This window comes from Brachyistius frenatus, unplaced genomic scaffold, assembly GCF_029030835.1.
Source record: "Brachyistius frenatus isolate BFR_SWC_R1_liver_20210118 unplaced genomic scaffold, ASM2903083v1 Contig_39, whole genome shotgun sequence".
NCBI lineage: Eukaryota > Metazoa > Chordata > Actinopteri > Embiotocidae > Brachyistius > Brachyistius frenatus.
Window position 1 is genome coordinate 1840570 of NW_027210638.1, and position 144179 is coordinate 1984748.

General features: G+C 41.2%; 6 protein-coding genes, 3 long non-coding RNA genes and 4 other non-coding genes across 16 annotated transcripts; 8 read left to right on the forward strand and 5 right to left on the reverse strand.

Annotated features, from left to right (window-relative positions):
• Nucleotides 1–1987: 1987 nt before the first annotated feature.
• On the reverse strand, nt 1988–12838 carry LOC138622837 (uncharacterized). Its single transcript, XR_011311041.1, has 4 exons — nt 12690–12838; nt 11000–11219; nt 8829–9129; nt 1988–2465 (listed from the first exon to the last, which is right to left on the reverse strand). It is a non-coding gene; the product is annotated as an uncharacterized lncRNA (long non-coding RNA).
• A 1885-nt stretch (nt 12839–14723) lies between these two features.
• Nucleotides 14724–18150, reverse strand: LOC138622840 (Golgi apparatus membrane protein TVP23 homolog A-like). Of its 3 annotated transcripts, none has more exons than XM_069701932.1 (7): nt 17999–18150; nt 17703–17785; nt 15995–16139; nt 15772–15861; nt 15564–15692; nt 15021–15149; nt 14724–14937 (listed from the first exon to the last, which is right to left on the reverse strand). In XM_069701932.1, the coding sequence occupies exons 2-7, from the start codon at nt 17780–17782 to the stop codon at nt 14911–14913; spliced, it is 600 nt and encodes a 199-aa protein (XP_069558033.1). In that variant the 5' UTR covers nt 17783–17785; nt 17999–18150; the 3' UTR covers nt 14724–14910. The 3 variants fall into 3 exon arrangements, with proteins under 3 accessions (XP_069558033.1, XP_069558034.1, XP_069558032.1); XM_069701933.1 differs by having other exon boundaries at nt 17982–18150; XM_069701931.1 differs by having other exon boundaries at nt 17930–18149.
• A 6-nt stretch (nt 18151–18156) lies between these two features.
• Nucleotides 18157–18229, reverse strand: trnar-ucg (transfer RNA arginine (anticodon UCG)). Its single transcript has one exon. It is a non-coding gene; the product is annotated as a tRNA-Arg (tRNA).
• On the forward strand, nt 18171–28276 carry polg (polymerase (DNA directed), gamma). The gene is given in 24 exon segments (XM_069701930.1): nt 18171–18962; nt 19314–19469; nt 19472–19910; nt 20072–20267; nt 20467–20634; nt 20796–20942; nt 21064–21143; nt 21245–21427; nt 21608–21750; nt 22373–22496; nt 22615–22836; nt 22983–23100; nt 23588–23668; nt 23903–24016; nt 24121–24281; nt 24383–24436; nt 24537–24654; nt 24753–24888; nt 25034–25280; nt 25393–25515; nt 25606–25774; nt 26143–26351; nt 26443–26603; nt 27370–28276. Coding segments are annotated over 24 exon segments (3651 nt in total). The 5' UTR covers nt 18171–18925; the 3' UTR covers nt 27435–28276.
• On the reverse strand, nt 27530–37879 carry fanci (FA complementation group I). The gene is made up of 37 exons (XM_069701929.1): nt 37685–37879; nt 37510–37582; nt 37201–37331; nt 36590–36743; nt 36447–36504; nt 36250–36291; nt 35954–36077; nt 35684–35769; nt 35448–35580; nt 35286–35363; nt 35049–35185; nt 34715–34895; nt 34522–34609; nt 34297–34427; nt 34146–34216; nt 33900–34014; nt 33663–33785; nt 33455–33523; nt 33275–33376; nt 33006–33194; nt 32418–32539; nt 32158–32319; nt 30882–31061; nt 30626–30792; nt 30470–30546; nt 30165–30281; nt 30039–30090; nt 29833–29960; nt 29315–29380; nt 29103–29199; nt 28809–28993; nt 28668–28724; nt 28530–28589; nt 28349–28423; nt 28062–28157; nt 27835–27936; nt 27530–27592 (listed from the first exon to the last, which is right to left on the reverse strand). The coding sequence occupies exons 1-37, from the start codon at nt 37763–37765 to the stop codon at nt 27530–27532; spliced, it is 3972 nt and encodes a 1323-aa protein (XP_069558030.1). The 5' UTR covers nt 37766–37879.
• Nucleotides 37880–38509: 630 nt separating this feature from the next.
• trnar-acg (transfer RNA arginine (anticodon ACG)) lies at nt 38510–38582 on the forward strand. Its single transcript has one exon. It is a non-coding gene; the product is annotated as a tRNA-Arg (tRNA).
• Nucleotides 38583–38832: 250 nt separating this feature from the next.
• On the forward strand, nt 38833–41585 carry LOC138622784 (uncharacterized). The gene is made up of 4 exons (XR_011311039.1): nt 38833–38908; nt 40392–41012; nt 41106–41191; nt 41313–41585. It is a non-coding gene; the product is annotated as an uncharacterized lncRNA (long non-coding RNA).
• A 376-nt stretch (nt 41586–41961) lies between these two features.
• LOC138622785 (uncharacterized) lies at nt 41962–42953 on the forward strand. Its single transcript, XR_011311040.1, has 3 exons — nt 41962–42081; nt 42453–42780; nt 42870–42953. It is a non-coding gene; the product is annotated as an uncharacterized lncRNA (long non-coding RNA).
• A 1536-nt stretch (nt 42954–44489) lies between these two features.
• On the forward strand, nt 44490–51977 carry fbxo31 (F-box protein 31). Of its 2 annotated transcripts, XM_069701934.1 has the most exons (10): nt 44490–45003; nt 46825–46896; nt 47389–47475; nt 47913–47989; nt 48153–48320; nt 48480–48554; nt 48899–49008; nt 49169–49322; nt 50307–50680; nt 51432–51977. In XM_069701934.1, the coding sequence occupies exons 1-10, from the start codon at nt 44565–44567 to the stop codon at nt 51652–51654; spliced, it is 1779 nt and encodes a 592-aa protein (XP_069558035.1). In that variant the 5' UTR covers nt 44490–44564; the 3' UTR covers nt 51655–51977. The 2 variants fall into 2 exon arrangements, with proteins under 2 accessions (XP_069558035.1, XP_069558036.1); XM_069701935.1 differs by lacking the exon at nt 47389–47475 and having other exon boundaries at nt 44491–45003.
• Nucleotides 51978–53306: 1329 nt separating this feature from the next.
• ces2b (carboxylesterase 2b) lies at nt 53307–58439 on the reverse strand. The gene is made up of 13 exons (XM_069701936.1): nt 58318–58439; nt 56430–56622; nt 56202–56343; nt 55709–55842; nt 55429–55582; nt 55188–55292; nt 54972–55070; nt 54747–54890; nt 54569–54646; nt 54333–54480; nt 54104–54253; nt 53925–53997; nt 53307–53844 (listed from the first exon to the last, which is right to left on the reverse strand). Exons 1-13 carry the CDS (start codon nt 58385–58387, stop codon nt 53658–53660), a joined length of 1677 nt encoding a protein of 558 aa, XP_069558037.1. The 5' UTR covers nt 58388–58439; the 3' UTR covers nt 53307–53657.
• A 5557-nt stretch (nt 58440–63996) lies between these two features.
• Nucleotides 63997–64068, forward strand: trnap-agg (transfer RNA proline (anticodon AGG)). Its single transcript has one exon. It is a non-coding gene; the product is annotated as a tRNA-Pro (tRNA).
• A 1841-nt stretch (nt 64069–65909) lies between these two features.
• Nucleotides 65910–65982, forward strand: trnar-acg (transfer RNA arginine (anticodon ACG)). Its single transcript has one exon. It is a non-coding gene; the product is annotated as a tRNA-Arg (tRNA).
• A 473-nt stretch (nt 65983–66455) lies between these two features.
• banp (BTG3 associated nuclear protein) lies at nt 66456–105591 on the forward strand. Its single transcript, XM_069701938.1, has 13 exons — nt 66456–66624; nt 69840–69918; nt 70341–70450; nt 70581–70780; nt 71029–71118; nt 71360–71532; nt 72820–73059; nt 75699–75857; nt 78363–78484; nt 79726–79797; nt 81742–81786; nt 97492–97632; nt 102757–105591. The coding sequence occupies exons 2-13, from the start codon at nt 69849–69851 to the stop codon at nt 102871–102873; spliced, it is 1539 nt and encodes a 512-aa protein (XP_069558039.1). The 5' UTR covers nt 66456–66624; nt 69840–69848; the 3' UTR covers nt 102874–105591.
• Nucleotides 105592–144179: the final 38588 nt, after the last annotated feature.

Sequence of the window (144179 nt, forward strand, 5' to 3'; positions counted from 1 at the left end):
CCTCACAAGACATTCATCAAAAAGCAATATTTACCCCAAAGTAGCTGATTCCAGCAATTACCTCTCTGCAGAAGGATGATACTGAAGCTGCCATAATTATTCCTGGAGCTCTCCAACGTTTGTTTGCAGGAGCAAACATAAAGCACACGTTTTCAGAGCATGTACAGTAGGTTAAAGCCAACAGCATATGAAAAAAACATTTTAATGATGAAAATCACACCAGTGTAACAGTGTTTTTTTACAACATGGTTTGAACATTTGGGCTTCCGTACCATCCAGGCTCTACAGAGGCTGATTTCACTAATTGGTTTCCATTCATCCAGAGAGGGGAACTAATCACAGAAATCAGCCGCTGTAGTGTTTGGATGGATTGAAAACATGCTGACTCTTGCGTGGGACTCTACGACTGAGATCTCCACTGCGTTGAGTGTGATTTTAGATTTAGATTTAGATTTAGGGAGTTGTAGAAATACAGTGCTTTTACAAGTTGGGCACACAACTGTTATTTTTTTTTATTTTTTTTATTGTGGCTTCTTTGTGTTTAACCTGTTTGTTTAGTCTCCAGTTTAGTATGTCCAGCATTTCTTTATGAAGCTCTATTTATGATTCATATGTTTAGACATCTTAGTTTTACAATGATTGAACTCTATGCCTCTTTTCAGCTCTATGTGACCCTTTTTTTTTTTTTCCTTTTTTTTTTTTTTTTTCTTCCTGAAACGTTTCTCTCTCTTTTTAAATCTTATTCTGTCTTTTTCTGTTTTTTTAATTTCTGTCTCATGAGGAGAGGACGATGCTTTCACTGATTTTAAATTTAATAAATTCAAATAAGTCTCATAAATTCATGCACTTTGATACAATAGTTGCTTGCTGATTTTTAAAAGACCATGCGTTTTTTGTTTTTTTTGGTAATTATAACATTGAATAAAATGCTGCATTAAGGAATTCCATTAGAATATTTTTTTCATTGTTTTAAAAATATATAAAACCTCTAAAATATAGATGAACAGTGCAGCCAAATAATTGAATCTGGGAAGACACTCGTTTTTGACCGTTACATTATTTTTCTTTCAATTTGCATTTTGACAGATAAGAAATTGCTAAATTCTGGACTCACTTGTAACTAATGGGCCTGTCTATCTTTTTTTCTGTCACATGTTTCTTTACAAAGACACGGAAATAATCCCGCGTTGACCTCGCGCGTGTTTATCTGTTGTTTGACTCCGGACACAAATCAGTCGGACACTGATTGAGGTCCGGCCGACACCAGGACGGCTTCTAATCCCAAAACCTCATTAATCGTCTAAACCGGGCCTCATGGCGCGCAGAGACACATCTGACTGAGGTAAAGTCATCAATACCATTTTTAATTCAGATATAGCCTATTTTCAATCATTGCAAGTGATTGTTTATTTAGGTAATTGTTTGAGGCTTTTGATTATTCTCAAATTGCAGAAAGAATCTGCCCAAAATGTCGATAAAACGAAGAACAAAAAAAAACAACCTATTTTACATTTCCCTGATTAATAAAATATGAGGGCTATCGAGACAAAATGTATAATATATTTTAATAGCGGGCACTGTAATTTTGTCCACCGAGTTTTTCGGCTGATGAACTTTTCTTTTCCGCACAGATTCAACACACGTTACTCTGTCTGCTCCTTCTAATTAAAACTTAATGCGAGGTCACTCAGACGCTTTCTCACACGATCCTCTCACACTCTGTGACTCTTAAAAAAAAAAAAAGAGAGAGAGAAGGTTCTGCCTACTAAACACAGTGGTGTTTGTCTGTTCTAGGTTCATTTTAATTTATTTGTTTGAATATTAAAGCTGAAACTCTGTTAAGAATGTCAATAATATATCGATATGAAACATAATCCTTTAACACCCGATCCAATGTCACAATCTGTTATCTCCTTGTGTAAATAATGACCAAAATAAAATAGGCTACTGTATGTTGTTCAAAAACGAGGGCTTAACACAGAGATAATATTTTACGTTTTATTTTCAAAAAGTTTCATTGACAGCAGTAAACTTGATATTTCCTTTTAATTTATATTTCCCTTAAAAAGGAAAACGCAAATTAACAAATTAATTAAAAACCACAATTAAAACACTCATTAGCTTGAAGAGACAAATAACTTTGTGCGAAATAAGTAACAACATTTAAGGCTTTTATTTGCAGTTTTTAAAAGAATAGATTCATCTTCATTACAGTAATCTTTTTTAAATGAGGTATTTCTGAAGAGAACAGACACATTTGGAGTTAAATATTAAACAGTATAACTATTGTCTCTGGTGTTTTGACATGACGCTCATCTCCAGTGTTCAGTTGACTGATAATCTCTTGAGTTCGTGCGTGCTCTGCTTTGAGCCCCGACAGTCTGATGACGACATGTCGTTGAGTTGCTCTTTGTGCCATGGCGGGTCCTACAGAGTGCAGAGATGCTCACAGTTTCTGTCCCATCCTGAGGAAAAAGGATGAAGGGAATCATTAGCATGAGAATCAAACTTGGCTCCATCAACTCTTCCACTCTGCATGGAAGGAATAATATTTCACATTTTTGAGCAGAAAGAAGATTGTGCAGATATTGAATAATACATTCTTTCTTTAGTTTGCCCAGAACTATAAACATAAAGCATTCATAACAATAATTAAAAGCTGTAATAGTAATGTATTTTCCGAGCTGGCAAAGTGCTGAGCAGTCATTAAAAACAACAAACATTTGCAATAAAGGAAATTAAAACAAAAAACAAAGGGCTACCGGGTAAAAGAACACATAAAGAGGGTAAACAGCTTCTCACATAAAAGCGAGTCCGTGGAGTTTAACGAACAATATAGAAATCGATAATGATTCTGCAGAGGTAATCTCTTTAGTTTCTCCACGAGCCTGTTTAGGCAACAGTGAATTTATTGTTGTGCATAATTTTGTAATTTTGTACATGAGAAATTGTAAGCAGTGTTTCAGAAAAACAAACTTCCTTTTCATGCACTGTACAAAAAAAAAAAAAAAAAAAAAAAAAAGGCCCCCGTGCTCTGCATGTTGTTCTTCTCTTCCATTTTCAGGCTGTATGCGTGGAGGGATCTTTAGGCTTTTATCCCTGCAGGGAACCAGCCCGAACTCTTTCTCTGTCAATTTTCACCCACTCCCCGATTCAGATGAGCCCTTTCTCCCACCAACCCCACAATGAAGGATTTGTCCTCGTTCTCTTTGTCCACCTCTGATATCTTTTTTTTTGACTGCTCCCTCTCTGCAGACAGCATGCAGCGTATGCAAATACATGCTCTTTTATTCGTCAGACTCCTCCCCTGAATGAATGCAACCTTAAATGAGGCCACACTTGCACACGTTTACAGAGGGGCCAGGGAACACGCATGTATTACAATCAGTGGATTTGCATGCCCGCTCTGACATGCAGTCACTCATGCAAACACTGAAAACAAGCAGACACAGAAATATATGGAAACAGATTATTCAATCTAAAGATTTACCCCTGTAGTTTATCCAAAGAAAAGATACCTCTCCATAATTAATTTCAATTAATTACCTTTAAAAAAATAAATAAATAAATTTTAAAAAAACTGTCATCCCTGCAATTTGTTCTAAAGAAAGATGGTCTAATGATGTTTAGTATAAATTTAAATTGTACACGTTAGCTGATGTGAAGCAGACTTTAACCAAAGGTCAAATATCTCTCCATGCAAGGGTACATGGGTACATTAGGTATCAGCCATAAAAACTGGTTGGATCTGCCTGAAGAAGAAAGGATCTGTTTGCTATGTAATTTCACTATATGAAAATATACAGGCCACATGTATATGCAAAAGAATTTTTTTTAGGATCAAATGTTTTTTACTCCTGCTGACTTCTTCTGACTCAATTATAATAAGACTTGAGTCACATTTTAGGAATTTGCATATAAGAGCTTCAGTAAAAAGACAAATCTATGTTTGCAGTGTAAGAAGTTGTTTTTCTCTCAAGTGTTTTATGACAGTATTTGTATATTAGGTCACACGCACGCACGCACGCACGCACACACACACACACACACACACACACACACACACACACACACACACACACACACACACACACACACACACACACACACACACACACAGAGAATGGGCGTTCAGATGTGTAGGATGAGGCTGAAAAATTAGACAAAAGTGGTCCGACAGAATGCACTGAGGAAGAGGTGTCGACTGTGTTAACTCTAAAGGTTGGATGAATTATAACAGTTTCTGATGAACAGAAAGCGTTCCCTCGCAGCTAACATTCCCAAGCTGGCCCGTGCCATCTGGGAGCATGTGTGAATGGGTGCGTGTGTGTGTGTGTGTGTGTGTGTGTGTGTGTGTGTGTCGTGGGGGGTTGACGTCTGCTGGACAGCTCTGACAGTTCGGCCTTTTCAGTCGTACATTACTGAGCCGACCGGCCTCTTTCCCATAGCAACCCTAACAGAGGTCAAAGGCTATGTAACCCCCTCCTCCCCCCCTCTCCCCCCTTCCTCACTCACCTACCAACCTCCTCCTCTTCCTCCTCTTGTACTCCAGGGTGGCCACAGACGCTCTTAACTCCCTGACCGGCCGCAGACAGAGCGGCCGCACCCATGAACTTGAACTTGACTCGATTTCTGACACAGTGATGGAGTCGTATATACTGTACACCTTCTTTTTTTTCTTTTTTTTTTTCCAGAAAAGTGATTACACTCTGAACTTTTGGTTGCTTTTCACGATTGCATCCTGTTTTACGCGTAGCATCAAACTCACACGCAGAACCACAGAATGAAATAAACTACAAAAAAAAAAAAAAAGAGGTCATACCAAGTATTCCCCCTAATTCTCCTCACCCTAGAACCTCATCTCCTGATATGATTACAAAGGGCTGCTGTATTAAAGGCTCAGTCACCTAATTCTCCTTCACTTTCATTGGAGCAAACAGGACCCCGACTCAGGGATGCCACAGCCCACAGACGTAATCTGAAAAGCCTGGGATGTGGAAACTTCTCTCCATCTTCCTCTAAGATACTTAACGTTGGGCTTTGTGCTAGATTAGTCTCGGCCAAAGTTGCATTAAAGAGCTCCAATGAGCCTCGCTTGACCCACATTGGACCTCATCCAAGACTATGGGCGGCCCATGAGCTGGGCTTTATACACCAAAGCAGAGCCGTTAAAACATTAATAGTGTCCACACATAGTGAGGAGGTAACCCAGGAGCTATATGGTATTAACATTTTATCGCTACTATGGCTACGCCGCTGCACCCACACAGAATGGGAAGTGAGCACCGGCTACTGTCACTTCATCTTGTCATACATTATAATTTTCCTGCACTGAAAATCTCACACGGCAAAAGCAATACATGCTTAATAAAAATGACGGAGGAAGGAAAGAAGAAAGAAAGGACAGGTAATTCCACCATTTTCTTGAGGGGAAATACATTTTTCTGTCAAATTCAAAGTTATGTACAAGTCACAGGAATTGAATAATGAAGAATGAATATTTAAGTATCTACAGTGTGCAGAGGAAGATTCAGGGACGATCAGATCCTAAATCCCCTGACACGGTGTCAAAGCTGCTGACCTCACCCTCCACCCGCTCTGTTTTCTTCAGACGATCTTGATTGAAAAATCTTTCTTTCGGAGCAGATTAACATCAGACTCTTAAGCAGTTTTTGCCATTAAGCATTTATAAGACACCATCATATCAAAATCAGGATGAGTTTACAATGACGGCATGTTTAATTGTTTTTTTTCTTCACTTTCTTTTGCTCATTTGCAATCACTTCATGTCACCCCACCCCCTCCCACCCCCCCTCTCTCCGCCCTCCCACCATATTGCATTTAGTAGGAATTACAGCTCTCAGTAACGATTAGACAAAGAAATATTCGGTGTGCATTTGCGCATGTGGCTCATTTTTACATCCTCTAAATACCAGAGGAAGGCGCTTGCTCTCCTGGCAGACGTAGTGAGGACGAATACATTTTCCTGACAAATTTGCTCCAGCAACCGCTTCTCTTTGACCACGCTGTCTGTGTCGACTGCCGCAGCTATCACATACAGTTGCAGACCGACCTCCCCCCTTTTACTCTTTTCAAACACACACACACACACACACACACACACACACACACACACACCAGTCATCCATGCCCAGCGCCTTGCAGCTGCAGCCTCCCTCAGCATGGCACTGCACAGGCTAGCACGAGCTAACTCCATCAGCAAATGCAGGGATAACACTCAAACATGGCTGCCCATGTGCTACACCTGCTTTACATACGCGTATACATTTTAGGCTCTGCTGTCTTTAACCCTTTCTTGGTATGTCAGTTTGACTTTTCAAAAACAACAATTTCATCATTTCCCTTTCTGGTTCTCTTGAACGTACCATGAAGATCTGCAACAGAGACGTAGCATGGAGCGAGCTATAGTAGCTCCAAGATTAATTTCTTGACTTGCGTTCTCTCTTCTGTCAAATCTGCCTGAAGCAATACGCTGTATATCACAGATGAGCAGCACAAACGCAATTATAAAGACAGCTCTGGGTCTTTTATGTGAATAAGGAGAGGGAATAATCTTTTGACATGTGGGCTGCACATGCCTTACACATTTTGTGGTGGAGGCACACGTACAGTATGAGGCTCATTAATAATCATTATCCGCAGGTTACATCACTCAGCTTCGTAGGCACACCCATCGCCTCAGCTGAGTCATTCACGGTGATACGCTGTGCCGCCGATTGTCTTGTGAGGTTGTCGTGACGTGTGTCGAGACCAACGCGTAGATTCAGTTTGAATTAAGGACTAATCGCATCCTGCTGGTAAATTGAGATGAGATTAAGGCGTGCATGGCTGATGAGTGGCAAAGGTGTTACCATCTTCAAAGAAATCGTAATGTCTTCATGTCAAAATGTATTTTGAAACGCATCACTGTGAAACATTATTGCGTCACACCTCTGATACAATCCAGTGGCAAACTGTGATTTACTGTGTGACAGCGTGTAGGCCTGAGCGTGTGCTTTTATATGCATATCATGTGTGAATGCATCTCTAATGCCTGGGAAATCCCTCTCATTTACCAGAAAATACAGCATCTCCATGTCTTTCAGACATGCAGAGGAGGCTGAATAGACTAATGAACAGTCAGGTGGCACTCCAGGGCCTCGACTATACACCCCTCCCTCCCCCCTCATCGCACACATATCAAACACACACATACACTTGCACACACATTAAAACTCAGTGGCTCGCCCGACCCCGGTGATCCGCACGACAGTCTAATGTCTCAGGCATCTGCTCATGTCTAGTCTGGAGGGTCTTTCCCACCCTGCCCCCAAGCCCAGGCCCGCCGCACCACCAGTTCCCACAATAGTGGGAAAGCAGGCTTTTCGAAGGGAGTGGGGTGGGTGGGGTGGTTGTGGTGGGGGGGTTGTCGGGGGGCAGCTATTGAGGGGGGAGAGAGTGAGAGAGAACGGGGCTGAATGATAATGTGAAAACGCACGGCGCTGTTCATTAACACACAAGCGCTGCAGCTGCACATGTTGGCCCCGGACACACATGCTCACGTGTCTCTTTTCTGCTTCAGGTTGCTGCCAGAGTCACCAGGGGTGCAGGGCAGCTCTACGCCACGATAAGGACGTCTTTCAGGGATCTGTGTGTGTGTGTGTGTGTGTGTGTGTGTGTGTGTGTGTGTGTGTGTGTGTGTGTGTGTGTGTGTGTGTGTGTGTGTGTGTGTGTGTGTGTGTGTGTGTGTGTGTGTGTGTGTGTGTGAGGTTACAGACACAGAGCCGGTAAGGATGTGGAGCCTTGATATTTGGCAGTGTCATTTTGCCCGTGTCAGATTTTGGAAGAATGTGACATTTTACATCAGTGACGTCTGACATTTTTATTCTGCGTGTTAAATAAAGTTACTAATCATGCCGTATGTGCAGAATTGGAGCGGCACAAGAGCTGCAATCCATATTAAACGGCTGAAACCAAATGCTTAAAAATATACGATCCAACAGAAATTCTGTCCAGGTCATCTGCAGCTACAGTAAAAAAAAATATACATTTAATGTGGCCCCAATTATCCTGAAGACACACACAGACAGGCATGTCTGTATGCTCACATGTGGTTGTAGACCGCACTCCAATATGAATAATGAAATACCAATATTACACACAAGGAACCGCTTTGTAAGCCAAAATGTCTTGTGTTTATAGAGTAAATTAAATCTAAGATTGTTTAATCATTTTAATTATCATCCCAGTACCCACGATGATTCCCCTCCCTAGCAAAATGCACCTGAGATGTTTAGCACTTGAACATGCTGCACTAAAATATCACGATGCAAATTTCACAACAAAAGCCGTTTTGCATGAATTACTGTGTGAGGTTTGTGAGGTGGAAACACGACGTGCAGCACAGCCCGGTGTGCACCAGGGAGTAAAGAAGCACCATGACAAGAGAGGATGGCAGGTTTCCTTCAACCAGTGCCAGCTCATTAATTTTGTTTGCTACCCAGCCCTCTCCCCCCCCCCCTCCCCCCGTCCCCACCACCACCACCAACTACCACCTCCACCTCCCTTACCCTCCACCACCCCACCCCCCCTCACATCACCCCTTAACTGCTAATTAGCAGGAGCAGAAGACAGAAGAGAAAAGGGAGAGGCCATGTGTGACTGGGGAGGAAATGGAGAAACTCTTCTTCTTTCCCCTCGTCCCTCCTCCCGTTCCCTTCCCCCATCACACACAGGCACGGAGTCACTCACTCCCCCACCTCCTGGCCACCACCACCACTACCACCATTACTACTGGTACCCAACAGAAAAGCCATGATGCAGCTCACCTCATATGCCAGCCCAGCCATTTTAGGTGTCGCGGCAAACATCTCCCAAGATGGCTCCTCTGAGCGCGCCCATACTCCAGGAATCGGGGTCTTTGTCCGCCTCTTGGCACAGGCAAAGTGTCTCCATTGGCAGTACAGATGGCATCAGAGGCTCTTGGGTAAAAAGGGTGAGGGTGGGGGGAGGATGGAGGAGGAGGTGGCGATTCCGGACCGACCGTTTCCCCCCCCCCCTCTCTCCTCGTTTTCCTTTAACGAAGGCTCTTTTCAGGAATCCCGGATCTTTCAGTGTAAATTGGAAAGGCTGTAACAAGAGCAGAGGAGAGAAAACAGAGGAATAAAACATGACAAGCACATAATACATTTCAAGGTATCATTATAGCTAAACATGTGATTATGGGTTATTAATGAACCTATTGATTCAATTTTTGAATCTCTGAATTTTTGGTTTTAAACCAGTCAGTCACCAAAACTTTTAAAGCTCTCACCGCCTTTACTTATTCAATATACGATCCCTTTTTGTCATGGTTGTGTGTTTTTTGGGACATGAGTGTGTATTTTGCAACAATAGAAGCGCCAAAAGAATCCTTCACATTATAGAAGCACAAAGGTTAAATCAAGGATGCGTCCCATACATAAAGCCTCGAGTGTTTTTATTCCCATTCATTAAGGAGGCACGCCATGTTCACACGCTACCTATAACAGGAAAAGACTTGGACTGCGGCCTTTTCACATATCCAATATCTCACTGTGAAACGAAGCAATTAGCCCGGTTTGACAGTGAGCTCTACTGCAATAGGTAGTTAACAGAATGAATGAAAACTCATCTCACTTTGGTGCTCTTTAGGCTTTAGTGGCATTCTCCAGGCTGAGCGTATGCACTGCGCAGCGCTGAAGTACCAAGTTGAAAAGTTCAGCTCCTGTCTACAGGCCGGCCCTGGCCTTCTCATTGAGGCAAGACACAATGTATCCCAAAGGCTCCAAGACTCGCCACGGCTTTAAACACTGACGCCAAGTGTTGTTTTTTTTAACCCTGTTTGTAGGGTGCTACACCACTCAACTGCATTATTAGGAGCCCACGCGGACATCAGTGCCTGAACAGAGCGTTTCGCTTCGCCCTTTCTTTCACTGAAATAGTGTTTTCTTTTTTCAATAAATGGTAAATACTCTTCAAAAAAAGACAAAAGTAAATGATTTACGCAGTGGAATGTAAGATACAAAAGATAAATCAAAGTATATGGGTACTGAATGGGCGGGGAGAGCAGCATGCTAGTGTCCTGAAGCAGGTACCTCCAGGGATCCCTGAGAAGTTATTCCTCTCATTAACTGTGACCAACAGCGATCAGATGAAACAATCTGTGCTGTTAAGCCTCTTCAAGAAAACGTACGTTCACATGTCACAGTAGCACAGGAGTACATAACAAATTAAAAATGGCTGAATTACATTTAGCTGCTTCAGGTTTAGGATCCTCATACGAGTCGTAAAGGACTGTTGAGATTCAGTATTACATCCCTGCCTACAATATCTGATTTTGAATCACACAATAAAAATGTAATCCTTCTAATCTGACATTCCTACGTCTGAGGACTCACACCTGCCATTTTACAGGCCTTTGAAATGAAGGAAGTTTGTGAGTTCTTGTTTGAGTCTTTACTGTTCGCCTCCAGCGACTGTGCGACCTGTTTAATATTCAGCACCATGTGGCAGAGGACCTGAATGGACAGCAGCCCTAACCGCCCTAAAATGGGGCCAATTTTCAACTGTGGGCCCTCAGTCAATTCATAATGCTCATATTAAACCGCAGTGAGATGATAGGAAAAGAAAGGTATATTTGGGACTACTACTTTATTTGCACTTCAACACGAGGTAATTAAAAAACAACCGAAAGTACTGTCAGAAAAGTATTTCGTTTAAAAAAAACAAAAAACTTTTTCATCATATAATCAACATCAGAGTGAAACATAATGCATAAATCTCACATATTCTGCAAAAAAAAAAGCTCTGCAACTATTAAATATATTATATATGTATGTGCTTAATTGAAGAGGAAGAAACTAATGTAAATGCAATAATAATAACACACATATCATTTCCTAAACCTCATTTTTTTTACAGGACATATGGGAATATTATTTTTTATCATAATAAACCTCAAAGCCAAACTTGTTCTTACCTTTTTGAGGTGAATGTCAAAGTCCACCTCGGTGAGTTTAAAGCCTGAAGAGAGTCCCCTTTTCTTTCAGGGATGAACACATCGTTACGGAAGTCATTTCTACTTTCGGTTATCTAGCTTTATGACAGGTATTTAACACTCATACAGCTAGATAACCAAAGACAAAAACGGACCCCCTCGCACACTCTCGTGCTGTAGCCCGACACGATGCTGGCGTGATCTAGAAGGAGGTGAAGCTGCATTAGTAGACCTGTAATACCTAAAACCACACTCCCAGATCATTTTCAGTATTTTCTAAACTAAAGCTAAAGAAGTCAAGGAGAACAGTTACATAACACCGAGTGTGCACAATAAGAGGATATGAATCATTTGATCATTTTTAGGCATGCACATATGTTGCTGCTCCAAGGAGCTACAAACTCATCCAGCCGTCAGATATTCCTGCCTGTCGTGGTGTAAGATGTGTGGTTGAAGGCCTACTGAATGCTGAGATTACACTGACCTAATTAAACTTTAAATGTGATTAAATTTCATTGAAATTCAAAAATATGAAATGGTACTGTAAATCTACTGCAGCAAGAAAATACAAACATTATTTTGTGTTTATTATAGAAGGGGCAATGCTCATGTTAGCATCTTTATGCAACTGACTACCAGCTAAAAATTTTTTTATAAGAAAGTGGACAATATTATAAATATTTACTCTTTTAAACTTAGAAAATGTATTTTAAATCATTTTATACATTTATTTGCATTAAAAAAAAATATCCACCTGCACGACAAGATATGTTCCAGTTTAGACAATACACTCAGTTAATTCGTAGGACAGGCCTGTGTTCTGCAGAGCTAATCTAAACTTCCCTTTCATACACAATATTTAGTTTTTCTATTTAGGACAACATTAGGACTACATACTGACCTGTCATGTGCTATTTTACAACAATAACAACTTCATATAATATTCTAATAATACCATAAATATACACTAAAGACCTATTCACACATATAAGCTTTTAATATTAAGAATAACATTTTTTTTTTCACAACAGCCTGTTTTGTCTGACTGGAAGATCTTGTGTGACCAAACTAAGACGGCCTGAGAGGATGACCATGAACCTGACACCGCGTTAGGTGAGGAAATGGCTCTTTAATGCAGCAGGCCACATCAACAGCTGAATCTTATTATAAAAAAAAACAAAAAAAACGACAAAAATAAAATCTTCTAAATCTAAACTGAGGTTGAAGATGTTTGAATTTGCTCTTGGTGCTCCTGGGGGCAACGAATCCTTACTTTTAATGAGAGTTGAGATTGGCCTACTTCTTCTAAAACTAGACCATTTCACATCACAAGGATTACCCGCATTACGAAAAACAGTTTGTTCTTGATCAGAATAATAGGCTGAGGAGGATGTGTAGCCTATAAGGTTTTAGTACTTTATAGATCAAAGGTTTTGGTCTGTTGAAACACAATATGTATGCGTTAACCTCATTGTTAATGAAACACATGGGCGTTTCTGGCGGTTAAATTATATGTTTCCTTCCGTAGAATCAAATTAAAAGGTAAACTGAGCAAAACATCATAAGAGTGCTTTAAGACACATGGACATGGCATTTGAACAGATTCAAAGCTGGTGAAATGTAGTGCTGTGTACGTGCATGATGTTGTCTATTTCCAGAGGCGTTTTCTTACCCGTTTCAGAAGCAAAGCAAACTCTGGGGGCAAATGTCCGCAACTTTGGGTCGTGCTGAATTTTCCAGATGGATTTATTTGCGTTTCCATCGGGCCCTCGTTGGGAGTCAGCGCCGCGGCTCTCAGATGCGTCCGTTTCCATCCTCAGTCCTCCAGCCTCTGCCTCTCCTCCAGCCTGCGCGCTGCTTCCTCTACTGTCTGACAACTCGCTCCCGCACTGACGTCATACCAGGAGCACAGCGGCGCGTTGACCAATCACAGACTGCGGCTGCACCAAAGAACGTCTGGTTTCGGGAAGATATCTCACTCTCAACTGTTTTCTGTTGCTTTTGTTAATTTACCCACCACTACTACTACTACTACTACTACTACTACTACTACCACCAGCACCACTTCTAGTAAATAAAATAATGAAACAATACTAATGATAGCCATTGATATTACCAAAAGATGCACAAGACACAACTATTTTTCACTAGATGACAAAACAACTTACACATGAAGATACATTTCTGGAGCTTTCAATCATATCACACAAATTTCCATCATCTGATGGAGTATGGCTCATAAAAATTGCGTGTGTTCAAAGACTTTAAAAGCATCTTATCCATGCTATCTTTAAAGTTGAAATTAAAACTTAATACTTGATCTTGGCCATTTTTGTTTCTGGGACTCGGTTCTATGATTCTACAATTTTCAGAGGAAAGCTTTAAAAGACTGCATTGAAAATCAATAATTGCATCAAAATGTCCAATGTTTTGTTACCCTTTTAAGCGGTTTTATCATATTAGATGCTAAAATGAAGTTTTTAACAAATATAGTATTTTTTCCACGTTATTGTGCTCCCTCCTCCGAGGACAAGTTCCACATATCTCCTGATAATTTAGTGAATGTGTGATCTTAATGTTGCTACACTGCCATTAAAGAATAAACAGTTTAAATAGTGACACAGCAAACGTGTCAAATACAGGATTTGCAGGTATAACTGCAGATCTGGTGACGAGAGGCAAACAAATTGTGTTTTTTTTTTTGTTGTTGTTGTTGTTGTTGTTTTTTCACTTTATCACTGCAGTTGCTCTCTGCTTTAGATTGCATGTCATTATGCTATTGTAAATTTGGCAAAAGATGTGCACAAGGAAAAGATTTGGCGCCTTAAAATGTTCACGTGGCTTCGCAGCCACAAGCTGGAGTACGGTGTGACCGCTCTTGTTAAATAAAGGATCTTTGAGGTCTGAAGCGTTTGTGGCATGTGTGGGAAATTAACATGAGGGTCCACGGACAAGAGTGGCACGAACAGTTCCCTCCAAATCAGCCCGGTCAGAGGAAAATGTTTTCGGAACGACTTTAATGTTTTAAACTACAATGGCACCAGAGATAAATTCATTCCCAGCATGTCACGTGCTGTATTCATGTTAACAGAAAATAAGAGCAGACTTTAAGACGCGATTGGCGTAACAGTTAACTTCTCGTCCTCTCTAAGTATTTCATTTAACCGCAGCTCCTATTGAATTCCACTCTATAAATATATTGTGTTGACCATTTATTTTGTTTTGACCTATGAGTGGGCAGACCCGTTTCTTCAGGTATTAAAATTGTCCTGGCTCAACCGGGTCAGTGTAAATTAGGCAATTATGTTTGGAGTCACAGCGGAAATAATGCATTTGAGTTGGATTGTGACCTGCAATGCACATATTAATATTTCTAAAACTCCTAGATTGAAATTTTACACCAAACATCTTAGAATCTAAAATTCTTTAATTAATCACTCTTGAATAATTGTTTAAACAATGATAATTCCCTTTCTTTCAGGCTCTTTTGCCCCATTAATTCATGTATTTATTCCATGTGGTGCCCTTGAGCACAGAAACCTGTCTGCCACAACACATGATACACAACTGTCTATTTTTTTTTTTTTTTTTTATCAAAGAAACATTTCCTGTTGGTGTAGTGGAACAATTTCAATCACACATTGAAAACATGTTTAAAAACGATATAATTTTTACTTTAGTCATACTAAATAAATGTGCAGCTATGTGGTGTTCAACCAAAAGCAATAATTGTTTTATTAACATAATATCCGGACCAATCCATGGGCAACATGACACAAAGACATGCACGGGGCACAAAGCCTTTCAAGTATATGTGCAGTTTGTGGTCTCTTTCTTACACACAAACACACAAAGGGGCAGCTGAGTGGCTGTACAGGTGCAGGAGGTAAACTTCAAAGTATTCCAAAGATGATGTCAGGCTGAAAGAGGGGGAAAAAAGTATGATTTTAATATACTCTGACACGTTAACCGTGCCGTCTCATTGATGCAGTCAGTCACTCACACGCTGGAGGAGATGCTGTCCCGTGAAAGAGAAATTGTCTGGAGGCTGGCCATCCTGTCCTGCTGCCTTGCAGCGTAGGTAACCGTAGAGGTTGGCCGCCTGGAGGGAAATACTGGCTACCACCAGTGACTGGGGAAGACAGACAGATGCATTTAAAGCAGTATTTTCACTACGTTTGTGGAAGGGACATGTATTTTGAGGGGGTTTTGGAGGTAATCCCCTCCAAAAGTTTTACAATTTTTCAATAAAGAAATATGCAATTTCATGTCATTTTTGACTAATGTTGTTACCACAACTGTGTGAAAAAAAAAAATAAAGCAGATAATAAACAAACACTCAAAAGCCTTAAGACAAAACGTGCAAAAGAAGTCTACTGGTGAACGAGTGCAACCATTAGATCTGGAGAAGAGTCTTTAAGGTAATTCAATGCTCCACACAATGGTGGGTGGTAAACAAAACAGCTCAGCCTCATAATGGTCGGGAAAACCCTGAGCTATAGTTCTGCAAATGTACAGCAATGCACACAAGCAACAGCTGTCTCACCAGCCATTTAATCTTCAGGGAGAAGAGGGAGGTGAAGAAGAAGAAGGTCCAAATGAGAGGACAGATGATTAGGCCCAGCCAAAATATCCTTGCCTCCACCTCTGTGCCAGTGTTACTACCCACAGATGTCTGCAAACACACAGAAAGCCCAATGTTTATTACCCCAAAAATGCTTATCCACACTCAAAGTGGCACAACAGTGTCTTACTTTTTTGGCCTCAAATACCCAGAGGCTCCTTCCATCGTCATCAATCTGATTCCACCAGCGCAGCCCCACCAGCAACCGGCCGGTCACATTCTGAAACAACACAGGACAACTGTGAGAAATGAAAACCAGTGAGGTGGAAAAAAGTGATTGTTGAGGTGTACAGGATGGTTAGGACAAAAGAAAGTGAAGAGCATTAGTAGGAGACCTAAAGATGACCTCTTACCTTGACAGACCAAAAGTCAAAAGACAGCAGAGCGATGATCAGAACAAAACACGACGCAAAGTTCTTGCTGATCCAGTCGCACAGCAAATAGACGACAATGGCGACCACTCGAAAGAAAAGGTGGAAAAAGGAGGCCAGTGGGTGTCTGAAACCAAAAGCACGGGATTAGAAAAGATGAATGAGAACCCCAAAATGTCCGTGAAGCAGGTAGAGTTAGAGCAGGAAGGGGTAAATATGCTGTAACAAAGATATACATTTCATGATAGAAAGATAAAATAATATTTTCTATAACTGAGAAAAATCAACCATACAGTTGCAATTAAAAATATTTGACCTCCCTAAATCAATGCATTTTTGACAATAAAATGCTGAGCACACTAATTGTATTAACTACTCCAAAAATGCCCATTAGCATTATTCTACCCCAACTTTCCATTTAACACTAATGTCTTTTGACCTTTTTGACCTCCAATAAATATTTCTAGTACTTTCTCACAATCTTCCGACACCTCTTTTCGTCTAAAACTTCCAGTCCACGCTGTTTTCTTTAAATCCCACCAAAGATTTCTCTTTGGGATTCCAACATGGAGACTGAGATGTCCTCTCAAGGACGTTCCAGTAATGATTCCTGAACCAGGCTTTGATTGAGCGTCCAAGTCCAATCATTTGGTTTTCACACTCGGGACATAACGAGCATCCAAGAATCCATGATGCCAATTATCAGTTCCTGCAGCAGCAACGCACCCCAACAACATGACCCTACAGTCATATTTGACTGTTGGGATGGTGATTTTCTTGTCATACACTTGAAGGCATTGTCCTTCTTTTGCCATTTCTTGCCGATTCATTAGAGCAAACAGTTCCAGTTTAGTCTCATGAATCCACAAAAAAAGAGCTCAGCAGGCCAATCCACATTGTTGTTGTTTTTGTTGATGCCATATTTACTGTAAGTCACCATTTAATTAGCTTTTTTGGTCAATGTGTAGAGGTTGCTTGTTCAGTCTTCAGTAGTTTGTACTGATACGTCAGGTCCTCCTGCAGAGAAATGTTCCTTCCTTCCACACAGGAGAGTTTGCTGCTCTACCATGATGTTTAAACGTGCACAAGATGCTGCCAATTGTGTCTCTTGGAACATGAAGTGTCTTGGAAATCTTTTTTTTTTTTTTTTTTCCCTTAAACCACATCCTTTAAAAAATAGTTTCTCCTCTTAGCTCTTTAAGACAGCTCATTTTCCTGTGCCATGTTTGATAACCAACTTAAACAACGGCAAAGGTGATTTATGTATCAAAGCTGAAACAAATTCAGTGTCTTTAGCAGAGCTCTCAAACTTTTGCAGCATTCAAACAATCTGCTTTCCTTATATAGCAAGCAATTAAAACGGTAATATTATACAGAGGTTGACCAAAACAATCCAGCAATTTCATAATGTCACTCAACTCAAATATAATTTATAAATATGAATTCAAGATCATCAAAACATAGGCTATTAAATGTGCAAACCCCCCCACACATATTCTGCAGGGTTCAATAGTTTTGCTATGACAGATAACTTGTCCATGCAGTTGAGATTTACTTAGCACATTTCATTTCATTGAGATGGAACTAATTGCACGAATCTGAAAACAGCCCTCAGTGATTTTTATAGTAATGAAAGAAAAACACTGTATAAGACAAAATAAATGATGTGATAGTATCTCCTGCAGTGCACCTTATTACTGCGCTGCTCCGCGCCCTCTCCTGCTCGTCAGCTGCAAAGTCCAGCTCAACATCCTCTGTATCATCCGCCATCGTCTGCCAAGAAGCAACGACACAGCAGCATTAATCCTCCATGCTAATACAATGCAGGCAAACACACAATACATTTAGAGGTAGGCAAAAAAAAAAAATCGCAATTCTTCATGATCGGCAGATGCGTTAAGCAAAGCTACCAAGTACCATTTAATGGAAGGGTGATTGTATTAAATGACTAGAGTAAGCCAGGTGTTACAGTGAAATCAAACCGACAGCGACAGCGACCTCCTCCTTCACATCCACACCAGGAAGCTGGACTTTAATTTATTTCACGGTTCAGATGACTCAGCGCCTGGTTGCAATGCGGTAAAAAGCGGACAATCGATGTACATTCTGCTTCAGCAAACAATACCAGGAGTACAAAAAAAATGCGACCGCGGCAGGACTCGAACCTGCAATCTTCTGATCCGAAGTCAGACGCCTTATCCATTAGGCCACGCGGCCACGTCATACTCACGAAGGTGCGATATTAAAATTTTAAAGAATGTTCAAAATGCTTCGTAGCACGTTTTTGCACGTTTGATTGATATTGCGATTGACTGGGACTGATTTAGTTGTTTACATGCTTTCAAAACGAAATCCCTGTCCACCACTGTGATCATCCAATAATTTCAATTCATTGTTAAAAAAAACAACCAAAAAAAAAAAAAACACAGTTTAGTCATCCGGGCCGCTCGGGAGCGCTCGCGCTTCGTATTTGCTTTACTCTATCAACCGCGCCGCTATGAATGCTAAGGTAACTAGCATTTGCTGTTTATTTTATTTTTTTAACACATTTTGTTTGGACACTGTAACATTATCACTAACTGATAAAAAAAAAAAAAAACCCGGTTGGCTGAGGTGCTGGTTTTGATTTTACAGACAGTCTTGCCAACATAGTGAGACAGCGGAGGACTAAAAAAAAGTCATCTTTTGTTCAGTCGCGTGGGAGCCAAGTGTTAGTAAACACAAGGCAAGTATTCTTCTACGTGTTTAACTTAACTAGTTATACTACACCGCGGCAGGTTAAACCAACTAACGTGTAGTGCGGCAGTTGTTCTTAGTTAAGTCAAGCAAGTTAATGCTGACGTTGGGCAATACCATTTTGAGTGCACTAACATTATCGAAGTGAAATATCTAAGTGTCCTGGACTGAGTATGGATGGGTGATGAAGTCTGGGAGGCTACAGACCAAGCAGGTAACATTAGAGGCTCACAAAACCACTTTTAAGTCTTAAAGGCAATGATAATTTAAGATATTTAGCGATATTAAAGCAATAACAAAGTCCCACATCATAAGATGTAATCAAACATGATCTGTCTGTCTGGAATCTATCTAACTCTGTTTCATTTCATGAGAGACAGGATTAACCAAATTAATCTGTATGGTGTCACCCTTGTCGTCTTCCAGCTCCTGTTACTTGTATTATTTTTGTATTATAGCTCCATATCTTTTATATATTTACTGTTCTCATCTATCTGTCTGATTTACTGCTTAAAGCTCCTAAAACAACCGAATCAATAAAGGTTTTACTTATCTTATCTTCCAGCTCGAGTGAGACGTCCTCATGAGGTGATGCTGCATGTGTTGCGCTGTCCTCTGCGGAGGACTCTTACCTCTCTACAATGGAGGAGCCTACGCCGCTTCTACTCCACCGAGCCTCGCTCCTTACAGGGCGAGGACTCCACAGACACCCGCCTGAACCCCTTAACATCCAGATGCTCTCGAGAAATCTCCACGAGCAGATCTTCAGAGGGCTGGAGCCCGAGTACAGAGAGGAAGCTGTGGATCGCAGCATAGGGCACCTGCAGAAACACCAGCTGTGGGGGAAAGAGACTTCACTGCTGCCCGACATCGAGCTCAAACTTCCCCAAATGTATGGAGAAAACATTGATGAGCACTTTCGCACCTTGGCCGAGAAGCAGAGCCTTCCCTACCTTGAGGCAGCCACCAAGCTGCATCAGGCCCAGCTGCCACCTATGCCTCGGGAGTGGAGCTGGGAGGTCGGCTGGACACGCTACGGGCCCAATGGGGAGAGTCAGAAAGTGGATTTCCCAAAGGAGTCTGCATTAGTGTTTGACGTGGAGGTGTGCATGACAGAGGGACGGTGTCCCACACTGGCCGTGGCCGTGTCTCCCACCAACTGGTGAGCAGTAACCCAGAACTGTAACGTAAAGGGGAGAACTGGCTGGTGTTAAACAGTTTTTTCACGACCAATCAGCTTCATTGCCCTGATAATGTTACCAAAATGTGTTAAAGTGGATATGAATGGGCAGCGGTTAAGATTGTATTGTTCTCACTTGCTAGGTACTCCTGGTGCAGTAAACGTCTGATCGAGGAGCGATACTCCTGGTCGAACCAGCTGACCCTCTCTGACCTCATCCCACTAGAGACGCCTTTCAACTCCGCTCGCCCTCCAGGTGGTCAGTGGCAGGACAGGCTCATAGTGGGCCATAACGTCAGCTTTGACCGATCTCACATTAAGGAGCAGTACCTACTAAAGGTTAGCATTCTGAGGTTGCGGTGTTTTCACCTCATTTCCTATGTGGCCCTTTACCTCATGTTATATCACCTTCGGGTGGCACATTTTGTCATGTGATCCACATTATAACATTTGCCGGTTAGCAGGTGTTGTTCCTGTTTTATATAGGACACTCGTGTCCGGTTACTTTCAGAAAATAATGTCCTCTCTTTCTTGTAAGGGTTCAAAGGTTCGCTTTATGGACACCATGAGCCTTCACATGGCCATCTCAGGGCTGACGGGGTTCCAGCGAACTCTGTGGATGGCCAATAAGATGGGCAAGAAGAAGGGTCTTCAGGAAGTCAAGGAACACATTAAGAAAGCTGGATGGAAACGGGAGGGCCCAATGGTTTGTGTCCTTATTTTTTTTTCCCACCATAAATCGCTTACAATATGCATTAGGAGTTGTAGTTTGCTTCAGAATAAGTTGTCATGATCTTTTTTTTTTATTCTGTATTAATTAAGCTTTTGGCTTCAGCAAAACTCTGTGACATGATGTGTTGTGTACAGATCGGCTCCTGGGACTGGGTTAATATCAGCAGCATTAACAATCTGGCTGATGTCCATGCTCTGTATGTGGGAGGACCACCGCTGCAGAAAGAAGCCAGAGAAACCTTTGTGAAGGGCAGCATGATGGATGTCAGGAACAACTTCCAGGTCAGAGATTTATGGCAAAATGAGTGTCAGATTGTCAGTAACTGCAGCCCAAATGTATTCATACCCTCAAGAGCTTTGCGATGACTTGGCAAAATACATGTGCTTTTGCTGCCACCTACAGGAGTTAATGCAGTACTGCGCCATGGATGTTCAGGCTACACACGAGGTCTTCACAGAACAGCTACCCCTCTTCATGGAGAGGTTGGTAAAACCTCAATACCTCTTCCTGCATGTGTATTAATGTTCTAACCAAAAATATGGTATTTTATTGCCATAATGTTTTCTCCGCTGTGTTTTATAAGGTGCCCTCATCCTGTGACGTTGGCAGGGATGCTGGAGATGGGAGTGAGCTACCTTCCTGTCAATCAAAACTGGGGGCGATACCTTGAAGATTCCCAGGACGTTTACGAAGAGCTCCAGAGAGAGATGAAGAAGTCTCTGATGACTCTAGCAGACGACGCCTGCCAGCTCCTGCAGGATGACAGGTGAGAGCAGCGTGACTGCATCATATAATTTAAGTTAATGGCGATGATAATGTGACAAGATAAAAAAAAAAAAAAAGAGGACACATTTATGGAGAGTATGAAGCTCAGTAACCTGGGGATTGATGTGCTTCGTCCGAAATTGTTCACATTGCATTTGGTTTATGTTTTTTTTAATTTAAGATACAAAGAAGACCCCTGGCTTTGGGACCTTGAGTGGGATGTGCAGGAGTTCAAGCAGAAGAAAGTTGCAGTCAGCAAGAAGAAACAGTCCAAAATAGCAGCTGAAATAAAAGTGGCTACTCCCCTTCCGGACTGGGAAGAAGGTACAAGCTCACCACCTGAAACATATTTAGATTAATCTCATTTTTCCTTTTGAGAAGGATGTTTATTGCTTACTTGGTGTATTATAGAAACATTGCAAAAAGGATTTCGTTTAACAGAAAGGGCTGGAAAGTGTTTCCAAATAGTTTTGACACTGGTCCCTGAGCAATACTTTTTTATAACAATTTTTTAACATAAATTTGAACAAAAATAAATTTATATTACACATCTCGGTATAAATCTTTAGTTTAGCTACAATTTGAACGTCTCCCCTAAACGCCTCATATGCAGACTGTCGATAGACGCAAGTCAGCGGTGCACAGAGAAGCCTCCAGTCACCACAGTACACGTAACACTCACAGGTTTATGGCTAAAAGTTAGTTTTTAAAAGAGTGAAACAAGGCGTTCTAATTTGTTGAAACGTGATTTTAACTGCACGGTGAGCTGAGATTTACTCCTGAATGAGGGTAGTAAAAGTGAAAAAATGGGGATGTAGCTGCGGTATCAAAATTTGGCACAAAATGTCCAGAATTGTTTCGATATCAGATATCAAATCAATGTCAGTGTTCGATACTCAGACCTAGTAACAGATGAGATGATTCACTGGAGTTGTTGTGATTTTAGACCCGGGTCCACCACCTGAAGAGGAGATGGACGGCCCTTGTCCCAGCAGGCTGGCTGTTGAGAAACTGAAGGAAACAGTGAATCGACTTCCAAAAAGAAGGCAACATCTGCCTGGACACCCAGGGTGTGTGGTCACTCGCAAGCACCACCGAGTCATCCAATAATTCACTCTTAAATGTTCACCTCCGTTTGCCACTTGACATTGTAAGTCTGCCCTTCTCCCTCCTGACTTTGTCCTGCAGGTGGTATCGTAAGCTGTGTGACAAGATGTCCGAGGACAGCTGGTCACCCGGAGCCAGCCTCATCAGTCTACAGATGAGACTGACACCGAAGCTGATGGGGCTGACGTGGGACGGCTTCCCCCTGCATTACACAGAGAAACACGGGTGGGGCTATCTGGTACCTGGACGAAGGGATCATCTAATATCTGAGGAGGAAAACGCAGGGCCGGTGTGCCCACACAGGTACTGAAGTGAAAACAGGGAACGGGGCTTTCTCATCAAGAGCTGAGCTCAGAAGCTTAATCACAGACGGCTGCAGATTTCTGTCACTTGTTTAACCTCCGATTCAAACCCGTATTTGTGTATTAAAGCCTTGTTGTGCTCCACAGAGCTATTGAGAGAGTCTACGGAGAGTACTGTGAGCAGAACAGCAAGGAGCAGCCGGAGTATCTGGACTCCAGCCCTTCAGAGGACCTCGTGTGGACAGACAGCACAGTTTGGGCAAAGGTGCAAACATTCATTGTGTAGGGTGACTTAAGTGACATCAAAAACTGCACCGCTCTTCTTCTCAGTCATGACTCGGACTAAACAGACCTCATACTGCCGGAATTTGTGCGGCGAACCCCTTTCCAGTAAGCAGGAGATTCTCTGATGTCCACAAGGCATGAACATCCATAAATATGCTGCTTAGAAATCATATAAGAGATTTTCTTATAGCTTCAAATCTTCATTAATAATCATTTAAATACAATTTAGGGATGTCCTTCAATATTAACAATAATCCAGTTTGGATCGAGACTGCTAGCAACTGCTGCAGCATGACTTTCTCAAGTACAGATTCACCAAAATATAGAATTTATATAATTTTTTTCACCATGAATATTATTCTACCCATGTTTTTTTTTTTTAATTTTTTTTTTACTTGGTCTGTTTCATTGGGTAATTGATGAGGTCCTCTGGATTTATAGAATATGTGTCATTGTGTCATTTCAAGGTGGAGGAGTTCGGTTCCCTGGAAAGTCTGACCGAAGAAAATGGACTCAGAATGATAAAAAATGAGGACAAGAAAAAGAAGGTGAGTGAATTGGGACTTATTTGCATTTGTATGCGTCAAGACTTTGTATCACAAATGCTTTTGTATAGTGGCAAATTTCTATATCAATATGTTAATTCCCTTTATAGCTTTGTTAATATGGACCTGAACTTTCAACTATCAACATGCGTGTTTTGCAGTTTTTACTCTACGTTTCTATTTTAGTTTCACTGTGATTTGCTTTATGACATACTTTGTATTCTGTATCAACAACAGTCCCAAGATCCGGGCCATGTCCAAAAAGAGAATCACTGCCATTATCACCACGGAAACGGCCCTTACAATGATGTCGATATTCCAGGTTGCTGGTTTTTCAAATTGCCTCATAAGGTGAAGTTTCCTTGTTTACCTTGAGTGCCGTAAATAACTACCATTGGCACAATGTGACTCCATTAAACTACCTTCACCGTCCGACTGAATATTTGTGTTTCCAGGATGGTAATCACAACAACGTTGGCAGTCCGTTTTCAAAGGACTTCCTGGCTAAGATGGAGGATGGTACCCTCAGAGCAGGAAGGGGCGGGACGAACGCTACTCGAGCTCTGGAGATCAACAAAATGATGTCCTTCTGGAGAAATGCCCATAAACGTATAAGGTACCCATCAGTTTCATTTCATTTGTCTCTTTAGTCGATCACAATCAGCTTTATCAAAGCTAAAAATGGTGACTACGCTTTCTTTTCTTGTCCCCTCGTAGCTCTCAGATGGTGCTGTGGCTCAGAAAGGGAGAGCTTCCTCGTATCGTCAGCAGGTTTGTCTGGTATATCAATAGTAATCCTGCATTTATTGATGAGTCATAAAGTGGAGAGAAAAGTCATTGCTGTGTGTAACAACCTCGCTGTCTCCCTAAGACACAAAGAGTTCGATGAAGAGGGTCAGTATGGAGCCATATTGCCTCAGGTCATCACTGCTGGAACGGTGACACGCAGGGCTGTGGAGCCGACGTGGCTGACTGCCAGTAATGCTCGGGTAAGAGACAAAGCCGACAAGGAAAACCGCACATCGCAAGTCCGATGTTACTAACTTAAATTTCCTTTTCGCATCGGGCTGTATTTTTGTGTCCGCAGCGGGATCGGGTAGGCAGCGAGCTGAAGGCCATGGTCCAGGTACCGCCCGGATATCACTTGGTAGGAGCAGACGTAGACTCGCAGGAATTGTGGATTGCTGCTGTGCTCGGAGAGGCTCACTTTGCTGGGATGCACGGTGAAATTTTTCTCTTTGAAATCTTGTTTGTTTCTCGAAATTTAAAACGCTGTGCGGCGTGCGATCAAAAAGCTCAGACGATCAGCCAATTGCAAACCAAAACCAAGTCGAAGGCATCTGAAAGCATCTAAACGTCTGTGTTCAGGTTGCACAGCGTTCGGCTGGATGACCCTCCAGGGAAAGAAGAGTCAGTGCACTGACCTGCACAGCCGTACTGCTGATACTGTGGGCATCAGCCGAGAGCACGCGAAGGTGTTCAACTATGGACGCATATACGGTGCAGGACAACCTTTTGCTGAGAGGTTGCTGATGCAGTTCAACCACCGCCTCGATCAGACAGAAGCTGCCAGTAAGGCCAGGCAAATGTACGCCTTAACAAAGGGTACACGCAGGTGAGCTCAGCAGGTTAAATCGTTATGGTTACATAAAGATTTGATTTTGAGTTAGGTGACAAAGTTGAACTTCTAACCCTGTACGTTTGTGCTTCTATTTTTTTTTTGTCAGGTATCATCTGTCAGAGGAGGGTGAGTGGCTGGTCAATGAACTGGGCATTGATGTGCAGAGGGAGGATGATGCAAGTGTCTCCCTGCAGGAATTGCGAAGGATCACTCGACTGGCCTCACAATGGTGAGGGGGCAAGCAAAGCAAAACTCGAACATCCACGCTTACTTGGTGTTACTTCATTTTCATCCGTCTCTGTTCCCTCAACGCATTCAGCTCCCGGCGGAAGAGGTGGGACCTCGTCGGCAAACGTCTGTGGGCTGGAGGTACCGAGTCGGACATGTTCAATAAACTGGAGAGTATAGCTCATTCAGCAAACCCAGCCACTCCTGTTCTCGGCTGCAGGATTAGCAGAGCACTGGAGCCCAAGGCAGTTAAAGATGAGGTGAGACGCACCGGCTACTAACATCCAGTTCTAATCATCATGATAGTATTGAATTAACATTAGCTGTCCATATCCAGGACCTTTTGTGGCAATTATTTTTTTTTTATAACTTTGGGGTTTCACTGTAAGAGGTGTTTACCGTTTTTCTGTCCAAAGCAAAGTGACCACTTTGCCAAGAAGTACATGATCGTATCCTTCACTCTTTTAAAGAAATAACTTGCATCAAAAGTTTTCTTGTTAAATAATTACGTAAATGTTGCTTTAGAAACCATAACTGGATGAGGTCAGTGTTTCTGCTCGTGGAGGCGCTGAACTACACATTAACAGTTTTGTCTGTAAGCCGAGATGTGCCACATTTCTGTTGTCAGTTTATCACCAGCCGAGTGAACTGGGTGGTGCAGAGCTCTGCGGTGGACTACCTCCATCTGATGTTGGTGGCCATGAAGTGGCTCTTTGAGGACCACAACATTGACGGACGTTTCTGCATCAGCATCCACGACGAGGTGCGGTACCTTGTCCGCAGCGAAGACCGTTACAGAGCAGCGCTGGCACTTCAGATCACAAACCTGCTAACGAGGTCGGCTCACAGCTCGGTGCACGTTCTCCCGGTCTCGACGCAGAACTACAGAACTGACGGCGTCTCCCGATTGTGCTGCTTTTTTCTGCAGGAGTGTCTTCGCCCATGCGTTGGCCATGCAGGACCTTCCCCAGTCGGTCGCTTTCTTCAGTGCGGTTGACATCGACCAGTGTCTGAGGAAGGAGGTCACCATGGACTGTGTGACTCCCTCCAACCCCACAGGTGTGGAACGAAGATATGGCCTGCCACCTGGTGAGTTCTGCACAGTATCATCAGCCTTTTTCCGACATCAGGCACAGTATACCGCATGTATTGTAAACACGTTTAATATATACAAAGTACACAGAAAAAGACAGGAGGGGAAACAAATACTGCGGATATCAGGTGGGAGAACAACTTTCCTGCCATCTCTTTCCAAAAACTAAACCACATCAAACAGTTTTATATCGTCAGCGGCCTTTTGGTTTATTTGCACGGCCACTTGTAGGAATACTGAAATCACTTCCAGTCTAGTTATTCATTTGAGGGAATGCATTACAAAGTTGTGTGAAGAAACTATCAATATTTTTACTGCCAGGCTAAAAACAACACTCTGTATGTACATTGTACGTTAGCAGAATAAACTTGACAAAGCGACATTGGAAATATCTCCGAGATGAAGATTTACATGCGAGAAACCACAGATCCACCGCTTCTCAGTGTAGCCAATGAATGATAAAGCAAAGCCATCTAAAGTACTTCTGTAAACAGTTGCAACTGTACTGTCTTTAAAATAAAAAGTAATTCTGAACCGCTTTAATTTTAAATACAGAGCAGCTTGTTGATCACGACATCACACTGATGAAAAGAGGGCGGGAAGTCAAATTAATACTTGAAAGATCTGCATATAATGTAAAAAGAACTGAATGTATGTGTTTAGAAATACATCCGATATGAAGAAAATACATATTTACCTTGAATAAAGTGAACTGTTGGAACACAAATAAATGGTTAAACAATATGTCTAAACTTTCCACAGGTGAGGCCTTGGACATCTACCAAATCATCAACATCACTAAAGGCTCTCTCAACAAAGGAAAATAGCACTTTGTGAGCCAGGCTGCTGGTATTCATGAACACCGTTCATCAGCTGGTCGAGGTTAACACATCTGTAACAAACAGAGGAGCTCGACATCAGGTCACGGTTTCCTCTTCTTCTCTTTGGGTTCCAGCGTCTCCTCTGCGTCCTGTGACTCTGTGGTCTGACAGAAATGGTAGAACAGACGGACACTTAAGAGTTTATCCAGAAAAACTCACATGCAACTCAAACTGGATTCAAAACATCACGAGAAACTTTTCTAAAGCGAAGTTGAGGTCTAATTATGTAGCCACATGCACCACCAGAGGGAAACATTTCAACAATGAGCACCACCTGGATATAGAATTAAGTAAAAAAGAAAAAAAAAAAAAAAGAAGGAAATAGTGGAGCTGAGCTGACACTGACCTCCTGACTGTCGTCCTGCTCCTGCAGAGCTGCATCCAGGGTCGCAGCATTGATGCGGAAATCTCTTGAGGTGCTCAGCTTCATGTACTGCATCAGGTTTACCTGACAAACACACATACAGATGTTGTATACGAGTCATCGAGGTGATGACGCTGTGCTAAAGGGCTTCATGGAGCCGTGTTGTTTTGCTCAGTGCTTGTTATGTATTGATCTCATGCGATCCACACCTTTGATTTCTTTGAGAGTGTGATGAGATACTTCTCATACTGTTCAATGCCGAAGATCAAGTCCGGGATGGCTTTTGTCTCACGGAAGAGTTTCGCCTACGGAAGAGGTTGGGTCAAGGACAGATGTGATTCTGAATTGATCCATTTGAAACGGATGTTTAAAGTTGTTCACTGTTGTATCTGTACATTTTATTTCTATAAAAAAAGAAAAAAGAAACTGCACAAATGTATTGTTCTTATAATCAGTCACCTTAATTGTTACAACTAGAAGAGGTAAATGTCCTTACAGAGGCAGCAGTGTTCACTTCGTTCCTTCTCTTTTTCTTCTTGTCGTCTGCACCTCCGCCACTGAATTCTCCACTCTAGCAGTGAAACAAAAACATCACTCTTCAAACCCCAACGTCCCGTCCTCCTGAGCATGAAGCTGCTTTCGTCATGAGAGTATTCCTCAACTGAACGGAGCCGTACCTGTGCATACGTGATGAAGGAGTAGCACTGCGGTGTCAGGTGGGAGCCTGAGAGTTTGACCTGCACAGAAAGTGTTCAACCAGCGTGAGATTAAAAACACCAGAAGATTCAAATCAATTGGGTAGACCTCGGACTCACCAGCTTCTCAAAGCGAGCTGGCAGTGCGGCGTGCTGGCTGGCGAACACCTGGATGTACTAGATGGAAGAGAGGAAAATGTCACACGGAGGTCGACTGCACCAACAGACTCGCCGAGATCATCGAGGGGTATAGGTACGCACGTATTTGACCAGGGTGGTGAGGATGGTGTATGTGCGACTCAGCGCTCTCAGCAGTGTGATGGTGCAGTTGCCGGGCAGAAGGGCCGTCTGGACAAGCTCGTTTAAGGCCGTCAGGAGAGTCCCGAGCTGCAGCGTCACCGCTTTCTCGACCGGATCCTGCTGGCCGCCAGCCTGTGTGGCCTCACCTGCGTAACATCACAACCGTTTTAGTGCCACTCGCCTACAAATGCATCTCTTCCCTTCATCCCCTCTCACCATAAATCCAACAGAGCATCAGTGTAAAAGGCTTCTTACCGGAGACCAATTTGTCAGCGGCTGTGTGACTTTTCTTTCTGGCAATAAGCCAGTCCACTTCGTCAAGCACTCTGTCAACCTGAGACAGGACCAGCAGCTGGGACAAGAGGGTAAAAAGATGAAGAAGAAGTTGAGCACACGAAGCAAACACATTTGTGGATATTTGAAATCGCAACAAGTCGACCGCCTCCAGTTAGAAAACCAACACTTACTGCTGCTGTTGTCGCAGTTTTCATGTTGACGATGGCGAAATGAGACTGTTTCTCCACCTCTACATCCTGATGATGGAAAGAGAAAAGACAGAATAAAAGAAATAAATCCAAAAAGGGCACAATAATGTTGACCGTATTGTTACTAAAGGTTATTTTAATCAATTTACCATCACAGTAGTAGTATTAAACTGTAAAATGAAGGCCAAAAGATTACGGCTGGTAAAAAAAAAGTGTTGGTTATATGCATTGTGAAAGTTCTGGCTTTGCACTGGAATAAAATGTTTTAGCGTACGATATCTACAAATACTTTAATACAACGAGTATTAGGAATTGCATGAGTTGGATTAAAACTGTGGACAGTTGTCAGCTGTGCTATCAGGGGAAACTGGCAGTAAGGAAAATAAACCCAGTGGGAGTGAGTGAGAGACAAGCTGAAAGAAAAAGCCCTTGCATTTTTTTTTTTTAAAGGTAAAATGCCATCTTATTTGTGCTCTGAATACTGTTAAGCGTAACTGTACCTGATCGATATCTCCCAGTTGGCTGTGGATGTCTTGGCAGAGCTCCAGCAACAGACTTACAGGACTCTTATAGAGAACATGCAAGCTGAAGAGGAGCGACAGCAGCCCCTTGGAGAACGGAGAGTCCTCTAAAAACACAAAGACAGTCACTTCTTCAGTACTTCACCTCACTGCAACTCGCAAAGATCGAGTGAACTGTCACGCACCAAAACTGGTCTCCTTGCAGATTTTCACTGTCCACGTGATCATCTGAACAAACTGTGGATTAGATGTACACATGTTAGTGGAACAAGTACCTTTCACTTTGCCCGATGAAGTAAGAGTGCACCTACCTGCTGGGAGGAGGGCTTTAGCTGGCGGGAGAGCACGCTCAAGATGCTGACCAGCAGCTGAGCCTCTTTGCTGTTAAATTCCTCCTCACCTCCACTTAACTGTGTAAACAGCGCCCTCTGTTGACAGGTAGATGCAAATGGATTTTAGTGTTGCGTCGGCTCCGTCACAACATTTAAAATACATATTAATATTAAATTTAAATGGCTCCAGGTACAAAAGTTTGTGAAATAACATTTAGGGCACTCATTCTTTGGAGTATAACTTTAAAAGCAGAAGAGGAATATTCTCGTCTGTTCAGATGCACCTGAAACTGTCGGATGTAAAAGTAGTTCATCTCTGTAACATCGCCATCGTCTTGTTCGGCATCATCTTCTGCAATGTCTGTAAGAGACACAAAACTTGATGAATATCTTCACACTATTCAGTTGCAAACCTTCAAATCATCTGCTGCATGTCTGACCCATGGTAGAGAGGAGCTGAGCCATCTTGGCCGGGAGGCGCTGCTGGCAGGTTGTGAAGATCCTGAGCAGACCCTCCAAACACAGCTGGGACAAGCTGGAGCGCTTCTCCTTCTTCCCTGCCTCCTCCACCACACTGGGGATGTTTGTGTAACGCCACATCAGCACGCTGGGAAGACATTGAGATGAAGATCAGTTAGAGAGCAAACCCATCAGCAGTCAAACTAAATGCTGTTATTTAGGCCCAAGTATTTCCACCTTGTCATGTCACAGAGGAAGCGGAAAGTCCTTTCTGCGTTCTGTCCATCTGGACCGTCTGTGTTTCCGGTTTCCTCCAGCTGCTGGATCTTCTGCACAGCCACACTCACCGCGTAACGCACAAATTCTCCGTTTGTGCGAAGCACGGAAAGAGCCTCCTCTCGGCTCTGAGAATTATCTCTGGAAAAAAAAGAAGTTTTTTTTAAATTTTTTAATTTATTTCTTAATACTTTAACATTGCCATGGAATTTTGAAATGCAGTTTAAGTTTAATAGTTACAACTTTCAGCTTTTCAAGCTTGTATAGTACTTGTAATTATCATTTTGTTGAATGCTCACTATCTAGAACTAGTTGAAAACTAGGAGGTGTAATCAAAAAGTTCTCAGACCGTTTTGGTTCTGATGACCGTGATGTGCACAGAACTGAGGGAAGCAATGACATTTGTGGGTAAATATTTCAGGTTACCTCACTTGATCACCATCAGCACTTGAGTTACACATGTTTTATCTGACAACCAGTACTTGCGTATTTGTGATTTCACCATGCACATGAGCAGAGAGCTCACATCAAATTTGTGTCAAACTCAAGAAATCGACAATGGAGATCCTTAAAATGCTCCAGAAAGACAACGACAATAAAGCAATGAGCCCGGTGTGGTGTTTTGAGTGGCATTCACATTTTAAAAGGAGGACAGAACGTCACTGTCCATGACCAAAGAAGGCGCAGCGGGTCAGGAGTACAACCAGGAGAGTTTTTCTGAAGGTTCGTGGAGTGGTGCAGTTAATTTGTCCCTCAAAGTCAGACTGTCAACACTCAGTTCTGCTGTTCTGAGTCGTCTGAGGGAAAAGATTCAGCACGCAAACAACCTGAACTGTAGCACAACAGCCCTTTTTGCAATATGTCAATTTGCCACTTTGAAGATTCCTCCCCAACCCCACCTCCTCACCGGATTTGGCTCCCAGCGTCTTCTCTCCGTCCCCCCCAAAATTTGACACGTACTTTGATGTCTCTGCTCAAGATTCATATCAGAAATCACAAACGCTCGCATAGCAGTGGTCACAAAGATGTGTTATTTAGGAATACTGTCTCACACAGGTTATTGCTTCCGCCTGCTTTGTGCACTCTGTTCAATGTGCAACGGGAGCAGTCTCTGAGGCTTTTTATCACCTGCTTACGAAAACTATTCTCAAGTGCAGATGTACTGATTTTAGGACATACAATGATCACACAGAAGCATTGGATGCAACAGATACTCTTACAGTGACAGATGATTCACCTGAAGAGCACAGTCATGAGAGTCGATACAAAGCCCATAGACAGTAAACTGCGGGGGATCTTGTGTGACGGCGCTCGACCCTTTCCAGATTTCTCCTTCAAGAGCTCAGACAGCTTGTGGTAATGACGGAACAGCTCAATGAGCGCCTCAAAGCCACTTTTACTGCAAGACACAAACACAAGTACAGGAATTTTATAAAAGAAAATCCCCACTGTATCAACACTGCTACAAAGTGCACTATGCAGAGAGCTGGCTGTTACCTGTAGTTGGCTTTGATAAAGTTGTACTCCATGAGGACCTCGTACACTCCCATCACCAGCACAGCATAGATATTATTCTTCACTCCGACACTGGATCCCATTGAGAACTCTGCTGACTTGTCCTGATCAACATACAGATAGTATAAAGCTGAAGATGAGGCTTCCACAATATGAAAAACTGACAGGAGTTAGGACAAGCATATAAGTGAAGAACAACACACTGAGTACAGCTAATCTAAAATGCTAAAAGAAAATGTTCCTTGTTCTTCTAAGGCATGGTGCTTCTTTGATTCATACCTGAACATCTCTGATGTAATATCAAATTGACTTATTTCAAAAAGCTCACAAATTGGAACTATTATTCACAGGCTTAGTAAAAGTAGCTGCCACATATCATCGATAAAACCAATACAAATGTTTTAGATGTAGTTTGGGGGAAGAGCAGCTCCTGCTTTTGGAGGAGTGTAGAAACGGAAACCTTTCAAAGCTCTAACATGTAGCTCAGAGCGCATTAATCTTTTACAGCGTATGTTCTTGTCTTGAATGCATTAATCTTTTACAGCGTATGTTCTCGTCTTGAATGCATACCAGTTCAAAGTCCTCCAGTTCACACTTGATCATGCGTCTTGTCATGCTCTCTATGATTGCCTGCAGGTCAGACTGGTATCCCGTCTCCTCTTCCTCGTCATCATCGCTGTCGTCAGCAACGAGGTTGGCTGATCGGCGCAAGTTCGGCAGCCACAGCAGGCAGTGTATGGTGCAGCTCACCAGATGGGCCTGAAACAGAATGCTATTTTTTGCACACATGGACGCAACTACAACACGGCTGCAGAAATGCTACAGAGGAGGAAGAGTACCAGAGGCTCCTGGAGGTACACTTGGTCTCCATGAGCAGTGATGCACGGCTCCAGTTTCACCGGGGGCAGGAGGTCTTGTTCGGGCTCGTAGTACTGCCTCAGCTAAGGAAACCAAGACTTTAAATGCAGCAATGCAGGCCGTTATATCCGACACAATAGGCCTTTAGCACACGCACATACCTGTAAGAAGAGGGTCTGCATGATGGCGCTGGCAAGTTGAGAGTTGCGACGGAGAACATTATAGAAATCCTGAAATATGAAAGAATTGGAGTTTTGTCCGAGAAATAAGTTGTTCATGAGCATCAGTCATGGTTGTAAAATGTAATACCAGCAAATAAAAAAACAAAACAATCAATGAACATGGCACAAGATGTCCAACACCTCTGACCTCATAGAGCATGAGGCGCACGTCAGCCTGCTGGCTGAGGCAGCGCCGCAGGCTGCTGATGATCTCCAGGCAAAACACTTCATTGGCAACGGAGTTGTAACGAGAATGAACGTCCACTTGGATCTACACAGCAGTTCAGAAAGACAATTACCATTCAGGTTTAAAATGGCACCGTTTCACAGCTGCACCCTCGTTGCACATGCACAGACTACGTGAGGAGTTTAACTGTAACTGTACCTGGCTGGAGGAGATAGCCTGGCTACACTGACTCGAAGCCAAACTGCCTAAAACTTTGAAGTTCTTCAGCAGCAATAAGAAGCCGGTCACTGCAGACTTCCTGCCGTCCAGTTGGCTAGAAGAGTCATTTAGGGGGTAGAATGGCAGAAGAAACTATCTTTTTAAATAAGCGTTTATGCTTTCAAATGCAAGATTCACTCTATGTCCAATTGAATCTCGTGTAATTAAGAGCAAAGCAGTACATACCTGGAAAACATGGCCTTGCGGAGAACTAGAATTAAAGCATCTTTCAGGGACATGCTGACCTTGAGCAGCGGCTGGAGATAAAAGGAAAGAATGAATACACAACTGAAACCTCTGCAATTTTTGTTTCTGTGTCTCTCTGTCACTCATTTACCTGGACAGCTTTTAATAGACCCTGAACAGTGGCCAACGGCAGGTATGACAACTGGTCGAATGCCTCGGTCACCTTGGAGGATGACTCCAGGAGGATCATGGGAGCAGAGACCACAATGTCAGAAAAAAGGTCTGTTGATACAAAAAAAAATAAAATAAATCCAAATGATCAAATTCTCTCCTATAGACATAATAGACTGACATTACTATCAAAAGGCTGCATTACCTAAGTAATGACTGACAGGCGACGCCGTCTTTGTGACCAGTCGATTCAAGACCTGCTCCAGTATTTCACCTCTGATTGGCTCGTGCACCTGTTGTAGACAGACACATCCTCCAGTGAGAACACGCGACATAAACGTGCGTTCAATATCAGGCATTTACACTGATATTTACATCAACCGAAAACCCAATGTTACCTTAAAGCCCTGAAGGAGCACCTGCCCTCCCAGCTTACACGCTTGCTGAGTCGGGGTTCGAGCAACACTAACAGACCCCTCTGTGGTCTTTCCAAATGGTCCAGGTTTGGGTCCAAATGTTTCCATGAGAAAGAAGCCCAGCTGCACCAGACCCTGGGTAACATGATCCCATCCAAACACACTGCACAGGTGGAACAGCACAGATATTGTGTTTATGTTATGAGGGCATTTATTGTTTAATTATGGGGCAACTTAATTTTCTTAATGACCCTCATTTTCTCTAGTTCTTATTTTGAAGGTTTGAAATGGATCAATAATTTTTTGTTGCTGTAACCTGTTCTTGACTGTGTCCAGTATCATCTGAGCCACACTGCAGTGAGCAGGCAGGAGGTCCTGTAGGAACTTTGACCCTTGCTGCAGTTGCTCATCCTTGAAGCTCTTGATGATTGCCCCTTTCAAAAGGTCAAACACCTGGGCAGAACAAGGAGATGAGAAAACAAATGTGTTAAATGTAAAGACAAAATGAAAGAATACGCAAATGCGTACAGGAGGAATCGTACAGATGTCTCACCTGCTCTTCATAACGCTGAATACGAGCTACTGAGAGCAACAGGGCGACACTGAAAGGACACATGTCTCCATACGATGTCTGCAGGAATGCAATTCAAGATTTATGGCACAGGCTGTATCACAAATGATAACATACACACTGACAAGCTGCACCGCACTTAACCTTAAAGCTTTTCATGAATTCTCTCCCGAGCTCATGGTCGAGCCGTATAGCGAAGACTGTGTGGAGGATTGCAGTGCCCTCCACATGCCTTAGCTGGTCCTGTGGAATAGATTGAACCTCTAGATCCAGGCTCCTGAGGAAGAGGCAGTAGAGAATAACAATCAATAAATGAAAAGTGTGCAGAAAATCTTTGAGTAAATACAGTAAAAGCCACTTGCAGTGTATGAGTCACTCACTCTCCGTGTTTCCGCTCTTCTTCCTGGCGGACATCTTGCTCCTTAAAGTAACTGATGATTCCATCCAGGACCTGCTTCTTACAGCCCTAACAGACAAAGTGCAGGACAAGCATACAAGATAATTACCAGACAGAGAAACACGATTATCTCATCAACATGTCCTCACTAACACACACACACACACACACACACACACACACACACACACACACACACACACACACACACACACACACACACACACACACACACACACACACACACACACACCTTCGCAGACAAAAGCAGCAGCTGGTAAACCAGTGGCGGGACCTCCTGCAGATCCAGTTTGGTGAACATCCTCAGAACTTTCTCCACCAGAAACTGCAGCTCCTCTGATGACAGGGGCACATCCCTTAAAATGAGGGAGACACACAAAAAAATGACAGCACAAATAACAATGAATGACAGATATAACCTCGTGGTATCATTGCAAAAAAGAAAAAAAAAAAAAAAAAGCAGTAAAAAAGGAAAACAGAGTACTGTAGTATAAAAACTCAATAATACATCATAGTGAGGGTTGTCACCTAAACATGGTCGTCAAGTGGATAACACATTGCGGGTCCCATCTGCATGAAAAAAAAAATACAAACATACTTTGACTAATATTTTTTTGTAAGTATTTAGGCTTTAATCAGTAACTATGAAGCAAAACACTGTTAAAAATTCCCTAAAATGTACATTTGCACATCTACATGCAGTTTAAGATTCGTCATGTCCTCACCTGCTCGAACAGAGGCTATTAATCAGCTGTTTCTTGTATTCCTCACCACTGAGTTCCCCTGAAGTCATAATAAACCAGTATCTTTTACAATTTGCTCAGTGATGTTGATATAACCTCAGACAACAACGTTAATCTGCAGTTACCTTTGCCATAAGACAGGGCTTCACAGGCCGCAAGGGCAGTAAGAATAGTAGGAAACAGCTCCAGGGATTTCCCACTGCCCATTTTCCCCACCTTAATGGCGTCAACAAAGAGAGACCCCAGCTGTGCCAGAGATGGTCCGGACAGTGCATGAGTCTGTGTGGAACATATAAAAAGCAAAATGGGAATTAAGATAGATATGATATCTACCAACTTTATTTTTATTTTACCTAAATATGAACGTGATTTTGGGTACTGAGATACTGATGTCTTCTATTCAACAGCAGGAGGGTGGTTATTAGTGAAAAGTAAACACTTTTGTGTGAATGTGTACAAATTGTTCTCCAACAGCTGCAGCTTCATCATCCTCAACAGTTTGAAAATATGTTAGTGGGCCCTCCTTTTTCTGCCAAGTAAAAAGTGTCCAGCGTTCTTTAATTGTTGGTGTAAACGCACTTATGCACTCCAAAAGGTACGTGCAAGCACATAAGAGTGTGAATTAAGACACAGCAATGACTCCCATTTAACAATCCACAGTCACAGGTACTAGTCATCCTCTGGGGTTACACATGTACTCGCGTGGATTCATAGGGGAGAAACGGTACTAGTGCACCTCCAGCATCAGCAGTCCAATGACATCAGCAGCCACCTCGGTCTGAAGGTCCCCGGACTCGCACAGGGGGATGCAGTGTTGATACACGAGAAGTCTGCGATTCGACCCTTCGGTGGAACTGGGTGGAGAGCCTAAACAAAAAGAAGCACATTCATTACTAGTACTGCACCACTCCTGACATTAAAACCAACGCAGGTCACATATAGCATCAATGATTCTGGCTTGATGTGACGGTTGTCAAAGTAGCAGCTTTGTGATCTTCTTCGACACTATTGACCCATAAACTATACATCCCTTTAGTGTGCGTACCTTTAAATATGCCTTTAATCATAGCCCCGATGTTTTTGCCCTTCAGTGCGCTGTTGGTAACCACAGCGATCAGCTGGAAAGCAGGTAACGGGAGAGGAAAGTCATTTATAAGCAAACGGACAGGATCTCCTTCAGTGGACGGTAAAGGAGTTTTGTGTCCGGCTACACGACTTACCTGGTCATCGGTCAGGGAGGACAGGTACTTCTGAAGTTCGACGGGACTTTCTGCATCCGACAGTGAGACGATTTTATCCATTTCAGCCCTCACGGTCCACCGGCAGACTGACACGAGCGGCTGGTAAAAGTTTGGTAAACTAGAAATAAGTTTGTCGTAAACCTAGACGTTACTTTTACTTCTTGGTTGTTAAGCTACGTTTAATATTGACCATGCATTTTTATTTTATTTTTTTAAACTCGTCATACAGCTTTGTCTGTGAAAAGTATGTCTTCCCAGTGTCTCTGTGGTAACGCTTTCATAATGTTTAGCAAATTTCCCGCCAGACGACACTTCCTGTTTTGTTTCGTGGTTGCCATGTTCGAGTCAAGATATCCCACAATTACAGTATTTAACAATCCCGTTGTTACGCTCCATAGCACATAAATATACGTTAAAATACAATGACATATGTTATAATACAACTTGAAGTTATTCAGTATCATAACAAATTCCCTGTCCAAACAAGCTGTTTAGTTGTAAAACTTTTCTTCATACATGTCAACCACGGGCACCGCCTGCAGAGGTCTTTGCTGGGTTGCCAGGTCCGCGAATGGAAGTCTCGAACATTTGCACATTTTTCTGTTCATTTACTGTGTTTTTATTGTTAATAGTTTTATTTAATTTACATGTATTTGTTATCAGCATCTGCGTTATAAGCACGTATGGGTCGGTTAATGTCCTAGACTTAATCTTTATCTGTGGTCTCAAGAAAAAAAAGAATAATCTTAGCCTCGTACGAAATAACCCTTTAAAACGTCACGTGGTCCGGTGCAATTTCAGCGCGGGCCAGTGGCGCAATGGATAACGCGTCTGACTACGGATCAGAAGATTCTAGGTTCGACTCCTGGCTGGCTCGTCTATATTTTTTATTTTGGTAAATGTGACTCGCATCACATTGTCTTTTTTCGTATGTAAATGTGAGTTGCGTCACATTGTCTTTTCTTGTATGTAAATCGAGGTTATTCTTGGTAGTGACAACCAATCCCGTTTCCGTCTGCAAACATAAACCTATCGGTATTGGTAAACTATGGCCAATCAATGCTTCGTATTGCAACCGAGATTTACCCTTGCAACTACCAATAATTGTCAAATCAACTCCAAAGTGAAGCCGAGAGACGAAGACAGACATTGCGGTTGGCATACGGGGACAAAGTTCTGCCCAGAATTGCATGCATCTGGCAGGTCAGCAAACATCTCTTAGTTCACAGTACTTTTCTTATTCAAAAAGTAATAGGTTTGCTGTTTCAATAAATATAATCTCGCCAGGTTGATTAATGATGATAGAGGTCTGAAGTCTACAATTTTTAAGTCATCCGTGTTTCTTAGCATTTAAAAAAAAAAAGATTGGTCTGAAATGTACTAGGTGTCCCTAATTAAACGCTTAAAATGTACACTATATCATTACTTTACAACAGCATCTTTGTCAGTAATTTTAATCACAACTTTTGAACATACCCGTCGAGCATGACATTAGTAAGAGGAGCCAATAACAGCACGAGTTCGGCATTTACATGGAAATCAAATAAATAACATGTTTACCTTTTCAGTTGAGATTCCACATAGCCCGTTGTTGTGCAATCTTTAAATATGCTCCTTAATTATTTTTTTTTAAATAGGCTACCTAACTATCGATCTTATTCGCCGATTTGGAAAACTCGCGGTCATTACTAGAGGGAGATTGGCTGGAAAGACTTCACGTGGTCACGAAGAGATGCACATCCACAGACATAGGAATCTTCATTTTATTTTTCTGATTAGGTCAAGAAATCAATTAAAATGAGATAGTCCAGACTCTAGACTGATTACAACTCACAACTAATGCAAAAATACAAAATAAAACAAATTATTCGACTTGATGAACTTTTGGCTTTATTGAACATACAGAGGGCAAAATGATCGTACAATCGTACATCTGGCGAAGCTGATAATGTGCAAAAACGTTTAATATGTAGTTATGTTTACATGTTAATATAAATCATTCTTATTCCATTTTTGATCACACATAAAAGTCACAATATTTTACTACTGATTAAGTAATTCAGGGATTTTTATACATCATATTTAGCCTGTTGGAAAAATTGACATGGACAGAACTTCCTATAAAAATCAGCAATATAAGGTGAGCATGACTGAGGACAACTGGCAGTATATACACACACACAGCTTAAGTAATATATAAACAAATGTCATATTACTGTTTAAAAAAAAGAAAAGAAAAGTGAGTGATATAAAGAAAATAAAGCTGTTGATGTGACCCATGTCCCCACAGGAGGAACTGGTCAAAGCCAGAAAAGCTTTAATTCAGCACTACGGAGATCCAGCAAACAGGAGACCCCTCTTGTTTAACTACCTGCCTTTGTGTTGTTTTTTTTTTAACCTCAATCAGTTCGTGTGCTCACCTGCATTTAATTAGCCCGTCAGTAGATATGCATCTCCCCTTTCAGTTGTGAGATTGTCTGCATTCATCCCTGTAACGTCATGGTTTTCCAAGTTTATCTCATTTCCACATGGGTTATTTTTGCCTGTTGATGGTTTTTTTTACTTGCTGTTTGAGTTTTGTTTGTTTGTGAACCAGTTGTAAATAAACTTTGCTTTGACTAATAGCCTATCACCCTATGCTGTGTAAAGTGAATTTTCATTTGTTCACTTTTTTTGTTTTATCCAGCACGACTCTGTCTTCCAGCTGGTTGGATACACACTTTGACTGAAGTGGACCAGAGGAAGATATCAAAGGTCCTGGTGAGGCGGACAACACTGAAGCATCATAAGCAACAGTTACCTCTAACCTCGGCTGGCCTGCACCAAAAGATCAGATATGTGGCGGCTGTGGGTGGGGAAGATGCACTTTGTTGCGTCTGAATACCTGGCCTGTCAAAGCTGCAAAAGAAAGGTCATCAGCTGGAGCCACAGTATCGACTCTCAGGTTGACATTGGCCTCGAAACTGGCATGTGACATGAAGGGCATCACTTTAATGTGTCGGCAAAGGCTGTGAAATAGCAGCATCCAGACCCAGCAGATGCTGCAGGAGTGTCATGCTGAGGTCTGGTTGCAGAAACCAGTCCAGTACATCACAGAGTGCAAAGGAATTTCCAGGGCGATCACATCAGGTCTGATCCTGCCCGTTCCCCCCCCCCACCCCCCCAACCACAACCACAACTTCCTGTTCCTAAATACCGCTGGCTGATGCAGGTGTATGCCCAGGATGTCTTTCAAACACTGGAGGAAATAAAGGCCACCATCACCTCCCAATATGGCCGGATCCTGAAAATGGATTCTACCAAAAAGGTGGCCCTGCTTTGGCAACGCTACCTGAATGAAATGTTTTTATGGCCTCAGACTTTTTCTTTTTTTGTTAACTTTTCTGGATTTAATTTACAGGTACACTTGCAAGCGATACCTTCTTCCAGGATTACCTGCTGTGGGGTCTTGCAAGGTGGAATGAGGACCGGGCTTAACATTTCAAGGTGATCATAATTGAATATAACTAATAATATTATGATATAATTTTCATCATTCTCTGCTGTCTTAACTTCATCTGTTTCTCAACTTTTTTTTTTAAACATTTTCATTTATTGTTTCATCCAGATCGAACCTCACTTTAGGAGACGTGCTGATGGCAGTCTTAACCTCACTGACACCATTGTGTGAGGAACAAATGTGAGGAAAAATAACAAAGGGAAGCCGTGGATGCCACCGCTGTCCCCGGAGGGAGTGCTGGACAAGGCTAGAAAAGCTTTGATTCAGCAAAATGGGGATCCAAAGAACAGGAAACAACTTCTGGGTTTCTTTGAAATCCAGTTTGGTATGTTTCGCAGGCAAACATTCAAGTGGGTGGTTGAAAATGCCCTGGGATATGCTGCTTACCTGGTGGCAGCTATGAACAGGAGGCAGCGAAGACTCCCAAGACCATGCCCACAACAAACAGTGCTTCGAGGGGTATATTGAGCTCTTTTACTTCTGGAAGAATTGCTGTTGCCATGAAGGAAGAGCAAAATACCGGGAGAACTCCCCAGCAGGCTGCCACCAAGCAGAGCTCCACCACCTCTCTCTGCTCCTTATTGGTCGGGAAGTTGCCAAACCAGAACAGCCTGAACAAGACTGTGAAAAGGCTTGTTTCCCCCCTGAAAGTCAAACCTTGAAAGCAAATATTTATTTGTATGATACAATTTTAATGTTTTCTATTTACTGCTGTTCAATACTCATGATAGTTATCTGTTGTCTTGCTCTTTTATTTTAGCTTTGACCCAGGTACGCATACAGCCTCACCCACCCTCCCCAGCTCGTCTGTGTCCACTGAGCCGGATAACATCACATTGCTAGCAGCGGCAACTCGGTTGGAGGAAGCACGTGATATGTATGTTTATACTTATCTTGTTGTTTTTTTGCACACAGTATTCATTCAGCCAATCGTCGCTGTGCTTTTTATCTGTATCATGTTAAATTTGAACTGGTATCTTTTTATATTCTACAGTTTTTGTTTTACATCACAGTTCCTGCACTTTAAATGCAAGCAATAAGACCATGCCAGAGACACAGTTATGTTGGTGTTTGTAATAGGTGTTAACAGTTTTTTTTATTTTTGACTTCTGTTTTATTTCTTGTGTGGTAGCGCCTTGGGTCTGTGAGAAATGACATTTCATTCCGCTGATCAAATATTGTGTATTATTGCTTTAATAAATATTTATCCATTTATCCATAATGGTTATTTCCATTTTCTTCCCTTAGGTACAGCAGGCAAGAAATCATTTGTTGTTTTTTGTGACAACTTCATTCAAGTTTATACATTGTTATGTAAATATCATGGTATATCATCCACTGGTTTAACAATGAGCGCAATGGAGTGGAATACCTCTAGCAGCAAACTGGTACAGTCCTGCAGGCCGACAGGTTGGCCGTTGAAGAGTCGGATGTCGATATGGAAGTAGATGAAGGTTACTTTGAACTTGGGGAGTTTTCAGGACATCACTGTAGTCACCTTGGACACAGAACCGACCCCTGCTGCCTGCTGCTCGCTCAAAGCCAGCTCTTTCGCCTGGTGGACACAGCTGTAGATGTAAAGACTTTTAGGATTTGTTGGCACACAAACTTTAAATGTATATTTGTCATGAAGACAAATGAAAACAACATTGACCTTTTTCACAGAGCCCCAGTGGACCAATCAACAGCAGAAACTGATCCTCCGACATCTGAACAGCGGACTACACAAAAACCCCTCGCCCATCTTCCTCTGTGGCGCACAAGATGGAGTATCCTGTCGAACCAGGCTGCAGCCGGGAAGCCAGATGGTGTCGGCAGACGACCTGCCTGACACGCCGGGATGTGTAGAGTCACAGTGACAACAGCCCCGTGCCGGCACAGTCAAAGGCACTGACTAATTCCTGGTGCCTCATTACCTAAAAAAGGTGTCCATCCTCTCTTCCTAAGCCAGGAACCGCTCCCCTACCTTCACTGCCAGCAACACTAGAAGTTGCAAGCAGCACCCTCCCGCCACAGTTAGCCACACTTACAACCTCAGTTGCAGCCTCAGTTACAGTCTCAGTTACAGCTACAGACAGAAGCAGCTCAGTGTTTATCACGCGCCGTCCTTGAAGCTTTTGTTTGCACTTACCAGAAAGGATGAGGTGTCGTGTTTTTGTTCTTTACAGAAAGGCTCATAAAGGCTGTTTTGACAGCGAGGAGGAATCTAATGTCGATGAAAACAAGATGGTTGCTTCGTGTTTTCTTCAAAATGCAATAAGTTGTGTTGCTATTTTATGTACTCCATCAAAGTAAAGTCACTTATTACATTTGGTTACTTTTCTGACAAATATTTTTAAACTGGGCAGTAAAGCTGAAAGGCCCTAAAAATATATGTAAACTTCAGTTATTGACACTGATTACTGTCAAACTTTTAATAAAAGTTATTCTGTCCAACTTAAATTAAGATTGAAATGATTGGATTTTTAAAGCACAAACGTCAAACAAATCCCACATATGTAGATCACAAATGACTGCGGTGAAGGATAAATGTTCCCAACCTCAAACCACATCTACATTCAGGTCAACTCCATGCTGAGTGATGAAAGAAAATATCAACAGGGCTGGTTACTGTTCACAGGTTTTTCACATTGGTTACTATATAGCTCTTTTTAATTATCTGTTTATCTTATCTGTCCACATGGCCAAAAAGCCTTGGCCTGCTTGCAATGCATGTTCATGTTATTTGCAGACAAGAAGCAGTGCTAATTCAAAAAAGAGAACTGATCAATAACAAGGTTCAAGATTTGAGCACATACTGCCAAATGAATTGAGCCTGTCCTGATGTAGGCACAAAATATTCCTGCACAGTGAGATGTAAAGCAGCAGAGTGAGTATAATATTCTACGTAGTTTGTTTTTTTTAACCAAAATGGTAATTTATTATTTAACAATAATTAACTTCATGGGACCTACTTTTTAATGATAATTATAATAATTTTATTTTCCTATTTTGCTTGTCCCCTAACCTGATTACTAACATTTTGTAGCAAAATATGCATAACGTCCTTGACCTCTGAACCCTTGAGGGGCCACTTCCAGTAAACTGCCCACTTCACTGGTTGTGAGAGACAGCAGGGCCCTCTCACTTATCTTTTGCTGGGTGTCAAACTTTTCACAAACTTTCGCAACAACTGCGCAGGCTGTTGCACACAACACTGCGGTAGGAAGGAAAGAAAGAAGCCACTACGCTCTTTGCGTGCACACGGTGACGTCAGAAGAAATGTTTCTGCCCATGCTCGCGAGGACAGGAGCAGATGAGCCCCACTGCAGCTGATAAATGTGTTGTAGTGATGTAATGTTGCCTGTTTGGTGACTACGGATGGCTGTTTGCGCCAGGCTCTGCGGAGTGGGTCAGTCTCGGAGGTGCCGGAGGCGACAGCGGAATAGCCAGCAGGATCAAGGCAGCGATTCCGACATGGACGAGGAGGAAGAGGAGCGGATCGTCGGCCAGAGGAAAGGCGACGCAGGTGGAGGCAGCGGAGGCCCGGAGCACGGCGGCGGCGGCGGCGGCGTCGCCACTGCAGGGCCGAGCGACGCTTGTGAATATGGCAGCCGTCATGTCAACAGAGGAGGCTGTCCGGATCGCGCGGCCACGGGACCTCTACACCCCCAATTATTAACGGAGTTACCGCCGGAGCTTTTAGTGGAAATATTTTCCTTGCTTCCAGGAACAGTTCTACCAAACGTTGCCCTCGTTTGCAAGAAATTCAGACAAATTCTCAACACGGAAACCATCTGGAGAAGGCGGTGCATGGAGGGTAAATATAGCAACTACTGGAGATAGTTTAAAGCCTAAAATAACGTTAGATAGACACATAATGGAGAGTCAAATATGAGATATGTCGATCAGGCGACGTGAAATGCCTTCTCGTCAGGTTATGTGCCAGCTCTGGTTTCACGGAAACGTTTTTCCCTAAAAGCATTTTTATCGATCTGCACGGGAAACATGAAGGGAAGTACCTTTAACCCAGCCGCGGAATCCTAATTCAGTGCTGTAAAAAAAAAAAAAAAAAAAAAATAGACCAAGAGCTTTCCCTGTTATGAGGCCCATGTCAGCCATTCAGTGTTGATAAGACTGGGTGCAGGCGCGGGCCTAGCCTTTCTGGGGGCCGTGGGCATTCTTGTTATGATCACTCACCCCCCCCCCCTCTCCAAACCATCACACTGTACTGTAAGTCAGCAGATGACTCCGATAACCATATGCCTCATAGCATTAGATGCAAACCTATTGAAAAATTCAAAGATATAGTTTCTGATTTCCTCACGGCTCACTTATGATGTTTTAAAAACATGTCAAATAGTGCTGCTGCAACGTGTAGAGAAATACATATTCATTAATCAAGGGATTTTTGACATTTTCTTTGGCAATAAATAATAAATTCTATAAATCTGTATGGACAAAATAAGCAGAGACAGATATTAAACGTGTAAATACCACAGTATAATACATAACACAAAGTTAAACTGTCACATTACACAACCTTAAATTAAATAATTTTACCAAGTAAAAATATGAAATACATTCTCATTCCAGGTAATCTGGTGTTAACATTTGCTAATTACATTAGCTTCAAGATGTAATAAATTTAATTGGGGATTAAGTTATTTGAATGCCAACACAAAAAAAAACCTAAATAAAGCTAGAACAATTAGTTGATTAATTATCTAGTTAAATCAATTGAACACAATTTTGATAATTGTCTCGATTAATCGTTTGGTTCTTTTTTTTCATAAAAAGAAAAAAGTAAAATTCTCTAATTTCAGACACCTAAACGTATATACTGCCCTAAATTAAAAAATGCTTTTGCAATAGGCATTTATCGTTAAGCCCTTTTATAGATGCACATTAATCTATTAATTGGAACAATATGCTGTAGATTATGAAAGTAAACAAGAAGAGACATTCCATGTACCAAAATGGCACTTACAGAAGAATAGGAACAAATACTATACAAATACAACAAATACTACTGCAAGCATACACAGTTGCAGTTAGAAATACAAAGGTATTTTTATTAAGAGATGAAAAGGCTGCAGCATATTAAAAGCATTCAATTAAGAATCTTAGCTGTCAATTAGGCTAAAATATATGATCAGTACATCTTAAAAATGACAACACGTAACTCATGCAAAAACACAGAATTATATTACATAATAGAACCAAATTCATGATCAAATAATAAGCCTTCTCCAAAAGATTTCACATTTTCTTGTTTGGATTTCTGTAAAGGCCTGCATCCTAAACAGCCGCTTAGTTTGCTTCTCCCTCAGGCCGTCTGTGTGCTGAAGAAATCGTGTGACTCGGACATGATCAGGTCACGTCTGTGTCTGCTGATTGAACTGTAATTAGACTGTCCATCTCCCTTTCAAGCGACAACATCCCTCAGAGAGAATCTGTAACATGTGACGACACAATTTCTGTTATGAATCAAGTACATATGGAGATTGCAAAGTTAAAAAATGTGACTAACTGTATTAATCAATTGTCATAACCATTTATACATATTTTTATTGTCTTTAATAAGTCAGACTTACAGTGAGTCCTTCTCCTAATTCCCTTGTGTGTTTTTTCTCTGCAGAGTTTGGCATGAAGGAAGATCTGAGGAAGATGGAGGCAGGAGGAGTATCTAGCCAGGACCTTTATGTTAAACGTCAGTATGACAGCTCTCAGTCATCCTTTATTGATCCAATGAAGTATTTGGCTCATTCCTTTTCATTTGGGTCATTCTGTGTTTGCACCCTCACATATGTTTGTGTGCATGTGTGGTACAGTAGGTGTCCAAAAAGAGCATCGTAATGTTGACTCTGGTCTGCAGCAGATGGAAAGCCTTCCCAGCAAATGCTTTTTAAATAATTGTATTTTCTCTGTCCCACCTAAACTTAGAAAGTTGATGGTATAACTTTGTTTGAATGTATTCTCCCCCATCTGTTCCTAAATTTGTCTATTAGCAGAGATTTAGAGCATATTTTTCTTCTTTAAATACCAGCTGCCCCAAAACACATCAGGCAAAGTGGTGGAAAGAGCTGCTGCCTCTTTGAATGAATTATTTTGGCACATCACTGCATTCATCAGAGCGCTGTGCTGCGCTGGACCCGCCTCGGTCCGTGGCTGCTCTACACATGCCTATGTTGTGCCTGTGCAGGTGTCAACCCGCGGGTGAAGTCTGGGCGCTTTATGAAGCTCCTCCCGGACTACGAGCACATGGACTATAGAGACGTGTACACGCACTGTATGTACATGGGCCTCAAAGTGGATGGCTGCAGCATGAGGGGATGTGTGTGTGGGACTTACACTGATTTCATTTGAAAACAAACTGTGACTGTATAACAGCAGTGTTATGCATCCTGTGTTAATAGTACATGTGTTATTAATTCTTCCCGCACTGTTTGCTTGCATCTTAAGTGTGAAATGGGAGGCCAGATAATTTGGTGTGCAGTGTGTGGTGTTTAGAAACACGGCTGACAGGAACAGCTCAGTTTACACTTTCTTCCCTTTGGGTTTACATCTCACAGACTCCATTAGGGCATTAAAGAACAAGTGGGCTGAGTGGCTTCTAACATCTCCTCTGGTGTTTTCAACCATGCATTGTGTAGCTCGTAGTAAATCACGAGTGTAGCGCTGCAGAAATTGATCAGTATGGTGTGCTATTGTGCTCTCATGTTGCAGTGCTTCACCCGTATAGGCATATCTTGGGCCTATGGCAGCCTGATATAGGTCCTTATGGCGGGTTGCTCAATGTTGTGGTAAGTGGTGTTTCTCAGTCAAGACATTTACATTGAGATTAGGAACAATGACCGCAGTTTACAGTTTGTTGACCTCTTTGTATGATCATTCATGATGCAGTAATATATAGCTGCAAATTTTGGACAGGGCAGGTAAATTATTAAAAAAAAAAAATTCCTCCAGGTGGACGGGTTGTTCATCATTGGCTGGATGTATTTGCCACCTCATGACCCCCGTGTGGAGGATCCCATGAGAAGACGGCCGTTGTTCCGTATCCACATGTGGGAGAGCAAAAAGGCCACAGTGGAGTGTATGTATGGACACAAAGGTCCCCACAAAGGAGACATACAGGTGAGGACTTACACAATAAAAAAGCTTATCTGTGCACCGAATTCTACAGAATTTGAAGGATATTTCCTGACACAGATAACTGATTCTACTTTAATTTGAGGTTAGTAGCTTGTGAATGTAGGTCATTCTCTAATATGTGTCACATTCTGTTATTTTTAGACGGTAAAGAAGAATGAATTTTCAACGAAGTGTAACCAGACTGATCATCACCGCATGCCAGGAGGCAGACAGGAGGTGGGTTAAATTGGGGAACTGTTTCTACCTGAAATCTTTTGATGATCTGTTTAAATTGTTTTGTTTTTTTAAAGCATATGTTTACTGATCAGAATCAGATTTATTGGCCAGGTATGCTAACACATACAAGGAATAATGACGAGGAATGATAAATGTTTAAATTCAAAGTCAATCATCAGCGTGTGTGTGTGTGTGTGTGTGTGTGTGTGTGTGTGTGTGTGTGTGTGTGTGTGTGTGTGTGTGTGTGTGTGTGTGTGTGTGTGTGTGTGTGTGTGTGTGTGTGTGTGTGTGTGTGTGTGTGTGTGTGTGTGTGTGTGTGTGTGTGTGTGTGTGTGTGTGTGTAGGAGTTCAGGACATGGTTGGAGGAAGAATGGGGCCGGACGCTGGAAGAAATCTTTCATGAGCACATGCAGGAGCTCATCCTGATGAAGTTCATTTATACTAGTCAATATGAGTATGACTCTCTTCCTTGCATACACTTCCTCTGTAGCTGAAATCAAGTGTCATTGACTTCAACACCTTCAATAGCTCTCAGCTTGCATTTTTTAACAATAACGACAAGTCTAGGCAGAGGCTAAGTAAACCTGTGGCTTCCATTTTCTTTCCTATGACAGTAATTGCTTGACGTACCGGAGGATCTACCTGCCTCCTGCGATGCCCTCGGACCTGCTGCAGCCAGGCCTATTCAAAGGCACTTATGGCAGTCATGGCTTGGAGATTGTCATGCTCAGTTTCCACGGGACTTCTGCAAGAGCCACCAAACTCACCGTAAGTTAGTGAATAGTAATTGTCAGAGGTCCAGTGATATAAAGTAATCACAGGCTGTTTACCTGTCCCTCTAGGATGTCACAGAGGCGTTTTAGTGTTTGTTGTTATCAAAAATGCTTGACATTGCAGGGACTTTTGCCTGTAAAATATTTTTTTAACTACTCAATAATCAAAAGAGACTCATGTAATTACTTCCTATGACAATAAGCAATTCAAACATCACAGAAATAGCTGGGAATATTTAAAATCTCAGCTAATCAAGAACTGTAGACTCAAAGTTATACAAATAAACTTGGTCATAAAAGTGACTTAGCGTTACAAAACACGCATTTTTAAATAAATACTTTAAATTCTTAAAAACAAACAAATTAATTAAACACATACACAAGTGAAGTGCAAACTAAAACGGTAAGGGTGCATATAACTTATGTCATTTTCACACTGTATGATTAGACTGATGTAGGGAAGTGAGGCGATTGTTAAGCGAATTTTCATTATAAGACTACATTTCTCATAAACCCGGTCACTTCCGGTTTTCGGAATTTTTTCAGTTAACTGGCATGCAGTTTGTTTTAATGAGAGGTTGAAGAGCCTTCATGGCTGTAAATTGTTATTTTTTTGATAAATCATGTTTTGTTTGAACAGGCTCATTGTGCTGTAATAGTTTCAGCAGTGAACACATTTATTGTAGAGAAATCTTATGAATTTTGCAATAGTGCAAGCACTGAAAATATGGCAGAAATGAGTTGAGTTTGCATTAATTAATGTGACTGCAAGATTGTGATTTCCAGGAGGGACTGGTTTACAGCTGTATGGACATAATTTTCCACAGAAAGACTGCTTTCTTGTAAATAAACTCTATAACTAAAATTCCTGTTTAAATCACACTGATATCAGACTGCTTTTGAATGAACATTGTCATATTTATTACCTTGGGCATCTAAGATTAAACCACAAAATGAATCTGCAAACGCCTTTCTGCAGGGAGACCCCAATGTTCCTGCAGGACAACTCACATTGGACGTTGACCTGAGTCGGCCTGTGGTCCTCCCAGATTTGGAGCAACAGCGCAACATTGAGGAGCTGTCCCGGCTGGTACTCGGGGTGCACGAGGAAGTACAGCGGGAGGTGCAACAACAGGCAAATGGTGCCTCAACGTCAGTCCGACATGCAGCAGAAGGGGCCTCTGGCGGTGCCAGAGGGGCAGAAGAGATGGAGGCAGACAGTGGTGCCTGTGCAGACAGCTGCCAGTCTGGCCTGAGCGGCAGAAGAACCAATCCTCCTGAAGCCCAGCCCTTCGTCCTGCCTCTCGGGGTTATGGCTCGCAATGAAGTGTACCCTCGCACCTGCAGGAAATGGTAAGGACTCGGTATAAATTCCACAGTGCAGATGTGGATGTATTGTAGCTGCTGCTTTGCTACAATATTAATGTAGATTGTTGAATGAGCATCCTGAAAACATGATCCCAAACCACAGAATTTGTAATTTGTCACCATATGAAAATAATAATGGAGATTTTGGCTTCCACAATTAGTTAAAGTGGGTCTGGAGCAAAAAGGATAGATGGAGTAAAATAATGTGAGTACCTGAAATGGTGTATCACATTAACATGAATTTTTTGACAAGTCACATACATTTAGCAGGTTGGAGATCACTGATTAGCAGATCTCAAAACAAAAACAGCCGCTGGGCTGCATCGCATTACAAGCAACCTGCAAGAGGAATGTAACTACAAACATCTTTTATTGTCACCTTAAAAGAAAATGCCCAAATGTTACTACTAATAGTAATAGTACTAATATTAATAGTTATTCATTACAAACTGAAATGCAATTTGAAGATGTTTAAGGATCATTTTTATTGCTTGATTTGCATAGTTTAGCTAAAATAACCGCTGCCCTCTTTTTCCTTTATCTATGAATCTATATATGAGCAGCATTAACCAATAAGAGGTTGCTATAAATCTTTTCGAAATTAGAATGTAATATTCAGTAATTGGTACATTTAATTATTAAAGTAAAATACCATGGTCATAAGCGTTGCTGTAATTTTCTGTACTTGTGTGCACAGACTCTACAAACCATTGAAATAAATGTGTCTCCTTTTCAGCTTCTATGGGACCGGCCTGATTGCTGGGCATGGCTTTACAAGTCCAGAGCGCACCCCGGGGCTCTTTGTGCTGTTTGATGAGGACCATTTTGGTTTCATCTGGCTGGAGTTGAAGTCTTTCAGTCTGTACAGTCGCCTGACGGACCACCTGCCCCATGCTCACGCCCCTAACATGGAGCGATTTGAGGCCATGCTGTGCAACATGCAGTCCTGGACATCCTGATGCAGCAAGTTTTAAGTCTCCTCCCACGATACAAGGCAGAATAACGAGCATTATACACAAATCACCTCTGTTCTCTGCTGACATTAACTCTCCTGGTTTTTATCTGTAACAGTTTCACAAACTTTAGGTTTTACTATCTAACTTTAGCTAGTTTGTCACCTTGATCGTGCACACTCGCGCACCTGTTCCCATTCAAGCACCTTGAAAGGCCTCCCAAGTCACCATTTATCACCTCAGTATGACCTTAATCCTCCAGTGCAGCATGATAATGGGTCATATAAATGTTATTTATTTATTTATTCCCTGCTGGAAAAAAAAAAGAATGATACCACTTAATACCATTTATTATGGATCAAACTGTATGTGCCTCTGATTCTAAACCATGTCTGTACTTGGTAGTGCTTGAAGAAAGGTGTCCAATGTATTCTACTATATAATGATATTATTCTGATTTCACTGCCCATCATATTGAAGTGCATGCTGCGGTTTATTTAGCTCTTATTGCATTTCACTCATAACCCAGTACCTGAACACTTTTATTTCTAAGGAGCAGCATGCCTTGCTTTTTCTTTTTTTTCTTTTTTTTGTGGTGACGGGGGCTGGTCATTGTTGTTTTTGCTTTAAAGACATCAGAACTTAAAAGAAGACAGCATCTCAGGTGTTTTTCTCCTTGCCACAAGTTAGTGAAAACAAAACTATTTATGTGTATTACAACCAAAAGGTATCAAGTTACATTCATTGAATACATTTGTCTAATGGATATAGAGTGAGTTTTACAACTGGGCAATTTTCTAACTGTTAACTGTTCTTATCAAACACTAATTATGTCAGCCAGTTTTTGCCCTTTGAACTCGAGATATCTTTTTCAGTGATACACTTTGGTTCATGGTCCTACATTAAACATACTCAATGTCACCACACCCAACATATTACGTAAGTTGAAAAAAATGTATTGCAATAGAATAACTTAACCTATACATCAGCTGGATTTATTGAAAGTATCCAAATTATACAGTTTATATGTCTGTAATTATGGTCTGAAACAGAAACTCCTCTCACCTTTGAAATGTAGTGCATTTGTTGTTTGTTAAAATGGCTGACACAGTGTTTGCCTGGCTTTATACCTGCAAAACAACTCCCTCCAGTTTTCCCCATTTATATCAAACTTGACACCAGGCTAGTTGAACATTATACAAACTAACAGCTCAAAGTGCATCTCAATACCAAGTTAAGTGTCTGTATGAATCATTAAGGCCTGTTGGTGATGCCCGGTAGCTTTCCTACTCCAAGTGCACTTTTCTGGGCAGTATAGTGAATCATTCAAAAACCACTGGCCAGCACTTTTATATCAGACTGCAGCTTTACTAACATTTGCAAAAACATAAAATGTCTGCTAAAGTGTCATTGATTTATTTTTGTTACATTTGATCAATTTCGTATCATTTAGTGTATTTGTTTCATACAGTCTCCTCTATGTAAACCCAGCTCGTTGAATGATTTGCCTTTGAAGTGTTGCTTTGTACTATTTTCAATGCCATTTGGCTGATTTTGTGGAAAACTAAGTTTGACCTATTGAACTGCTCACATCAGACTTCAGGGAGCTTTTCAGCTTAAGCGCTCTTCTCAGTAATAAAAAAACTGAAAAGAACCTCTTTGTCACATCTGTTTATTTTTACAACAGCTTGTGTTTCACACAGTAACACAAGGCCGCTGTTCTCACCCATCATCAGAAAGGATGATCTCCTTTCTCATCTTCAATTTTGATTGAAATGTAATAAAATTTGTAATGTTTTACACAATGGCCTTATATTACATATTATAGTAGAAGCAATTATCTTAAGTACCACATGTTCCCCTTTCATACCAAAATGCTGGACCCATCAAAACCCCCGGTTACCAGTGTTAACCCTTTCATACTACTATCCAGTGTGTTTGTATTTTCCCAGTTTTGAACCACACATTTGGCTGACACTCTTGGAATGGAGGGAAGAGATGTGACTGGTCTACAGCTCGCCGTGCTCCATTTTTTCAATGTGTTGTTTGAGCTTCTCCGGGACGGTCTGGGTCAGGAACACAACCCGGTCCTTCTTCAGGTACTGACCAGTTACCTGCTCCTTTAAACCGATTGCCAGGTACTCTTCTTCTGCTCCATACTTTGGCCAGTGGGCGAGGCCTTTCCCATTAGGAGACCTACACACACACACACACAAAAGTTATGAGCAACTTTGTGTTTTGTGTGACTATAACTTCAAATAAGTTGTCATTCCTACCCTGTGTGAGCAAAGTTGCCCCAGTAGTTCATCATTATTCGGCTCAACTGTTCCTCCTCTTCGGGGCATGGATCTAAAATGGTGATAATCTATTGAAATATTTTGCTCTCTAGAAAAACACAAAGGCAAGCCAGATATCTGGTGGTGTATGGAAACAAGAATTTGTATGTGGCACTTACCACCCATTTTGACATGTGTAGTCGTGAAGCAAAGTCCAAACACCATTAAGACCTCATCTCCATGGTCACTCTTGACAAAGCTGGGCCTATGTTCCTGCAGGATTTTGGGAGCATGCTGGTACTCATACAGGTATACAGCAGCACCTGCATCTAGAAGTAGACAATGGGTGTGACAGTTGTTTAAGAAAGTGTGTGACAGTCAATAACATTTGACTTTTATAACAATTACCTCTGTGATAATTAGAAGCTTGGACGGCTGGAATGTTGAAGAGCAGATCTCCAATAATCTCAAGGAACGCATCTCTGTTTTTCACACGGTCCTCACCAGATCCAACATATTCATCCACCAACAAATCTTTGAAGAATGCATCTTTAGGCTGGAGAAAATCAACAACACATCTGTCAAAGAAGCTTGAGCATGTTGAAGAATAGTAATATTGTAATATCAGGTGGTGTCTGTCTTACATCCGGATAGAACACAGACAGTATGTTCACAATCTGCTCCCGATCCATTCCCTCAGTCCAGTTTTGAGGAGCAAGGAACTAAAGTAGGACCCAACTGCGGTTAACATTTCATATATGCACAGAAGCAAAACAATACAAAGTTTTGACGGGCTCATCTGGAGATCAGCTAAGCACTTACAGTAGGAAGTGACCATCCTCCTTCATCATTATTAACGCCAGTCATGAATGGTACAGTGAGGAGTTCATGATTACTTAACAGCTCATTCACAGGTTTTTTCAGGAAGTGTCCATCCACATTTAAAGGATATCTCAGTTGTACATTCTGGAGGGAATAAAATGTAGAAATGTTGAGACAGCATAAAAACAGCCAAATATAAAGGGACTTTTGCACACTGTATCTCACCTCTGTAAAATCCAAAATAGTATCAAGACCAAGGTTTCTAAAGCAATCACTGATCTTCTCTGTGCTTTCGTGGCTACACCCAGATACATTTGCAACCATCTGAGGACAGACGTGAAGGATAACTCCAAACAATTTAGAAACATATGATGTGATGCTCTCAGTGCTGTGCATTGAAGAATGTTAAGACACACAGAAAGAAGCAGTTTGATAATTAACCTGCATCGCTGGTACAGGATTGTCATCCATAAGTATGTCCATTGAAGCTGTCCCACTCTCAGCAATGGCATGGTGGAACAGGCCATCAGACAATGGTGAGAGAAGCTGTTCATTCAAGTCACAGAAAAGATGAAAAAAAAAAAAAAAAAGGTTATGTGGACAGATGTAACCTTGCAAAGGCACAAGTACAACATTTGCATACAGTTTATTTGAAGCAATTTATATGCAGAGTGATCCTTACCAGGAGGCATACACTCACTCCACCAGCAGACTCCCCAAATATGGTCACTAAATCTGGATCTCCTCCAAAGTTGTGAATGTGCTGCTTGACCCACCTCAGGGCTTGTACCTGGTCCAGCATGCCAAAGTTCCCAGACATGTGCTCATCTCCAGTGCTAGACAGAACATAGAGTTACAGTCTATGTTCACACCAGCTGTTCACATGTGGCAGAGATCAGATCAAAAGTAGTAGAACATAGTGACAGTATTCTCTAACTGTCGTTAGTCGCGAGTCTATTTACCTGAGAAATCCCAGAGCTCCCAAGCGATACTGGATCACAACCACAACCACATCCTGGTAAGCAGCCATCGCAGAGCCATCAAACATTGAAGCAGACCCCAAAACAAAGCCTCCACCATGGATCCAAACCATGACCTGGCAAAGAAAAAAAGTCCTCAATCATTTCTCTACAGTATAAATGACTTTTTATTTATTTTTTATTTTTTTTATTCCTACTAATTTCAACACAAAAGAGTCTCAGTCAAGTTACATTAAACTAAACAAAGACTTCGTTAAACAAACTGACCGATACAAAAACAGGACGTCAGGTTGGGATTAGAGGTAAGACCATTACCATCCGGTTCTAAATATGGGCATCATTATTCATATGCGCCATTATGAATTATTTAAAAGCATTACAAAAAACAGATTCTATAACACTATCCAAACTTTTCCAGAGCTGAATCTCAGTAGCCGAGCAGCATCACTCAAAGCCTGCAGTAAAGGGTTCTTACTGGGAGCTTGGCATCGTGAGCTCTGTTCGCAGGAGTGTAAATGTTGAGGTAAAGGCAGTCTTCTGAAATGTCCGGGATTTCCATAGTTATGTTACCAAGTTTTTCAAGCAACAGGGAAACCATTGGTTTACTCTGAATGCACCTAAAATAGAGACATTTTCAGATCAATAAGTATTGGGCAGAATTGCTTCAAGTTTAGGAGCAAAAACTGGAGCGCACACGTCTTACATGAATGGCTGCTGGGTTGCGTCTTTCACTCCTTCCCATCCTTCTACCGGCTGAGGTGCAGCCAGTCTCAAGGAGGGGCCGAGGGGTGGCTTGGCAAATGGGATACCCAGGTAGGCATAAACTCCATCTTCCTTCCCCTTTACAGTCAAAAATGTACCTCTCAGGCTGCCGAGCTCTGTTTGGACTTCAGGGGCTGTCAGGATATTAAAGGAAGTCAGTCAGAATCATAATGTAACACTTTCCCATGGAAAAATACTTTTTCAAACATACTAGCTTTAAATCTGCAACAGTTGTTTAAATCTTATGTTTATATAGATACACATGTGCAGCTAAAAAGTGGACAAGTGTTAGTATCATAACTTTAAATTTAATAATGAGTCATGTATTCAGCCAAGTTAAATCGTTCGTTTGGTGGATGTGCATTGGACTGGTTTGGGAATTTAGTCTGACTAATTTATCAGTTTGCCATTATCACATATATTTGAATCAGCGTACACGTTGTCTTTAAACTTTTTTTTAACAGAACACAATGCAGAAAAAGATGCTTGAGGGAATTCAGAAATGTATTTATTTGTGGTTTAAAAAAAATATATATTTATGGTTAATTATAATCATTACATTCCCAGTGAAGTTTTTGATGTCAAACAATAAAGTTTATCATTAAACTGTAAAATATTCTTCTTCAATTACACACGTCTGTCACACGTGTTTGATAACCCCATTTCGTCGATATCCATCTATCTATCGATCTATATCTATTTTTTTCCTTCTTAATAGCAGTCACGGCCCCAACCATCCAGTATTGGTCTGGCTGGAGTCTTTATGTTTTGATTGTGAAAACTCAATTTATTCTAATATTAGGTTGCCATTTTAAGAACTGGACATAGACCACAGATGAAAATGATAGGATAACTCATTTTCCTGTTGACCATTGAGTACACTTCCTGTCAAATACATAAATAAATCAAAGACATGTCTCCTGTCTCCAGTGTTTGCCATGTTGCTTGTTTAACCAACTCAAATGCATATAAGCAACTGGTTCATTAATCAGTTAGTTGATCAACAGAAAGTTAATCAATGTTATTCATTGATTCAATCAAGCAAGTAATATATAAAAGGGGCTACTGACAAACATATGCTGGTTTATTCTTTTCAAGTGTGAGGACTTGAGGAATTTTATATTTTCAGATTTTGTGAACGCCAGTATAACAAAAAGACGTCAACTTGGGTTTTAGGACATTATAATGTCTGTGATTTTTTTGGAATTTTTAGTTCGATACATTACTGGTGCAGGCAGTTGGGTGGATCAAGTTTGTATTGGACACCACACGCCACTTTTCACCCATTAAACTTGGCTCTGTGCTGGTCCGGTTAGATAAGACCCTGGTTCAGATTGGTACACCAATGCAGTGGAGGATATTTACATATAGACCTATGTAGTGCCATTTTATCTTAAAAGGAGTGTGCTAATTTACTTTATCGCCTGCTGGATGTTACACAAACTGCTTGCTCTCAACATCGTTTAAATTCTGTTGTTGTATCGTATCTCTGTTTTCAACCAGGTGAAACTGAGTATAGTATTTGTTTATATACACCCACAGCAATTTCCATACTCTGGTTATTCTGTCAGCATGAAGTGAGCAAAACACAAGTTTGAGTAAATAAAACACTCTGCTCGGATTTTTGCTATCTGATACTTTGAGGCAACAATGAGCAGTCTATGTAGGGTAAGCAGTACCAGGAAGAGATTGCACAACATCCAGTAAACTGTATGAATTACTATTTGAGACACGTTAAAAGATACATCTGAAGTATGCTATTCAGATTAACAGTGCAGTCAGATCTAATGTCGAACACAAAATGTGTCGGTTAGTTCTGTGAGTCTTACCATTCAGGTCTGCAGCAACGCCGAGAAATAAAAGTAGAAAGCAGAGTGCTTGCTTTGCACGGAAATTCATGGTGGTCCTGGTGTGTGTGTGTGTGTGTGTTACGAAACTCTGCTAGACTCTGCAAAGGGAGGAAGAGCCATGGGGAGAAAAGGTCGCTGCATCTAAAGCTTTGACATTGACCGAGATAGCGCCGCACCCTCTCGCAACAGCTTCAACAAGTGACGTGAATCTGCACGTCACAACAGGTGCTCGAGAACAGGCAATCTTTTAGCACCCTTGTCCCGGGGCCTGTTTCACTAACGCAGAATTAAGATATCCAGGACACCAGAGAAAAGCCAGGTTTTACCCAGCCCAGTCAGTGCATCCTGGTTTAAAGGACGGCGCTCAACAGATGACGTGAAGGTATGAGCAATGTCCTAAAAATACACCTGTCTTGTTTGCGCACATTCGTTGGGGGAGAATGTGCGTAATCAAATCCCGTTTATTACTAACTTGGTATGATCACAGTATGGATACTGTACATTTATATTGTCCCACAAATATCCAAACTGCTATGTGGATGTATAATAAAGATGTTTCTAACCCTAATAAACACTGATACATAAGGTTTGTACCCAAAACCCTATTTACTTGCACTGTACATTCACATTGTCATACAAATATTTAAAGTGCTGGCTGAGTGAGTATTTTGAGCAGTAATAAACAATGCTTGTAGCCCAACACTCACTCATCTCAAAAACATAATAACAATTTTTAAGAGGATGGGGGGGTTGTCATTTCCTGTCTTTTTTTTCCTGTACCCTCGCTTCTCCACCACAGCCCTCCATTCATCATACGTTTGAGTCTCAGACTCCTCACAGTACCTATTACCAAAATATTGCAGGTGAGACGGTGGCTTCCTCTTTTTTCTGCACCTTCTGCAAAGGATTACATCTGTCTTCTTTGTGTACTTCCTGGTAACAAGCTCCCTCTCCTGCTTTCTCTTCTTGTATAGTTGGGTGCTGTAGAGAACTGACTGACTGGATGATGATGATGATGTGGACTGAGCTGAAGGTATAGCAACACAGAGGAACAACACTTGAGGTGTTCCAGGGGTAGCCATCACGTATGAGGTTTCAGGAAGCTGTGCAGATGGCAAGATCAAAGGTAGAGAGACGGGTGGTGCAACTGCAAAGCCAGGAAGTCCCTAAAGTAGTGGTGGTGGACCCTGAGCAATTGCTTGAGGATGCTGTCTGCCCTTGAGCCGTCCTAGCTTTGCCTCCCCGGCAGTGTTTCCCAGCCCTCGCTGATGTATTAACGAAATGAAAGCTCAGTGGACACAGACGAGCGCACGAGGGTGGGTGAGGGATGTGTGCGTGCCTGTGTCAAAGCTAAAAAAACAAAAAGCAAGACAACAGATAACTATCATGAGTATTGAACAGTATTGTATAATACAATTATATGCAACAACATTAAATTTGTATGATACAAATAAATATTTGCTTACAAGGTTTGACTTTCAGGGGGGAAACAAGCCTTTTCACAGTCTTGGTTAGGCTGTTGCGGTTTGGCAACTTCTGACCAATAAGGAGCAGAGAGAGGCGGTGGAGCTCTGCTTGGTGGTAGCAGTGTGCCGAGAGATGGCAGCCTGCTGGGGAGTTCTCCCGGTATTTTGCTCTTCCTTCATGGCAACAGCAATTCTTCCAGAAGTAAAAGAGCTCAATATACCCCTTGAAGCACTGTTTGTTGTGGGCATGGTCTCGGGAGTCTTTGCTGCCTCCTGTAGGATCCCTGTTCATAGCTGCCACCAGGTAAGCAGCATATCCCAGGGCATTTTCAGCCACCCACTTGAATGTTTGCCTGCAAAACATACCAAACTGGATTTCAAAGAAACCCAGAAGGTGTTTCCTGTTCTTTGGATCCCCATTCTGCTGAATCAAAGCTTTTCTAGCCTTGTCCAGCACTCCCTCCGGGGACAGCGGTGGCATCCACGGCTTCCCTTTGTTATTTTTCCTCACATTTGTTGCTTCAATGGTGTCAGTGAGGTTAAGACTGCCATCAGCACGTCTCCTAAAGTGAGGTTCCATCTGGATGAAAAAATAAATGAAAATGTAAAAAAAGTTTAAAACAGATGAAGTTAAGACAGCACGGGACGATGCAAATTATATCATAATATTATTACTAGTTATATTCAATTATGATCACCTTGAAATGCTACCTTTAGAGAACTACATATCAGCTACCCACAGCAAAACATGTACAATAATCCAACAGTTATCATGTTTCAAACCCCCCTATCTATCTATCTATCTATCTATCTATCTATCTATCTATCTATCTATCTATCTATCTATCTATCTATCTATCTATCTATCTATCTATCTTATTTTATGTATACATATTTGTAATTTTTTTTCATATTGTGTGCACCTTTTTTTGTGTTTTTTTCTATGCTGCTGTGACAACTGAATTTCCCCACTATGGTATAAATAAAAGTCTAAATCTAAATCTAATCTAATCTAATCATGACCTGGGTTTTACAGATCACATCCCAGAATCAGAATGAGTCAGAGGTAAATAAACAATAATGTGGGCCATCACAAACAGAACCATTTATGACATATGTAAATACATATCAATCAATATTATCAATATCATGATCGCCAATGTCATTACTAGGCAGGTTAGTTTTTCAGATAATTTAACGTTAATTTAATTAGATATCAACATAAAATTAGTAGAAAGTCCCTCTAAATCACTGGCTATAATGTTGTAACCCTATGGTTACAACCTGACTGGACAGATAGCTAGCTGTCCTTACCACACAAAATCGCGGCTTTTCATTCAAAAAAAAGTTGATGTATATAAGGCGATTTATTTGTACCAGCATTAGTAATAAAGGATTTACTTACTTTTGAAATGTTGGTAAGAAGAGAAGGAATAATCAAGTCGTTTCGTCTTTTCGATAGTTGCCGGCCATCGCAATTTCTCCAGGTACGCCCTCAAATTCATTCGGTGACACTGATTGGTCAATTCTAGGCTGCAGTACGAGCGCTGATTGGCCGCGCACACACACCTGGTTTAACCTGGTTTAAAGATTTCTGAGACCTGATTGACTGTCACCACCAACAATCACCTCGATTCTCAGGTGGCATGGGAATTGCCAAACCTGGTTGATCAGGTGGGGCTAGTTCAAACCAGGTGTAATTAATCCAGATAAATGCGCATGTCTTCAAAAGACCACGATCACAGATTCACTGATGTGAAATGGAGGAGATGCGTGTCACATGCTTAAATCCCAGTGAGAAACGGCTCTAAATGGAAACACAGGAGGAGGAAAAGGACAATATGTGAAAAAGAACAATGCTGATTTAACTAAGGAGCTCAACAGGTGTGGCAGACAGTAGTGGACTGACTGAGTGCTTAGTATCCTAAAAATAAACATTTACCGGCCACAGATCTTAACTAAAACTGTCATAATTCTACAATTCATTGAGTTATTGATTCAAATTATCCAGTTGTACACATGAATGCCTTAAAAGTATGTAGAGAAAGTTAATGTATCTCATATTATTCACCATGAACATTACAAACCTCTCTCTCTCTCTCTCCGTGTATGTGTGTGCGCACACAAATACACACACACACATAATCTGTAATTCATTGTGACTGCGATTTGATAAAATTCCTCCTTAATGTTGCACATACTTCTGTGGGAAGATAATAAAGAAGTAAGTATATCGTTTGAAAGCCAAATATACCTTCTAATGGAGTGACAAATACTGGCTTTGCTCAGATTTCCAGCATCTTCTGCTGCATGAACAGAAATGTCTCACTTGCAATTTTTTTTTAATCCAAGTACAGATCATATCATCGAGGGCAGTGATTGTAAAGGGATAATTATTAATACTTCATGATTGCCTTCATGACTTCATTTAAAACACCTGGCCAACTTTATTGTCTGTTTCTAATCATCTCAAGAAGTGCAATAAAATATTCATCAAACTTCAAGTTATAAGATAAACAGTCATCATCGTAAACGTAAACTTCTTTTATTATTTATTTTATAGCAAAACTCCCCTTTAACAGGGAATAACTGTAAGAAATTGGTTTCTGATCAGAGTAAACACTGACTGAAAGGCACTACGATTAAGTAAGGGGATTTCTACTGGACGTGTCTGACCATATTTAGGCTCAGTGTGCTCACCCTGTATCTCTGGCTTTCGTTATGCCATTATTGTTTATAAGATAAAAGTGCTTTAAATCGGGGTTTGCACTGTCACCCATGAGCCACACAGACACAGGGAACTGTGAGTGTTCAAGATAAATGAGCAGGTTGCACACATAGACTGCACACAAAAAGGTGGCCACTTGAAAAATAACTTTAAATCACTTAAAATCTCTCTGTTTGATTATTTTTGATTGATTGCTCTTTTCTATAATACAATTTGCCCTTTAAACTTGGTTTTCCTCTTTGTTTTGCCTTCACTTCATGTACGTCCAAGACTGCAACCACCACTGATGTACTGACGACAGATTCATCTGTGCTGGGTTTGTCTTTAAATTGAAGTATGGTTGAAATCTGTTTAAATCCTGAACAGCCTCCTCTTTGTCTACCTCACTGAGCTCGGGCTGAGGTAGCTCCCATGTTACTGTTGTAAGGATTCAAATCCCAGGGGGAATGTACTGAGTTGGGAATTGTGCCTTAAAAATACAAAGAGGTTTGAACGAAGTTAAGGTTAAACCTTTATTATTAGGTTTCTGTAGCTCTGTGAGTGAAAGGGATCTTTATGTGATCACTATGACCTCCTGTACTGTCGGTCGCCATAAATAACCCAGAGACAAAGATATGAGCAACTCGGCCAAAGGGCAAATACTCCTAAATGTGAAGACTGTGCTCACGTGTTCGCACATTAACCAGGTTTCAAGGATAAAGGTAAAACATATTGTTTATCTAGAGGGGAGAACACTTTATAGAGGTTTTTAACATGTGGTTAAAGAGGACTGTACTTGTTATTCTATCTCTCATCAATCGAGTATTTCTTTGCTAAAGACACAAGACAGTCTTTAGAGGCTTTTTTTTTTCCGCTAGAGTTGATCAGCACCACAATTTCTATCCCAAACCAAAGCTGATATATGTGTGTGGGATATCTGTGGGATTGTCCCATGGTATTGCCATTTTGGAGAAAGGCATTGAAAAACCTTGAAGGGTGGCTCAAACAATCACCACCAGAATACCAACAATTTTGTCTTGCTTGTGCCTCAGGGGCTTATTAAAGCAGAGTTTGGACTGTTAGGTTTTATTGCAGCAGCCCTGCTTACTCTACATAACTGGAAGGGCCAACATAGAGCATACAGAGTGACCTAAACCCAAAGAGACTGCGTGTCTTTCAAAATATGACCGCCAGGGAAAAGAATATCCAAAGGTGCAACATCTAAGAGATTATTTGGATGCTGGGGTGGTTCCTTTTTCTGGCTTTTTTTTGTTGAGTAAATTTAAGGGACGTCTGTGGGGCAGAACTTTTTAGGGTTCAGTCTCGCACGTAATGCACAACAATGTGAACATTTAATTTACAACACTAGAGGGCACTGTTCGTCTAGATGAAATGTAGAACCCCAAGTCACTACACAACCAAATTGAACACTTCAATTACAGGTCTTGACAGAACAAGATGACAGATATGGACGGTTCTGTGCGTGGCTCGTTGGTCTAGGGGTATGATTCTCGCTTAGGGTGCGAGAGGTCCCGGGTTCAAATCCCGGACGAGCCCTGATAGTTTTTAAGGGGCTCACTAAATTAAAAATGATAATCAACGCTTTCCTTAATTTAACATACCTTCTGGTGCTCTCCACAGCTGGTTCTTAGAGGCACTGAATTGTCTCTGTTTTAGGGTGGCTTGGTGACGAGGTGGGTAAATTGTCTTCTTCTTGTCATACTCCCCAAAACATCTGCCACAGGGTGATTGATGATCAGGGTCCACTCTTCTCCAGTTAAGGGAAGACAGCGGTGTCTGAGACCAGCCAAAAACTCTGCCATGTCCAGCACGGCTCCATAACCCTCAATACTGTCAGGTCCAACAGACAATGGAAGATAATTACTATTAATTCTATTGAGAGTGCAGCCAACAACTCACCACTTTTTGCTCCAGCAGAAAGAGCTGGCTTGGATTGAGTGAACAGAGAGCTGTTAGCAGGAGATGTCACTGGTGATGAGGGACCACAGACAGCTGGTTGTCTGACACACAGTGCTGCAAGCACACATCTTGTGGCCTGCCAGTCAGGTAGTTAATCCAGGTCAATTCAAGTCAATCCATGACATAAAGGGGCATCCACCTGTATTGTGTCAGTGTTTCAACCAGCAGAGCTGGCTGGATTGTGTTGGAAACAATGGAGAAGTAAAAAAAAAACGTGACCCTCACAGAGCTCACTGGCTTGTTCATGTGGACGTAGGTAAATGATGGCAGCTTCAACTATCAATCGGAGCTGGTAGGGAACTTTAAGGGAATGCAAGAGTGGCTCGACCGTGGGCCAGAGCTTTCTGTTTCTCCAGGGTCTTCATGACGTGGGAGGTCAGTGCCACCGGTCTGTAGTCCATGGAGCGACTTGGGCACAGCATCTTTGGCACCGGAAACAAGGCAGGACGTCTTCCACAGCGTAGGGGTCCTTTTAGAGACATAGGCGCAGGCATGTGGAAGATATGGTGAAGCACTTGTCAAAGCTGAGTGGGCTCTGGCTTTGGGTCACTGAGTCAGAAGTAAAGCATTATAAGGGAGGAATACATGGTATCACAAATACTATACCCGCCATTCATATTAAAATACTATATATACATAGATATCAACCATTACTACATAGTTTATGTCCCAACTGGGAGAAAGACGACTTTTCAAATAATTCAAGTCGTGAATGAGCGCAAGTGGACCTGGACTGGAGCCATTCATAATGATATGAATATGATCAATATGATGATATTGTTTCAAAAGTAATATACAATGGTACGTAAAGTTAATACTTGGAACCGTATGTACTTGTACTATACATTAAAATTGTCATACAAACCTGTGACAAATATAATGACTGTTGTTATTTATCTCTACATATTAGTTTAGATACAAATAAATAAATACAAATGAACTACTATAAACTAATACATTAACTAAAACGTACGAAACAATTACAGAATTAAAGGGGAACGTGAAAAAAAAGTTTCCCGTGAATAAGGTATGGCATTAGTTAACTAAAAAGTAATAAAATAAGAAACGTAATTGGCTGTCATTAACACGAATGGCCTCGGTGGCAGGGAGCCATTGGTAAATTAATACGAAGTTCACATCTTCCATATAGTTTTTAATAAGACTCAATAATAGCCACATGTCGCTGGAGTAAAGACAACAGAGACTGATCAGTACTAACATGAAAGACTTACATAAACCCAGCTTCTTCCAAGCGAGTTTTTCTAATTCTGTAATTGAATCACGTACATGTTTGTTTGTATTCTAGCGTTTATCTTAATCTTTGGTTTTAAACCAAAGGGAAAAGGACAAATCACTAAACCCTGCTTCGTATGGAATGAACCTTTAAATAATCACTTTGTACATCTTATCTGCAGCGCGGGCCAGTGGCGCAATGGATAACGCGTCTGACTACGGATCAGAAGATTCTAGGTTCGACTCCTGGCTGGCTCGTTCATTTTTATTTTCAATTTTATGAATTTGGATGAAATACAACATCCCTCGCCCTGTCACACCAGTAACCCTGTAACAGACGTTCACAAATAGTATATGCAAGAACAAGAAAATACTCTCCAAATTTTTAGGACTTCCAACTAAATCTGTTGACAAAAATCTATGCAGGTTACAACTCACAGATGTTTGAGGGGTTCACGGCTGAATCACCATGTCTAACCCTAAATAATCAAATAACCCTTTAAAGACAGAGTACACGCCAGTAATTAAATCCCCCCCCGTAGTTTACACAACGTTGACATATTCTAATTACTCCATAATTTGTACGTGACACGAAACATTTAGCGATGCAAAAAAAAAAAAAAAAAAAAAAAAAAAAAAATCACTTAATTTTCTCCTGTTATAATAATAAAAATAAAATAAAAAAAATACGCACAGTTGCAGAGTTAACGCTATTGCTTGAGAGTTTGTGTTGTTGTTGCGTGCAGCAGCCCCGCTGCTGTGAAAGCCGGGGCTCCCCTAAACCATACGGGAACCCTTCGCACGCGAGGAGCGCGCGAGGGCAAGGGCTTCGATCTCTCGCGAGGAACGACGCCATTATCGGAATCTCTACAAACAACACGAGAATTCATCATTCACACGGTAATATAACCCAATCTTACACGGTACATGCGTCGTGTGCCAACAGCGGGGGAAAGAAGCCGAATGAAAATCGCATATAATCGCCGTTTCTTCAATATTCACCGATTCCTCCGTAACGTGTCTGCGGCCCTCCTTTTTTTTTTTTTTTTTGGTTTAGGCCCCGACTAGCATGCTAACTACGACGCTAGCTTGTTCTTTACGCTTTCAGCTTCGCGAAACGCGAATTTGTAGCGCCGGCTAACAAATTAGCCCACAAGCTACGTGTGTTTCCCGTTCGGGCAAGAGTTCGTTCACTTGGAAACCGGGAAAGCTTTTAAAATTGCAAGCGGTAATAACGCAAAAGCTTGGACACGTTACATCATTTATAACCGACAAAAAAAAAAAACCAAAAAAAAAACCCGTCCAAGTTTGATAGTTTCCTTCGTTCACTTTTCTATATTAAATATCGTGACCCCCCCCTCCTCCTCCTCCTCCTCATCATCATCCTCCCTCTTCCTCCCAGTTAACTAGCCGTAGCTTCAACTAAAGAGGACCGATTTAAACGTAATGAGCAACACTGTGGTGATCGTATCTGCTCGGGATGTAAAGGACTGTAAACAAAGCGTTTGTGTCTTTACTGCACTGCTGCTGCTGCTGCTGCTGTTGTTGTTGTTGTTGTTATATTGCTGGCTACTCTGCCGGAGCTAACTGTTGCTAATGTCACCCTTCAAGCTACAAAACACCCAGCAGTTTTCAGGGTACTTGTCACGACTAATAATGACGTGCTTTTCACTGCAATCGCTTTAAGTAACCTAAGAGATTTTATACTGGTTTTCTCATGAAAGTGAACTCGTAGGAAAAGACTGGTGCATCATGTCACATCACATCTTCCCCCCTGTTCTCGTACACACAGCTGCCACTCAACTCTTCTGTCTCTCTGAGCCATCAATGGAGTTAAAACATTTATTCTTGCATCTTTTCCACAAACGGTACCAAAAGAAACGTCTTAGATTTGGCATCTGTACTCTCTCTAACCAAATATGGCCTGAACACAAGTCCAATGTGCAGACAAATGTTACACCAGACATAAAGGTAGATTTCCTGCAGCAGCTGTGCAGTATGCAGTTGGATAGGTTAGTTATAGACCAGACAAAAAGCATTGAAGCATTTACAGCAGGGGTGTCAAACTCATTTTAGTTAAGGGGTCACATACTGCCCACTTTGATCTCAAGTGGGCCAGACCAGTAAAATCATAGCATAATAACGCATACATAACGACAATATTTCTCTTTGTTTAAATCATTGGTGAAGGTTTTTGGATGATAAACCCTATTTTAAGGTCTTTCTACAATAAACTAGAAACATAAAGACCAAAAACTCAGACATCAGCTCATTTACGCTGTTTTTGAAGCAATTACTGGATCGATTAAAAACAAAAAAAACAAAACGTTTGTACTCATAAACCTCCATTTTCTCATAGAAATGCAATTTATGTCTTTCTGTAATTTTCACACTTAGCAAAGTCATCCGGCGGGCCGAGCTGGACCCCCTGGCGGGCCGGATCCGGCCCGCGGGCCGTATGTTTGACACCCCTGATATACAGCATTATACTGATAAAAAGGGAATAAACAAAGCAGGCAAACAAAACACATTGCTACCAGTAACAATAGTCAGAACAGCAGCTAAATCATCTCACCCAGAATAAAGGCTGGGCAATATTTGACATTACAAAAGGTATGCAATGCAAAATTTAAAGTGCATGTAGTTATACAGTCCGGACTAGTAGTGGATGTAAGTATGAAGGGTTTGAGTCAACGTGTGTGGTCTTAAAAGGATATAAAAGTGGAGTCTAACATCTTCGCTACAGAAGGAAACTTCAAATTATATTTTATGGTCAAGTGAATTTCGACTTTTGGCGTCAATGTGGATAAAGTTCCTCCAGAATATCCTGTTTTCTGTTTGGGTCTTCAGTCATCTTAATTGCTTAGTCATGATTTCCATCTTCCATCGTCTTGTTGCTGGTTGTCCTCTTCTTTTTCCGTCGTGAAATTATATATTACTCATAACATATTGATTCATTCATCATTCAGAGATGCAGACCAGGGAAAAGCAAACGGGAAGTACAGATTCTCACTGGAACTGCACTATAAACTACAAAAGTGCCTCATAAATAAACCTTGAAGTGCACACAACAGGAGCTGGCTACAGATGGTTGCTTTTCTGCACTGCAAAGGGTGATGGCTCCTTACTACCAATACACTCACCCTTCAAAGGAATACAACTGTTTATAATATTGTGGGCCTATTACCCGATCATCCTTGTGTACACCTTCAAAGCTTGTTTGCGCCACTACCATCTCAGTAGGCTCAAGGATAGTTTTACATGTCACTCAAAGGGTTTTACTGCTTCTGCAGTTTAAGTGTTTTTCACACTCTACTACACAGACTGTAACAGTGAAAGCAGTGTCTTTGCAGCTGCTGTTTCAGTCCTCTATCATTTTCTTCAGCCACTGCATTGCTCTGTGGTCACATATTGCACTCCAATACACAAGCACTGTTGCCACAGTGTGTGTGTGTGTGTGTGTGTGTGTGTGTGTGTGTGTGTGTGTGTGTGTGTGTGTGTGTGTGTGTGTGTGTGTGTGTGTGTGTGTGTGTGTGTGTGTGTAAAAGAGAAGAAAATAGACCTGAAGGTGCTTCAGAGTTGTGGTTATGTGTAAAAAATGTGAGTGAAATCCCACAGACAGCTGCACTGATTAAAATAGAAGTTATCGATTCAGTCAGATGCACTTGCAAGGAGCAGCTGAAACATGCATTGAAATGCATCGTGTGTAGACAGGTTCCTGTAGCCACAGCAGCCTACACACGTTTTTGAAATTGATGTTATCATACGAAGTTAGGTTTTTTTTCCTACTCAGCTCAGTACCTGTAGATGGCATTGAAGATTTTTTATTTATAAAAAGAAAAAACATCTTTCGATATTATTCCCTGACACAAAGCATTGCTATTTTTGGTCAGAAGTAACATACTTACAATAAACACTTCCCTCAACATCTCTGAACTGCATAACAAAAGAAATTCACAATAGAGTTTGAGATGACTTGATCTGTTTTACTAACAAGTTATACTGTAGGTGCATTATCTCCAGTAGTGCAGAGGCAGCAACAAACATGATGTGTAGATATTGTGCATTCTGGAAACACGTCAGTCAATACATCTTTTCCTGCTTTCTTCTTTCAGCTGGGAACAATGTCTGAACAAGAGTTGGATGAAATTGTGCAAATAACAGTGGAGGATTTTAACCAAGACGACCACACGGGTAATATTTTTGTGCAGAAATATGACAATATATTGCATTATTTTTCTATATATACTAATCAGTGTACAGTGAATTGCCTGATTGTGATGTTCGCTTCTCTTTTTGATCAGTCAAGGTTAGGCTCTCTATTAGCCAAGTGCAGCACTATCAAAACACAGACAATTCAGTAAGCAAATTCACAAAGTTTCATGTAACTGAAGTTTTAATTCTACCTTACTTTACTTACTTTAAGTGTGTGCACTGTAGCTTTATAATTCAAAAATACGTATATTAAACACTGTTAATGGAATTAAGACCTGACAGGCATTCAGTGCTCTTGCCTTGGTTTGGAGCAGGAGTACGTCTTTAATCTGGACACCACAAACTGATAGAAGGCTGTTGTGTGTTGTTTTGAATGGGTCTCTATATTTGATTTATACCAGACATGCTGGACAATCATGAAGATGATGAAGAAAGGCCTCAGAAGAAAAAGAGGAAATTAAGCAACAGCCAGGAGGGTAACAACAGCAATCAAGACATATCTTTTATTAAGGTATAGTCTCTTTATGATTGTCTCTGTCCAAAGCCCATATATTTTGTTTGTATACATTTATAATGAGTGGATAGATTTTATTATCTTTTTAATTTGGTGGAAAATGACGTCTTATTATTTGTGTTTCTAGAACCTGTTGGTTTCGTTCACTGGCTCAATCAGCCAGCGACTGGAGGGAATCGAATTAAAGCTACAGTCTCTGGATGCCACATGTAAAGCTCTTGGACGCAAACTGGACAGCATGATGCCCTGTGCCAAGAGTCCCATCCAGGTTCCTATGGTTGCCGGGTCACCTCAGGGGGCCACTCAAACTTGGAACAAAGTGCGATGGTAAGCTCCAAATGGTCGTCCATTATTTTCCACTAGTCAAACAGATTAAAAGGACTATGTAGATGCAGTCTTTTAATATGCAGATAGACTGTCCTTTTAGTCTTTTTTACAAAGCTCTGTTGTGAATATAGGTCCAAGCAGAACCGCAATACTTATTTTTGACTGTACTGTGTAAAGCCTGCATAAATGGGAACAAGTTTTTAGTTTTTATCCGGTAGTTACTAATGTGTTTTGAACTTTTCTTTTAGCGTTGTCCCACAAACTAATGTGATAGTGAGCAGCGAACAGCCAAAGGGCCCAAGCCAGGAAGACACTCCACTGGAGAACCTGCTCAGCAAGTAAGTAGCTACCATTCACTCTACACTGACCAACAGTTTACCGTATGTCACAAATCTATCCTTACAAAGTGCCTCATAAACAATGTGGGGAAACACTGTATATCGAATGTACCTTAATCAGTGCCTTACACCAGTTTTCAGTCCAGGCGACATTATGAGTATGAGTGTATGAAACTTGTTTTCCTCATGCAAGATGACCAATCTCAGAGTCTGTCAATGCATTATTTGTGTTTCCTTGCAGCACGGTGACCAGGAGGCGACAGAACACAATCCTGGTAAAGGTGCCGGGCCCCGAAGAGAGTCAGGAGGAGCAGGAGAGCGGCTCAGAGGCCAGTGATTCTGTTTCCAATGGTGGCCAGTCAAGCAACGCACAAAATGGCCAAAATGTCACACTCATCACACTCAATTCAGAAGGTATGACATCACACTGTTACTATAGACACAGAAACACACCCATGGAGGTTTTTCCTCTTGTTCCTGTTTAAGTGGATAAGAATGAACATACTTGCTATGTTGAAGAAAAGGTTGATTGTTCCTCACATGTGTACACACATTATTACACTTGACAGTACTACTTGGAAACCAAGCAACAGCAGCTTTCACAAATTTTAAGTACCATCGCTGATTGAGAACCTGTAAGAAAAGCTACCGCTTTACTGGTTTCAGAATCATTTTAGTTTTTCTCTCGTAAGTTAAATGATTACAGACCTTTAGTCTGACTATCTCCAGTAAAACGAGAGAAACACAACATTTAACTTGCTCCCTAATATCAACGAATCTCCCGTTGCTTCTATAAAAATGTCTTCCAATTGATCTTTGACTTCTCAGCACCTCCAGTGTAACACCGGTCTTCTCACTAATAGCAAAACAGTGATGAACATGAAGTACAGCATACAGCAAGGCCATCTGTGTCAACTCTCTAATGCAAAATGCAGTCATCACGGATTACTACCTAGTATTTTGTTTAAACCTTCAAAATAATTGCTTTTGATTATTTTGTCAAGATTGCACTTATTTAATGTGTCTTTTTTAGCTGAGTACTCTATTGAATGAAAAGCAGACTATGCTGATGTGTCGTGTTGATGTTCCTTTGTTTGTGCCATAAACTGCAAATGATACATGCTTTTGTTGTTCATTCATGTTTTTCATAGTTTTACTCAGTGGTTCTGGCTGTGCCCAAAAGAGAACAGCTCATTTTTAACTGTGCAAATGTAAATTAAGTCCACATTGCTTTTCTATTTGCTGTGATTGTTTGTTGGGTATTTTTAGTGGATGGGAAATTCTTGGTTATCTTCAAAGGCAAACTATTATTCATTTATTTTCAGCTCTGGGTTACCATGATAAATCTGTGTTAGTCAGCAGTAGCTAGATGATACCACGTGTCTCATTCTTTGTTTACTTGGTACACTTAACAGCTAACATACGCTGTGAGCAAACAGCCAAACCACATGCTCTGCTTTTTCATACATTTATAACAGTGGTTACGCACTTCTTTTTTACCGCCACATGGGTGTGCTGTTGTATTAAATGAATTAACGCTGTGTCTCTGTGTCAGTGTTATGCTTGTCAAGCTGTGAGTCAAAACCTTCTATGTTTTCAGTGAAGGAAGACTTTCAATTTACATGCTGCCTCACATGTTATTAACAGGCTACAGATGTGCTCAAAGTGAAGTGAGTCAACTCTTCCTCCTCTGTTCTCCAGATGATTATCCAGGCGGCACCTGGCTGGGAGACGAGAACAACCCAGAGATGCGAGTTCGTTGTCCCGTGTCCCCGGCCGACATGCTTCACATCAGCACAAACTGCCGCACAGCAGAGAAAATGGCGCTGACGCTGTTGGACTATCTGTTCCATCGGGAGGTCCAGGCCATGTCAAACCTTTCCGGGCAGGGAAAACATGGAAAGAAGCAGCTGGACCCGCTCATGATCTATGGCGTTCGCTGTGAGTCCTAAAACCATAACTGTCTACTATCGACAAGTGCATCAAAGTCGTGACATTTGCCTCACTTTGTTTTTGACAAAAGTGGATATGGTAAACATTTTTCCATGACGAGCTATTCACACTCCCTCAAGCTTCAGAGGTCCAGAAAAAGTGTGCATAAAAGCTGAACCAAATGTCCTTAGCAAGGCTTTTGAAGCAGTTTGAACTTGCCCATTTGAGATGACCTGGTGAGTAAATTGACCTACAAAGCAGTGCAAAAACAGTGTCTGGTAATCACTGTTTACCTCATAATTATTACATGGTTCCTGCAGAGTTATAATTATTCTAATAACTTTCACTCTACCGTGGTTTAAAGCCTCGTCCCCTTATAGAAATAAATGAACTCTCCGAGACCTTCCCACATTTCATCCCCCCGCCATTACAAGGCAGCATTGAATAGAAGACAGAAATAGACTGCAGTCTCTATTCCCAAGGCGAGCTACAACAACATGCATCCATCATTGCACACACGCATTAATGTGCAACACATTTTGTAACATACCAGACTCTAAATGACAAGCACATGTCTAGTAGAAAGATCTTAATGGAGTCACTCTCAATTCACAGAAGTCTTTGATTCCTGATTGAGCAAAGTGAGGGTCATGATGGTAGACAGATGGATATTTATGAAACTCCCATGACCATATACTATATTTATATGGTTCAAATTGTATTGTTAATAGGGGCTTTGTTATGGCTGCCACCTGTCCTACAGAGTTCAGTTTGTGCCCCCTGGAGGAGGTTTTGGTAAATAGCATACATGGGCACAAAGCGGGATTACTGTGGGTTCAATGGTGGGACAGTCAGTAATCCCTTCCTCCCACACCTTCTCAACCTTGAATAGGGGATGTCTGCGATGACCATTTACTGCTTGTTGCCATAGAAACGATCCGACACTTACACCCACTTTGTGCCGTGATTTGCCAGCTGTGCAGAGATGAGAGAGAAGTCAAGCATACTTCTCTTTCTAGCTGTCTCTTTTTTTCTTTTGTTACACAACCGTCTGTGGCACTTGCAAGGTGAACAACTAAGTGGAACACTATAAATGTCTGCTTGGAGAGATTGTGTGGAAATGCATGCCATTTTTAAACAATATCCCCTCTATGCTCTCAATACCATGGCTTTGCCCTGCCTTTTAGTGGAGCCATATGGACTATAACAACAAGTGTTTATGCACTTGGATACCTATATTTACTCTCTGCAGTGGTGGCTGTGTAGTTACATGCAGATTTGGTCTGACAGAGGTATGTAGAGGCTGGAGCAGCGCCAGGTGACTTTTGGGTGACTCATTCTGTAGGTCTAAAAAAAAAAAAGGGGGAAAAGGAATGAGGGAGCACCTGCCTTGCCTGCCTATACAGGACCCATTAGATGCGAAGGGGCTGCCGTATGCCGTCATCCCACCATTCGCAGAAGTTTTATTTTCTGTCCTGAGGTTATGACCGCGTTGTTAACCCGTGTAGAAATGAGCTGTCAAGTGCCTTACGCCCTTTAAACAGTCTATAAGGCTGGAGTAGACAGACACTAAATACAGCTGCATCCAGTCTCACCTGCACATATCTCCACTGAGGGTGTGGGAGAGGGACAGTCGCAGACATGTGCTAACTTGTCAAAAGGTGCGGAGGAGTAGGACACAGAATCCGGACAGTTGCTTCTTTCAGTTTTCATAAATGTTGGCACTGGTTACAGATGAAGTGGCTCCATTGCAAATACTCCTATTGGCAGTAAGGCCTTGTTTACACCGTAGGTTAAAATGTGTCTTGGTTGATCTAATTACAAGTGGACAACTCTAAGTACGTCAGTTCATACCTGGCACTAGAATGTATCTCCACTTGTGTTTCAAGTGACCGCTTGTCATCATTTTACAATTTTTCCACTCTATATGCAAATAAACACATGCGTAGTTACCATTTGCAAAGATCAAATGAGTTTTTTTTTTTTTTTTTTTTATCAGTGGGAGGCAGCAATGCACTTCCCATGTCTAACCTGCCAGAAATAAAAAATGCTGAATGTGTTTCTGTATGGACTTGTGCACAAGATAGCCACTGAACATGCTTTTTTAATGCCAGGTGTAAACAGGGCCTTAGACAGCTTAATAATGTCCAGCCTATATCTCTTGCAGTGCAGACAAAGTTGGTATTAAATCTTATTATTTTTGCATCCTACAATTATGATTTTGAAGTATTATTAGCCTACTAACAAATCTACACACAGATTTTTACCTTTGTACAACCTTCAAATTTCATTATAAAATATTATTTTACTAGTTAGTGAATTTTCCTGTTGGCTGTGTATTGTATTCCTGGCGATGATACCGTAGGTTGTGAGTGGAAAGGTTTCAATGGATTCAAATTGGGGCGAAGTCATGTGAAAAATGCTGAAAGTGTCCAGTGCCTCACCAAAGCTCAAATCAGACTATTTATTTTTGTGCAATACTTTCACCGGAAGGAGGCAAATGAAAGAAGGGAGCATTTCTGGGACAAAAGGACGAATCAGAAACACTGACTCGTGACATTAATTTAGGGATATAATATGACCAAGCTAACAGTATTCGATCATTTGTACTGTTTGTAATGACCATTGACCTCTGCATGTCCCCACAGGCCACTTGTTTCACAAATTTGGCATCACTGAATCCGACTGGTACCGGATCAAGCAAAGCATTGACTCCAAGTGTCGCACTGCCTGGAGACGTAAACAGCGCGGCCAGAGTCTGGCTGTCAAGAGCTTCTCCAAACGCACACCTCGCGGTTCAGTCACAGGTAAAGTACGAATTATCGTCAGGGGGCTCATCAAATGTACGATGTTTCACAAACATGGCACATGGCATTTACAATGTTGTTGGTTTGAAAAGTTGCATATTTGTAAAAAAGATAGTTTTAAAATCTAAGACATCTCAGCTTTTTTCTCTTCAGAAAATTCTTTATGTTTTACATTTGGACCAGGATATTTACTGAGTATCTCATATCACTTGATAATAATTTAACAGAGGACAAGTGAGCACGAGCAAGAAGCACTGCAAAGAATAAACTGATATGACAAAGAATCATACAGACTGGTATGTGATGGTAAATGCTTGATCACTTTTGTAAATCAAATCAAAGTTGACCTATTAAGCTGAAGTAAATGTTAGTATTTGATACATTGTTGGAATCCTTTGACACTGTTTTAAATTGTCTGGGAGTGAGAACATGAACATTAATCTCTATGGTCTGTGAAAACTAATAGCTACTCTCCTGTCTCCATATGTCTTCATCAGCTGATAAATGTTGCCACAGTTCTGCAGTTGTTTTCTAATCAAACACAGAATTAGACATTAGTTGACTCATCGTTATGAAACTCCATCTTCTTGTTCTCTCAGAAAACTATAATCTGATTTGTTTATCTTTGAGCTCGTGCTAAACCAATGTAGAAATGGTCTATGATATATTTTCCTCCCGAAACTTTGAGGGAGTTGCAGTAAAGTTGTGTCAGCCCTTTAATGTTATTTTCATAATAGTCAAAGCTTTCTTTTTAAAACTTCTTCTCACTCATTAAAAATTCCAAAACCTATCAATGTGCAAATATATTTCAATTCTAAAGTTTAACTGCCTGCCTTCAAGTTTCCACCTCATATTTTATAGAAGTTGAATATCGGACCAAGGTCAGGTCCAAATATTTGCGATGTCACAAATCCTGCTCAAAGATCCGCCCCTTAAAATTTTCAGCAGATTAATGTGAAAACAGCCTTCTAGTGTTGTACTCTACAAAGGCATCACTGTGTACAGAGAAACTCAAACATTCAACTGTAGGAACAGCAAAAAAAACACAGGCATTTCTGTAACATTTGATTTTTTTAGTCCATTTAGAGGCTTTTCATTAGTTACACATGGGCAAATATGTTTGGTGCCAATTCTTGTTTGGTAGATTTTCGCATGGTGTATGCGCTATCAAGCTCTATAGATTGGCTGCTTTGCACCAAAAGGCAAATTAAATAAAGTCTCCCTTTTCTCTTTTAACCCGTATTATTTTTACGCAATAACATTACTGTACCACTAGGCAACAAACACAGTCACACAGTGAACTCAGACGGCGCTTATTTCAACAGCTACATAAATGCTATTTCAAGACCTGGATCCAAATGCAGATACAGCGTGTATTGCTGCAGATGGTTGTAATCTGCACACAATGCCTGCTGTCCTCCACTCCCTGTGAGCCGTCACCTCTCACCTCTGACCAGGGAAGAGTAAGACTGCAGGGGAAACCCAAATATCCTGTGAGCATACGATAGAGATGGATTGTCAGGCCCTGCCTTTTCAGGCCACACACACCCCTGAGTATACAACACAAGTACAAGTTCCAATGGTGCATTCACCAACACATAGCAAACAGCCGCTCTGTCCTCAGTCAGATCACACGCTAATGGACAGGAAAGAGGCAATTCTTCTGCTTTTAAGGCGATTATTTATTTGTGAACCAGCACCTGGAGTTCAAACTGTAACTTTTGCTTCCACAAGCCACCCGGCACTTCCTTCCTCATCTGTCAAAGTACTGAGAATTATTTATATAAAACAGTAGATAGCCCTGATGACGAAAGATGGGAGACAGCCTCACTTTTCAAAGCAGTGTATCGCTAACAGAACTCCTGCGAGCTTCATGTGTAATGTAAATTAAAAACTACATTCTGTGTTTTCATGCCTAAAAATAAAAGCCAGACTGTCTTTTCTGCCTTACTCCTAAATAGTTTTGTTTTTTTGTTGTTGGTTTTTTTTTTTGGCCACACTCTTTGACATCTTACAAGGAAGGTTGTGATTTTGTTTATTTTGTGGCCTGTTGTGTAGACTCCACTTTCACTGAGAGTGCTGCTGTCTTTGCTATTATGGTGTATTGACACCTTGGGGTTAGTGTGGATTTGCTTGGGGTGATGAAAGGTCCACGTGGGGGTTCCAGACTGCTGTTGTAAGAGCGGATTTTTAGACTGAACCCTGAACTTTGTGTTTGGCTGTTAAACCACGAGTGTGTTTGTATGGCTATCTGGAGAGTCCTCGTTGTGTATTTCGGCGTTTGATGAAGTATAAACAATGCATCATCCAGCAGATGGCCTGGGAGTCAGCCAAGTTTTGTTGGAAGAGTTTACCTAGTTCCCTTACTTGATGATCATGTTTGTGTTTTTGTCTGCGTTTAGAGACCTCATTCTTTAGTCTTATGTGTGCTGCAATCAGTTATGTTGTATTTCCGACCTGCTTGAATTGTTGACTAATGACCATACTGCTTGTCGTCCTATCCAGAAGAGGGCATCACTGAAGAAACAGCCCACATTGAGACTGCCACCCCGCAGACATTGCACTACACGCTGGCCAATCAGCAGGTCCAGTTCCATCGGATTGGTGAAGATGGACAAGTTCAGGTGGTAAGTGAAAGTGTAGTTTATTTAGTAACATTTATCATCACTGCTGTCACCGCTCATAGAGGAAGGTTTGTAGTGCACTGGAGCCGATCACACCACCCACTTCACTGACACATGCAGCATTCTGGAAAAATGAAGTGCAACTTATGTCAATGAAGGTGTGTCTCGTGCTCAGTGATGGGATGGTCATGTGCAGATGCTAAATTCTGAGGTCACATTCATGCCCACTACAGTGCTATGGGTGGACTGATAAAGAGGAAGTGACCTAAAATCACACAGAATAGCTTATTTAAAGCCTGTTTAAAGAAATATATTGCCGTTTTGAAGCTACACTGTATTTGTGGAATTGAAGGTGTTAGTTAATGGTTTCAATTCAAACAGCTACTGACAGATACACAAAAGTTGTGGGAAATTGAGGGAACTAAATTAGATTTTCTTTTCCTGTTGTTACAAGTACAAATGCGTCTGTATTGCAAAGCTGCCGTTACCCACTAATGAAAAACTTAATATAATTTAAACACATGGCTTGATTGTACAATGTGAACAACAGAGAAGTTATTTACACCGTGCCCTGCCTGCATGTAATGACAGTGCTACAAAGTCATCTCCATAACTTATGGTGTTGAATATTTCGACTGTCAGTAGGTTGCTACATGATGCATGGGTTTGGCAGCACTGATGATTGGTGATTTGCCTGTGAATTGAACGAATAGCGGGGGGACAGGCAGGAAGAGAACTGTGAGAGAAGGTGGGAGGGGATGGTTCTTGGGAGCTCACTGAGCAGTTATTACCCTCTTGATACGCACACGCCCGAGTATTAAAGGGTGCAGCTGAGACTAAGATTCATGAGCACGGCTAATACGGCAAAGAAATGAAGTGTAATTACCTACTAATAGTGGTTCAGTGATTGCAACCATCATTCCATAATCGCTAAACGATATCTATCATCGGCAGATTACATGTACCACTCGAGGGGAGCTTAATTGTTTTAAATCACGTTCTGCGCATTGCAGTTTAAAACAAAGCTGAACTGAGCTCAAAGTTTAGAGTCTTTCTAAGTATAAATCCAAAGAGGGATTTTTTTGTATATATTTTTTTTGATATATATAAAAGCCTCTAACCACGATGTATAATTGTATGATAATTACATGTAAATTTAACAAACATGCCTTTTCCAGTTTCTTGACCATATTTGTGTAGCTGTTCCAGCTTCAGCTGTCACTCACTCTTCATGTGTGTGTTAGATTCCACAGGGACAGTTGCACATCGCCCAGGTGCCACAAGGGGAGGAGGTGCAGATCACTCAGGACAGTGAGGCAAGTTTGTGTGCTCCAAAAAACATCTTGCTCGAATAGACTCTCATTCAAAAAGCTTCAACTTCTCTTATGAAATACTAAGCCATTAACCCACAACAACTGCAAACAAAGGGGATCCTGAAGATGTAGGTTTACATCTGTTAAAGGAACAGTGTGTAGGAGTTTATTGTCATCTAGCATTGATTTTGTAGATTGCAGCCAAACTAGAGCAGCCACCTTCCCCTTCCAGGCGTGTAAGGAAATCTACGGTGTCCACAAAACTTGCAAAACACATGAAAGGCCCTCCTCTCATTAATTCCACAGACTGGACCTTTAAATACTCTACAATTAAGCTGAAGTAAAGAGACAAGTCTCTTACTATTTATTTAGGCCAATAGAGGTACTTATTACAAAGGCCAGTACATAATTTGGATGCTGAATATTCTACAATGCTACAGTATCCTGGAATAAGGCACGAGTGTGTGAAAAGAGATTTATTTATCTCTACCCATTTCCCAGTGATCATTCAAATTCGTGATTCCACAACTAACAACTTACAGATTGTAAGCTGCTCTCCTTCTAACTGACAGAAATTAGTCATTTAACGGAGATTTTCATCTGTCAAAAAGGTTTGGTAGACTTGGTTTTACATTTATGTACCCTCTGTATTTTTCTGTTTGGCCAGGTAAACAGCATTGTTAGTAAAGTACCCCAGCAATACCTGAATGACAACATTTAAGACATTCGTGAATTCTAGCCAAATCAAAGTGTTTAAGGAGACCATCTAAATGTTTATATATCGGCTGAAATATACACAAGGGTATGACTTTTATTTCCACATAATAACCAGGTGTCCAGACATCTCTGCACGCACTCATAGCCTGCCAGTTGAAATCAGAAACCAACTCCACACCACACCGAATGCTAAAGAGGAATTTCCGCATCAGCAGCATTCTTAATGATTTTTCAAGGATGTGGGAGAGAGATTTATCTCAAGGCGCCAGTCTGTATACACACATACATATAATCACATACTGTGCATGATACATGCCACACATGCACGACAGCTTAGCATTTGTGCAAAAGCAATTGACACCTTAACTGAGTGTTTTTCTCATTTCCTACTCAGTTCTAGTGCTAAAGGACACTCACAGGAAGAAATGTACAATTGAGTGAGAGAGACAGAGTAAATTGGAGGCAGAAAAGCTCTAAAGTCTTTCCTGCTCTTTGTGGCTGAGCCCAGATTTTTTTTTTCTCTCTTCTCTCCATATTCCATGATATTGTTTGTTTTTTGAAGTTCAAAGCTTAGCAACAAAGTCCCACTTCTCCCAACTGCCACTCACAGAATATGTTTTCATTAGGAACGGGCCCCTTTCATCAAAGACATTGGTTTAAGCATGCTTGAAAAGGAAATGAGCTATTTGAAAGACTACACTGCTCCCTGGCCATGTGGCAGCTCAGACAGTATTGCATATATACATGAAATACAATTAGCAAGAGAAAATACAGCTGTCACTTGTGGTTGTTTCAATATGGCTTGTATAATGTCCTCTTTCAAATGGTCTTGATAATATCACTTTGGGTGCTCCCAGGTTTTATGATGGTGATTCCATGTTGACAAGACTGTGATGAGCTTTTATTTGTTCAAATGGGTTTATATTTTTGTTCAGTTTCTGGGCAAGCAGGGGTTGGCAAAAACAAACAGTTCTGACACTTAGATATTGACACCGTCATGCTGCATATTGTTGATTATGAGAGATCAGTTTCACTCTGTATAATAATCTAAATAACCTTGTGACAAGGTCTTAGTTGTCTTAACCTGCCACACAGGTCAAGGTGGATAGGAGGACAAAAAAGTAGGAAAGACGTGTCTTTTTTATGGTTTTGTGTTTGCCTGTTAAAATAGCTAAATGAATGTGTATGATACATCAGGGTTTTGACTGATATATCATTTCTCAATTTCAGGGGAACCTTCAGATTCACCAGGTGCATGTTGGTCAAGATGGACAGGTAAGAGCACATTTACAGTAAACTAAAAATAACTATTGCATGCTTCGGATGATAGGGATTGGCATTTCAAGCAAAAATACAATTCAGAAATTGCTCTGAACTAATTGACTTTGTTGGAGCTTTACTCAAATGACTGTGTATAGTTTTGGTTGACTGATGATCTGCTAGCTTTACCTGGCAGAATTTGAACTGCACCTCACTTTCATTTATGTTTTAAAGGAGTTCCACACAGAACTTTTTCACCACTGTAGTTGTTATATAAAGCCCTGGAGTCTGGTAGAAAAGTGTTCTTCTTTTCCTTTTGTTGTTTAATGGCAACTGACAGACAGCTTTGAGGTTTATTACTGCTAGGAGTAAGACATTACAAGCAGGCGCAGTTAAAATAACAGGGAGAATTAAATATCCAGTGGGTCAGGGCCCCCCGACGCCTCCCCGACGTGCAGCATGCGATGGACCGTATATCCCCGCTTGTAGTTTACATTTTTTTCTGGTTTCCTGTTGCCAGCACGGGGCGCTATGACTACGAGCGAATATTACCATACAGTACATACGTACATAAATGTGACAGCAACTGATAGTTTCATGGCGAGATGCTCAAAATGGCCGCCACGCCACGGGCACACCGTTCGACGAAAATGAATTCTTTTGATATCTTTTCATCTCCCAGGTGTTAAGATAGGACAGAAAAAATTTCAAAAAAGCTGCAAGCTTTGAAAAGAGAGGTAATATGATGGGGCATTTAGTGATGAATGTTGAGGAGGTGGTTCGTTTTTGGTACATCACCTTATCAATATATATTGTAAATGTAATCATTAGACCCGGTAATATAAATTTATCAGACTGGTGAAGTTTGTCTTCTTTTATGCTGTCAATTGGACAAGTTCTTTTTTTTTTCTTTTTTTTTTTTAATGTTGCCATCTTTGTGTTTCATCACACTTTTCCATTCAATTGGATATCATAATGATATATTAATTAAAAACAACCACAAAGCCTTAGCAACACAAACACACACCCATGCACAGACTTGGATGTTTTTCGTGTCTTTGTTCGCCCCACCCCCCTCCATCTCCATCTTTGGACTGAGGGCCCTTCCTGTTTCTCTTTTCTTTCCCTTGAGATCCATGTGAGTCTTGATCAAAGCAGAGTCGGCCTGTGTATGACCATTGCAGGCCACATATGATTGCCTGAAGACAAACATATTTTCACATTCATGATTTCATCATGTTTGTCTAGAAGCGAGGCTTTAGGGGAGGAAGTTCTCTCTCGCTGTCCGTCTGGTGGTTCAACTGTTTAGTGTTATTTTGTTACAACAGGTGCTTTATATGTAACAGCGACAGAGGGGCTTTGCTTCCTGAGTGGAGGCTACAAATGTTGGGTTCATTACTTGAAAATGATATATTATTAGTTATTTCTGAAGGCAACGATTTCCACATGACCCCTCAAGGAAAGTAGGTGGGTGGATCGCTGAACCCTTTTCGGGTCATGTTATGCTACATCTGGTGCCACACGGCTGCCGCGTTGGCACCGTGGGGTTGCCGAAACAAAAAGCGTGCAGTCATTCGCAGCAAAATTGGCTCAAAGTTTGCTGTAACACAATGCAGCGTCACTAGCAGGTAAGGCACGGTGTATACTAAGTAATCTACCAGCTCAATCTGTAACATGAACAGCATAATTTTACTGCTTACGCAGCGATTGTTGCAAACTGAGCATAAAATGATAACATAACTTTCCAGAGTTGCAGGATTATTACTCAAGACCCAGTCTTATTGGATCATATTTCAATGTGTCAGTAGTACTTTGTACAATACACCCCCCACTATCACAGCCTCTTGTGCTTAGAGGCCCAGTCAGACTACATTACTACATTACTTCCAAGCCAATAGACAAAACTAGATGTTACAGCCTTAAATTCAGACTTTCTGAGTTGGTTTGTCATTTCATTGGCTCAATAATATAAAGTCTGTTCATCATTAAAAACGTTTTTGGCATACACTGAGGGCAGAAAATTAGAAAGGAGATTTAAAAAAAAATTTTTTTATGGATTTTATGACACTGAAGAAATGTAAAAGGCTTAAAAACGTAATACAAGTAACAACCTTTTTAGTCAGTCGTTAAAGCAATATCTTATTCCAATGCAGAAAGTAGTAATGTGATTACAATAACTAAGTAAATAAGGAATTACTGCACCACCAATGCTGCATTTAAAACGTTGACAACAATCACTCCTTTTTATGTCAAAACTTAAGGCAGAGAAGGAGTTAGAAGCCACTTCGCGCCCTCAGCTACTTAGTTCTTCATTTCACAGTCTGATTAAAATCTCGGTCATTCATTAGCCTCATAGGTTCAAGATGCCACTGGCTGTCTGTGTGCACACATTTGTGATGTGTGAATGCATCTGCTTCATATAAGTTTTTTGTTGTTGTTTTTTATTGTTTTATTGGCTGTTTAGCTCGTATTGTGTTTTCAATTGATTGAGGTAGTGAACACATATCCTCGTGCTCTTTCTCTCTCACACACTCATAAACACACATGCATGCTCATGTCCCCAGATGACCCGCTCGCTGAGCCTGACAGCAGCAGTCCTCTCTGTCTGTCTCTGGGATTTTGGAACAATCTTTTGCCAGAGTTTGGTTTAGATTTTGGGCCATAAAACACATCTCCAGCAGTTTTTCATATCAGTTCAAAGAGTCCATGAACTATTTTTGCAGATTTCCATCAACTCAGGTTTACCAGTTGTGTATGGTATATTTCATGAAATGCACAACAGCTTTTAACCAATACACAAGTTAAAGCTATTTTAAAGGGCCTGTGTTGTATTTGCACTCTTAACGCCATAAGAAGATATTTTTGTAATTTTATGTCTCGAAAACCATCTCAACATAGTTATAGTCTGGAGCTATGCCAAGAACAGGCTGTTTTGTGTCTGTGTTTTTAAGGCACATTTATATCAGTGACCCTCTCCTGATTGGTTGACTGACTCATTTCTGAGTCATTCATGCCCAGTCCAAACACTGCTGCTTAAGGGTTTGACAGTGGGCTGTGCTGAGGACGGACATATGACATAAGCATGAGTTTGGAACGTCCAAATGACTCCTCCAAATGACAAAGTTACTGAATACGGGCTGTGTGCATATAGACTGTGCATGGACTGAGCATTTTGACACTTTCACAGTATTTATATAGCACTTAGACCTGCTTGATAATCAAAAACAGAACTGGAACTCTGAATTTGTAAAATATGGGACCTTTAATGTGTGTAGCCCTTAGGTCTTTTATGAATAGACACCAAAGTGTCCCAAGATAAAGGAACTAAAAACTGCACAAAGGCCTGTATTCCCCTGGCAGTGTCTGGGAGTCCAGTCCAATAAAATCCCCTTTATTTTTCTTTTCTTTTTAACTCATACTTTGATTGGGTCTGTAAAATGATATGAGTGTATTTCCAAAACAAACACAGGGTGACTTATTCTTTCAACCTCGTGTTGCAGGTCGAGTTGTTCACACACATGCAATGGTACACAACAAGGGCAGCTTCTCTTCACTTGTATGCTCTCACATTCTCATTGACAGGAGGGCAAATCTTAGGTCAGCATTTAAATCTGATTAAACCCGGAAATATCATTGAAACACTCAAAAGAAACATGGCCCAAACACGTATGATAGCAGTGTTAGCACTTATTCATGGAGATTAACAACTTTGCAAAGATTTGGTTGCATACAAATTACATATTATATCCTTATCATAATTGCCGTAGTGTATCTTGGACCACCCCTTACAGACAATAAAGATCAGACTTGATTCTGATGTGTGCCGTCTTAAATGACAAATTTGTTTACATAAAGGCTTACATCAAATAGGCTATGTATGATGTCACTGTTTTTGTAATCTGGCCGAACACTGCAGAGGCTATGTTAGTGTAACCTAGCCGACGCAATTCATCACACAAACACTGTTTCTCTTCTCTTCTCTTCTCTTTCTCTGGAGCTATTTCCTTCTCTGTATTTCATTTGTCCCGTGTTGTGCAATTAAGATTATACCTGTCTTTTAAGGGTCTATCTGCCTCATCCAATTGCTGCAAGTTACATTAACTGTCAGATGTTTACACTCTCAAATCTTGGCTGCATTTGGATCCATGACCTACATTTACACAAAAAAAAGTTGCCACACTCTCAGGCTTAAAGTTTTAACAGCTTCACGCAGATGTTTCTGCACTATATGGCTCCTTCAGGGTATCTTCTTTTGTGTGCATTTTCTTTGGTTGACCATTTGCATTATTTGTCCCGCTGTGATCCCGTATCAAAATTTTCATTCTGAGATAGCCTGGCTTCCATTATCCTGTCAAATCTAAGTGATGTGTGTCGATGTCATGCCAGTTGTGTTTGGCCACAATCTGAATACTGAAGCGTCACACAAAATCTCAAGGTGTCACATTTCATTGAGAGCATGAGTGTAAATCTAGCTTTAAAGGTTCATCATGAAAGCAAATGAATCATCCCCTCTGTTGTTTTTATCCTCATATCTTCGCCAATGATGTAATGGATTGTTTAATTACTTGTGTTGGTGCCAAATCAATCTTTTTGACTGTTTCCTGATAACACATTGTGAGGGTGCCTCAAAGTTATAATTTTATTGTCAGCAGATGATGATGACCGTTACTGGATTATATTAGTATTTCAGTTTGTCGCTACAAAAACATGTTTAAATCATGAGAGTGCTATTCTGTTTTGCTAGTTGTTTTAGTTTTGCACCATTTCTTTCACATTTCGGACAAAAAAACAAAACAAAAAAACAAACAAAAAAACAAAAATCTTTTTTTTTTTCATTGGCAATAACTTTGTATTGCGATGGGAAAAAAAATAGGTGTTTGTGTTAACATGAATTTTCATTAAGACTAGTCCTGCATGATCAAAGCTGTATTTCCAAATTGGATTTAATTTCTCCCCTGTGTAATTAATAATTGATCATGAAATAAATACATTTATAGTGATTTATTATGAGAGGAAATAGCCATCATTCTTTTGCTCACAGTTACGTCAGTCACGTGTCAGTGACTCACACTGTACAGTACGTAAACATACTTTTTCATAATGTTCCAGAACAAATGTAAGCAAGATTTTCCTCTCGCGTAGAGATAAGTGAGTGGATTTTGGGCCTTATTCGAGGATAAGGGGCTGAAGCCCTGTTCCAGCTTCTCTGAAAACATTGAGGTGTCTTTGTATTTGAGGAGACAGGCTGTGTTAAAATGTCGAGAGGGCTGCAGACTGACCTCTCTGTCTCCTCTCTGTCCATCTATCATCCTCTGGTATTGCCACTGGAGACTTGAGCAGAGCGGTATGGTTCACACATCACCCTTCACTTCATGTGTTTGTCCAACCGCTCATGTGCACGTCAAATTTTCGTAATGTAGCTGCAGAGGTTTGTGTAGCTGTTTCCATGTCAGTCTGTGCAAATTAAGCCCTGAACTTGGTGCAACTGTGCCAGCTATAAGTCTGAGCAAAACTGGTCCAATGGGAACCAAAGCTCCCTACCGACCTATAAAAACCCTCTCATGGAAGAGAGGACAGACCCATGAAACTGTAAAATAACTAGTCTTTTACTGCGCTCCCTGTCTGTCACAGCCTCTTATCTTGTGCTCTCCTCTCTCTGTGCTGTGATCTAACCATGCGCTGATGCAGACCAAATGGAGGATCGTAAGATGAAAGGAGTGACTGATGAGGAGGAGGGGGGATAGAAAAAAAATATGGGGATAGAAAAGCAGAAAAGAGAGACCATCTGGAAGACATGTTTTTTCCTGTTGATAATTAAAAACTGACAACAGCTGAGCGGCAAAATTGGACAAAAACACTATAATACAAGCGGATGTTGCCAGGTGCCTCATAAGGACATAGAAGGAGATTGTGCCCTCTGCTGGAGCATTTACTGGCTCGGGCTAATACATAGTGCTCACAATTGCCTCAGATGACCTCCTTTTTCTCTTACCCTCCTTGGCTGTCACTGCTTTGTAAATACATTGAATTTAGAAGGTATTCAGACCACACCTCTTTTTTTTTTTTTTGCAATTTACAAAGTTTCATGGGATTTTTATGGTGAACTTGTTATTATCTAATGAAGGAAGAGTCAAATGTAATCACTTTCTATGATAATAAGCATACTGCACATCCCATCCAAGTTAGCAAAACGTGACGTAACTTTACTAATCAGACAGTCTGTGACGGAAACATAGAATACATAGACAACATCCTATGTAAAATAAAAGTGCCATTAAACCCCATCACTTCCTGCTGTGCTTTTTTTCCCCTGTCAGCCAGCATGAGGTTTGTTTTGATGACGAGAGGAAGAAGAGCCTTACTTTGTACCTCCAGCAGGGCTACTTTAATGTGGAGAAATCGTGGGAATTTTGCAAAATGTATTATTGAGGAGATTGGTTGACCTTTTTAGTATTGACTTTGATGGCAAGATGTTCTTGCAGGGACTGCTCGGTTTTGTAATACATTTTAAATGAATAAAATTGCCGTTGCCCACCAATCTACAGTCAATAACCTAAAATAACAAGAGAAAACATATTTCTGACTTTTTTTGCATATTTATTGAATATCAAAAATGGAAATCTGCCATTAAAATGAATATTCAGATCCTTAATTAATACATTAGCAACAGTTACAGCTTTTGAGTCTTTTTGGGGTATTTTCACCTTTGGATTTGGCTATAAATTTCAGTGTTGTACTGAAAGGTGAGCTGTATATGTTCCAGCCTAAGGTCACGAGCAGGTTTTCTTCAAGGACTTAAGTATTTTGTGCAGTAATCCTTCCCTCGATTCTGACCGGTCTACTTGTCTCTGCCACTGAGAAGCACCCCATGATGCTGCCACCACCATGCTTCACTGCAGGGATTGTAATAAGTAGGTGATGAGCAGTGCCTGCCGTTCAACAAACACAGTTTGTGGAATTCTGCCTGAAGAGTTTAGTTTTTATCTCCTCAGACTAGAGAATATTTTCCTTATGCTCTCAGAGTCCATTCAATGTTGTTTGGCAAACTCCAACAAGTTTGTCATGTCTTTTACACAAGAGCACTTTCTGTACAACCACTGCCATAAAGGCCTAGTTGATGGATTGTTGCCATCTTTGTAGAGGACTTCTTGATCTTTGTTAGGGTGGTAGTTCGGTTCATGTTCACCTCCCTGATCAAGACCCTTCTTGCTCGGCTAATCGGTCTGGCAGGTTGGCCAACTCAAGCAAGAGACCCGGTAGTTGCAAATTTCTTCCATTTCAGAGTTATTGGGGCCACTAGGAACACTCAAAGCTGGTTTTATACCCCTGCCCTCCACCTTTGCCTTGCCACAATTTTATCACAGGAGTTTACACAGAGTTTCTTGGACGTCATGTCTCGTGTTTTGTTTTGACATGCGGCATCAATGACTGTAAACTGATGGGTAAAAATGGGGTCAGAATACTTTCTGAATCGATTGTATGCGAGAGCAGAATATAACAAAAGTAATGATAAAACCTACAAAAATGCAGTAAATCCACAGTTGCGTTGCAGATTTTAAAAAACGCTCCCCGTCAGATAGCTTTAAAACCTAACCGATCCTGACATCCGCCTGCGTCACTCATCCATGATGGACCGGATTGCCGCCCATCAGGGGCTTTACATGTTTGTCAAGAGTCTGAACACAGACCCTCCACCTCATTTGCTCCCACTAGTTGAACCTCTGCCATCCTTTCCTGTTAGCACATGTTGGACAATGTTCATGGTCAGTGTGGGAACTGGGTCACAGAACAGAGTCCAGCTCTGCAGTGGTCCTTCAGCCAGAACCAGGAAGACCTCAACACACGTTGTGTTAGGGCAATGGTGCGGGGAACTAAAAGGACTGATAGATGAGTTGATGAAGGAGAGGATACAAGAGAGAGCGCCAAAAGTATGAAGTAAATCTAAAGGAGAGAAAATATAGTGAGGTAATAGAGAAAGTTGAAGAGGAAACAGATGAATTTCTGTGCTTCACCTCAACTCCTCTGAACTCCGGTTGTACTGCAAGTATGTTGTTTTTTTGTGTGTGTTTATGTAACAACAGCCAGAGACTTCAGCTCCTTTGATACAAGGTTGTCGGTTAGCTTTGGTTCAGGTCTGGCATGTAAGGACACTTTCTTCTGAATTGTAATTTCTACACATTAGGCAGGTGTTTATACAATGTGTTAGCTTAAACTCACTGAATCAGGGTGTGACGTGGTGAAATCAAACTGCTGGCCCAAGTTGTTGAGTTGTCCTCCTTCTTTCTCTACTTAAGAATGTTGTTTCTAGTGTTTAAGGACTTGTTGAGATTCCTGTGATTCACAGTGTTAGGGAAGGATAAAAATGAGATGAAAAGATTCAAATGAAATGTTTTATGACCAATGTTTAGAATAAGTGGGATGCACATAAGCATTCAAGAATTTTAGGGGCTTAGTGGTGGATCATGTTTCAAAGGAGTCGTAGTCTGCTTTGTGTCCTTGTGGCATCATGGTCTGAAGATGAAGGGCCACAGATCAGGGAATCCTTTGCTCTGGATGTGTGTTTGTGGGTGTGTATGTTTGTAAGTCAGCAGTTCAGAGCGGTCCAAAGGAGGGTACCCCCAGTGGTTCTTTTGTCTTTGTGGGTAAAGTCAGGCTGGCTGACTGTATGAGTAAGAGCTACCAGATGTTTTAGATGCATTTCAATGTGACTCCCCATCAGCACAGGCCTGGTGTAACCCTACCTTACCAGTCCAAGGCAATGCATGCAGCACTCCATCATCAGTTTCAATGCAACAATGGTACAAAGACTCTGGGTTGATTATAACCAGGTTAAGGTAGAACTGCTGTCATGTAAACATCAGAATATAAAACACGTATTTGACTTGTAATCAGAAACAGTATAACATAAAAGAAATTCACTTGAATATCTTTTTTAATTGCACTTAGCCTGTTTGCACCAAAGTCCGATTTTTTTTTCTCTTCTTACCGTAGGAGTGACGACAACAAAACAGATACCGGAACTTACTTCCGAACTAAACTTTGTTTTATAAAATTGACCCATGCAAAAAGTTATAAATTGGAAGAAATTAAAATTCTCCAATTTATGTTTTGAAATACCACGAAAGTCAAAATTATCAGTTGACAAATGTTGACTGACTGATGCAAAACATTTTAAAATGCCAATAAAATTAAATTCACACATGCAAATGGTTTTAAAATGTCAACATAATAAAAAGTTTCAATGCAAAAAGTTGTAAAATATCAACAAAATACAATTCATCAATGCAAAAAGTTTCAAAAATACCAACAAAATATAATTATTTAATGCAATACGTTGTGAAATATCAACAAAATAAAATTCCCAAATGCAAAAACTTTTAAAATGGCCAAATTCATCAATGCCAACAACATATAATATACACGCCATAAATATTTCTTAATCTGACTTTGCTAGAAAAAGGACAAGATAAACTGAAATGGAAATTTACCCCCCCCCCTTCTCGTAGAACATCTGTAAAGCTTACAGGCAGCAGTGAAAGGGATTGTATGTGAAGACCAGTGAGCTGCACGCTGATGTAAGATGACAGATGTCTTTCACGGTACATGTGAGATTTGTACAAGAACTGTTGGATCCATGGCTGCTGTCTGTCAAAGGTGCCGAGTGTGTTTGAGTTTTCTTCAAGAGCAGTTGCTTGGAGGTTTGAGTGACCGCTTAAAAGGTCAGTCGCAGGTTATTGGAACATGTTTACTCTTAAGATCTTGTTCCCAAGTATTTCTATTTGTTTATGGATATTTAAATTGAAGCCCCAGAATGGAAAACAAAATGTGATGTATCACTCCAGTTGTGTAAGGTATAAACATGTGATTTATGAAATGTCTTGGTCTCCATCATTGTGCATTTGCACATTCAGACTCGATACTCGATGATATGACTTGTTATGATAGGTATTTTGTGTGATGTGATATGTTGTTGGTTGACTTTTACAACTTATGTATATCATCTCCTCTGGCTTCATCGAATTAAACGGGATAATTGGAAACACGATAAAGTCATCATCTTAAATCATGAAATTTACCGACATTGTAAAAATGCTCTCGCAAATTTTGCAGGCCAAGTTTGGATTTGCTAGAGAACAGTGGAAACCTTCAGTGGAATTTTCTTCCCTTTTTTGTTTTTTTAGGGGCCATTTTCTTAATTACGGCTGTTATTTTTGTCATCAGCCCTCTTTTGATTTGCTGCTCTGGATGCGAACTAAAGTCAAGCTGGTTTTGTCGTAAAAGCTCTCTGAGCTCTGCCTGAATCGGGCTCCCAGTCTACTGGTGGGAGTTGCGAAGCAAAGGATGCAAGGGGAGGGCTTGATTCGATGCAGGTGTGGAGCTCTGGTGTAGAAATAGTGTCATTGCGTGGGTGGAGATGGGAAGCTATGGGTCAGGTCATAAGGTCATTCACATCAAGTACTTATTTCAATGAACAATGTGTAGATAGGAGATGGATATATCAGTCATGTATAAATGGTAATAATCAGTAATAATACTTGTCAAAAGTTGAAATGTCTCTGAAAATACGTAAATGATACGCATAATAGAGTAACAAAACATGATTCTCTGGCTTCCCATTCAACTTGACATTTTTTCTATTTGTATAATAAACTCCCTGTTTTCTATTCAGTCATAGTATTGAGCTGAGGCTCAGCTGAAATCAGAATAGTCTTCAGACTCGGAGGTAAAATAAAAGACATATGTGACTGAGTTAATGAGTGCAGTGAGACATATTTAGGCCAGTGTGTTCATATTCCCAGTCCACACAAAACAAGCACTAAGAGCACTCCTGTGTCTATGGGCATCTTTACAGCCGAGTTGCAGCAGGCTTCAGTCCTCCCTTGACCGCACCTACCCACCCGGAGCTAGTGTTCCTGGACATCTGTCTAGGGTTGGCAGTTGCAGATGTTGTTGACGGCTGTTAAACTGAGAGGAAGTTCCAGGCACTCCAAAGACAAAATGTTTCTTTTCTCATTTCCCTATTTTGGTTAAGTTGTTGTTTTTTTTCTCCCCCAGATCTGAAAGCAGAGGTGGGATTCCTTCGGGAATGATAGGATCCAGATTTGTGTGGGCTTCTTTTCTTATGGATTTTCCAAGGAGTGTATGGATTTTAGTTTCTTATAAATGGAGAATCTTGTGCTATGTCGTTAATCAGACACAAACACACACATGCACACAAAGCGGGTGACTCATAGTATCATCTGGTATACAGCTGAGTTTAACTGAGACCTCCTGTAAGCCTGGGAATCTATGCCATCTTGCACCAAGTCTGTTCATCAGAGAAACACATTTTTTCACTGTTGCCTACTTTTGAGACTGTGACTAACGATAGATGGTAATTCAGAGGCATTGTTTTATGTCTGAGCAACCCACGGTTCCTTAAAGCCCTCGTTATTCAAGTTTATTTTCACATGCAGTGAAAGGAGAAGAGAGTACATTTTGAAATGATCCGACAAGCAGAGATGAAGGCTGAGTAGAGTCTTGTATCCAGTTTGATATTATCCTTCGGTCTTGAATGTTTTTTGCATTAAGTTGTTGTTCTTCTTCTTTTTCGTGTCTTTCCTCTCCCATTACTGTATTTTTTAAGCGTCCTGGACCCGTAACTGAAAGCATTACAGCATCAGCAAAAGATTTATTTTTTTCTTTCCCCCTTTTTTTTTTCTTTTTTTTTTTTTTTATCAAGGCCATGACAACCAACCAGAGCCTGCAGTGAATTTAAGATGCTCTTGATAATTGTGTGCTCTTCTCTCCAGTCCTGTGCTGCAGTATCATAGCCCCTTTAATCCTGCTTCTCGGCTTTGCTCTTTAGCCCTTGAGCACAGGGGTGGCCAGCCAGCCAGCATTGATTATTTAAGGGTCCCAATCCCTAAAACCTCGAGGTCAACAGCAACTAATGTACTCATGATCCGCTGATGGCCCCCGTTTCTGACAAATTCATCCCAACATGTCAAATCTAATATAATGGGCCACATTTTAAGTGAGTCATTCCTCATCATATTTTATACTTTTATGTAGTCAAGCCAAGATTATAATGTTTCCCAATGTCAGGAGACTTGCGTGCTCCAAGAAAGCCCTTTCTCACCTGGTTTCAACCTAATCTACAAGCGGAATTATATTTTTACCTCTTAAAACCTTCTATTGGTGCACTCTTGTAATTGTTTTGTTTTTTTCATCATTGCCAGCCATCCTAATGATGATTATGTCCCATTAGCTGAATGAGAGGTAATTATCATCAGTACTCAACAGAATCACTTAATCATGCTCAACGGTGTTGTTTATGAACTTCCAACCTTGAAGTAATCACAGACGACACGTAAATAATTTTTGCTAATAGGGAGAAATATTATACCACAAAGCGTGTATCCTCTGTGAAGTGGATGCACGTGTCGTTAACATACATTTAGTTTGTGATTGTTTTCGACTGACTCATACTTTAAAGCAGTGCGTGACAGTATTCCACCCAAATAGTGGAGGCGAGTTGTTCTGACTAAGAAAGTCGTGGGACAGGATGTGGACCCAAGAAGATCCTGTGTAATCGCAGTCGAGATCTCACACACCGTTCCAACTCTGTAAATGCTTTTGTGAGCCTCTGTGTGCCGCTCCTCACAGCTGAGAATGCAAACTGCTCTCAAATGGAGGTTGGGACACTAATTGAGTGAGACAAGTGTTTATGATCTCAAATGTCAACCATAGCATCCCTTAAACCCCGGTAATTGTACACTTAGATACACCAGTTGGACAGTACTGACACATCGTCATGCTGGAGTTTACACACACACACACACACACACACACACACACACACACACACACACACACACACACACACACACACACACACACACACACACACACACACACACACACACACACACACACACACACACACACACACACACACACACACACACACACACACACACACACACACACACACACACACACACAGGCACACATACATACGATTGCAGGCAGACAAGCACTTGGCAAAAACCATGTTTGATTTCTAATTCAACAATGTGATCAAATTGAGATAAGGACACATCTCTATGGATGTGTGCTGTGAAGAAAACTCTTCAGCAGCTGGTTGTTGTTTGGTTCCTCACTGTTTTCAATGAGCTGTCTGATTGCACGGGTTTATTCTCTGAGACCGCTTTCAAAACAATGACCGGGATCGGACCAGGGTTATTTGACCGATGACCAACTCTTCTTTTGTCAATACAAACCGAATCAGTCAACACCGGGTAATCCCCAATCATAACAATTCAGACAGAACCTGGGTCACAACCTGGGAGGCATGCGTAAAAATTAACAACCGTTTAGAGAACAGATTTCTCACACTGCAATCAAAACCTCCCTTTATATGGTTGACTGTAGTCCAATATATTTCAAGAGGTGGGTCGGGAATCCAAGTCCAACAACACGGGTTCACCCCTTCTAATACTAAATCGATATTATAATCAATATATCAGTGGTTGACCTTGTATTAACTCGTAGGTGTATAAGGAACAGTGAGTGTTTCAAGAATGGAATAGTTTGATATTTTGGAAAATACACTTATTCACTTTAATGCTGAGAGATACATCAATAATATTAATGTCTCTGTGCCAAATGTACATAATCAGTAGTTGTACCCGACAGACTGCTTCGCTTAGAACAGAAGTGGGGTCATAGCGAGGCATTAATGGTAAATTTAACCGGCTGCTGGCACCAGCCTTAAATCTACTCTACAGACATGAGAGTGAGATTGAAATTGTTTTATAACTCTTGGCAAGAAAGTAAATAAGTGTATTTCGCAACATGTTGAACTATTCCTTTAACTGTCTGATTCCTGTTTACACCAACCCTGCACGCTCATGCGCTAAACGATCAGGAATTTTTTATGGATCATCAAATGCTGTGATTTATCTGACCCAGTTCTAACAGTCTCTTGCTACATTAAGACTCTAACTCACTCGTACTCGATCTGTGTCTGCTCTTGAAGTGTCTTGGTCGTCTGATCGGGTGAGTCAGGGCGGCTTCTTACACTAATAGCTTCCATCGGGCTGGTGGGCTCTGGCATGTTATGGTGATGAAGCAGCAGATTTTGTGGTAAAACTGGCAAAAGGTCCAGGGGTGGGGGTGGGGGGATGGGGTAACTGAACCTTTGGGGCCCATCACCAACTCAGAACTTCAAAGTACTGGTTGGACTGGGGAGTTGGGAGGCAGTGTGGGACTCAGGGATTATAAGGGTTAGGGGGGCAACAAACATCATCTGCAACTGAGGTTTGTGAGGTTTGGTATTTTCTGCAGGCTTGCATATTCACCCTTACATTTTTACTGTCTGTGAAGCATGTCCTAGCCAGTCCCAGCACCAAGTGCAGATGGAACAAGACTGAGCTGGAGACCTCACATAACAACGTACGTATGAATCTTGCCAGACAAGAGACACCAGAAAAGACCTGTGTTCAGTCCAAGGCCATGAAACTAGTAAAGAATATAAATGAGACTGTGCTGCCGGCGCATGTAGGAATGCCTTGACTTCAAAACCAGAAATCTCCCCCTCAGAGAATCTTTTTGTTGGAAAGCTCTGGGCAACACTAGGGGGCGGTAATGTGGTCTCTGACCTCTGTCTGATTAAAGCGAACATACACAGGCTCAAAGCTGAGTGAATGCTTCCCTCCATTTGTCTTTCTGTGTGCTTGTGTTGACAGGTTGATTGTATGTTAATTTGTATGTCTTTTGTCACATGGGAGTTGAGATATCCAAATTTACAGCAGGGAAACGCTAATCCCACAGCATGTGTGTGTGTGTGTGTGTGTGTGTGTGTGTGTGTGTGTGTGTGTGTGTGTGTGTGTGTGTGTGTGTGTGTGTGTGTGTGTGTGTGTGTGTGTGTGTGTGTGTGTGTGTGTGTGTGTGTGTGTGTGTGTGCGATAGAGAGAGAGAGAGACCTTGTGCAAGAGTATAAATGCACGTGCAATCCTCTGTGTTTGTGGTTACAGTCTATCTATAGGGATAGCCTCAACAACCTATAGGAATACATAGCAACACTCCAGCTGCAATGCTCTGCTCTGTAATTACTATGTCAGAACCACAGAGCTCTGATGTCGCCTGGCTGACTTTCAACACTGGGAGATTAGGATCCCCTTGCTATGTCTCACTAGCCATTCTCTGCCAATTCCCTTTATTTCTTTGTCTAAATATGACTTAATTGAAACGAATCCAAATAAAAACGAATACTAACAAGCGTATCATGTAATGGAGCCCGGAAAACAGAATTTAATTGAATTGAATGGACCATAAAGTTCATCTCCAACTCGATGTCTAAGCAGAGACTGGGGTGTTGAGGAGTCGGAACAGCGGGGATGAAAGGTTTATTTATGTCACTCAGATAACCACCGCACGACTCTTTCTTACCCGCTAAGTTTCTTGCATTTCTCACCCTGCTTGTGCTCAGTGATGGTTGCAATCAATAAAGGAACATGAACGCACCACATAGGCCATAAACGAGGCAACCGACATTCTGCTGGTTGCTCTTGTTCTTGTTTCTCGTCGTGTTTGCCGTTAATCACTGCGCAGTTTGCCGGTTTGTTGATTTTTTTAGCAGAAGTTAGAGACGCAGTAACCCACTGATGAGAATGGACTGAAAGTGTCGGTGGTGGCTGACTACTCCGCCTTCTTCTCCCTCATTGTCTGCCTCAGGTGCTGCGTGGAGCTCAGCTGATAGCTGTTGCGTCAGCTGATGGAGGAGCCACGGCGGTGGAGGGCTCCTCCCTCCCCCCCGACATCCAAGTGCAGTACGTCCAGCTCGCCCCTGTTGCAGATCACACAGCTGCCGTGCAGGTAAAACAACACACGCACGCACGCACGCACGCACGCACGCACACACACACACACACAACACAAACTCTTTCAGGCCCTTGGGCACATGCTCACAGATTGTTTGGAACTGGATAGCATTACATATGCTTCAGATGAAACAGACCCCCAGTAGTCATGTTAATCAGTCCCACTTCACCATGTGTTTGTTTTTTACCAGTCCATAATAAATCTGTTTTCCCAGTTTGTTCTTTCATTTTAACTACATACATCAGTAATCAAATTAATTTGTGTTGTGTACTCTTTATTTCTTAATGTGATGGAAATCTGGATTTGAACTTTTACTTTTAATAAGGACTTTATTTTCGTCAAATATGTGTCTCCTGGATAATTTCACAAAACTCTTTGTTCCTTGCTAATTGCTTCTTTTTGTAGTCTAATATATTCAATGCAACTAATTTGAAAGCACTTACATAATACAAACAAAAAAAAACAAAATGCCACATCATTTGAAGAAAATGGATACGAAATCCATATGGGATTTGATTCAGCTTGTTCACTGTCCCACAATGCACCTCGGAGCTCATTGAAATGCAGTCTCCTACCTTTAAATGTATTTAATGAAAAGTTTTTTTTCAACCGTTGCTACTTGTTTGGACTCATGACTCAACAAGGAGAATCCTAGTGTCGACCATTCCTAGACAGCTAGTCACATCACAGCCGGTTGCCTGTCTGCCTAGTTTTAACACTACATTCAACTGGAACCTTTTGATACATTTGATCGAAAGTTGAAATATACATGACATGCGCTTTTAAAAGATCATTTTAAGAATTCATAGATGCCTTTTTAAAAAGGAATTTTTCCTTCATTTTTTTAATTTTTTTAATTTTTATTTTTTTTAGAAATTTGGCGCTGGCAAGCAGTCAAAGTTTCTGCTTCCTGGGGCAAATACCTGCGCTGCTTTGTACTAGAATGGATTGATTAGCTTCGTAGTGAGGCGGGACGTGTCCTGTCATATTTCATTCATAATTACTGTCATGCTGAAAATGTAATTTTTAGCAATTACACTAAACTACTTACAGGCACAGTGATGCTGTGTTCCAAATGTACTTCACTTAGTACACTCACACGCAGTACTCTTACATGTAGGCACACTGACTAGTGTAGTACATTTTAGACAGGGTAGTGTTGTCTCAAGCCATTCTCTACTTACCAGAAACAACCATGGTATTTGAATGCATTCCTTGCCAAAATGTCTTTTCATGCCCTCTATTAAATGGACACAATAAGTGATAGTGATGGCTTCTGTCCAACATCAATATGGTGGCACAAAGTGAAAACAAAAAACACTTTCCTGCTGCGTTCTGCAACAGCTGCAGCTTCCTCAGCTGCTGCAGTCTGAAAAATCTTTAGGTCGGTGGTCGCTCCCTTTCTGCTACGTCGCCAAGATGGTGACCGTTAAGGGTGGAAAAGGGTCCACTGTTCCAAACTCAATTTGTGGACCATTTTGAGTACATCCTCCTCGTACTCGTAGTGCATTTCAAATTGTCATGCTCGACCGTGCTAACGCACTCATTCACTCAAAATAGCGAGCATGTCATACTGTTGCTTAAATAAAATACAGCTAGCTTTCAGTCATTATGGCGTGTGTTTGTGCAAACAGTAATTAAACATAATGAAGCGCAGTGGTGAGTGTTACAAGGGCAAGAGTAATAGTTAGTAGACATGCTTAAAATCCCTTGGTGATTGAGCTTGTTGAGCAACAGCAGCGTGTGGATTGGGGATGGTGTGCAGGCACACGGCACAATGGCCTTTTGAAGTAGTCACTTTAACTTTGCCAGGAATATGAAAGAGCGCACTTGTTCTCTCTGCTTTTGTTTTCCCACAACATGTTACATTTTCTCCTGGTAGTGAAGTCTTTGTTTTGTAGGTTATAATAAACAGGCAGCCCTTCAGATGATTTACGGCTGTGTAAATGTCGTTCCTGATATGGATCTCCTTGCAGACTTTGTAGTGTTACTGCTCATACTCACCTCCCTGTTGGACATGCGGAGAGCAAATGTGCTGACCAGCCATGCAGCAGCAGCTTTTGGAATTTCCCAGCTAAGGTTTTGCCGTCTCAGTATGTCTTGTTGTCTTTTTGTTGTCCGTAGTTGTCTGGGTAATTGGTTCCCTGCCCCTGTGAGCGTGTGATTACATTTCTTTGGGGTGTGGATCATACACAAACTGATAACCATGATACACTGTTTATTTGTATATTCATGAGCGTTCACAGTGATTGCCACCCCGTGTACTGTAATCCAAGATCTGTGCTCCATGTTGCTTGGTACAGTGAGCAATTAAACTGTTTGTTTACTCAACTGATTTGTTTGAATGGACTTTAAGGTCTAAAAAGACCTCATTCCCCCCCCAATCTTTGATTGTACACAGATCTTGACAGAAATCAACAAAGTTGACTCAGGCCTGATCAGTCATCAGTGTGCTGTTCAATAAAGCTGCAGTTAGGCATATGGATGTGCTCAGGGGCAGAATAAAACCACTCTTTAACAGTGGGGTGTCTGTTTCCTCAAACGATAATTAGCCTTGAAGAAATCACTCAATACAAAAATAATGCACGGTGTTATTGAACACATCCTGTATGCTAAAGTTGATATTTATTTCTGAGCTCACTTCAAAGAACCCGACAGGGAAAACAACGCAGGGAAGGGAAGAAAGCAAAAGACACAGTACTGCATGAACAAACTGCAAAGATAAATGGACCGGCCCGCCTGGTACCGGCTGGGTTATTATCACAGTTGGGTTTTTATGTCCTAAAGTGTAAACATTACTGACTTGCAGTTCAAAGTTCAGCAAAAGGTGAGCGCTGTTCATTTTTCTCCCCCTTTCTGAGAAGCGTTGCATCAAGAGACTGTCTCTCATCCGCTTCCAAACATGTGGTAGCATTTATACAACTTATTGAAAAATTACATCGGCTTTTGTGTTTATTTATCTCTGCATTTTCCTTTTTTTTTTTTTATTTAATAAGTTTCCATTACAACGATGAAGTGTGGGGCAACACAAAGCGCTATTTTTTTTTTTTTTTTTTTTTGCCTTCCAAGGGGCATTTCTGCATGCTGGTGATTAAACTCCGCCACCACATGGTTCACCTCCAGCACCTCTGAAGTCTGGAGCGCAGAGTGCCAACAGCCGGTTTCAAACCCAAAAACGCTTTGAACCATTACTGACATTTACTACTTCAAGCAAATGAAGAGCAACGTCTGTGCTATGTATGACAGTTCAGCATGTCCACAGTCTGAAGTCTCAGTGAAAAAAAACCAACAAAAAAAACATGGACGCATATGAGTTTCACTTGGCCTCTTTACTGATGGTGCTTCCACTGCATCGGGCTCATGTGTTGCTGCATCGTGTGCACTGCTGATGGTGCAGCTGTGCTCCAGTTAGCGCTGTTGTCCGGTGACAGCATGCTGTGCTGGAGGGAGGATTAAATGATGCAGGTGTGTTTGAGGGAACCTTTGGCGCGTGTTTGAGGAGGGACTGAGTCATTCTTCACGGTCATCATCCAGGACTGAATCATGAACCTCTTATCTTTTAAGGTCCCCCCCCCCCCCCCACACACACACACAATACCTCGCTCTGTCTGACATCGACCGAAGAGACAGTCGGAGACCATTAAAATACAAATGGCTCATCTCTTGTCGAGTCTCTCTCCACTTGTCACTCTGCTTCTTTTCTAATTCCTTTCACCAACTTGTCTTTGTCTGACATATCTCTTCTCTAATCTCTCATGTCATTCCTCTGCTCCTTCTATCTTTGGGCCTTTCACTGCGGTTGTCTCCCACAGTGACATCGGAGCGGTCCTAAACTACGCCTTGATCCCGCCGATTAGTTCACAGTAACCTCGGTTCACGATGTTGCAGCATTTTCAGAATTACTCCGTTGAGCAGGGATGGGTGTTGTGTTGTCCTGCTCATTGACGTCATGAAGGGGCACCATGAGGGGGACGTAGGAGGGTTTAGCTTAATTTGCCAAGATATACTCTTCTGCTTAACCTCCAGTCTTGTAGAACCTTGTATTTCCCGTCTGAATGCCAAAATGGATCAAAGCCTGTCTTGTTTTGCTTTTTGGGGAATGCAGCTGTATCAGCTCTGGATCTGACTACTAGTATCAGCAGCAGAGCTTCTAATGTTAGCGTGCTCACCACTGTCGGTGGGTGCTTACAAAAATGCAGGTATTTTGATTTGAATTTTGGGTTGACGTTTGTCATTTAATGAATTCATTTTGGGCTTTTATTGCACTTTTATTTCACTTACAGTAACATAGCGAGTCGTTACATGTGTAGCGGGGGCTATACCTCACCCTTCATGAAACACACAGAGGGAGGAGGGAAACGAGCGTGGCATCAGCGATGGCAAAACACGGCAGAGACTCCCCAAGTCTCTCTAAGACTCTCTGAATGAAGTAAAAACCAACAGTTATTAGTAATAGAAATTAGTTTCTTTCAAGGGGGGGCAAGCCTTCCCTTCAAAACAATAGTAGGGGGAACACTGGACTCGTGTCAAGAGCAGCAAGTCAGCTCAGGCACACGAGACACAAGCTTTGGACATTATGTCATACATGACAGAGCAGAGAGTCGTTAATGTTGACAGCGGGAGACAATGTGGTCAACACCTGGGCAGAAGTAAATGTTGTTTCAACTTGAATTTATTCATGGAGAATTGTTTCCTCTGATAAAAAGTTTTACCTTGACTTCAGTTGACTGCTCCCGTAAAATCTGGTCAGTGAGGTCAGGAGACAACTCCAACTGGTGGTAGTTGCCTGGTTGCAGAACCACAGTGGAAACAAATCACATTATCCAGAAAATCCAAAACACTGCAAAGACATGTCATCTCGTACCATGCATTTGGAGCATTCCCTTCATTTTCCATGTTTTCCACACAGCATTGTAGCTGTCTGGGTGTCTTTAGCTTTGTCAAAACCTGTCCAAGGTCCAGAAAATGTACAAATTATGAAGATGGAGTCATTTTTAGTGAAGGCTTAGACCTAAATACTAACGTTCCTGGAGTTTATCTGTACAATGGTCCTGGTGTAAGAGTTCACTGTCTTCCTCCTCATCACCTCTTCCCTCTCCTCTCTTCCATGTGTCTCAGGCTGCTGAGCTGGCCCCAGCGCTGCAGGCCGACATGGAGGTGAAAGAGGCCATCCAGGGTGCTATCCACGGAGACAATGGCGAGGTTGTTCAAATTGTCACCTCTGTGGCAACCTGAGAGCCCGTGTGGGTTAAACCAGACCAGAACTCTGCCCTTCAGCATGGCCCGACGAGTCTCGAGAGGATCATCAGAGGTCGCCAACTGCAAACAGTCTTTAACAAGCAATCAAGTTAGGAAGTCTTTTAACAAACACCGAAGCTCGCTTATGAAACAGAGGGAAGAAATATTTTTTCTGTTTTTCCATTCAAACTGTTCTGTTTTATTGCCAACCAGATGTTGCAATGTGGAAATGTTCGCAGAGAATTCGAAAAGACCGTGATACTCCAAAATGAACTGTGGTCCTTGTGGTGCTTTCATCTGCAGAAGGATCCAACACATTACAGAACGCACAGAGGGGTTCATGTCTGGAGGGTGCTGCTTATAGCAGGCCGTCGCCCTGCCACTTCATCAGCACAAACGCTTGTTTACATCCACTTTGGAAAATAGTGCAGTTATTTGGACTTAAACTGCTTGGCTAACCTTGAAGCCCCTGCGAGGGTTTGCGAAAAACAACAACAACCACATCCTTCCTCAAACAACGATCACTGTGCTCCTCTTCTCATCACATGTCACGGTGGACTGCAGTGGAAAGTAGATTCCGCTGAGGAGAGCGACTCCATCGTGATTAATTTGATTCCATGTCAACTCGCCATGATTCAGTCCATACTATGTCTCCTTGCTGTGAGCCCCGCCTTCCTTTACTCTGTTCAGCTTGTTTTCATACTTCTACAGCAGCACAGCTTTGTTTGTTTGATTTATTTAATTATAACATGTTGCCATTTTGGGGGGAGTTTTATTTTGGAGGTGGAGCACCGTGAAATAGAGGAGATGGTGCCAGCGGTAGACAGTGCAAGTTGCTTGTAGACTGCCAGGGAAACCTTGAAGTTGCTTATTCCCTTCAAGTTATGTCTCTGTGACAGATGCATTCAAGTCAATAAAACATGTTTGTGGTCGCCATAAAAGTGTTTTTATTTTGGTTCCGAACTGTATTTTTCTCTTGATTTTCCATCAACCATGAGCATCAAAAAGACTTCAGATTTTTCAGAGACACAACTTTGCTTTCATGCACCACAAATAGACAATTGAATAAAGTCTGAAATGACAGTTGGGGTTTGAGGTCTGGTTTCATGTTAAGCTAATTTATTCACTATTTTTGAAGTCAATATGTATCATGTCAGTAACCAGAGGATTAGGCTACTGTATTGTTAGCAATCCTGACAACATAAACAGCAAAAATAAGCTTTTACTCAGGCTCGAAAGGGTTTTTGTGAAGAAACTGTGATAAATATATTGTCCTCTGTATGGTTTATGAACTGTAATGCCATGGCTCATGCTTTTCTTAAAGACAGGATTGTCTTTATTTGGTGCGATGCTCCACTAATGATGAATACCTTTGCAATCAGACAGAAATCTGATAAGCAAGACAGTCAGACTGTTGGTCTGGGTACGCTTCCCATGCTCAGTGTGATGTAATAGTGTATTTTGGAGTGGGGATACAAATCAGGCGACAAAATGAACTTGATAAAACAACATCCATTGGTCTTGGCTGCTTCCTCTTGTTTCCTTTCAGTCTGTTGTTGCTGTCCCTGACCTCCTTTACACTGCCTCTTCGTCTTGTCCATTTTCCCTCACTGCCTCTCCTACGTACTCCTCTTCTCCCACTCAGCTTGTGTTTTCCCCTTTCTCCTTTAAAGCACCGTTAAAGTCCATTCACTCCCCTTTAAAGTTGCACCAGGCTTGGCTAGCATTTCGTGGGATAGTCCGTGGAGTCCATCTTTTCAGCATAGTTCAGTTCAAATGTTGCGCTCCCCTCCCCCCTCCCCCGCACCCCTCTCCCCGCACCCCTGTGAGCCCTCCATTAAATCTTGGAAAGGACTAAACCCTGTACTTTTACAACCATCCAGGGGCTGAAGTGGCTACCATAACAACGGGCTCTCTCTCAGACTGCCTCTGAGATAACCTGCTGAAAACAGAAACGAATGATAGAAAGAGCGATGAGATTATTTGGAAGCAGAGTGTGTGTTTTTGTAAAGAAGGAGCGGAGTGATGGACAGAGACCAGGCGGTGTATCTTTCCCTTCCTGGCCGGCGGCGCTATGTTCTCCTGCAGGGGTGGCGGCGGCTTGACTGGCACCTGCAGCATCGTGCGTGTACCAACCTCTCCCGCTCGCCTGGCTCTAAAATTGTCCACACGTTTTCACCCTACTCCCAACATTTAACCGGGATGGAGGAGTTACCTCAGGATGTGAAAAGTTGAGTGAACACATTTGTTGGCGCAAAAACATCCAAACAGATGTGTCTCCGTGATCATAAATCTGCCATTGTGAATCTTGGAGAAGCAAAGCTCCCCACAGACGGTGTTTATCTGTTAGAGGTCAACGGACAGATTACACCAGTGTAGTGGTGAGCAGATGACAGAGATATCTTTTTTAACTTGTACTAGGTTCCACCAGGTTATGAAAGCAAGGCATTCAGACTTTGCCTTCAGAAACATGTTCGCCCTTTGAGTGGGTCTCGTTTGCCTTCATAGATATTAACTTACGGGGATTCTGCATGTATGTGTGGTTGTATTATAAAATTAGAGAACAGCAGTCAGGGACTTGGCAACATGAAATGGAACAGGCTGCAGAATGTCAGTTCGTGAGATGTTGAAGGTCCAACAATTGCCGTTCCAGCCAGTAATTTAACTGCTCTTATGGTTTCTTAATAAAAGATGACAAGTTGCTAAATACACAATCTGCCGTACTGTAAACTGCACGTCTCTTGTCAACATTTCAGGATGGAAAATTCCATCCTTAATCTCACTCACATTTAGTTATATTTCTTTCAACCAGCTTAAAATGTGTTGATTCTTTTATGGAGCCCATTTCACAATCCATGTTCATATCGGATTTGTCCACAGATACTGTAATAGAGCAGAAGTATTTTAACTTGACATTCATAACTATTATGAATGTTTTATTTGATCATTTTAACTTCTGTAGTGTCTTTGAGTCCAATAAAATGTATTATTATTAATGCAATTATACAATCAAAAAGTAAAGGTAAAATAAGGCTACCATACTCTACACTCCAGGTAACCAGAACTTGTTACTGAGCACTAAATGTATTTGCTCTTTTAAGTTTTATTTACAGGTTACATTATTACATTTAATTCCTTCGCAAAAAGTTGATCTATAATGTATACACGTTTTTTTTTTCTAGGAACTTTATTATCCTTATCCTGCAATGACTAATAGGCCTACACATTTATATACATTAACAGGGATGTTTTTTTTTAAATTTTTTATTTATTTGTTAAGTAACCTTGACGTTACGATGACCTCGAGGCTTTTAAAGGTATTTGCACGCGCTTGTTTTTTTGTTGTTGTTGTTGCAGGGAACAGTGGTCTGAAGTGGAACAACAGATGCATCCATTTATATTTGGTTTTAACCGAGTCTTCACAGATACGGAAGATAATTCAGTCAGACTGAGGAGGGAATGCCTCGACTCGTGAAAAGCTGAGACCCGTGAGGAGAGGGCGCGCGGAGTCCGCCTGCAGCTGTCTGGAAAGGGAGGTTCTCCTCTAGTTTGGGGACCAGATGTGAGAGAGAGGAGGGGTTCAAAGTCGTCCAGACAACGGACACAAAATGCTTCCTGGTCAGCGGGTTTCTTCGAAAACAAACTATAATAGTTTACAGCTCGGACCCTCGACTGAACGCGTCTAATCTTTTCGTCTGATGTAAGTTGCGTTTATTCTTCGACAGTCTGTGTCTTGTTAATTGAAATGCGCATTTACGTCCATGACGTCGTTGTCCTGAAGGTGAACTTAACACGTGATGACGTGGGAACGGGAATTACTTTTGACAAGCTCGTGAGCGGCTTTGCTTCTCTGTTGTTCTCTTTGTGTTTACTTCAGTTTGACCGCTGGCACGAACTCAAAACGTAGTCAGTCCACAGCAGCCCTTCAAAGTTGTGGCTCGTAGTTCAACTGTGGCTTACAGTGTGCGTCACACCGTCACCAAACGTGCAGGCTGAAGCAGGTGCACCGCGCTGAGGAACCCCGACCTTGGTGAAAATAGACCCCAAAAAAAATAACAATCACTTAAAGACTGAGAAAAAGGGTGTTCGCTCCTCTATTACATTTAAGGCGAAGAATTGAATGTTAAAAAAAAGAAAAGAAAAAGAAACCGAACCGGTGTTTTGCTCTATAACATGCAGGCTCAGTGAAGTTGGTCTGGCTTTGGTACTCGCTACCTGTGCACAACTTTAAAGGTAGCAACTTTTATTTTATAATGATTCTCAAATTAGACATGATGTGATTTATTTGAATGAGATGTCGGTAGTGTTTGTTGTTTGCGAGTGTTGTGTGTGTGTGTGGGGGGGGGGGGTTGGTTGGTGTCTCATACGAGGCCTTGTCTGTTTTATGAGCGTCAGTCCCATAAACATCAAATCTTACAGATATTAAGTGCCTGAACCAGAGGCGTTTGTTCAGTGAAGTCTGTGGTCTGTTTGAGCCTGACTGTAACACATTTTATTAGCATCGGATGTCATCACGAGAGAATCTCATTACGTCCGTTATTGAGGGGCCCATTGTTCACTGTACGCCGCAGAAAACTTAATAAGATCAACGCGGCCTCCGACCATGGGACAAGATTCGTGGGAGGCGTTTACAGTACAATATATTTATCTACTGATGATGAATGCTATTCTGTATTTGCAGTCAGTACAATGCACGCACTGTGTGTCTTTGGAAGATGAGGACTCTAAAACAAAACAAAAACAAAAAATCCATATTGATCACTTCTATTGGTCAAATGTAACTATTCTTACTCAAGTACTGCACTTAAGAACAGATGAGGTATTTGTACTTTACTTGATCTATTCATTAAATGCAACTTTACAGGCCAATATTATGTTTTTACTTCGACATTAGTCTGACAACTAGTTACTTCTAAGATTACACTTTTTAATAGCCTTTCTGCCCATTAAAAACCTTGTACCTTCAAATTAGGTGAGTTCAATTTTACTGCTAAACTAAAAGTTTAGATGTTCCTTAATGGGTTTCAGAAAGTTCTCCTACTTTTCAGCCTAAATAAACTGTCTTTGATTTGCTGGAAAATACATTGTTTTTCTATACTTGTTGACTGTTTCCAGAGATATGTGGTTCTTACTGAACAGAAATGTGACAAACATATGATAACCATATGGAATATGATGCATTGCTGTAGATTAAACTGGCCAACAGTGCATAAAGTAGTTAGAATAAGCACAACCTTAGATACATACAGTATTAAAATGCACAATGATTCATTGGAATTAATCCAAAACATCATGTATAACAGTTAAACGCTGATAAAGAGAATTTACTGCCTAGTGTGTACTTTTACTTTTGTAATTATAAGAGAATAATAATTGATAATTGTCAAAATTTTGACTGCTATTTAAAAAAAATAGCATTTACTTTCTCTTTTACTTGGGTACATTTAATATGAAAACATCCTGTTTGATACTTAAGTACAGTAAATCTCAGATACTTAAATACTTACTCAAGTGATTTTCTAATAGGTGACTTTAACTTTTACCGGAGTCATTTTATGGAAAGATATCTGTATTTAAATACACAACTGATACCTTCTGTGTAAATATGTATCAGTTTGACAGGCATGTGCTGTTCTTACACTATCTGTCAGAGTTGTAAATGCACCTCACAATATGGTTGTGTTCACACTTTGTGAGTTTATGTGTGCCAGAATGGTCTTTTGTTTTCAGAGACATTAGGGACTGAGAGAGGTCTTTCGGTTTGTCCCGAGGCCAACTCTCATTCCATGGGAGAACGACTGCTTGTTTGTTAACGCCAGAAAGCTCTTGTGTGATGAAAAGAAACTCCAGAACTATGCTTTTCAATGTGCAGAAGTTCAAGTACTCTTGAGATCGACTGTGTTTGATTGAACGCTTATCTTTGTTATGGATACAAATATGATCATGCCAGATGGGGCATGCAGTATAATGCTTTATCTGGAGCCGTAAATGGTTCATATCTCAAAGCATTTTGTTTTTCCTACAGTCAAACTGTACCAGGGGGTCAGCCCAGGGAAACAGGTTACCGGAGCTGTTGAACACCAGTGTCTGACACTGCATCCCACTATCTCTGGTTATTTTCACACAGTAACCTATCAAAATTCCCAGAGTGTCATTCTGTGTGTGTGTGTGTGTGTGTGTGTGTGTGTGTGTGTGTGTGTGTGTGTGTGTGTGTGTGTGTGTGTGTGTGTGTGTGTGTGTGTGTGTGTGTGTGTGTGTGTGAATGCGTGAGGCTGCCCGCCCCACATTAATTTACAGCGTGTTTGTGTGCATGCCAGGGAGAGAGGCATGTGTTTTACAGTGTTTTCTGAGTGTTTACGAGGCTTCATTAAATAAGGTTTTTACCTCCTATTGGTGTGTTAGCCCAAACCAGAAAGTATCTTTGTGTGTGATTCTGGGGATGTGCCCTGTAGCATGAGCGCAGAGTCTCAGGCCAAGTCCGTTCGCTGGCTCGCCTAATCCCAGTCTGCACGAGACAGTCTGCCACCAGAGTCACTGGAGGAAAAGAGACAGTAAAGCCTTGTTCAGCCTTCGAAACGAACGCGAGACAGATCATCGAGAGATATTTAGTTTTCACTTTTGTAGATCAACGGGACTGATCTGACTCAGCATGTATGACTCGGCAGATAAAGACTTTTTTTTTTTTACACTGGAGTGGGTTGCGGAGGTATGTGGAGGATCTTGGATGTCAAAAAAGATGACGACAGATTTTTATGATGTGAAAGAATTACATAAGGATCTCGAAAAGAAGAGGAGGCTGATGAGTAACCTACGGCCCAGTCCACCAACCATCACAGAACCTGCGTGTTTACCAGACGTGGCAGATGTTTATCGAACAGTTGACAGATGTTTGTAACAACCAATCAGTCATTACGATTGTCTGCTAAGTTAACGTGGGACATCACTTTCAGCCGATTCATGTTTCAAAATACAAGCTTGAAAGTCATTTATCCATCCTTTTGAGGAGAATTTCATTTACCTTGATTTATTAAAGACAAAGTGTAAAGTAAGGAAATATCGATACACTTGAGTATTATGATATTATATCGTTTCCATGCAACGATTTGTGGCAGACAGTGGTTCATTTTGTGCTGTGTTTAAACCTCCAACCTCTGGGCAGCAGTGTTTTGATCTGTTTTCAGCCTTTTGACTCTTTCACTGCAACGAAACAACGTACTGAGACATGAAGTGGCAAAAGTGTGCTGCGCACGTCTACCACACACTAGCTGCGTTCAGAATCGCATATATACTTTTTTGTTGTTGTTGTTTTTACTTTGAGTACATAATGCAGCTACCCTTACAAAGTATGTAATGTTGCATGTGGTATGTATACAATTGGGACTTACTACTTCGTCATAAAAATGCACTTTGAACTTTGACCCTCAAGATCATATCCATCATGATCCGTAGTAGCATGCTGGCATGCATACTGCAAAATACGACCAGATGCAGTTGGACAGGGTGGTACTTTTGTCATACTGCATTTCACCTACTATATATTGGGACATACAAAATCCTTTCCTAGCGTGGTAGTGTTTGCATTGAAACGCAGTGTTCATTTCTCGGCACCCTCATGCCGATTCTGCTGCCCGTCATGTGAGCCTCTTAGTTCTCTTTTATGTCCTCCCCGACAGCGTGTGGCAAAACTGGAAAAAGAGGAGAAAACTAGAAGCAGATCTTCATTAAATCTCTCACATTGACAAAATCCCACAGCAAATTCACATCTTTGGAATAAACTCTCTCTGAGTTCAAATCAACTCTTTTTTCTTGTTCGTGTGAGGCCATCGAATTCACTCTCAAGCAGAGTGAAAGGAACTCCTTTCTTGGAGTTGATTTTGAACACTTTTCAGGAGTTGAACCTTGAACTCTCTGGGAATTAAAACTCGACTCCCATGAGTACATTTTACTTTAACCTTGCTTGAGTTGTTTGAATATGAACTCTTTCACAAACTCTTTCACAGTGTTAACAGTCAACACTTAACCCTCCCGTTGTCCTGGGGTCAAAATGACCCGCAGCTGTGTTCAACCAAGTTCTATTTTATTTATTTTATTTTTATATATATTTTTTTACAATTTTTTTTTATAGGGCCTCCTTGTCACCAATGATCCCCCAAAAAAATATAAAAATAAAATAGAACTTGGTTAAACACAGCTGCGGGTCATTTTGACCCAAGGACAACGGGAGGGCTACAAATATGTATTGTATGACGTTCATGGAGTTAAACTTTCATCCCACTTAAAATATTTTAGGTCAGACTGACAACAAGATAACACTATATGCGTCACAAATTTATATTTAACAATTATATGTAGTGTGATTATATGCTGTGTGCAACAATTAATGCTGCATGAAAACTTTGTGTAGCAAGTTGCAAACTATCCAATGTATTAATGCGAGTGATTAGTATATATGTTACGCTCCTACCTTGTACACTTGTGATTTTAAACGATAGCACCATTTTATTTATCATTTTGTCTTCATTGAAATAGTAATAAACAGCAAGTTTTAACAAAACTAAATATAATTTCTGCCCATCACTTTGATTTAATTTAGTTGCTTTATTCTCAAAAGCTACAAAGAAATAACTAAGACATGCTGGGAAATGCTAATACGACAACAAAGCTGTGCAGTCAACACCGGGAGTGGTGTTGAATCGTGCTCCTCAACACTCAGAGGATGAACCCCAAAATGTTACCCCACCAAAGAGTAACACTGAACACAAGCTGCAGTCTTAACTTAGAAAATAAACTCCCAAAATCAAACTCTTTGTTTAACTCCAGGATATTTCACTCCAGAAATTTGCTGTGCATGCACTGTTTTATCTTGGAAACAAAGACAAGACAGGATGTGATGGGAACTTCTCAGCTCGAGCTGTCCGTTGATTAAACTGTGTTTGGGTTTAATCTGGGTCTGGTGCTGAGAGGCTGACAGTGGTTCAGGATGGTGCGTGATGATGCAAGTGGAGAAAATTCCGGGCGCTCCGTTGCCTTTGAACTCTGACAATTATGTCTTCAATCAGTGCTGAACAAGAAAACAAGAACCTTTTTATTTCAAGGATGCGCCCCGCCCGCACCACTCAGCTCAGCCGTACTCAGCCCAAGAAAATTAGGTGAGTGTTGTTGCACCCAGCTGTGTTTTGGCCCTGCAATAGCTTGGTGCAATTAGAGAGCGAGAGACAAGATCGGGGAAACACCCAAAGGCCGCCTTGTCACTGCTGAGTAACGTGATGAAGTGAGTGTGCCTGGCAGTTACCCTCGGAAGGCCCGGGGAGAAATCACATGTAAACTTGGAGGATTAACAAAAGTCCAGAGCCTGCACTGAGTGAACTCGCAGCTCAAAACAATGTCACAGTCAGCCAGTTTGTTCTATGGACAAATGTTTGTATGAGATAGTTACGAGGCCCGCCCAACATGATGTACATCTTTGCGTGTCCACATCTGGGAAGAGAGGACATTTGATGGTTCTGTATCTTTGTGTCCAGTTCTACCTCCTGCTCAAACTTGAAAACAACCTGGTTAACCTCAAAGGACCCACAGGAAAACTCACTCTTCTTTAGTCTTTTATTTGAAATCCACTTTGCATTTTAATGCTTCAGATAAGTCTTTAACTGTGGCAGCAGAGGTTAGAGATGGTGAAGTCGATAATCTTTAAACGCAGAAGCAATGTGCGCGCAGGCAATCTATTTCGGCGTCTGTCCAAGGACTCTTGTTCTCGTTGTCGTCCGTAGCTCCAAAATCTCCACTCTCTGATGGCGCTCTGCTGGAGGTAGCGTAGATGCTGTTCACTGCGACTCTAAAAAAATGGTGTCGTCATTTTGTGCCGCGTAGCAAGCGACACGAGAAATCCGATCCGAGCCACCAGATTCTTTTGGACTCGGACGCTTCTGTAGAAAACAAATTCAAACTACATTTCAAACCACAAAATCCAAATGTGGTTTGGATGATGTGTTTTTTTTTGTTGTTGTTGTCCACACTTTCAAAAATCTACGCGGATTGTTCTGGATAGGACAAGATTTGGGTTTCAAAAAAATGTGTGAAGTATGAAGATGATATAGTATATTAGTGTGGTAATGTATTACTGCAGTGTTGAATCTCTGCTGTAGATGGCTTAATTGATTTTGTTTGTTGTGTTGTTGTTGTTGAGTGAGAGAGAGAAAATACTGAGGGAGAGTGAGCGAGTGAGAGAGAGTATTGAGTGAGAACACTCATTTTTTAGACTAATTCTCCGCCATCTGGTTCAGTTCTGCTTGATCACATGATCAGTGGGTAAAGGAGTTTGGTTACCACACACACACACACACACACACACACACACACACACACACACACACACACACACACACACACCCACCCACATCCGCACGCACACACACACACACACACACACACACACACACACACACACACACACACACACACACACACACACACACACACACACACACACACACACACACACACACACACACACACAGACAGAGTTGTGTCTCCATGACTTCACAGGTCATTACTTTGACTTATATTCATTTCCTGGCGACATTCGCCAACCATAACCTTAAACTAAGTCTTCATAGCAACTTTTAATGATCATGGGGACTTCATCTTTGTCCCCAAAAGCAACGTTGTTCCCCACAATGCGACTGTGTAAACACATTCTTATTTAAGCTTTCCTGGTTTGTGTTATATCCTGACCAATCTGAAAAGCAACCCTGCCTTATTTCTTCTTTTATATCATGCTTTTGTTTTTGTTTTTGTTTTAGAAGTAACAGTTTAAGCACTTTCTCCTTTCTGGACTTGACAAACCTCTAAAATATGCAATCCGTACATTTTCTTTTTACAACCATTTTGCTTTTCACTGTTTTGTGGGATGTTAAATTGCTAAACTGGTTTTGAAATGTGCCGAATTAAATCACATCTGACAAAAATACAGCACAGATGTTCTCTGAATCATAGTGATTCATCATGTCAAAGATATCCAACAATATATCTTTCGACTCACTAAGGAGGAGCCTTACTCATATTCAACACACTTAAGGTTCTCCCAATTGAACTTCATATATCAGACCAGTTTCTTTATTAACCCATATTTACAACTGCGGTATCATAGAGATCCCTGAGTATCTCTAATCATTTATGTTCTGCACAGTGTATGCACAAAAGCCTCAGTGATTAACAGCCTGTCATTTAACTTGTGATACATCCCAACGTGCAATCAGAAGGTGGTAAATTATTCTATATATATATATATATATATATATATATATATATATATATATATATATATATATATATATATATATATATATATAAAAAAAAAAGGGTCACAGTTGTTATGGATGTTGGGGTAGGGATCAATTGTTGTGGAGGAGATGATAGCAGATGTGTAGATGAATGAGCAGTGAAGATTACCAAACTGGCTCTCTGTCTTTGTCTTTTGGCTCAGACACATTCCAAGTTTACGATTCAGAGGGTGCTACCTGAAGATATATTGACAGAAACATGACACTGGATTCCTGAGAATGTGTGTGTGTGTGTGTGTGTGTGCGTGTGTGTGTGTGCGTGTGTGTGTGTGCGTGCGCGCGCGCGCGCACTGTACTTTGTGCGTATCGTGTGTGTTGGAGGACATATTGCCGGTCTTTACTCTTCTGCGTCTTTTTACATAATCTTTTGTTTTATGAGGAAAGTTGTCCATGTTTGCGGAGAAAAGGGTAACTGGACTTGTGCCTGAGCCCTCAACAGGGGCAGGTGGTCACTTCGGTGTCTCTCATCAATAGTTAAAGTTGGTCCATTTCCCGCTAGTAATTTTTGAAACAGCGGTTCCTCATTTCTAGGCTAAGACCGCCGACTATATATCAATGAATGAATGAAGAGAGAGATGTCTATGATACTTATGAATTGCATCTGCTGCTTTGGGCTCGAGATGCTTCTCTGTGCGCCGCCGCCTAAAAATAACCTGTGGGAACATCGGAAATGTTTTGCCATCAGTAGTCTTCATGTGAGGCATTTAAGGGACATCTGTGAATTGGAGTGTCTATTGATGGTAATTATTGTTTTTATTAACTCGTTTTGGACATTCCATCACATCTACTGACTGCTTTTGGAGTTATCTGTCTGTCTAATATAAATGTTCTTGTGGACTAGAGGATGAACTGATTCGAATTTTGGGGTCAAAGGCCACTGCGATCTCACAAAACACTTTTATGGCCATAATCCAAGCATTCATACACCAATTATGACAAAACTTCAAACCAATGTTTAACAGGATAAAATAATGATCCAAAAGGTCAAAGATCAACTTCACTGTGACATCATACAGTTTTGCAAAAAAAACCAACACTTTTTTGGCTATTAGTCACTCAGGAACAGATTGTGACCATATTTCACTTTTGGTCATATTTTTATTTTTATACACTTTATTAATCCCCGAGGGGAAATTTCTTCACTACAGCAGGGGGGCTCTCAGGGGGGAGATGCTGCAGCAGGCTGCCACGACCGCGGCGCCAGGTAACCTGACCTGAAGTGCATGTTTTTGGATGATGGGAGGAAGCCGGAGAACCCGGAGAGAACCCACGCAAGCACAGGGAGAACATGCAAACTCCGCACAGAAAGGCCCAGGACCGGATTCGAACCCAGAACCTTTTTGCTGTGAGGCGACAGTGCTAACCACTGCACCACCGTGCCGCCCCAATATACTGAGTTGGTGACACTAATCTTGGGTGTCCACCTTGAAACTGTGGTGATTGTACAGATCTTCTGTGCTGTCAGGTTGAAGATGTGTGTGAAGCATCCGTGCTTTACAATTTGCAGCAACATCCCTGTTTGAAGCATTATCTACTGTTATGGCAACAACTTTGAATTCTGTCAAAATTGGATTTACTGGGCAAATTCCTTCAAAGTCTTCACTACATATATTTTGTTATATGTGTCTGGACAGACATGGATGTAAACTGCAGCTGTTGTTGGAGGCATAACGACAGGGAGCCGGTAATCCTTCTTTTCTGTCTGTAGTGTTTTCTGAAGACAGTCCATTTTAGGGGAGTGTACGACATTTCTGCTGTCAGACAGGAGACCAATTAATTTCTCCTTCAACTGTGTCCTCGAAAGACCATAATGCACTGTTTGTGCCCCCAAAATATACTGTCTTTCTCATCTGGAAGGACTCCCTCTCTTACCAGTATTAGTATTCCGGGATGAAAACTGATTTAAAAATTAGTTTCTCGGATTATCTGACGTACATCCAAATTTTAGTGTTCTGATGCTTTTCTGCTGTAAATCTTCTAATGCTGCAGACTTACGGATTCCTGATTTTTTTTCATGGTTCATTTTACTCTACGTAGAGACATGACGTGGAAGTACACACCGTACATAATACATTTTATTAGAGATTTTATTGACATTTCTTGGCAGGCTATGCAAAAGCTGGTTTCCATCTGAAAGGGAATGAAGGGATTACAGTAACCAACACAGATATCGGACTGTTCATGGTCAAAAATGGAGCCAGCTATCATAACCCCATCCCGTGTAACTCTCTATAATAATGTAATTTGAGCATTTGATGCAAATCTCTGAATCACAGAGTCATTCTTCTGAACAGTATGCCCAGAATGTGTGTGCTGGTCTTGTTCACATACAGTGTTGTAATTCAACAGAGAGCAGCCCGTGCCATAGGAATGTTATATTGGCTGCAAAAAGACAACATTTTACTTTTAGTCATCCTATTCAGTTATTTATTTTTAATCCCTTTCAGGTGCATCATATTTCAAATTTAGGTCAGTCAAATTGCATCACTGCAGCTTTGAGTTTCTGTGTGAACAGTAGTTTTGGCTAATATTTACTGTATAATAGAGGCACTCACTGCCCTGTATTTTGCTAAGACATCTGATCCAGGTCATTACTGACTAGGACCTCTACTCGGAGAGTTGCACCCAGACACTGCTTGTGCTACGCGAATGTATTTTGATTAGACATTAGATCTTGGCCATTACGGATCCATCCACGTATTAGTTCTATATATCATTTTCATGTCTCCCTGCTGTGATTGCTTCCACATGTCAGGCCCCCGGCTGTGCCGGCCCACACAGGGCTGCAGCATCTGTGGCTGTGTTGGGGGCTCAGGAGCCCCTAAAGTGGGCTTAGACAGTCATTGAGTCCCTCCCCCCCTTCCACGGAGACATCAGCGGATGGGACACAGAAGCCTGCCGATGAAGAGGGGGGATGAGTGGGATCATGTGAGGACTCTTAGGTTAGGTTAGGTTAGGTTAGGTAGTTACTTTATTAATCCCCGAGGGGACATTTTTTCGCTACAGCAGCATACAGAAGCAATAAGATAATAATAGAATAATAGAAAAGCAATAAAATAGCAGGGGAGCACAGAGGGGCATGCCGGGCAGATTGAGGGAAGAAAGGGATTTGGGCAGACACAACCCTGGGCTTGTGTGGCACTGGTGAAAGAAATTTGGATCATGTGTGCCTAGATGAGACGTTTCCAGCACGAGAGCCACATGTCTATATAAACATTTACTAGAGTCACATTGAAGGTATTGTAGGTATGAGTGTTTCCTGTTAACAGTGCATGTATTTGTGCATAGCTTCTGGGAAAAGCGGATTACTCAGCAATCAGGGTGTTTTCGATGGCATGTCATCGTTCAAATGAATTCAGGAAAGCCATTCGCATGATAGTTCTTAAAGACAGGATATGTTTCATATCCACAATAAACACAGGGGACATTTGATTGTCAGCTTTACCCCAGGTGGAGTGTATATCTGTCTAAATGGTCTGTGTCAGGAAAAGCACAGGACAAATGGGGAAAACAGCTGTGGGTGTTCGAGAGCACACACAATAACAGTCTCATCACCATTTTTCCACCGAAAATCGCTTCAGCATGATCAAATGACAGACAGACAGTTTGGCAATTTATTCAGCTCGTCTTTCTGGCGAGCTGTCGTGGTGGTGGTGGGAAGCCAGAGGCGTCAGTGGTGAAGGAGATCCCAAACTGTGGAGGAGAATGAGGAGATATAAATTTGAATCACCATATTTGGATTTGTGGAATCTTTTTTGAAGAGGCGACCGATGGTTGTTGTTTTTTCCCCAAAATGTTGCTGATTGTTCCGAGTTAGGTGTTTGAGCCAACTGGAACATTTTTCTTTTTGTGTACCATTTATTCATGGGGTATTGCTTTGTCATAAAGGTGCAAAAATACATTGCATATCCAAGCCATAACTCACAATCAGTGCTTTTCATTGCTGTAATCATTTTGTTCCTCGCATAATTTGTTGACTTCGTTTTTTTTTTGTGCCTATTACGTTTTTGTTAGGTTACATAATTAACCCTGGGAATATCATATATTTCTGATTGTGGTCCGGAAGAAATTGCTGAGCTCCATTTTCAGATAACAATGCTCAGCAATCATCTAGCCAGTCGAGACAAGCGTGTGAACACCATCCCCCTAGCTGACGGAAAGAGGCAAGAGCTATTCGATTTCTGGGGCATGAAAAAAACCATGAGTTTCAGGGCTATATCTTTCTGCCTCTACAGTTCAGAGTAAACCGAGAATGATGTTCACAAGGATTTAATAAGAAGAAATTGCATCCTCATGCGCAGCCAGTGTTTGTGCCAGTCTTTTCTCTTCCATAAATACATCCCTGTGTTTGGTCAGTGAAAGTTACATCGTGCAGCATATGGACCCTGACAAAAAGAGGCTTTTGAAACGAGCAGCTTTCCAATGAGCACAGCCAGTCCACCTTGATTCAAAGCATGTATAGCAAACACGATAATGCTTTTTCAGAACAGTTTATGAAGAAAGATGTTTGTGCTCTGACAGTACAGTTGTCTTGTCATAATGAATTTCCATTCAATCTGCGGGGCTCCAGGTCTGTGGATGGGGATCCGTTTACCTTTGTGGATATTTAAATGGAAAGACCACAGTGGTCAGAAAGAAATGGAGCCGTATCGTTTTGGATGCATAAACATGTTGGAGGCAATCAGCTAAAAAATCATACGAAGAAGTAACCTTTGACCTCTGACACTCTGTTGTCTGTAAAGTTCATTATCAGCCAAATAGTCCTCAGGAGCAGCTTTGTAAGGACAGTAAACTGCTGAAAACCTGCAAAAACAACTTCATTTATTTGGCCTTTCTCGGTTGTTTCCTCTTCCTCACCTGTTAGTGATCTGTTTTATGTATCTCGAGTGTCCCTCAAGCTAATTGGTCCTGGCTATTGGCACAGAGAAACATGAGTTACCCTATAACCCTTGTTTGCCAGCATTCATACTCGCCTCTCCTCTGTTAGACCTAGATGCACGCTGTGGCTTTTCCTGTGTACATATTGCATAGCTTGTATAAGTGTCTCAACTACTGTCCTGTAATTTCCCTGAATGTCTTCCATATGTGGCTGTTGTATTCTACCATTGTAAGCTCTCTCTTTCAGGATTGCCAGCTTGAAAAACTGGATTCCTCTTATGAAAATGAGCATCCCTGCACAAATATTTCCAAAAAATAATTTGTGCACAGAAAGACACAGACACAGACTTGAAAAAACAAGCAGATGATGTCATTTAGGACAGAGGTTCCCAAACTTTTCAGACCATGTACCACCATGTTCCAAACCAAATTTTCCAAGTATGACTTCCCGCTCCAGATACCAACAATTTACATCTTCATCACGCTAACATCAGAGTTGTGCTATGTTGGACGTGGCATCACATCCCCCTACATGGCTAAGTAGAGGTACATTTTTATTTCTACAGTATTTAAATGACTACCAGCTTATTTTTAGATCATTGTAATATGATGTGAATAAGGAATATCTGTATGTATGTAATAAAACAGAACTAATTTGACAATCTTTTAGACTTAGGCCAGTTGGATTGCAAGTTTTAGGTCTTTCAGAAAAGGCTCTTGAGGACCACCAAATGGATTGATGTATCCTGTACGAATTTTGGAATCACTGCTTTCGGAAGATGTGATATGTTAACAGCTTTCAGTTGGTGGTATGGTCAGTGCTGTATAGACTTCCAACTACCATTTAACAGGAAAACAACATCCAACAGAACCAGGCTCAGAGGTGGGCGGCCATCCGCCTTGACCGGCTGGGGAGAGTGGCGAGGGAATGGAGACAAGATAAAAGAGACAATAAACTGTTAGTGGATCCAGTAACAAGAAACATGCAGCTTTTAAAGCTCATCATATTTTATGACTAAAACACAGTGCAGCTCATGCTTGGATTGAATTCAGTTCAGAAAAGTCCAGAAAAAAGTACACTGGTTACAACTCTTGGCAATGAGATTTAGATCTACCATTGAAAATCCATGTGAAAAGTAAAAGTGTTTTATTGTTGTTGTTTCATTTTCTTCTTGTTTACTTCTCAACTCATCTATAAATCACAGATTGTCACCATCCAGCTGGGCTGAGTTCAGCTGGAAGTGAGACTGGGTGCCTAGCTGTTCTCTGAAATGAGTCATTGTCAGCGTTTCCACTAATATATCTCTCTTTGCTGGAGGCTACGAGGAGGGCATGCTTTTTATGTTCCTCAACCCCAAGTCGATTCAAAGGACCTTGCATGCTCTCACAAGTAACCATCTCTATGCTTTCCTTGCACGTCTCTAAAACATAAGATCCTGCTGTCTTTTTAGTGGAACTGACTTTTACCAAATATTTAGCTGGTTTTAGCAAGCTGTAAAATGCTGGCATCTGTTGTCTTGTTGCTTTTTATTGCTCTACTGAATATGTTATTGTCATGAAGTAAATCCGTGAATAAATGAAAACAGTGATTGGATCCTTTTTTAAAAACACACATCCCTCCCCCAATTTAGAGAGCGGGCACAGATTCACAGTAAACAGTCAGAGTCATCAGTTCAAGCCACTGAGTTTTCATTGGCTCCCGCACACTTCGTGGAGCTCTTTGGTTTGATTGACATGGTTTGGTTGCCATTGCTTTATACACCACTCCAAAACATTCCTATATTTTGCTTTTATATTGATGTTGAACATTTATTTCATTAGCTGTTGCTGCGTGTCAAGCACGCATGAACTTGTTTAATGTGCCTTAAGAAGGTTCAGGGATGTGACCTCAATCTTTTGGCACTCTGTGTCTTACCCTTACAATGGATGGGTTGGGCTGTTCTGTTGTCATTTTCTTGATTGATTAGTATCGTTTTGCATTGTTTATCTTGCCAGAGGATTTTTTTTTTTGTCAACTATTGAAGTGTGTCCAAGAGCCTCTTGCGCTGAAGCAATCCTAAGGTTCCATGGTTAGTTTTCTCATGCAGGGAGAAGGGACTTTGAAAAGTCTCTGTTATTTGGATCTTCTAATCAAATTATTTATTCATAATTTCTTGGGTGCCCACCAGTTGTGCATGTTTGAGTATCATCAATATGTATTTATTTATCCTTGTCTTTCTACCCAGCCACACCACTGTGATAATCTTTCCCTGATATTTCCAAGTGTGTAACAGATGATTCTTGTCTCTGATAGGAGGGTGTGACCAAGCAGCAGGCAGCAGTTGAAGCTAAAAGACATACAACTCAAACAGTAAGTGCAGAGTTATTTAAGCATGTATTAATAACCATTTATTATTTGGTGGTTGCATGTTTGTATTGATCCTTAATGCTATATGTTATGTACAGTATGTGAGCTTATGTTTTGCACATAGATCACCATGGTATTGTAAGAAAGAAGTCTCAAAACACGACAAGTGTATATCATGGTGTATAAACAATAAGATCTGCAAATGTATTATACAACAGCTAATCTTAAAATATTTGTAAATCTTGTACACTATATAGACATATGATTTTTTTTTCTACTGATAGCGTACAAATTCAATTTCAAACAGTTACACAAATGAATACAGTTTAACTCAAGGTGCTCAGATCAGCTCTTCCACATTGAGTGGTTGATGTTATATCCAGGTACCAGGAACAGAAGATCATTGCTTTTCTGGGGTGTGATAGTAGTTTGAAGTGTTGAAGCTTTGTGGAAGATTGCAGCTTTAGTCAGCTTTGATTCACTGTAATTCGAGTGTATTCCTACAATAACCAACAGCTAGGGCAAAGATCATGTCAAAATATATTGTAAGAACAGTGAATGTATTGGACTAACCTATTTACAAAACATACTGTTGACAGCTGCGTGCATTACATCATTTTTAAGAGTACAGTTTTGAATAATCGTTTTATGAACTTTACCACCAGTTTAGAGACATACATACCCTACTTTTGTGATTGTAGGGTGTTGGACGATAATCAACAGTTTACTCTACTCTATTCAAAGTTCCTTGTTATTTAAGCTGAGAGGTTTTAGTAAACAGTGAAATAACACTTCTGGTCACCATGGTTTATTTATAAATTAAATATGCAGCAAGCTAAGGAGAGAGAAAACATACTCAAGAGTTTTATGGCCGTGTTCTTACCCTTGTCACGCTTGAAAGCTCATAATTTTGGTTCAGGAATGTGAGCTTAGTCTGTCACCAGCAAATTCATGTTGCTCACAATGTGCCACAGGGACTTTTTTGTTGTATTTTATCAGCAGGCTGCTTCACACTGTCAGCAGCACGAACCCCACGGCTCGCCTGACTGTGAGAGCTCTGGACAGTAGAAACTGTTGAAATGCAGAGCCACGGGATGAGAGCATTGCAGGTAGTGTAAAGCATATTCTCCAGAGGTGGTGTGTCTCCTAGTGGCTCAGCCACTAGGAGGCAGTGGTTTAGTTGTGATGATGTTCTGAATTTCTTTTGTTTAGATAGACGTAGACTACAGATTGTTAACTTCTAGGTAATGTTACATGTTTTTTTGCTGCTGCACATTTAAAAACACTGATGATATGTTGATACTGAATAACTCCACTTGACAAATATTTGGTAAGCATAATTAAAATTTTGTTATGGAGTAATCGATCCCTTGTTGAACTTTACTTTTGAATTCGATTTAATGATGAGCCCAATCACTCTCGTCAGCCCAAACAATCTGGAACTCTGAATTGCTCCCAGGTAGGATGTGTCCCTCCTCTGCTGTGAAAAACAAACAGATTGCAGGTAAATACATAATTGATGAAATTAACATGGAGGAAATACAAAGAATAGAAACACCTGTTTTCAGATCAGTTTCAGCATATACTTCCTCCAGGCGTCAAGGTCTCTCTCACACAGTTTACATTATTAACAGCAGTGCTCAGCTGAATATAAAGCAGCTTTGGAAATATTCTCCTCCAGTGGTTCTCAAGATTTCTTCAGAAAAAAAGAATTGTGCTGTCATGTCCTCAGCAGAGATGATCAAATTAAGTTTTCCCTGCAGTGAATTGAGGAATGCCTCGGTAAAATAAGCAAAAGCAGTTGAAGTCCCTTCAGTGGTGCTTTGTTTCAGGCTACACGGAGAGCAAATCTTTTTGTTGATGAACCGAATTAAATTAAGTTTTGAAACGAGCAATGTCTTACTAACACTTTACCATTTCCATTATTTGGATATTTAGAACATTCAGGTCATAAACACGTTCGTCCTCTCTCTGAGAAGGGAGGCCATACTGGACCTTTCAATCAACACACTTTTAAATAACCCACTGGAAATGCCGACAATAATTATGGTTTGGCGAGCAATTAAGATTTGATTAACCTTTACAGTGTTCCTGCTAGACTGTTTTTTTCCTTCTGTGCCTTAACCTGGGACTGTTTGCGATGTCTCTTCCAACACTCATGAATATAAAGCTTGAGTAACACAGATTAGCAAGTCTAATTTATGCCCCCGGGCACAGAGCTCCGATATTAAAAGTTCACATTTGAATAATAGATAATAACTGTACAGCGATGAATAACAGACCCACACAGGAAGGACTGTAAGTAGTATGCCGTATACAGCCTGATATGTTTTTGCATTGCTTCTGTGTGCTGAGGTTTTGTCACAGCCGTGCACAGTGATGATCACATTAATGACAGCACTTCCAGACAGGAGGCAGAGCTCCCAGTGCTGCCGTGTGGTCTTTGAAAGGACCACTGTATTTTCAGACGTGAGGTTCACCTCTCTTTTTCAATGGATCATTACCCCAAATGTGAGCAGTGATTTATGAGCTGCGTTACAAATGCTGGAAGCAGTTCCTGTCTGGGGGCTATCATCCACCCACTGATTGCGTCTATTTGTCTGTGTGCACGTGAGTTTGTGTGTGTTACGCGTGCATGTGGGTATGACAACAAAGGAGCAGGACTGCTGTAAGGGTTGGTTAAAGCCAATATGAGCATGTCTCTTTCAGTCTGTGTGCAAGGGTGCCTGATTGTTTTCCTGTCTGCATGTGTGAGACCTGTGTCCAGCTGGGTTTACAGTTTCACTCCTGGTAACAGGATATAGTAAAGTTTTAATCTGCTGGATTCTGATTGTATTTTAAACTGAGCAACATGACCTCTAAATCCAAATAGCTTTGAGTGCATCACTAAAATACCACCATACACAATGTACCCTGCTGCTAATGGCCTTGATTTTACACCTAAAGTCTTAAAGAGAAAAGTAACCAATAGGTGAGTAGAGACCTGCTAAGAGCAGCACCTCTGTGTTTTCTCGGATTTGTCGTGCTAATGCGTTTAGCATTGTGTCTTTTGTGTGGGGATTAGCTGCGTCCTGCTTATCTTAGGCGAGGCTGAACATGTTGTTTGGACAGGTCTGTGTTGTACTCGAGCCATGATGAACGTCTGCCAGCATCAGCTCTTATTCACTTGACAGACTACTGTGGAAACTCTATTAGCCTGCGACTGATGCATATCTCTGTCCATGTGTTTATAGAAATATTAAGTGCATAATAGTGTTTGTGAGTCATCACTGGATACGTTTGCCTGTGTGGATTTTTTTTTTATGATAAACAGTTTGCATTGCTTACATGGTATAATGCATTCCAGAGACAAATTTTGTATATGAGAGCGTGTGTGTGTTGTACATGCACTGCATGCCGCTCTTCTATGTCAGTGCAAGCAGTGATGTGTGTGTGCTCTCACAGGGACGGAAATGGCAGGTGTTTGAAGAGCTTGCATCTAAGACCTTTTCCAAAGTTGTATTTGTGTGTGCCTGCCGTCTGGTGTCTCATTCTCTCTATGTGTGTGTGTGTGTGTGTGTGTGTGTGTGTGTGTGTGTGTGTGTGTGTGTGTGTGTGTGTGTGTGTGTGTGTGTGTGTGTGGACCACCCAAAGCCTTTGAGGTCATTACAATAACAGGTCCACTTCCTTTCAGAGATATGACAGGGGCTGTACTTGTCCACAATTTAGTAACAGCAGCCACACTGTTTGGTAGACTTGTCACAGCTGTGTAGAGGGCTATTCCTGCATTCAGTGCTTTTATCTACATTTGCAGATGCAGCCACAGCTCTGTGTTTAGTGAGATATATCATGTGTTCTTGAAAAGCAGCGACATAGCTCAGTGTGTTAATCCATGTTCCATCAGATGTGCAATTAGCTTTTCTTTTTCTAAAGCCTCTTTTGCACGATATAGTGTTTTGAAGAAAAATCCTCTCTAATTTTTTTGCCTCTTGGCTTCTGGGTAAACAAATTCCTATGGTTAGAAAGCATTTTCATTTTTTTTATTTTTTTTATTTTGTGATTCTTTCTCCTCCTGGTGAGCGAAAATACACTGTGGTAATTAATATGATAATATGTGTGGTGGTATAATTTTTTCCAGGCATCACTGCAAGCCATGTTAAATTGAGGTCTGAGTGAGGTTTTCAGCTGGAAACACTGAGGAGAGGCCTAGTACAGTATGTCTCTGTCAGTCCTTGGCCAGTTAAAGAGGGGAAATAATATTTGTTTTTTGGAGAGAAGAGCACTTTGCCCATAGCCAGAACTATTCTTATTTGTCCAGATAACTGAGTAAAAGTTTTTAGATCTGTTCACTTCAGTGCCGTCTTTGCTCAGTGTGGAGCAGCACAAGTTGTAAACCGTGTTTCAGTTCACCTTCAGCTCAACAAATCCTGAAGCTGGGAAAACAACCCAGCATGTGCAACCCACATTGTATGGGAACCACAAAAACTATATGATAGCTTCAGATTGATGGTTTATTATACCGCCTCTAGAATCAAGTGCACTAATGTGCTTAATGAAAAATAAATTCCTCCACTGAGCTCTTTATGGTATGAATTCTTGTTTTCAGATTACTCCTCTAATTGGTTCCTCAACAACCGAACACTTATAGGCTGTTTATATGTGAGAGGTTGATTTATGCTGTTAAATGACAGTGGAGGACTCATCTGTGGTTAAACAGGGTGCAATATACTGCTCAGATGCCCATGGCTGCCAGTCCCCCAGTCTGTCTAGACGGGGTAAACACCCGGCTTTATAGACCTGCCGACTGGCAATCACTGATGATTGGCTTTGTGGGATATGGGAGGCTGGGTCAGTTAAAATGAATGACAGCTAGTGGCATTCTTTCTGTGTGTTTGGTGGGGGAATGGGGAATGATCTGAAGCAGTGGCTTCATCACTTTATGGTTGACATAAAGCACCTTTAGTGAGGAGAATAAGAGGGCTCCACCTGCGCAGGCTCTTGTGAAATGATCAACACAAATATTGCTCGTGAATGTCAGGTGGATGGTGATAGAGTGATATATGTGGCATTTATCTCTGCTGTACATCAGGGTTATGAGGAGAACCTTTTCCCACAGCCAACAATAACATCCATAATGCAGCTGATGAATCATGCTGGTTCCAAGGCAGATATCAAAGGCCCTGGGATGTACCCAGGGAGGAGAGTATTGGTTTTGATTTTCTCAAAGATCCCTAGATCCCCCCGTCTCCCTCACTGTGCTTTGGTGTGGTTGCCGTATGAATTTGCTGCAAACTGGTGGTGGTAATTATTCTTGTTGTTATTTATGTGTTTTGCTTGTGGAGTGGCTGTGAACTCTAGCATGGGCTTGTTGCCTTGGGGAGACATCCAACTGGCACTGAATAACAGGTATTTATACAATCATTATTACACAGATGCAGATATATAAACATTGTGTTGTACCTACACTCTAATTTCCATTTTGCCTCAGGTTGCTAATTATTATCGTAATGATTTTAGATGTTAAAGCTTATGCTTATATATATTTTTTTCTCACATGAAACATATTCAGGCCTCATACAGAGTAATTTGAAATTATTGAGTCACAAAATGATTTTACATAGATGAGAGACAGAGAGCTACAGTATGATTTACCCTGTCTGTGTGATGAATGGCATCACTTGCATATCCGTCCTGAGAGGGAGGGTTTTAATTGCCACTGAATGGAATCTGTCTGTGTCTGATTAAATCAAGATGCTGACACAAGATGGTTCTTTTGCAATATGCTCACTATTTTGGATTAATCTGTGAGCACCACTACATCTGTCGAGTGCTCAAACTGCTCCCTGAGACAACTGTTGGAAGGAAACGAAAGCAGCTTAAGCGCACAATGACGTATAGTTACTCATTTAGGTGTGCATGTAGGCATATTTGCTGTTTGAAGATCTTGCAATTCTCCGTTTTTGTGTAAAATAATCCATCCGTTTTAAATAATTAACAAACTAATCCAGCACATCCTGGCAGAGTGTAATTTGTGCCAAGAGAGTTTGTTAGTTAATCGGCAACACAGTGCCAAGACTGTGCCATAGTGAGTCACTGTGTAAGCAATTACTCGGAGATCAGTATCAGAGCTTAACCACATTGCCAAAAGCCTTCCAAAAGTGTTTTGGAAATATATATGACCTGAGGATGTAAACTTCCCATGTCTCCCTCTACAGTCATGCTTCTAAGAAACCAAATCTTTCCCAGTCTTTGTGGAAAGACCTATCGGAGTTCAGGATCAGTTCCAAAAAAAATATCCTTTCCTGTATCCTGTTCCCTTGTGCTTTGTGTGCCAACCTCACTCGCAGTGAGACTGATGGGAAGAGGAAGTGAGAGTTGAATGACGAAGACAGAAAGAGAGAGTGGGGGCACTTCTGGATATATTTGGAAGAGTGGACTTTAACTTAGCACATTGAGGTGACAGAGATACTAGTGGGATTTTTCTTCAGCTGAGAGGAGGCAGGTTAATTGCACCATCCTGCTTTGCCTGCAGTATGGCCTGCAGGTGTTTGGCAGCCTCTGCAGCTTTTCACTGTTGCTTGGCATAAATAGGCAAACCACATGTTTGTCTGCCGCTAATAGAGATCAACCTGACAGTTGTATTCACAGGAACAGTAATGGCAGAAATAAGGATTAGGGAATTCAAATACCCTTACTTATTCAAATACCTTTACTTCAACACAAATGCAAAACCAACTGCACCCTGTAACCTTTGCCAGTTTATACTTATCTAACATCAAATGGGGTGTAGTTTAAAACCTTTTTTCTTTGGTCTATTTTAGATTGCACTGCATGAAAGGGAAAAATTCCTTCTGTTCATCTGTATACCGGTTAAGACTGAGCAATATGTCTTTCGTCCACAAGGGGGTAGACATTCGGCACGTATGCGGCCTTCTACACTGTTGTAGCCTTGGATCAATTTTAGCAAGTGACCAGTGGACACACTAAATTCAACCTGACTGTCTTCATGTTGTGTTGTGATTTCACTCCTTCATTAGCACTGACAGAAAACTCCTTAAAAGCCAGATGTACAGTCATACCCCTCACTAACCCTAATTTCACTTGAGCTCAAAGACAGTGTGACAGGAAGAACTTGAAACTCAAGAGGATCCAGTCATTACCTTTAAGGACCTGGTTATTACCCCGTCAGCGTGAAGTTATCGTTTGTCATTTTCTCAGTAGTTTCACCTCAAAGTTACAGACAGACAGGCCAGGCTTCTGATTATGCAGCATATCCATAAAAAAGATGAGAGTGACAAATGTCTTTGGGCAGATTGGAAACTGAATCAATTAGTGACAGCCTGAAGCTCCCTCAGCCAGATGCATGCTGGATGACAGCAGGAAGGGAAGTTAGGATTAGATTGGAATTTCACAGTGTTAAACATCTTGAGAAGAACAACAGTTTTTAATCACAAATTCCGTATTTATTTCTTGACTTTAATAATTTAGTTCAGGCGAGCAGAAGATGTTTATTACTCATCATGACCTTCATCACCGTAACAGAGGCGGTACACCTGTAAACTATGTTCTGCCTCCATTAGTTACACCATTATATATACGAGCTGTTGTGTGATTGGAAAATAATGGTAAATAATGATAAGTAAACAGATTTAGTAGATGACTGAGTCTTAACAGTGGGGGATATTTTGTGTAATTTTGCAGCGACATTTATGGCTGAATGTTGCCAGCATCTTGTAGCTCCCAATCAGTTGGTGTTTAACATCCCTCTTAGCGGGAGCCATGGTGACACACATGCATCAACACAAACACAGCAGCGAGGATTTAATGAGCTGTATATATACGCTGTGGCAATGCCTGATAATGGATGCTAAAGAAAACTTGGATTATCTTGTCTACATTATCTCACTGCTTTCACATTACTGTGATGGTACATTTTCCAAGAAATGATCCAAACTGTGTTTCACACGCCTTGATATGTAATTTATACAGTGAGTCACATAAAGAACTATGTACGATCTGCTGTAAGTCATGTCAGTGTTATTTCAAATGTCCTCTGTGTGTTGGTGCACAGGACACCTGGGCTTTGTTATGTTTTCTGGATGTATCTGTAGATTGATGAGTCCCTGCTCTTCATCGTCTCTCAGCCTCCATCATATTCTGAGGCGCTGCTTCTCTCTCTTCTCTTCTTCCCTGCTGTTTTTCCTCCACCAATATCCCTCCATGGCAACGCAGTCAAATCTCTGCATTGTGTCTCATTCCTAAACATTTTTGTCCTATTGTTTCTCGCACCACAGTTCTTCTATTGTCCCCATACTGTCAGTCCATTGTCAGTCTTTCCAACTTTGACTCTCAAGGGAAATTTGTTGGCTTGTATTGGCAGGACTAAAGCTTGTGTTGGCAGGACTGTACTGGCACTATATTGGACTGTGAGTTCAAACTGGGGATGATTCTTGCAGAATGTTAAGGTGGCCTGTTCAGTCCCTTAAAATTGGTGGCTAAGGACTCAGACAGACAAAGCCTAGATTTAACTGCTCTCAGCTCAAGATGAATAACAAATATTTACATTCTCCAATAAGGCCCGACATCAGAACGATCGAAAGTTGATATTTCCTATATATTTACTTACCTCTCTACCATCAGGCGTCACGCTAAAAAGAGGTGACTTGCTTTGACCTCCCCCTTATGACATCATTTCATTAAGTTTCATATGAATCACTTGAGGCTCATGCTCAATTTAAAAAAAGCGAATGTGGAATTTCTGCTACCAAGCGACGACATTTAGTGATTTCAGAGCCATGAAGAAAATGTCATCATGGACACAGTGCAGTGTATCGAACTTGTGTGAGTTTACATTATCACTGTTAGCCTAATCCGTCTTCATTTGTGTTTGAACTTGCTGAACATCATTTTCAGATTCAAGCTCCACTGATTCATGCATCAGAAGGCCTGGACGGGTGCCACTCATAATTCTCTCAGCTTTTCCATTCATGGTCCACATTATGAACTGTTTTTATGACATGATCTCAGTTGGGTACAAAAACAATCCCTTTTCACGTTTACATCTGCGCTTCACTATCTGTCAGAAATGAGTAGTGGAGTGTTTATTTTTAGAGACGGAGGCTGTGCCGCACTGATCTGCCTGTGACTATCGTTGTTTGCCTGTCCAGACTGGATCACCACGGATGATTCGGCATGTCTGTTTGCATACATAAGCATGTGTATATATATATATATATATATATATATATATATATATATATATGTTCTTATTTTCAGTGGGGTTAAACAGTCAGTGCATCTTTGACCCTGACTGCGTTTGTTAAAGTGCTCCCATTTGCAGCACCTGTGAAGGTCACCAGTTTATGCTGGTGTTGGTTGACCTTGACCAGAGTGTGTTAAACCACTCAGAGTTTATGTTTTTTGAGAGCAAAAGGGAACGGGAGATACGAGGGAGTGCGGCAGAGTTTAAAGGATGACAGATAGAGATGGACAGTGCCTGGGAGAGAAAATATAACTCAAGAATATGAAAAGTGACCTGCTGCCTCCGGTCAAAATTAATTAAACAGAATGACCATTGGCAACCTGCAGGCAAGATACTGGACATATTTGAGAGTGGACAGCAGAGTATAGATCGCCTTCTATGTTTGTTTTGGAGTGGTAAGGGAACAATACCTTCTCTATTCTCCTACAGATGGAATTTGGAGTCAGGTTGGTGGCTCAGGAAGATCCAATCATTCCATTGTTATCTAGGAGAATGATGGTGATGTAGTCGTCCTTGAGGACTGAAGGGGGACTGAGTGCACCTGGACAAGAGCAAACTCATTCCACAGATACAGTAGTTCAGTGGCCTGCTGCATTTTCTACTAATATTCCTGGAAAAATATGACGCAAGAGGTAGAAGTAGCCTCAAGGGGTCCATATCTGCTCGTGTAAAAATATTCATGCCATAACACTGAAGTGATTGCAGTATGTTTGTTATCTGTCAGAATTTGGAATAATGATAGACTTCCACTGAAGCAAATATTTGGAGTGCATTCAGGCCAGATTAACTTTTTTACACAAAGCAGAGGTAGGAAAATGGAAAATAAAGAGAAAAGGACCAACACAGATGAAAGAGGATTCAACAGGGACTTTAATGTGTTTTTTTCTGTAACCGTTTAGCATTAGAGTGGATATCCATTTCCTCATCATTCATATAAAGACTTGGGCAGCCAAGCAGGGCTCAGCTGCAGTCCAAACTAGTAAGTTTGGGGTAAATGTCTCTGCACAAAGGTGTTAAGTAATGAAGGAATGGAAAATGTCATTTAATTCAGCATTGCTTGCCTCCAGTCTCCAGCTGGCTTAAATGCTGATGCATATAAATGTCCATGTATGCAATTAAAATGATTTGACTGACTTTCAGTCGTATGTTTTGTTCTTTCCTTCAGTCCTTCAGGGGCATGACTTGTGCTGAGATTGCCAGTCACTTTCACTCTATGACTGGTAAGGGAGGCGGCTGTTGAGAAAAGAGGGGAACAGAGGAGATCAGAGCAATGAGGGAGACACCTACATTCGAACTGGATCCATTATTCTGTCACGTATGTGGGTTTGCTGGAAAGTTGACTCCAGTCATGGGCGTCGCAGCCGCAGGTGTTGCAGGTGTTGCGACACCCAAACTGTCTCAAATGTACTTGCACAGGCTACTTACAATCCCTATTTTCAGTGCATAGGTGCGTTCACACTGTCAAGTATAGATACATGCAGTGCAAAGTTAGGAACCGGATGGTGCATTCGTCCCGATCCACAAATTGACAATGAAATGCTGCACCTTATTCAACCTCAACAGTCACCATTATTGCTACGTAGCAGAAAGGGAAAGACCACCGACCTATTTCTAAACTGCAGTGGCCACAGAGCACCACACTATATAAATACAAGTCCACACAGAAGTGTTTATTTTTCATTGAGAAGCACCATAATGCCGACAGATGGAAGCCATCAGTATGGATGGTGGTTCAGTACAAACGGAGGTAAGCGATGAGGTCTACTTTAACAGAGATGTCATTAAACCGCTCCCACTTTACCTGTGAGGTAATAGATCAGACCGACACATTGGTAATCTATGGCTTTCAGATGCCGGTCTGAGTTTCCCGCACATTAAAACCTATTGGTTAAGTGAGATTGATTGAACGGCCATCGAACCAATCACAGACGTTTGACCGAGCCACCACGCGCCGGAAAATGAAATCGTTACGTTAACTGCATTGACGCAGGTGTGTGCATTTAGAAAGGGAGCTTCTGTCGCACGCCGCCGGACATAATAACAGACCATAGGTATTAAACAACTCTTTAACTAGTTATTAATGTTGAATTCTTTCTTTTAACTTTGTTTTGTTATATAATGTGGCAGCTAACATCAGTCACTAAACAAACTAACTAACACAATCATTTCAAATGAGAGCCAGGTGGCAAACAAACTTTATACAAGCTAATCGATGCGGTCATTGAGTTAAAGTCTAAATGCCCCCTCTTTCTTTTGTTTACAATGTCTCTTGTCACAGCAAGATGCTAATTAGTAGGCTAGCAGTTTGTCTTTGGTTTGGAAGCCAGCTGAAAGCTCAAACATGTTTAAAACAAACATAATATGTTCATCCATATTACAGCTGTGTGCTGTTTGTTTAGGAGAGGCAATTACATTAAGCAACAACTTCATGGACAGAGGATGAAGTTAGCGTTGCACAGATGAGCAGTCAAGGGAAATTAGTTGGTGCTGAAGAAAATGTAGAAATGCAGGTCATTCACTTTGGTTCTGGGATGTTGCCGAGACTGAAATGGGGACAGAAGTTGAAGTTTTGGTGTTAATGTCCCACGTGCTTAAAAGCTCAGACTGATATTAGCATAAGCTAATATTTTCTGTGAACCTCTGCCCCTCATAAATACATGCTCACCAAATACAAGGTTAATTAACATATTTGGCCCATACATTTATTATGTATATAGTCAGCACTTACTTGTAGTATTTGATGATATTTGTCTGCGTTCTGTTGAATGATACCTTTCATTCTCATCTCTGTGCTCGAAGTGATCACAGGTCCAAATTAAACACAGAGGGTTTTTTTTAAATTTCAATCATTTGTGTGTAATAATTGTGCCACAAACATTTCCAGCTGTGAGTGAAAGTAGAGGAATGAACCAAACTGCACTGCAGTTAAGAAGTGTGCTGACAAGCCCGGGTATGCAGTGTGTGGAGGCAGCTCTGCGCACTGACCTGGCTGAAGCCAGTGTAATCTGGATTACTGTCAGCATGGGCCCTGTTGTTGTGGTTTGGAGAAATTCATGCTCCTCAGCTATTAGAAATCAGAGAGGGGTGTCCTCGGGGCCTATTCACTGAGGAAGCGCTGGAGTGAAATCAGCACACATGCGTGTGCACATTTGTAGGTATTTCCTTGCACTTGTCTCTCTACTGACAGTGTGTTGAACATGATCAGCGATCTCAGATTTCAAGGCCAAAATGGTTTGATTTAAAAAAAATATATAACAATGTCCTTGATGAATTCTGTTTCTTTCTCTATCTCTACAGCTGCTGCTATGTGCACGATTGCTGCAATTGTATATTCATGAATGTGTGCGTGTTTTTTAATTTTTTTTTTTATATCTCTGGTATCAATTGTTGAGACATCAACTATAGTAACAGCCTATGGCAAAAGAAAAGGGTGGGTGTAGTGTCAAAGTTTGGCTGAGCCTTCATTTGATTTGGATCTTTTTCAGTTCCATCACATGTCACAAATTAAACATTTGTAACTGCTTTATCTGTTCCAGCTTGTAACGATAGATAGGCTTTTGATGCAGGGTTGGGTCAGATTACCAGAAATTTGGCAATCGGTAGCGATGCCCTTCAAAATCACAGTGTTTTTTTTAAATTTTTTTATAACAAATTCAGTACCACGGCAAAAAAAATAATCAATTAACTGAATGTATTTTCACACAAACTTTTATTCAGAAAAAGCTGCTAACACACACAAGCACGCATGTTATAGTTTTGACAGTTTGACCACCTCCTGTCAGCTAATGTTTTTTTCCTCATAAGTTGCAGCAGAAGTGTTGCTGCTCCTGAACTCGCTGCCATTTTTCCACTACTGCTGTTATTGTCCAGTATCTTTAGTACCAATAGCATCTACTGTACTATCGAATTGATTTCGAGTAACTTTTATGGTATGTTAATACTTGTATGCAGATATACTTAATTAAATGAATAAGAATGAATTTCCAGAAAATGTTTGTTGGCTTAGGTTAATTTTTTTTATTATGCGTGTTTAAAATATTGTGATGACTTGCGCATATAGTATAAATTCTCTGTATGTATGTATGTGGGTGTCTGTAAGACAGTGATGATGGGCTTTCAGTGACATATTTAAACAGAATTAAAATTAGGGCCTCAGCAGTCATCAGAGGTGCATTTCTGAGACAAGCTGAAGTGTCATTCTTTGAAGATTATGACATGCAATGTAATAACATGGATCTTTTTCCGTGTTGTTATTGCAGTTTTGTTTGGAGTATTGGGGCTCCGCACATTGAAGTGATTACCCTGAGGGCTTAGGAGTGCTTTTCCATAGAGAAAAAGGGGGGAGATGACGTCGATGCGTGATGCCTAGGGATTTTTTTTTCTTCCTCTGAAGACCCCCGTCTTCACTGTGGCCTGGTTTCCTTTTTAACCATGACAATTGTGAAACCGGTCCCACAAAAAGTTATATGTAAGTCTTAAAAGAGAGAAAGCCACTTTAGGGTCTGTGAAATATTGTTGTAGTGTAGGATTATTTTATGAATGTTATGCATCATTCAAAACTCAATCCTTTGTATTATTACCACCAAGGTCTCTTCAACCTACAGTGGCGAAAGGTCCAGTGCTTCTGACACATCCTGTGAACACCATCTTTCCATTCCTATAAGGACTTTACAGTTTAATTAATATTGAGTGTTCAATGATGAAACCATCTCTTGTCTCCCAATTAAGAACCATCTGTCCTCTTCCTCGCTCATCCAGAGATGATCCGCCCAGCTCGGCCCGGCTGCTCGAATCTGTGGTCCAGACACGGCGAGGAGAGGAGAGGAGAGTCATAGGAAGCTCATCTGGACTCCATCAGGACTAGGTAAACAGATCCAGATCCTACATGGGGCAGTAGAGCCAGGCATTGGCTCCCACCCACCATCACAAAAGGCTGAGGCAATGGCTCAAGATACAAAATGACAGTCATTGTCATAAACTTAAACGGAGTGCAAAAATGCAAATCAGTTCAAAACTTGCAGCTCACACTCTTAGCTTTGAGAAGTCTTCCAGTGGAATAGTGGAGAACAGATGATTTATAAATCTTCTCCAATGCCAGGTCACATGTTTTTTTGTGTGTTTTACATTAAAATGCTCCATGCTTTGCTGGCCTGTGTACACTAGCAGGTGCCATTTTAACCCAAGTTATAATACTTAAGTTTTAAAAAATTGTTTCAAGTATTAATCAAAGAGTGAGAAATAGACCCACAGCGGAGGGGAGACTAAGGCAGGAAGCTGTTGTTACACTTGAAGTTTATTTTTCATAAATGTAGTCATTTTGTACAGTTGAAGATGAGTAAATCTGAATCTAAAAGTATGTATTAAAGACATTATGAGATAGGAGACATATTTTTTTGGTCTCCTGTGGAATCTGTGGCCCGACTATACAAGAGAAATGTTTTCCTCACGTGAACTTTTAACTCCCTGTGGATTGCTATGCCTTGACAGTTGATTTAATGCTGCTATCTTGGAATTTCTCTTTTGGGTGTCTCCACCTGGATCTCTATAGCTTACATTAAGCTGTGGGCTTATCTAAAAAGGACGCTGAAGAAGATTGAAGCAAAGCAGCAAGTTTCCACATGTGTTTGGATCATACCCTTCGCTCTCATCAAGACTGTCGTCACAAAAACAACAGCCTTGTTCCCTCAGCACTCCATCCCCCAGCAGCCATTCAGCACTGTGTATTGTTTCCTGCTAGTATATATTATACTCGTCCAGCTTTACTTCATGCTCTAGCATCCATGTTAACTGTTGTGGACCTAACCCGGCCGTGTTGTCTCACACTACTCAGCCAGATTGTTTCACTGGCTCTCTGTGAACTCTACACTTCATTACTTTTAGTGATTTGAGATGTTTTTCTGCCTTTCAAATCGAGAGATTAACTGTCCCAGCCTTGCGCTCGCTGCACATTTGATCTTTTGTTCGTTGTGTTGATCAGCCTTGGAAAGATGACGAGTGGCCATAAAGAAGCTAACTGCTCTGCGTCCTGTTTCTGGAGAGATTTATTGTAATAATCAGGTTGTATGTGTTCATGGCCAGGACGGCTACATATGGAAATACAACGGTAATAATGATAATGGCCCCTCTTTATAAACACTGACATTCAGCTGAGTCTCTCATTAAAATGAGTAGGAACCCCAGTGGTCCGCGTTGCAGACATCATCAACGCTCCGCAGTTGGAGATGGGGGATGGTTTGGACTGGATAGTTCTCGTTTGGAGTAACACTGTTCCATTGGGAGGCTGCTTGCAGACATTGGTTTAAGAGAAGTGTTTAAGCGTAGTGGCAGACTGAGGCCAAGCTGGCCTCTGCTTGTTCCTCTGCTACGTTGGGTTTATGAACCTCAAGTCAGACTGCTTTAATCTTCACAGTAAGTGCAAAGGATAACCACTGCACACTACTGCACAACTGGGTTTATTTAAGCTTTTGAATACTATACTGAATAACTATAAATAACCTTACTGGCGTGAAAAGGCTGTTTTTTTTTTAGATCAATAGCGCTCCTGTTTTCTCTGGGGTTTCTGTTTAAAACTGCTTCTGATTGGGCAAAACCAGCAGAGAACAGTACGTGTCTGGTGTCGATATAAAGAAATCCTGCAAAAGCCTACCTAATGTTCCATTATTTTTTTTTATTTTTTTTTAACGTACAGTGCCAATTTGTTAGATTCTCCCTTTCCATTGTGTCCGTGCATGGCAGCTTTAGCAAGGTAAAGGTTATGGAAATATATACACTCGGTTACTGTTAAGTTTGGTTACACTTACTTAAAAGACAAAAGACTATTGTGACGCTTACACTCTGTCTCAGTACATAGAGGGCCGACTACCTTTTGCATTTTCCATACCTGCTTTATCTCTCTTGCGAATGCAGGTTTTTACATCAAGAGGAGAATTCAGAAAGAGGCCAGACAATTTAGATTATGAGTAATTGGAAGGTGAAAAGTGTGGAAGAGACAAGGAAACAGGGACAGTGAACGTGAGAGATGTTGTCTGGATGTGTATGTGTGCATATACTGTGTCCACGTGTGTATTTTAAATTTTTCGGTGCTGTGGGGATTCCATTACCTTTTAGCTGTGAGAGCATTATGCCGCTTATGAACACCATGTGTCTGTCTTCCCTGTGTACATGGGAAACGTTTATTAGATCTTGCCTGTTGAAAATGAAGACTGTACCACATGTCCTTGTTTGAAATTGACCAAAACTGAGTCTGCCAGTGTTACTGTTCTCAAGCATGTGAAATTTCACTCCTGCTGTGAGGCAGTCTATACTATACCTGATGCAAACTATACATACACTGCGGGATGTTTTCGGTTTGATGAGGTTGATTATTGTTTTTCATGAGGAGCAGATGCATTGGCTGGGATTTGGTTTGGCTGAGTTTCAAGGCAGCTTCAGATGGAATGTGCTTCATTTTGGACACAAAATAGTATGTTTCACATGAGGTTTGCACCTTCACTTAACCTTACCTGGAAATAGGTCATTTTATGCCCCTTTAATCTAATAGTAGCATATAAAATGGCGGGGAAAACAGTTACAAAAAATACTCCTACTTTTGCCCTTGAACTCAGACTGTGTTGACAGTTTATATATATATATATATTTTATTTGTTTGATTTTTTATTATTATTATTATTTCTTTTTTTATGGAAATATAAATCACAAGTCAGTCGCTCTCTTGTGAGAGTGATGAATGGTGAAGGCTTTGTTATAGAAAAAGCAAGAATGTGACTTTTTAAAGAATTGCTCCTTGAAGCAGGTTCCTCTTCTGTGTGAAAAATGTTAAGTGTTGGAGTCCCAGCCCATAATTTCAGTATGTTAGTAATCTTAAGTGCACCACGAGTCTCTGTCCCCCACCACATTCCTGTGCCACCCAGACTCCAAATTACTGTAAACTAAACCAAAGCCACACCGTGGCAACGGAAGGGTGTCAATTTGGACAGGAAAGAATTTATTTGAACGTGACTAGAGTTTCTCTGGCTCAGCTCCCTGGTGGGGATGTGGAGAGGGTCTGTCTCTGGTTACTCTGTCCCTTGACGTATATGCCACATGCACCCCAAACAATAGTCAATTCATTCATCTCTCTTTGTCTGTGGAAATGAGGAGGCCACCAGGAATGAAAAACACCTTAAACTCCCTTAAGTGAGAGTATTTTCAAAGACATAACAGTAAACATTGTCGAACCTTGAGATGCAAAATTACTACTGAATAACTAGATAAATATAATGAACACAGGATACCTGACTAATGATTATAACATTTGTGAGTTATTATTCCAACTTGCATTGCTTGATCAGAACCAGCACCTGAGTTCAACATGTTTTTGTGACTACTAGTTCTGGCGCATCTGTGATTTCATTATGGACTTGAGCAGAGAGCACACATTGAATTCTTTGTCAGACTTAGGAAATCGGCAACGTAGGCCCTTGAAATGCTCGAGAAACCCCACAGCAATGAACTGGGTAACTTATATTGGGAGAAATTCATGTCTCCGATGGGCAGAACGTCCCTGTCCAAGACTGAAGAGAGCCCGTCAGGTCAGGAGCACAGGTGGGTTGCCTTTGACGTTTCTTTGAGGTTGTGCATGTGAATTTGTCCCTCTGAGTCAGACAGTCAACAACTAGTTCTACTGTGATGAGGTCAAGGCAAAGAAAAAATTCTCACCCACAAAAACACAATCGTCGCTCTCCACCAACCCCGACTCACCAGATTTGATTTCCTGCAACTTCTTTAAGTTTCTGTGAACGCACATCAAACATTTCACACAAAATGCTAAAGTTTTAGATCCATGGTGAAATCGCAGATGTGCACGTCCCAGTGGTCATATAAATGCCTGTAATTTTGGTGTTGATGTTGATCAAGTGACAAAACTTTGAATACATACTCATGAAGGTTATATTCTCCCTGCTCTGTGCACTTCACTGTGCTGAGCTCCGTTCGTGTGCAACAGGACTAGTCTCGGACGTTTTTGGTTCCCCGTTATAGTGATGTATTCATTTTCAATGTTAGGAGTATGCAATAGCCTTCAAGGGATACATTGATCTGATTAATCAAAATTGCTTTGGGGCCGACACAGACCTTGTCGATGGATGGAGTATTTGTGGCCTATAAGTGCCAACTGTGAACTGCAGTTGCTTTGCATCCAACAGAGGACCTTGGTTTAATTCATTCATTCACCGCCTCTCTCCTTGTTTCCCGTCACCTCTGCATTCTGTTATCAATAAAGGCATAAAAGTGGAATAAGTGATTCCAATGAATTGCATGTAGTGAGATAATCAGATTTTTACTTTTGATAAAAACAAAAAACTGGTCCTGAATTGCTAATTAGTATCGGGTGATACCGAGTTGAGGTATTGGAGTTGAGAGAAAATGTTCTGTCTCTGAGTACCTGGCATGACCTTAGTGGACTGATTCTTATCGGTATCATATTTCTGTCTCTCAGAAATATCTGAGGCCAAGCGATGGAGCTGTAACCCAAAATGTCATGCCCTTCAAACAGGGAAACCAGCTAGGTTTGTTATTTCTGTTTCACAGCACACTAACATGACATGCATACGCAGACTGTGAAGTTGTTTTTTACTCGGGACGCATAGAGAAGTAATTGATTCGCAGCAACTTGCATGCACACATACTGTAGGTTCTGTAGACGCTGGGGCAGCTGGCTCAGGTCACACTTTAGAATAATAAACCTATAGTGTTTTGATGTGTGTGAACCCTACTGCACAGTCCCCCCTTTTTCTCTATTCTTCCCTCCCCCAATTTCTCCTTTCCAGCCCAGGCCAGAGTGGAGGTGATGATGGGCCCCTAAGTTCCCCAGTAGGCCTCTCTTACTGGTTCCACTCTCAATGGCTGTCTGTTCCTTGACATCTTCGTCTCTCATCACCACCCCATCAATCCTCTGCCTCTGTGACCATCCCTGCAGAGACAGGGCTCCACTTTGTCCCAAAGCCCAACCCACTTCCCCGCCCGTCCCCGTGCCTCATAGCACCCCACTGTGCATCAGGCGTGACAGCTATCTGACAGCAGAGGCCCCTAAATGACAGAAATTGTAGCGAAAGCCTCCGTCCGTCCCCCAATGCTTCAAAACAGCATGGCTGGAAGCATCAGCATCCCCCAACATTCCCAAATACCATGTGTGTGTCCAAGAGTGAGAGACCATCCCCCACTCTGTACATTCATAATGGAGCCCCTCTACCTTGCTTTTATGCACATCAATGTCCCCTGACCCAGTAAACGCCTGCAGGATCAGGGCTCCCCTCAGGGAATAGAGGTGGATGTTATCATAGCATTCCAGTCCATGTGAAAGTATGCCAATTAGCATAGCTGGAGAATATTGTTTTGCTTCACTCTTTCACGAAGCTGCCTTCCCAACTGCAGCAGGGTCCATGTGGAAGGATGTCACTGAATTGCCACTGATGCTAAAAGTGGATATTTCACATTGCTCCGAGATTTAGAACTTAATATGGAGGAAACATAAACCCTACATTAGCACCCACCTAATCTTATCAGAGTCAAATATGATCAGCATGCCTCAACAACAATTCCAGTCCACACCTCTGCAGTAGCCTTTCCCAGTGTTCCTTGGCTCTGTGGTGGTGCAGCTGAATGTGCAGTGATGTCAGCCGACTGGTGATATGCTCTGATAGTTACTGGATCTGGCCAGCCATGCTGAACACATTTCCAGTCTCAGCTAAGGGGTTTGACGATGATACTATGGTCTTTGTGCGTGTGCGTGCGTATCTGTCGATACAGTCACTATGTTATGTACTGATGTTTTACATACTCCAGAGGTCTATTGGTAGGGATGTCCCGATCAAGTTTTTTTTGGCCTCGATATGCTGATAATGAGTCCTGATCTGACAATACGGCTGCACAGTGTACACTTAAATGTTCATCACAATTTTTCAAATCAATGCACTCTATATTATTGGCAATTGAATATGTCTGTAGTTCACACTTTTGATCAACAGAAAGAGAAATAAATGTTTACAGTGTTTTCATGTGATCATCATCAATAATCTATACCTGCTTGTCCTTTGCAGGTGTCACAAAGGTCTGAAGCCGGTCCCAGATCACACTGGGTAAGTGGCAATTTATACTGTATACTTGATATGTTGCCTTTGTTTCACAGACCCTCACTGACCCCTGTCTACATCTTTGTAAAAACATGCAAACTCACAGAAGTTTCTTGATTTGGATGGTTCTGGATATGAAAACCCAGACCTTATATAGACCGGCTACATTGCTGTTGTGGTATGGATACTCCTAAAGTAAACAACAGAGATGCACTGCATGAACGTTGGCATCCTTCAAACACCAGGGTTATGTGTATATTTCATCGACATGTGTTTGTAGCTCTTTTTAATATTCACGGCTTTTGCTTGAGAGAACCCTGTGTATATTTTTCCAGAGCAACACAGAAGAACCCAGGATGAACATCCTTACTTAATCCGCAGGAAATATACCTTTTGGAGGAATTGCATTTGTGTTGCATAAAACATGGACATTAGGGGGAACACATGAAACCTCATCATCAGAAAACACTGGGTCAATCTCATTTAGCTTTTGACTTCAGAGTCACTGTGATTTTTTATTTTTTTGTTTTTGTTGAGACTGAAGAGATTTAAATTGAGACGCACTGACAGTGGAGTTCACAATGTGCACTAGATGTCCACGTAACCACATGCCATAACTTCAAACAATGTGCTGTAACTCAAGCATTGTTTGAGACACGAGGCACACTCTTAACACTGGCTCTGGATCCAACCTGACCACCACACCAAATGCCTTTAGCTCCCTCAGAGATACAGTACATGCCTCGGTCCAACTCCAGCGCACACTCTTCCTACAGCAAATAACCACTTGAGTACATTCACAGTGTATTCGTGACTCTAACCAGGACAACTCTTCTCCTCCACTTTCCATTGAATACTCCTCCTGTAGGCGGAATGGAAACAGGCATTCCCATCTCACAGGGCTTTAATGTGTTATTGTAGACAAACCTTCTCATAAATTTAATTTCTTGGCAGGAACAGTTCTTTCTAAAAAGAAACCTCTACTTTTACTGTTGTTTTTATGTTTCAGTGCCTGACAAAGAGTTCTGACTTGGTGGGGGTCATTATGTCCAGTAGCCAGGAAAAGGCCAGAAGGGTTAGAGAGAGATGTTGGTTGAGTGTCTGCTTGCTGCTTTGGGGTGGAATAGTGATCTGTCTTTCCAATAAGTGCCTCGGCCCAACAAGAATATGATACCACTGCTCTCCTCTGTATAAATCAGTGGATTAGTTTGGACCGCAAAAGGACGTTGTGAGTCCACAGCCTAATGATTTATTTGCATGTATCATTACTGCTAAATATTTTAGAACGAGATCACAGACTTCCAAAGACATGAAAGTCTGTGATCTCTAAAATTGCTACTACTAGTAGTACTAATTTTATATATGTAAGCTTGAATCTTCGGTAGGTAAACAGCAGTGTTGTATGTGTCTGGATTTTCATTCATTCTGCCTCCAAATCCCAAGAGACTTGTGGTTTAGCGTAGGTTCCTGGCCTCTGGTTCTGCTGCTGGAGGGATATATGATAGGATAGGTTGTGGTGTGGCTGTTGATGGTGTTTGTGTTTCTGTGCTGACTGCTGCAATGTTTTTGTTCCTGCATAAGTGTGATTTGGCCTTAGGCTGTCAAGGCTACCGGTTTTAAGTGGGACGTCGGTTTGGATTACAGCAGGATCTTGATTTAAGACCTTGATGCTTCCTGCAAATTCACTGTACACACAAACAGTACATCATAATACTGGATGTTTTCTGTTTACGGACGCTGTGTGCTCTCTGAATCAAGCTGCCATCTTAGTAACAAAGATTAGTCATTTGTTTTGACGAACATCTCTTCCTTGAATGAAAGTAGTTCAAATGAATAAATCTAGAAGCACTCAATATGAAAAACTTCAAAACACTCATAAATTCAAGTGTTACTTGTATCCTCATGTGAACTAGATTTTCCTTTTTATTGCTTAGATTAATAGTCATAATCATCACCTTTATGCAGATGATGTTTTCACACAGTCCTTTAGTCAGACTTGTACCCTGTTAAGGGATTGCTTAGTAGGCTGTGTCAAATGAAATCATCACTTATGGGTTTGATAGGTCTGCAGCAAATCACGGACTGAATAACTGATGCAAAATGTATCTTACCCTGAGGATGATTAACAAGGCTTTTTTTTTTTTTTTTTTTTTTTAAATCATAGTTAACGAACTATTTGGCAAAACAATTAGTATAGGGTTGCTCTAATAAAAGCATTGACGTTGTTATTTGCACTTATAATGAGTTTTCTTATCGACCGGACACACTGAGTCTACATATTAGGAGCTTTGTTTTCAACGTGTTTACAATTAGTTTTTACAAAAAGCTTTAAAGAAATACTTGAATGTGAGCTGTGCAATGAAGCAGTGTTGAAGACTCGTGGGTCACTA

Coding starts and splice junctions, on each gene's coding strand:
- LOC138622840 (XM_069701931.1), bottom strand. Junction 16,140..17,702: donor CGGAGCAGCGCAGTAATAAG/GTGCACTGCAGG, acceptor TTTTGGTTTCAG/ACACCCACTGGCCTCCTTTT. Junction 15,693..15,771: donor GGGTATTTGAGGCCAAAAAA/GTAAGACACTGT, acceptor GTGTGTTTGCAG/ACATCTGTGGGTAGTAACAC.
- ces2b (XM_069701936.1), bottom strand. CDS start 58,387: ATGAATTTCCGTGCAAAGCAAGCACTCTGCTTTCTACTTTTATTTCTC. Junction 56,623..58,317: donor CGTTGCTGCAGACCTGAATG/GTAAGACTCACA, acceptor ATATCCTGACAG/CCCCTGAAGTCCAAACAGAG. Junction 55,071..55,187: donor ATCCTGTACCAGCGATGCAG/GTTAATTATCAA, acceptor GTCTGTCCTCAG/ATGGTTGCAAATGTATCTGG.
- fanci (XM_069701929.1), bottom strand. CDS start 37,765: ATGGATAAAATCGTCTCACTGTCGGATGCAGAAAGTCCCGTCGAACTT. Junction 35,186..35,285: donor TTCAGCGTTATGAAGAGCAG/GTGAGACATCTG, acceptor TGTTCTGCCCAG/GTGTTTGACCTTTTGAAAGG. Junction 27,937..28,061: donor CACTCTCAAAGAAATCAAAG/GTGTGGATCGCA, acceptor TGTGTTTGTCAG/GTAAACCTGATGCAGTACAT.
- banp (XM_069701938.1), top strand. CDS start 69,849: ATGTCTGAACAAGAGTTGGATGAAATTGTGCAAATAACAGTGGAGGAT. Junction 70,451..70,580: donor AAGACATATCTTTTATTAAG/GTATAGTCTCTT, acceptor TTGTGTTTCTAG/AACCTGTTGGTTTCGTTCAC. Junction 71,533..72,819: donor CATCACACTCAATTCAGAAG/GTATGACATCAC, acceptor TCTGTTCTCCAG/ATGATTATCCAGGCGGCACC.
- fbxo31 (XM_069701934.1), top strand. CDS start 44,565: ATGGCTGTTTGCGCCAGGCTCTGCGGAGTGGGTCAGTCTCGGAGGTGC. Junction 47,476..47,912: donor TAGAGACGTGTACACGCACT/GTATGTACATGG, acceptor CTCATGTTGCAG/TGCTTCACCCGTATAGGCAT. Junction 47,990..48,152: donor GCGGGTTGCTCAATGTTGTG/GTAAGTGGTGTT, acceptor AAATTCCTCCAG/GTGGACGGGTTGTTCATCAT.